The sequence below is a fragment of the Chlorocebus sabaeus genome, chromosome 21 (genome assembly GCF_047675955.1).
Source record: "Chlorocebus sabaeus isolate Y175 chromosome 21, mChlSab1.0.hap1, whole genome shotgun sequence".
NCBI lineage: Eukaryota > Metazoa > Chordata > Mammalia > Primates > Cercopithecidae > Chlorocebus > Chlorocebus sabaeus.
The window spans coordinates 113,164,197-113,303,134 of record NC_132924.1 but is presented as its reverse complement, the minus strand read 5'-3'; the positions used below and the strand labels follow the sequence as shown (position 1 = coordinate 113,303,134).

The following is a 138,938-nucleotide window of genomic DNA, read 5'->3' as shown; positions in this document are numbered from 1 at the left end:
GCCAGCCTGACCAACATGGAAAAACCCTGTCTCTACTAAAACTAAAAATTAACCAGGCATGGTGGCGCATGCCTGTAATCCCAGCTACTCGGGAGGCTGAGGCAGGAGAATTGCTTGAATCTGGAAGACAGAGGTTGCAATGAACCGAGATCATGCCATTGCACTCTAGCCGGGGCAACAAGAGTAAAACTCCATCTCAAAAAAAAAAAAAAAAAAACAACTGTGATTAATAGCTGTGATTGTTAAACTGTGTTCAGAGAAGTCCCGGGGTTTCTTGGAGGCACCTCAAGTTTAATGGGAATAACTGGAGCTAAGAGTCCAAGCAAGGGCTTCCCTGTCCCCTTCCCACCCCTTCAACCAGACCAGCTCTCTTCTCTCTGCTTTTTTATGATACTGCAGCTCTCAGCAGCTCTGAAGTTCCATAACAGGTGAGAAACTTCAGGAGCAACCGTAGAAAGTTTCTGGGTTTCGAGAGAAGCAAGTTGGACAGGTTATGTAGGTTCAGGTTTCTGTGGTTCCGGAGGTAGAAGACCATGTTTCTGTAATTGTGAAAATCTAGGGAGGTATCAGGAAAAAGCCTGGTCATCTTTCTCTAATTCCGGAGGTACTGGGACATAATTTTCTTGTCTCTGGGGGCATTAGAATATATTCCCTGAGGTCTGGAATGAAAGGAAAATGAATGCTGAAATACGATCCAGGTTTGGTTCCCTGTTCTGCCTTTTCCTGCTTGATATAGACTTTCTTTGAGCCTTAGTGTATTCATCTTTACAATGGGAATAGTAATACCTACTCAGGACTACTGGGAAAATGAAACATAATCAAGCATGTAAGCTTAGTAGGCTATGAGTCAACGTTCATTTGCTTTAATGTCACCTGTTTATCAGAGGGCCCCACACCCCCGGGTGGGGTGGGTATAGTAGAGAGGCCTGGGCTTAATGATTGAGGCAATTGGTTCGTGAGGCTCAAGGTACAATTGATGGCACTGGATTCCAGAACATCACCCTGAGCAGGTGTGCAGGCTAGTCCCCTGTCTCATGGCGGTGTGGTGGTGTGGTGTTCTTTTTAAGCTAGAGTGTTTAAGAACCAACCAAATCTGGCATCTGGGCTTTGGTTGGGAAGGCGTTGTCTCTCTTAAATCTTTACTCTTTAATTTTTTTTTTTTCTCATCATCAACTAAATACTTTGAAGTCTTTTCCATCTTGAAACAAAAGAAAACCCTTTCTCTCTAGGCAGATGACTCTTCCTGCCTATGTCTTTTTTTTTTTTTTTTTTTTTTTTTGAGACAAAGTCTCGCTCTGTCACCAGGCTGGAGTGCAGTGGCGCAATCTCGGCTCACTGCCACCTCTGCCTCTCAGGTTCAAGCAATTCTCCTGCCTCAGCCTCCCGAGTAGCTGGGACTACAGGCACACGCCACCACACCCAGCTAATTTGTGTACTTTTAGTAGAGATGGGGTTTCACCACGTTGGCCAGGATGGTCTTGATCTCTTGACCTGGTGATCTGCCAGCCTCAGCCTCCCAAAGTGCGGGATTACAGGCGTGAGCCACCATGCCTGGCCCTGATTTTTGTATTTTTAGTAGAGACGGGGTTTCACTATGTTTCCCAGGCTGGTCTCAAACTCCTGAGCTTAGGCAGTCTGCCCACCTCAGCCTCCCAAAGTGCTGGAATTATAGGCATGAGCCACCGTGCCTGGCCGGATGTATGTCTCCATTTTCTCTCTAAATACCTGGTCTTATCCCTATTTCTGAATCACCTGTGGGCTGCCCAAGCTCTCTAATTTACATCAGCCTCAGATGTAAACATACCCCCTTGTCTTCACACCCAGGGACACCACTCACCTACCCCATGCCACTGGGTGAGAGAGTCTGTTATTAAAGTCTCTGGAAAATTCCAAAGAATTATGGAAGAGAAAGCAAAGGAAACAAGACACCACCTGCATGCTTCTGAGGCCATGGCCAGCTAGCCCCAGGGAGTGTCATACCAGCAGCTCCCCTTCCTGGCCACCATCTCCTGCTCAAGCTCCTTTGTTTCCTACATGAAATTTCCTAAAATTATCTTAGCTTCTTTTAATCCCAAGGCCCATGCCAGAATCCTATCTCTGAGGTCACCAGGGGCCCATGAAGGTAACTCTTTCTCTCTATCTGGACCCTTTGACTCACCTTTACCTTTCATGGGAAGGCGAGGGTGGGTGTTGGAGAGCCTCGCCTGTACATGCCCAGTGGGCCCACAAAACACCTTCCCAACCAAAGCACAGCCCACCCTGTGGTATCTACCTCAACCACACATGGAGTTAATAGTTTCAAAGAATATTCTAGGCTTCCTTTTGGTATTAGTCCATTTTCATACTGTTATGAAGAAATACCAGAGACTGGGTAATTTATAAAGAAAAAGTTTAGTGGACTAACAGTTCTACATGGCTGGGAGACATCACAGTCATGGTGGAAAGTGAAGGAGGAGCAAAGGCATGTCTTACATGGCAGCAGGCAAGTGAGTATATGTATGGGAACTGCCCTTTATAAAACCATTAGAGCTCATGAGACTTATTCACTATCACAAGAATAGCACAGGAAAAACCTGCCCCCATGATTCAATGACCTCCCACCAGGTCCCTCCCACAACACGTGGGAATTATGGGAGCTGCAATTCAAGATGAGATTTGGGTGGGGACACAGCCAAGCCATATCACCTTCCTACCAGGAGCACCTGTGGAAAGTGGAAGGAGAAGATCTTTTCTAGAGCAAACTTGGGGGATTATGCTTTGTCCCTTTTGTCTCTTCCTGACATTTATGTGACGTGTCTGCTGCGATGACCCTTCGGGCCACAGGCCCCTATTGACATTCTCTCCTGCCTTGGCTATTGCCACATCACAGTCTTCTGTTTTTTTTTCTTCTACTTCTGTGACTCTTCTTTCTGTCTCCTCCTAGGGTTCCTCTTCTGCTGCCATTTTCTTTCCTTTTTAAAAAACCTTTTATTTAAATAACTGCAGACTTGCAAGAGATCTGTCACACAACAATGTAAATTAACTGAACACTACTGAACTGTATACTTAAAAATGGTAAATTTATGTCTTTTTATCACAATAATATTAGAAAAGGAGAGAATGTTGTTTGAAGGTATAGTGGCACTGCAAAGTGGAGGGGAAGGAAAGAGTAGGGATAGAAGTTGAAATTCTTAGAGGAACAATAATTCGGTTTTCAACTCTATGTAATAAATATTTAGTATTTAATACCTCAAAATAATTTCACACTTATAGAAAAGTAAGAAAGATGCCAGACATGGTGGCTCACACCTGCAATCCCCACACTTTGGCCAAGGCAGGTGGATCACTTGAAGTCAGGAGTTTGAAACCAGCCTGTCTAACATGATGAAACCCCATCTCCACTAAAAATGCAAAAAAAATTAGCCAGGTGTGGTGGCAGGGACCTGTAATCCCAGCTACTCAGGAGGCTGAGACAGGAGAATCGCTTGAACCCGGAAGGTAGAGGCTGCAGTAAGCAGAGATCACAGCATTGCACTCCAGCCTGGGCAACAGAGCAAGAGTCCATCTCAAAAAAAAAAAAAAAAAAAGAGAAAAGTAAGAAAGAATGCTATGACGAATGCCAGCCTACCTGTACTCAGATTCCCCAGATGTTAACAATTTATCACATTTGCTTTATTATTTTATTTTTTATTTTTAACATAGGTTCTTGCTCTGTTGCCCATGCTGAAGTACAGTGGTGTGATCACAGCTCACTGTAGCCTTGACCTCTTAGGCCCAAGTGATCCTCGAACCTCACCTTCCCAAATAGCTGGGACTACAGGCATGTGCCACCATGCCCAGCTAATTTTTTTTTAATTTTTTATTTTTTGTTGAGTTGGGGTTTCCCTGTGTTACCCAGGCTGGTCTCAAACTCCTAGGCTCAAGCGACCCTCTCTTGGCTTCCCAAAATGCTGGGGTTAGCAGGTGTGAGACACTGTGCTTGACCCGCCTTATTACTCTCTACCTGTCATCTATCTGTTCATATTACCTTTTTTTCTGAATCATAGAGAATAAGTTGCAGACATAATTCTCCTTTCCCCCTAAATAGTTCCATTAGTATTACCTTAAAAAGGCATTTTATTGGCCGGGCACAGTGGCTCTTGCCTCTAATCCCAGCACTTTGGGAGGCTGCAGTGGGTGGATCACCTGAGGTCAGGAGTTCAAGATCAGCCTGGCCAACATGGTGAAACCCCATGTCTACTTTAAAAAAAAAAAAAAAAATTTAGCTGGGTATGATGGTGCATTCCTGTAATCCCAGCTACTCAGGAGGCTGTGGCAAGATAGTCGCTTGAACTCTGGAGGCAGAGGTTGCAGTGAGCCAAGATCACACCACTACACTCCAACCTGGGCAACAAGATTGAAGTTATGTCTCAAAAAAAAAAAAGAAAAAAAGGAAAAAAAAGAAAGGCATTCTCTTACACAGTGCAGTGATCAAAATTAGAAACATAACAGAGATATAGTACTATTGTCTAATGTATAAACTTTATTTCAAATTTTGCTAATTGTCACAAAGGAATTGTAGCAAAAAACCTCTTTTTTTTTTTTTTTCTGGTCCAGAGATCAAATCTAGGATCCTACATTGAATTATTTAGCTGTCATGTTTGTTTTTTAGTCTCCTATGATCCAGAACAGTTCTTCAGTCTTTCTTTTTTATGACCTTGGTATTTTTGAAGAGCACAGGCCAGTTATTTTGTATATGTGTCCTTCAGTATGGTTTTGCCTGATGTTCCCTCATGATTAGACATATAATAATTTAGAGTATACATTTTTGGCAGGAATACTACAGAAGTGATGTTGTGTCCTTCTCAGTGCAGCCTATCAGGAGGCATACGATGTCTACCTGTCTCATTACTCCTGATAACTTTGATCACTCAGGGAAGGTAGTGTCTACCAGGCTTCTCCACTGTAAAGTTACTTCTTTCTATGTAACTAGGAAGTGTCATGTATGGGAGACACTTTGAGATTATGTCAATTTCTGTCTGTCTCTTAGCTGATGTTTCCAGACCGCCTTCTGCTCTTCTCTTTCTACAGAGTTCATGGGTTTGCTGATACCTCTCAGACTTTCTCACTGGCCAAGATCGCTTTGGAGACACACAGCCCCCTCACAGGATGTCCTGTAACCACCTCAAACTCAACACTGTCCTTCCTGTCTGAACCTTGTCTCCCATCCCCCATGCCACAAACCTGCCCCTCCTCCCCTATTCCCTGGTGACAGTTCACAGCACTGTCTCACTCCAGGTCATCTATCAGCCTAGACTCCTGGCATTGCTACAGTCTCCTCCCTTCCCCTTGCAGGGCATACACAATCAATGACCAAGTCCCATTGGTCTTAGGCTCCCAGTATTTTGTATTAATCCTGTGGTTCGGGCCATTGTCATCTCAGTCTTGGTATCTTGTCATAGTCTTCTCTGTTCTTCCTACTCAGGATCTTGCCTTCCCTCTCATTCATTCTCTATCATGATAGCAAAGTGAGTTTCCTGAAGCATAGATCCCATTGTGAAGAGAAGAATAGGTGGAGTGGGTGCTGCTGAGAACCCCAGTGGCCTCCCACTCTCCTCAGATGCCAACTAACTCCTTCTTTCAGGTGAAGCCCTGCTCACTTCTCCAACTGCCCCAATTATGTTGACGTTTGCAATTTCCTATTTTTAGTTGCCTTTTCTCCTTGAGTTTTCATGCATTAAATCTGGAGCACCCCCAACCATTTACCAGCTCTTGCTTCTGTTTTTGGATTCAGCTTAGATTTCACATCACTCTTCATGCAGACATTCCCCATCCCATGGGTGTGAGTTAGATGCCTTTCCCAGGTGTTCCCCTGGTACTTGTTCCAACCCTGCTGTGACCCTTTTCACATTTTGAAATGGATTATGTTTATTCTGATGCCTCCACTTTGGCTGTGAGCTCCTCTAGGCCAGGAACCATGTCTTGTCCATTCCTTGTTGGGAAACGTCAACTTTCACATCATCTGGCTCCAAAACACATACTTCACAAACATTTGTTGAATGAGTAAGTGGGCAGGTGGGTGGAGGGTGTGAGTGCAGGCAGGACTGTGGTATAGCTGTGGGTTTTTGTTGAACTAGGGAAAGTTACCAAGACTCTGCTGACTCAGAGTTGGGTTCTGGGGACAGGTTCACCAGTGTTTGGAGGCCAGCTGTCATAGGCCAAGGACATCCAGGAGGAACACCAGCAAAGAGATCAAAAGAATGAAGGCAGGCCCTCATCAGATATTCAAGGTGCTTGTGACCTACAAGGACTGGAACTCCAAAGGAACAGGTTTCCAAAGCCCAGGTGACTCAGATAGGGTTGGGCACCAAGGCTCAGGAAGGGGAACTACCAGATAAGGCAATCAGCAAGGCTTCTGCCCAGGTGGCCAACCACATGGCTGAAACCCTCCATTGACTTGGCAGCCAGTCCAGCCTACAGTTTCCTAGGGAACTGATGGCCAAGCAATCTGTAGCACAACTTGGCATGGAGCCTGGGACATTTTATGAGGGCCAGATGGTTGGACTCTGTGCATTGTCAGTGTTGCAGGGTGGGCAGCTGAGGGTCTTGGGGCAGGACTCAGCATTAGCGCAGGGAGTGTCTGAAGGCTGGAAACTCACACAGGTGAGAAGGACAGGAATGGAGAGTTGGAAGTCAGGAGACCATAGAACCACAGCTTGTGAGAGTTCCAGAGCCAGGTGTTGTTGGTTCTAAGAATCAAGATAAGAAAGTGAGTTAAAAAGAGACTAGGAGTGACCACATAGTTAGAATCTGGGTCAAGACTATTATTCACGCCTTGAGAGCAGAAATCTGGTCTCTCTTTCTCTGCAGTCTTCATGCTGCCTAAAGCACTGCCTGGAAGAAAAGAAGAGTCAGATCAAACTAAGTCAGGAATCTCAGGGGGTTACTTGAAGGTCAGGGCTTGATCATGGAAGAATGAGCTCTTTCCACCCGAGGAGGTAGACATAGTTCCAATAAGAAAACTGACCATACATTTTTAAAGTTTATTTATTTCTGAGACGGAGTCTTGCCGTGTTGCCCAGGCTGGAGTGCAGTGGCACAATCTCGGCTCACTGCAACCTCCGCCTCCCAGATTCAAACTATTCTCCTGCCTCAGCCTCCCGAGTAGCTGGGATTACAGGCACCCACCAACATGCCCAGCTAATTTTTGTATTTTTAGTAGAGATGGGGTTTCACCATGTTGGCTAGGCTGGTCTTGAACTCCTGACCTCGTGATCCGCCCGCCTTGGCCTCCCAAAGTGTTGGGATTACAGGCGCAAGCCACTGAACCCAGCCTATTTATTTTTAAGACGGTATCTCACTCTGTCACCCAGGCTGGAGTGCAGTGGTACAATCATGGCTTACTGCAGCCTTGATCTCCTGGACTCAGGTAATTCTCCTGCCTCAGCCTCCCAGTAGCTGAACCACAAGCACATGCCACCATGTCCAGCTAATTTTTTGCAGAGACAGGGTTTTGCCATGTTGCCCAGGCTGGTCTCAAACTCCTGGGCTCAAGAGATCCACCTGCCTTGGCCTTCCAAAGTGCTGGGATTACAGGTGTAAGCCTGAGATTACAGATTGTGCCCGACCTTTTTAGTTTACTTGCTAGGATTAATACCTGAGTGGAACATTGATGGTAGAACAAAACAAAACATAAGGAAAAAACATTGAAATAATCCTGGTACTAGGGAGAAGGTAATCTTTGCTAAGGGTTAGATTCCCCAGCACCTTGGACACCCTAGCTCAGGTGTGAGAAGGCGGGGCAGTGTGTTGGGTGTGTCCCATTGCTAAACTGACTTGGAGCAGGGCGGAGGCTTCAGGGTGGGAAGCCGAGGGACCGGAAATTAACCTCTAGACCTGACTTGTCCTGAGAAGGCAAGAAGTGACAGAAACAAAACCTAATCAACAGATATCTTCTGTCTTGATCTTACTCATCAGATACTTAGATTGAAGTAGTTCAGAGCAGGCACATGGCAGGCCGAGTTATATAACAGGGAGGGGAAACCGTTTGTCGTCCGTAGTTATAGATGGGGGCACAGTGCTCCATGGATTGGATTTTTTCCTGGTGGCAGCAAGAACTAGGATGTAGGCACACCTGGGCAGTGATTGGAGGGGCTGTCAGACAAGTAGAAAGTCCTGGTCTGCTCATAGTCGGGAACCTGGGCTAGAAGTCCAGGCAGTAAACTCCAGCTACCAGCAACAGGAGCTCTGGGCTCTGAGGCTCCTGGTGGCTTGAGGCAGGAAGCCTGTTACACAAGGGGCCTGGGGCCAGCCCTGTGTCTATGTTTAGGGAGCAGGGAGAGGACTAGGGTGGAGGCAGGCATGTGAAGGCAAGGGAATGGCCACGGAGGCTGCACAGGCGTGTCATTTTCTCTAGTCTCATCAATGACTCTACATGCTCCAAGGCTCCCATCATCATCATCATCATCATCATCATCGTCAAAGTACAATGTGTGAATCACTTCCCATTTGTTCAGTTACCTCACTCTCACAAAACTCTGTAAGTCAGGAATTGTTATTATTCCCAGAAGGGGAAACTGAGGCTCAGTGAGGGTAAGTGACTTGCCAAAGGTCATACACCTAAGAAGTGGCAGAGCCACACTCTGGATCGAGGACTGATGGATCCCAAACTCTAGTAGTCGCTTGGAGGGTTAGGAGCACAGACTGTGGAAACAGATGCGCTACTTGCATGACTGTGGACAACTCTGTGATTCAGTTTTCTCACCTGTGAAATGGGGATGATGGTGATAAAAGAGCTACCTCATAGGGAAGTACTGAGTATCAAGTGAGCAACTGTAAAATATAACTTCAGGAGGAGGGTTGCTCGATTTAGCAAATCAAATATAGGATGCCCAGGTAAATTTGAATGTCAGTTAAACAGTGGATAATATTTGAATTTATTTGTTTATTTATTTATTTTTGAGATGGAGTCTTGCTCTGTCGCCCAGGCTGGAGTGCAGTGGTGCGATCTTGGCTCACTGCAACCTCTGCCCGCTGGGTTCAAGCAATTCTCCTGCCTCAGCCTCCCTAGTAGCTGGGATCACAGACATGTGCTACCATGTCTAGCTAATTTTTATATTTTTAATAGAAACAGGGTTTTGCCGTGTTGGCCAGGCTGGTCTTGTACTCCTGGTCTCAGGTGATCTGCCCACCTCGGCCTCCCAAAGTGCTGGGATTACAGGTGTGAGCCACTGTGCCTAGCCTATTTTATTTCTTTTTTAGACAGAGTCTCACTCTATTGCCCGGGGTGGAGTGTGACGGTGCAATCACGGCTCACTGCAGCCTCGATCTCCTGGGCTCAAGCGATTCTCCCACCTCAGTGTCCTGAGTAGCTGGGACTACCAGCGTGTGCCAGCATGCCCACCTAATTTTTGTATTTTTTGTAGAATTAGGATCTCACCATGTTACCTAGGCTGGTCTCAAACCCCTGGACTCAACTGATCCCCCTGCCTCGGTGTTCCCAAAGTGTTGGAATTTCATGCATGAGCCACCGTGCTCAACCAGATATTTTAGAAAAAAGTCTTACATTGTGTGGGGCATGCCTATGGTAAATATTATTTACGGATTAGCTGAAATTCAAATTTAACTGAGCATCTTTTCTTTTATGTGGCAACCGTGCTGAGGGGACTTCTCGAGTCAGCCTCCACCCATGCGCCTGGCTCGGGTGCAGGGCTGTAGCAAGGCCCGTTTCTTCACTGAAGTCTCTGCCTCCAGGCTTGTGTTCGTGCAGTTTCATGCCCCCTACCCCATGCCCTCTCCTGGCCTCCGGAGCCCTTCCTCACTTCTGGCCTCCTCTTTGTGATCTCCGGTAGTCTTCATGGTGAGTTCTTCCCTGACGGACTGCGCCTTGAGACTGGCTCACATAATTTAGTTCCTGATTATGTAGGTCATGTCCATTTGCTGTTTTTTTCAGGTGAGATACTCTACTCTCCCTAACTAGGCTCTAGTGCCTTTCAGGCAGGGACTGTATCCTCTGGGACCTGAGTGTGGATTGGTTTCAGTAAATCCCTGCTGCTTGAGTGGTTGTAGAAATGGAACCATTCCTCTTCCAGGAACTGGCTAACGAGAGAGCCACTTTGGTTTTCTTTGTATGCTGTTGTGCTGCCAGAGCAAGCCAGCAAAGGCTTGACATCTGCAGGTCGCTCGCAGTCAGCCTCCTGTTGCCCAGCCCACAGCCTGTTTCACTTCTCTTTCTCACATAGGGGGGCGGCTTGGGCCGCAGCTTGTTTTTTCTCAGCCAACAAAGTAGCACCCAGAGTGAAAGGGAGCACACCTCCCTTCAACTACAATAAGGAACTGAACTGGCACAGAGACCCTTAGTATAGAACAGGAGGAGAGACACTGACAGGCACCTTTGTCACACCTCATCTCAGGTGGCATTGTGGCTGTGCTGAGCAGCAGGGTCTGCCTGGCTCCTCTGCCTTGTCCCCTGGCCAGGTCGAGCCCTTGGATGGATACACTGACCTCTGATACTCCTTCCTTCCTGCTCTTGTCCTGTCCCTTGCCTTGGCCAGGCGAGGGCCCGTGCAGAGCCGTGGCTCCAGGCTGCCTTCGCCTGCACTTGTGCCGCTTTGCTGAAGCCTAATGTCTCGAGCTAGGGAGACACTCTCTGAGAGCCACTGTTCTAAAGGTTCTGGGTCAACAGTTGGTGGTGATTCTGAGTGCTCCGTGGCCCTCAGATCCTGATTTTCAGCAATCTAGAAAGACGAGGAATCCCAAGCCAGGATGATGCTCCTCTGCAGCCCCGTTTATTATGCCGGCATCCCTGTGCCAGGTAGGACGTTAGATATGGGCATTACAGGTGCAACTGGTAATCCTGTCTGGGGAGGCCCTGATTTTATCATGAGCAAGTGCATTGTGGGGCATACATAGAGTTGGAAGAGCAAGTCTTTCCCTCAATGCCTTTACCATCTAATGTGAAACAAGTGCTTGCTTTGACAGCCCATATACTAAAAAATTGGAATGATACAGAGAGCATTAGCATGGCCACTGTGCAAGAATGACATGCAAATTCATGAAGCATTCCTTTAAAAAATTAAAATAATGTGAAACAAAATGCGAACAGGCAACCACTGATCCTTTGTTATGTAAATGACCCATCCTCAGTACTGGGTTCTGTGGGTGCTCATTCCCCCAGTTGCTGGAGACGTGGGTGGCTGATGGCTGCTCTTAGTTGAGTCCCTTTCCAGGAATTGCCCTCCTTGCTCAAGGTCACCCCTTTCCTGCAGGACAGCCCATGTTAAGGACTGGTCAATGCCCAGGTGTGGGACCCTAGCTCCAATTCAGGGCAGCTCTGAAGGGCCATCCCAGCTCCAGAGCTCCCTGTGGGATCCTGGGATCGACTGAGGCTCCTCCCTCTGCCCCACCTGTTCCCTTCACTCCCCATCAGTGACAGATCCTGGGGCCATGCTCTGTATCCAGTCTCATCTCAGAATCTGTTTCCTCTGGGAACTCAAGAAATCTATTTGTCCCTAAATCTGGGGACACTAGTGCAGAGGATCAATGCTTCTGGAAGTCCGTGGAGTGTTCACATGGAGAAAGAAGCGAATCTGGCAGTAAAGGAGTCTGACTTCTTTTCCCACCCTCTCTGCACTGGCTCCCTGCTCCTGGAACCCAGGGAGCCCACTCAGAGGGCCTGCAGCTTTGACCCCACCTATCTGCTCATCCCCCTTCCACCCATACTTGGCATTTCCACACCAACTCATGTCCCTTCACATCCTTCCTTTTCCTAACTAATCTCTAAGCTGTGACCTTTTGTCATTCCCATAAAAGTCACTGGGTAGATACCATCTTCAAGAAGAGATAAAAAGAGGCCAGGTGCCATGGCTCATACCTGTAATCCCAGCATTTTGGAAGGCCGAGGTGGCAGGACTACTTGAGCTCAGGAGTTCAAGACCATCCTGGGCAATATAGCGAGACACTGTCTCCACTAAAAGTTAAAAAAAATAGCTGAGTGTGGTGGCTCACACCTGTGGTCCCAGCTACTCAGGAGGCGGAGGCTGGAGGATGATCACTTGAGCCCAGGAGGTTGAGGCTGCAGTAAGCTGTGATTGTGCCACTGCACTCTAGCCTGGGTGACACAGTGAGACCCTGTCTCGAAAACAAAAACAAGGCCACGTATGGTGGCTCACGCCTGTAATCCCAGCACTCTGGCAGGCTGAGGCAGGCAGATCACCTAAGGTCAGGAGTTCGACATCAGCCTGGCCAACGTGAGAAAACCCCATCTCTACTAAAAATATAGAAAATTAGCCGGGTGTGGTAGTGCACACCTGTAATCCCAGCTACTTGGGGGGCTGAGGTATGAGAATCACTCGAACCTAGGAGGTGGAGGTTGCATTGAGCTGAGATTGTGCCACTGTACTCCAGCCTGGGTGACACAGTGAGACTCTGTCTCAAAAACAAAAACCAACAACAACAAAAAAAGAGATAAAAATAAAAGAATGTCTGGAAGAAAAATGACACTGAAACTCTGTATTGAATCTTGGTAGTGATCCCAATTAAGATGCTGTGGGAGTTGATTACAAGCAAAGAACCTCTTTAAGGTTAAACATGAAGTTCCCTAAGGAGTTCTGGATGTAAGAACCATTGTCCTTAATAAGAATGACTTGTAGGTCTAATATAGGGAACTCGCTGAAGGTAATCAGGGTAATTCTTAGTTATTCTAATGGCATAATTCCATTTGGTCGGGCAAGTAGTAGGCATGCAACATATACTGAGAGAGGAAATGGGTGGGCGAGGCTGAACATTTATGTCAGGTGTTTCTTAATGAATAACACAGATGGTATCAGCTAATTTTGAGATTGTAAAGTTATTCCTACCATGTTCAGGTGAGACTTTTGCAAGCAGTGACTCCTAACCACTTCCAAGTCCCCTAAGTCCTACAGAATATAAAAAATAAAGGCCTCTTTGGAAGATGTATGTTAGCTCAAATGTGCCCTGAAAGTTCCTGACCCTCCCAGTAATTAGTTTCTTCTCCCTTTGGAAGGACACCATCCCTGAGCACCCTCCTCTCTAAAGGTCGGGCATGGCTCAGTTCGCTCGCCTCTCTACAAGGCTCTCTCCACCCAGTGAACTCCACCAGGGCAGGGACCACGTGTCTTTATGTCCCTGACCACAGGGCCTGGCACCCTGGAGGTACCTCATAAATATTTATTGAGTGACCAAATAAATTACATGGCATGGGAATAATGGCAATTAATTTTAATTAGGATAAAACGACATTCTTCCAAAATTCTTGAAAGTGATCAAAATGAAACAGAAAGGCAGGCATCTATGCCAGTGGCAGCACACAAAACAAGACTGATTAGACAAGTGGAAAAAAAGATGTTTTCTGTGAATCTGGGTTCATTTTATTCTCATCTTCTTTTCTGGAAACTGGGGCTTTCTGTATCTTTTTGACAGAGTGGAGGGCACTGAGTACAAAGAGCATAATGACTTTCTTTGTTTTACTGTAAGACTGACTTCTTCCCCCAGCTTTTAGATTTTGCCTGATTCTGATAAATAGGCAAAAACTGACAACTTAGATTCCCTCAACATCTTAGCTGTAGCTCCATTTACAAGAATTCAAAATGTATAACCGTAAGTCAACAGTAAACTCAACTGATTGATTTAGAGTTAATGCTTAGGTAAGACAGGTTTTTACATTCATTATATAACATCTTCTAGGAGTAAGTTATATACCTTTTAGTGTTTCCAAATAGCAAAGTAATTTCAAAAGGGCATTCATGTGTATTTCACATTTAATATATTTTATTCTCCATGTTTCTCACTTCCCTTTTTTCCCCCCCAGAAATGTCTGCTTCATCATGGCTTCAACTTTTTGTAACAATTGAAAACACTGGCCCTCATAATTTCTTTAAATAAAATCAAATATGCAAAGAAAAAGTTCTGGAAAAGAAAATAATAATAGCTAACATTTACTAACATTATCGAGATTTACTGAGTACCAGAGATAGTCTAAATATTTCATTCCTTTCTTTTTTTTCTTTTTTTTTTTTTTTTTTTCAGATGGAGTCTTGCTCTGTCTCACAGTGTTGCAATCTCGGCTCACTCACTGCAACCTCCACCTCACAGGTTCAAGTGATCCTCCTGCCTCAGCCTCCCGAGTAACTGGGACTACAGGTTCACACCACCACACCCGGCTAAGTTTTTTTGTATTTTTAGTAGAGACGGGGTTTCACCATGTTGACCAGGCTGGTCTTGAACTCCTGACCTCAAGTGATCTGACAACCTTGGCCTCCCAAAGTGCTGGGATTACAGACGTGAGCCACTGCGTCCGGCCGTCACTCCTTACCTCATTGAATCTTCACAACAACTTCATGAGGTCGATGCTATTAAATTCAGCCCCACCTTGCAGGTGAGGCTCTTGCCCAAGGTCATGCTGGTATTAGGTGGTGGAGCTGGGATGAGAACTGTAGTCTGTAACACGGAGCCTGTGTACTTAAATACCCCAGGATCCTACCTGCCTCCCATGAGATAAGAGGGGGACACAGGAGTTCTTGCTTTAGCTCTGTCAGTGAGGACTCAGTGCCTGTAAGATTTTCTATTGTGTTTGGCTGAGGCTGTTTGATCTGAGGCTGCTTGGCTGTGTTCATCCTCTTGTGTTCAATGTAAAAGAAGAATCTGCTGCTTTCTCTTCTCTCTTTCTTTCTCTTTTCTGTATTTTGTTGCTTATATATTTTTGGGCTTTTTTAAATTGGATTCTCATCAAAAGAATATTTCTTCTACTTCTGCTTGGTAGACACTTGAACTTCTTTCCATCCCCTGCCCTCCCCCTACTCAGAGAGCGCCACCAAAAGCAATCAAGAGGTCAGAGGTCAATGGCAGGAATCAAAAGACACCAGCTTGGTCACCTAAACAATAGTTGTAGGTCAGATAATTGAAAACTGAAAGGGTAATAAAAACTTCTGCATCTGTGAACCAATTAATTAGGCCCCTGCATCCCTGTGGAATGCGTGCCAAACATCTCAGATTTGGTGTGGGCAGAGCTGACAAAATGCTTTGCTAAGGTAAAACCATCACAGAGAGACAGAGCTTTCCAGAAAAAGACTTGGCATCTCAGAGACCATCTATTATCCTGTTCATGTATCCCATTCACGATTCCAACCGATATTCGTGGTCTGCCTGCTGTGAGCAGGGCACAAGGAGGAGGGAGCAAAAGGCATTTTACCCATGAAGTCAGGGGACTTTAAAGACGGCCCTTTCTCCACTGGGGTAAATGGAGCATGACCTCAATGAGGCTGGGTGCCTATACCCTGTCACCTGTTCTCCCTCTTTCCATCAGCCATTCAAACTCGACTTGCTCAGCACGCAATCAGACACCCTCTTTACCTGCCTTTCCTGGACACAGAGTAAATTCTGTTCTGGAAAGAGAGGCTTTGTGCCCTGCCAACTCAGGGCAACCCACACGCCAAAAGTTAATCAGGTTTGGGCTCTGTATTTAGACTTTGGTTGTCCAAACTCCTTAAGTAACTTCCTGCCGAGGGGTTTCCTTATTAAGCAGCTGTCTCTACCTGCTAAACAGCCATTTGTTTCCTGCCTAAGAGTTAAGGGGACTCTCAGCGTTCCTGTGCATGATACCTGACTCTTTAGCACCAATTCAGTGGTATTCATTCAACGGTGTTTGCTGAGTAAATAATAATAATAAATATATTCATATGTGTATTCATAAGAAGAGCAATGTACTTATAAAGAGAGGAAGATCATACAGCAAAAGATGGAAGGTTATGTGTGAACTGTTTTTTTTCTTTGTATTTCTCTGTAGTTAAAAAGTTTTCTGTGCTAGATTAATTTTAAAATTAGAAATAAAAATGTTATTTTATTTTATTTTTTGAGACAGGGTCTTGTCACCCAGGCTGGAGTGCAGTAATGTGATCATGGCTCACTGAAGCCTCAAACTCCTGGGCTCAGGCGATCCTCCCGCCTCAAGCTCCCAAGTAGCTGGGACTGCAGGTGTGCACCACGACACCCAGTTAAAATGCTATTTTGTAGTGTTATTGATCACTTAGATGAACAAAGCATGCTTCATAGTATTATGTAGAGATATACTTCTGCTTCTAGCCATAATTGAGAAGCAGGGACCAGATTTTCCCTCCCACCTAAAACAATTTAAAAACCAGACAAAATATATGAAAGAACTGTTTTCAGACATTGTACAACAGGCAATGCAGGACCATGAAAACTGAAAGAATGGAAACATATGAGGGGAAGCATGCAATCCCCCGGGATTACTACCTGGAGAGAGTTTTCAGTTCTTATTGCTGGGAGGAGGAACCCAAATGGAGCCCATTGTCGTCCTTGAGTTGAGGGAGAAGACTTCAGGGTTTGGGAAAGCCAAGGTGGCTGGAATTTGCAGGGTGGAGTAATGGAGAGGAGACAATGTCATGCACACACACATACAGAGAGAGAGAAAGAAAACTGAAGATCTGAAGAGGGCTCCTCATGAGTTCTTCATCTGAGTATTAATCGGTGATTGTTTATGAGGAAACAGCCAGAGACTGGGAAAAGAATTACTCAAAAAGGACAGCAGGAACACCCACCAGAGCCCACACAGAGCTGGGAATAGTTTCTGCTCTTGCCAGCCAGAGTAGAAATACAGGCCACTGAGTAGAGTTCTCAAAAAGGTATTATCTCAGTGCAGGGATCAAATCAGGTCCAGCTGAGATAACAGCTGTCCTGAGCCCTTGAACAAAGCTTCAAATCCAGCCTTGAAAGGATCAAACTCTTTCTAAGTCATTTAACTGCATCCCATAGCAAAGTGCAAAAATATTTAAAGAAACACAAAAACTCCAGCACCTAAGAAGGTAGAACTGACAATGTCTAGCATCCAAGCAAAAATTACCAGGTAAGCAAAAAAGCAGGAAAAGATGACCCATCATGAGGAGAAAAACCAATCAATAGAAACAGACTCAGAAATGACACAGATGATGCAATTTGTAGACAAGAATATTAAAACAGCTATTATACTCCCAGTGTTCAAGACCATAGAGAAAAATATGAGCTTGATAAAGATAGACATGAAAGCTATAAAAATGACCCAAATTGAACTTTCAGAGATGAAAAACAAAATGTCTGGGATGAAATGATTATGCAAGAATAGAAAAATTAATTAAGATTTTCTGTCCTTAAGGGCCAAAAACAATCCAGTAGCACAGACACATTACCCATAAAAATGAGCATAAGAAGAGAAGCACCAGGAGAGAAGCGTCACTAACTCTTCCGGCTGAAGAGAAGTTAAATAGGGCTTCATGGAGAAGATAGCATTTGAGTTTGACCTTAAGGGCTTTCAATCAACAGAGACAAGGAGCACTGTGGGCATTTCCTATGGACAGATTCACATAGGCAAAGCACAGAAAGGGAGAAACCCCCAGCAGGTCAATTGGACTAGGAGGTGAAGAGATTCATGTCTAGAAGCAGTGGGAGAGCAGGTTGAAAAATAATGCTAGCCACCATTTATTGAGCAATTACAATATTCCAGGCATTGCTCTAACTGCTTTATCTGCATATGCTTACCTATCCTTGGCAATGTTATTGTTCAGCCTCATTTTGCAGCTAAGGAAATTGAGGCCCGGAGAAGTTAGATAATTTGCTCAAAAACACACTACTAGAAAGTGCAGTCTGGCTCTAGAGTTCAAGCCTGAGCTCTTAGGCACTATATTCTTCCTCCAGTGCTGCTGATCGAATAGGTTTGGGCCGGATTTATTTATAATTTTTTGTTGTTTTTGTTGTTGTCGCTGCTTCTGCTGGGGAAGCTTGAATACTAGGCTAAGGAAGTAAATTTTATTCTGGGAGGATGGGGTCCCACTGAAGTGTCATGGGTAGGGCACAGCAGATCTGTGAGGTGCTTTGGGAGAGTTCTTTGAGCTCAATTGGAGGAGGGAAAGGCTCAAACTCAGGGAAACAATGCTGTGGGGTGGGGACTGCAAGAATCCAGGTGAATGGCAGGGAAGGCCAGAGCTAGAGGAGTGTAAGGGATGGGAGAAAGGGGATGGATGGGAAAGCGATTTTAAAGAAAGAATTCATCTTCTGCAGGTGACTGGGATGAGGGTATTGCCCAGGTCAGCAAGGCCTACATATGAATCAAAAAAAATGGAAGGTTGATGCTCTGTGACTGGAAGAAGACAGATGCTTGCCACAGGATTCAGGAAGTGGAGCAGCCTCAGTTAGGGGCAAAGATGAAGACTCTGAGGCTGGCAGGAAGAGTTTGAAGGGCTGAGGGCAAAACTCTGGGGGCAGTGGGAATGGAGCTGGGAAGTGGGGGATTTGGGTGTCATCAGCAGCACTAAGTAGAGGCTTTGAGGGTAGAGGAGGAGGTCTGCAGTGTTGAGAAAGTGGAAATAAAAAGGAATCAGGAAAGATGTGACAAAGGGGAAGACAATGCAGTGAAAGGGCTGTGCAGACATTAGCTGGCAGAATTACAGGGGAAACCAGGGGTGCCTTGTCAGGTGAAGAATTCTCAAAGAGAATGAATGGTTGCTGTCACTGTCCAGTGCTGCAGAGAGGAGTCAAAGGAAGCCAGGCACAAGGCCCCACAAGACCATTGGTGCCATCTGGGGAACCTCTCAGTGATGTCCCTAGTGGTGAAGGATTGGAGAGTGATGGAGAATGAGAAAACTGAAAGCACCAAAATTCCTCCGGGAAGAAATGAGGAGGCTAGGTCTGTTCCTTTAGGAGTAACAGGCTCAGAGACAGCTTATTTCGAATTTATTTTGTTTTAATTGTCATTTTCTCCAGGGCATTCATCCAGCTATTACTGCCATTGGACACTCTACTGGGCAATGCACAGACAACCCTGAGCTTGTAGGAAGAGGCAGACAGGAGTCTGGCCAGAATTGTTGGTTCATGCCTGTCATCCCAGCATGTTGGGAGGCAGAGACGGGAGGATCACTTGAGATCAGGAGTTCAAGACCAGCCTGGGCAACATAGCGAGACCCCCATCTCTAAAAAAAAAAAAACTTTTTTTTTTGAGACAGAGTCTCACTCTGTCACCTGGGCTGGAGTGCAATGGCACCATCTTGGCTCACTGCAACTTCTGCCTCCCATGTTCAAGCAATTATCTTGCTTCAGTCTCCTGAGTAGCTGGGATTACAGGTGTCTGCCACCATGCCCGGCTAATTTTTGTATTTCTGGTAGAGATGGGGTTTCACCATATTGGCCAGGTTGGTCTCGAACTCCTGACCTCCAGTGAACTGCCCACCTCCGCCTCCCAAAGTGTTGGAATTACACGCGTGAGCCACTGCGCCTGGCCAAAATTGGTTTTTTAATTAGCAGGGCATGGTGGTGCATTCCTGTAGTCCTCAGCCTGGGCAAGAGAGCAAGACCCTGTCTCAAAAAAAAAAAAAAAAAAAAAAAGGAGTTCATGGGGAGCAGGAGATAAAAGGAACACAAGCAAGGGAAAGGGATATGAGATAGAGAGGGAGGGAGTTGTAAACCACAGGAGGGCTAGAGTGTTGCATCTGAGAATAGAAAAGTCTGCAGGACAGGGTGCTCGGAGTGGATGAGGAAGGGCCTCCATTGGTCCTGTGGGCTGTGAGGGTCTCTAGGAAGCCTTTCCCGCCCACTGGACTCGCCCTAGGACTGTTGATGGAGTCCTCAGCACTGCTCACTGGATGTATGGCTGTGCTCTGCGTGAATGAATGACGTCACCCATTCAGCCCAGCCTGCTCCACACGTGCTGTTTGTTGTTCTGGGGAGAGAGGGCGGTATCCAGCCCTAAGGTATTCCAGGGTGCAGGGAAAAGGCATGTCTGGGGCTGGAAAGAACTTGTCATTGCAAAATTTTCCTTGGGACGTGGAATTAAAAACTTTTGTCACTGACAAGGGTTTGCTCCTAATTTTCCAGAATGACTCAAATGTTTGCTTCAGACAATGACAGAGTGTATCTTGCTTGAATCATTGGATTTCTGTTATTTTTGTAAGATGTGGGTGGGCAATATGACTCAGTATTTTTCCAAGAGATGTGAAAATTATATTGCCTATTTTGGATCATTTCATACTGAGACCTGGAACATTTTTCTCAAATTTCAAATCTTGGAGCTTGGGGAATTTTTGTTTTTGCTTTGTCTTTCCGTCATATCAGATCTTTTCCAGATACAATTTTAAAGGAAAATTATTTAGCAATAACTCTAAGTTATGAAGTATATTTTGAATGATAATTTATTTTTACTCAGTTAAAATAAAAGATGTGTTAAAGCTGGTGGTGTGTTTGCCATCCTAACAGCGAAAATATTAGAGAACGTGGGATTAGCTGGAGACTTGAAAGTCATCTAATTCAAAACTTTATCTGCTGTGTGAATGAATATCCTCAGACTAGTTTTCCAGCTTCTGCTTGGACAAACTGAGTTCCTTTTGAATGCATCAGATGATGGAGAGCTTGTTCATGCCAAATTAAAATCTGCCTCCCTGCAGCTTCCAAACCTGGGTTCCAGTCCTGACCCCTGGTCTATGTGAACCCCTATAGAATCATTCTGTAGCCGAATGATGATTTTTGAAATACAGTTGTATTTTCTTCTTGATAAGTCAGCAAGGATTCTTTTCCAGCAGTTTTTTTTTGGGGGATTGTTTTTGTTTTTGTTTGCCATTAGTGCTAGGACAAGAGACTGGGGCTTCATGTCTCTGAGAAGGATAGGGCCCATAGGAAAAAGGAAGATGAGGCCAGGCATGGTGTCTCACACCTGTAATTCTAGCACTTTGGAAGGCTGAGGTGGGTGGATCACTTGAGGTTAGGAGTTGGACACCAGCCTAGGCAAAATGGCGAAACCTCATCTCTATTATTAATATAAATACAAAAAATTAGTCGGGCGTAGTGGCACAGGCCTGTAATCCCAGCTACTTAGGCGTCTGAGGCAGGAGAATGGCTTGAACCCAGGAGGTGGAGGCTGCAGTGAGCCAAGATCGCACCACTGCACTCCAGCCTGGGTGACAGAGTGAGACTCCACTTCAAAAAAAAAAAAAAAAAAAGAAAAAAAGAAAAAAAGATGAGTCTAAGGGTATAATTCTTTTCTGATAGGTTTTAGTTGATAATGGTATTGTGGTCATGTTCAGAAAAGAGTTCTTATCGGGCCAGACACAGTGACTCACGCCTGTCATCTCAGCACTTTGGGAGGCCGAAGCAGGTGGGTCACATGAGGTCAGGAATTCGAGACCAGCCTGGCCAACATGGTGAAACCCTATTCTCTACTAAAAATACAAGAGTAGCTGGGTGTGGTGGCACACACCTGTAATCCCAGCTACTCACGAGTCTGAGGCAAGAGAAATGCTTGAACTCAGGAGGCAGAGGCTGAAGTGAGCCGAGATCGCACCACTGCACGCCAGCCTGGGAGACAGAGCAAGACTATTTAAAAAAAGAAAAAAAGAGGCCGGGTGCGGTGGCTCAAGCCTGTAATCCTAGCACTTTGGGAGGCCGAGGCGGGCGGATCACGAGGTCAGGAGATCGAGACCATCCTGGCTAACCCGGTGAAACCCCGTCTCTACTAAAAAATACAAAAAACTAGCCGGGCGAGGTGGGCGCCTGTAGTCCCAGTTACTCAGGAGGCTGAGGCGGGAGAATAGTGTAAACCCGGGAGGCGGAGCTTGCAGTGAGCTGAGATCCGGCCACTGCACTCCAGCCTGGGCGACAGAGCCAGACTCCGTCTCAAAAAAAAAAAGAAAAAAAGAAAGAAAGATGAGCCCAAGGGTGTAATTCTTTTCCGATAAGAAACCTGAAAGGGAAAATGCAAGGTCCTTGCTCTGCACATTTATTGGTTTATGGAGCCTGCCAGAGTGAGCATAGAGAAGCCACCCACCCGACTTTTCCCCCAACCCTTGGGCTCGACCCCAGTAGGAGTCATTGAGGGGCAGTGGAAACAGCCAGAGAGTTCTAGAGCAGAGGCAGAGGTACCACCAAGCTAATGAAGCTTAGGTTTCAGGGCCTCTCACTTGCTGGGGCTTCTTCCAGTGTTCTAGGAGGGGTCCTAGCAATGAGGTTATATAATCTCATTTAAAAAAAAAATTCAAAAGGCAGCTAAAATGGCTCTCTCCTTCCAGTCTGACTTACTCTCTGTCACATTTATTCTCCTCTTAGCGTTGAACAAGTGACCATAGGCACTGTGGGCATCCAGCTAAGGAAATTCGAGTTGGGTTTCATTTTGTTTGGGTTTTGTGGAATGTATTTGTATAGATTGTCATCAAATCTGTGTATAGTTATGTTATGGCTAACTGTCCTGGAGCAGGAATGACTACAAGGCAATGGTACACTAGTAAATGTTTCACAACCAGATCTATAGCGTTTGCTAATTTCCATGGTGTAAATACTCCCACTGTGGCCTATTCCAAGCTGTCCATGGCCACTGAATATGAAGTTGGGAAGAGCAGCACACCGGGGTATATAGTATTTCACCACATGAATCCAGTAGAATGTAAATAACCCCAGGAGCACAGTGACAGTAAAATGTAGTGAAATAATTGGGAAGAGACGAGTTTTGAGTATTTGTTATCTTCATTTTTAGTATTATTTAATTTTAACTTTACAAAATTTAATTAATAATGGCTATGTTTAACAACTGCCTCCCCAAATTTCTGAAAAGCTAACAATGGGCCTTCATGAGCTAGAACGAGCCAGCTCTGGCACACCTCTGTAAGCCAGGACCCCTCCTCCGCTGTGGGATTCGATTCACCCGTGACATGAAAGTGGAGGGCAAGAGTTTGTAATTAGAGTTAGCAATGAGTCATTAGAAATAAAGTATGTGAACAATGAAGCAGAAGTAAGTTTTTAAATGTACAGAGCCAGAAGCTCACCTGTGCGAAATCCTTTCAAGCATCAGGTATGTACATTTGTGCACAGAGGGTTTGATTCTCATTGGTGTCTAATCAAATGGAAGTTCTTGCCCATCAAGATTTTGCTTGATAATTAATTCTAGTGTATAGCATTACAAATGCCCTATATATGAAGCCTTTTTTCTAATCCCAGCACAGATTATTTTTTAAATTTTGTCAGTGGTGTCTTAGTTATTACTATGGTTTGGATGACTGTTGCCTCCAAACGTCATGTTGAAATTTGACCACCAGTGTTGGAGATGGAGCCTGATTGGAGGCATTTGGGTTATGGGGCGGATCCCTCAGGAATAGATTAACACCCTCTCTGGATGGGGGAGTGAGTGAGTTCTTGCTCTATTAGTACCTACAAGAGCTGGTTGTTCAAAAAGAGCCTGGCACCTCCCCACCCACTCTTTCCGGCGTCCTTGCTCAGCATGTGATCTCTGCACACAACGGCTCTGCTTCACCTTCTGCCATGAGTGGAAGCAGCACGAGGCATGCTTCTTGTACAGCCTGTAGAACCGTGAGCCAAAGAAACCTCTTTTCTTTATAAATTACCCAGCTTCAGTTATTCCTCTGTAGCAACACGAATGAACTAAAACAGTTATCTATTGCTGCATTACAAATTGCTCCAAAATTTAGTGGTTTGAAACCACAAATATTTATTATCTCACAGTTTCCTTGGGTCAGGAGTCTGGGCATGGCTTAGCTGAGTCTTCCAGCTCGGGGGCTCTTGCAAAGCTGCCGTCACATGTTTGCCTGGGCTGTCGTTGGCTTGACGTGGGGAGTGGGGTTCTTATCCAAGCTCACTCGTGGTTGTTGGCAGGATTCAGTTCCTTACGGGTTGTTGGACTGAGGGCCTCAGTTCCTCACTGGCTGCTGGCAGGATCCTTCATTTCCTTGCCATGTGGGCCTCTCCACAGGACATCTCACAGTGTGGCTGCCAGCTTCTATCAAAGTGAGAAAGTAAAAGAGGAAGAGAGAGAAAGCAAGAGGGAAGCCACAGTCTTTTTGCAACTTAATCTCTTGCCAACTTATTCAGAATAAAACCACAGTCCTTCAAAAGGCCAAAAAGCCTGCATGACCTGCCCATCCCCTTCCCTGTCTGACATCATCCCTTGTAATACTTCCCTTCGCCTTCTCCATTCCAGCCACTCTGGCCTCTTTGCTGTTCCTGGAACTCACCAGGCACACTCCTGCCCCAGGACCCTTGCACTTGCTATTCTGTCTGCAATACTCCCTCCAGATATCCATGTGGCCCCTCCTTCATCACTTCCTTACCTTTAATCATTTAGTCACGTTCTTGGTGATGCTTTCCCTGGTCACCCAGTTTTTAACTACAACATGTCATTCCCCCACCCTGGGCACTCCTTTGACCCTTTCCCTAACTGAAACATCTTTAGGACTTAACCACCTAGGATGTCAGCTTTCTAAGCTAGGATGAGAGTTCTATGAGAACTGTTTTTTGTTTTGTTTACTTTGTTAAACTTTATGGCTACACCCCCAGCTCCTAGAAGAGGGCCTAGGATGTGGTAGTGATTAATTCCTTTGATCTGCCAATTTAGCAACCAGGAGATCATGAAAGAAAGTCCAGTTCATCCCGCCATACTGTATTCTACTGATCCCTCTCTCTCTTACTTTCTTTCTTGCTCAACTTAGTTTTAGTTTTAGAAAGAATATGTGCACACAGAAAAATTAAAATGATGCAGAGAGGTATAAAATGCAAAAGAAACTTCACACTCCCCTCCCCAGATTCTTCCCTTAGTCCTACTTCCCAGAAGCTTCTGTTTTTGAGATTTCCTGTTTTATTTTTTTTGGTGGTTATTATAGAAACCGAAATTTGCTTATACCTTTCTTTCTTGATTTATCAGTGCAGAATGTGTCTATTAATTCCCTGCTATGAAAATGAAGAATTTAGGCCAGTTGCGGTGGCTCACGCCTGTAATCCTAACACTTTAGGAGGCCACGGAGGGAGGATCACTTGAGCTCAGGAGTTGAAGATCAGCCTGGGTAACATGGGTCAAAAAAAAAAAAAAAAAAAAAAGCTTAGTCTGGCGTGTTGGTGCATGCCTGTGGTCCTAGTTACTTGGGAGGATGAGGTGGGAGGATTGCTTGAGTCAGGGAGGCAGAGGTTGCAGTGAACTGAGATCATGCTACTGTACTCCAGCCTGGACAACAGAATGAGACCCTGTCAAAAGAAAGAAAGAGGCCTGGCACAGTGGCTCACGCCTGTAATCCCAGCACTTTGGGAGGCTGAGGCGGGCGGATCACGAGGTCAGGAGATCGAGACCATCCTGGCTAACACGATGAAACCCTGTCTCTAATAAAAGTATTAAAAATTAGCCGGGCATAGTGGCAGGTGCCTGTAGTCCCAGCTACTCGGGAGGCTGAGGCAGGAGAATGGCGTGAATCCAGGAGGCGGAGCTTGCAGTGAGCCAAGATCGCGCCACTGCACTCAAGCCTGGGCAACAGAGCAAGACTCCGTCTCAAAAAAAAAAAAAAAAAAAAGGAAAGAAAGAGAGAGAGAGAGGAAGGAAGGAAGGAAAGAAGGAAGGAAATTTAATGCATCTGTAATCACCTATTTTCCCTAATCAGTTTTTATTTTGGTTCTTCTTTAGTTCTTCTATGGTGTATTTTACAACTTCAAATAAAATACTAAGTTCTTTATTTCTCAGTTTATCAAATTCTGGCAGTTCCTATTAACTCTCTCCTAAGGTAGACGAAGCAGTTTGCATACTTTTATTTCTTTTCCCTTTCACCTGCCATTTCTTTTTTAGACTTTTTTTTTTACACTATCAAGGTTTATAATATTTACATTCTGTTCTGTAACCATAATTATATTTTCCTGTGATTTGACTATAGATTGATTCTAAGAATAAAAATAATCTTAAAAGCTATTATAATATTATAATTATTTAAATATTAGTCACCATTGAACCAATAATGACTGATTCTACAGAGAAAAATGTAATCCAATGTCATTAAAACTTAGAAGTGTAAAGAAAAATCACTTAAACATTAATACCTAAATAGCTCCCATTTTCCTCTTATCTTTTTTTATTTCTAGGTCATTTTCAGGTACCACTGTTTCTGGTATTTCATGCCACATCCTTTCTTGGAGTCCTTATTCATCTTTCCAGAAACTGCCGAAATAATTTTTCAAGTAAATTTTCTAAATCCTTCAGGTCTAAAAATGTCTCTCTTTACCCCGTTGCCTTGATGGATGGTTTGTCTGAGTATAGAATTCTAGCCTCAAAGTCTGTGCTTCTCAGAACTTGGAAGCAGGGCTGCCTTCATTGGCATGAGAGCTGTGCGCTCCAAGAAAGAATGTGGCATGAAATACAACAGACACTGGTGGCTGAGAATGACCTAAAAATAAAGGGGCAAAAGAAAATAAGTGGCCCCATTCTTCGAAGGGCCCCATGCTTAGTTTAATGCCCTGTTGTTATCATTTTGAACTACTTAATAATTTTTGAAGAAGGGGTCCCACATTTTCATTTTCATGGAGCCCTACAACTTATAAAGTAGCCCTGTATTTATTTATTTATTTATTTAGAGACAGAGTCTCGCTGTGTTGCCCAGGCTGAAGTGCAGAGGCATGATCTCGGCTCACTGCAACCTCTGCCTCCCAGGTTCAAGTGATCCTCCCTGCCTCAGCCCCCCTAGTAGCTGGAATTACAGGCAGGCGCCACCATGCCTGGCTAATTTTTTTTTTTTTTTTTTTTTTTAGTAGAGATGGGGTTTCACCATGTTGGCCAGGCTGGTCTCGAACTCCTGACCTCAGGTGATCCACCTGTCTCAGCCTCCCAAAGTGTTGGAATTACAGGCGTGAGCCACCTGTTTCAAACACAGCCTAAAGTAGCCCTATTTGAAAGATATTCAAGCATCTAGCAAGGTCTGAAATAGATAACATGCTTTCTCCTGGAAACTTTTGATATGCATACCCATAGATATTTTTAATCATTAGGATTCTGAATTTTCACTAAGATGTCCCTAGCTATGGGACTTATTACACTGTTCTTGCCATTCAGTGGGCCCTTTTACTCTGAAACTATTCATTTCATTCTTAAGCTTAGGTATTTTTCCCCCTAATCCTTCTTTGATATTTTATTTCCCTTCTCTGTTTTCCTTCCTTGTAGAATTAAAAGATAAATGTTGGACTTCCTTCATCTTTTATTGTCTCAATTTTTCTCTCATATCTTCCATTTCCTTGCTTTTTTGAGTTATGTTCTGGAAGATGTCCTTGGTTTTATTTTCCAAATCACTAATTTGGTCTCTAGCTTTGTTTATTCATTATTCAGCTCATTTGCTTTTTAAAAAATAAATTTGGCAGTCATATTGTTTAGGTTCCTCAAACTTTATGGGGAATGATCAAGTCTTCTTTTTCATAACAGCTTGTTCTTGTTGCTTGAAATTTGCGCTTAAGTTTCTCTGAGGCTGTTCATTATAATTATGAAAACAAAACAAAACAAAACAATTACTTCTCTTACTTTCCTGGATCATGTATCTTCCAGGGTGAGCTATTTCTTATTGTGTCTGTTTTTCAGGTTGGTTCTTTTTTATACTGCTGATTTTCCTCACATGTCTTTTTTTGTACTTTCGTGTTTATGATGTAAGTTTCTGCTTATTAGTATGTAGCTGGGTTAGGCTTTTGCTGCAGTTTATCAACATGATTCTTCCCTGAATGGGAGCTCTGATTGTAGGATTTAGGTAAGTGGGTGAAGAGCATTTACAGGCATTTTGCCAGTATACTACCTGGGAAGCCAGCCAGCAGGTTAGGGAACTCCTCAGTTATCAAAGTAAGAAGGGATTTATTCTAGGAGAATAGAACCTTAGTCTATTTCTATCCTTGTCTTTTACTCCTCCTTCTTCTCTTCCTTTTTCATCTACTTGGTGTCTGTCATGGAGCCCTGGAGTTACCTTAAGCCCTGCTGTATTTCTCTTCCAGCTCTCAGCATCTTTAGGAGCTCCCCTCAGACACGTTACCCACTTTCCGTAGAGAGTAGTTCAAGCCTCCGCCTACACCAGTGTTTTCAGTGTGATCCCAGACCAGTGGCATCAGCACGACCTGGGAACTTAGCAATGTGAATTCTCTGCCTCTCTGGGCCCTCCTGGAACTCTTAGGGTGGGGCTTAACAATCTGGGTTTGAATAAGCCCAAGAACAAGACCAGTGGCTTGAGAACTAGCCCTGGACAGAGCCCACTGCAGCTATAGCAGCTCTGTTTCCGAGGTGTAGAGGGGAAGTACACTTGTTGTGGATGGTTCTAGAAGAGCTGTTTAGTGAGCTACCCTGGTGCTTGCCCTGTGGCTCACCCTTTGCCTTTAAGTCCATTGGCTGGAGCTTGATGTTTCTCTGAGGCTTTCTTTTCTTGTCTTATCTTTTTTTTTTTTTTGAGACAGGACCTCATTCTGTGGCCCAGGCTGGAGTGCAGTGGCATGAACACGGCTTGCGGCAGCCTCGACCTCCCGGGCTAAAGTGATCCTCCTGCCTCAGCCTCCCAGGGAGCTGGAACCATAGGCACGCTTCACCATGTCCAGCTAATTTTTAAATTTTTTGTAGAGACAGGCATCTCGCTATGTTCCCCTGGCTTGTCTTGAGCTCCTGGGCTCAAGTGATCCTCCCACTTCAACCTCCCAAAGTGCTGGGACTACAGGTGTGAGCCACTGTGCCCAGCCCTCTGAGGCTTTCTTAAGAAGACTCACAATTATTTTGGTGTGGTTTCTCTTTCTTTCTTTTTAATCATTCAAATTCCATCTGCTTTTTTAAAAACAGCAATTTAACCATAATAATATAAGGATATAATTGATAAATTCAATAGTACAAAATGGCTTATAATGAAAAAAGCAGTCTCTGCTTGCACACTGCACCCTTGCCCAGCCTCCCCACCCCCCTGCCACCCAGACTGACTCCCCAGTGGCACCTACTTTGAACTCCTTTAGCCATTTTCTTGTTATTTAACTCCATATTGCTCGATGAACTATTTATATGGCTCTTTCTCAATGTCTCAGTCTTGGACATTACCTACTGACTTCCAGTGATCGTTATTGAAGATTTCACTCTTTCATGCCCTCTTCTTTTTCCATCCTTCTCAATACAGTTATATGACATTTTTTTTTGCGTGTGGTTTAAATTAATAGCCAGATTTTAAATGGGATTCACTAACAGAACCCATAATGTGCTGTGATTGTTTCCTTTCTCTTATAACTTTAATTAGTCCTAAAGTTAAAATTGACTTTTTAAAATTTGCTTATTTTTCTAAGGGCTTCTTCATTAATATCCCCCAAATGCTCCTATATATCTGTCACGCTGTTGTTAGCTATTTTTTCTAATGTTAAAAAGACTGTTTCAAACAATTTATCGGTATCATCATCATCATCATCATTCTGAGATGGGATTTTGCTCTGTCGCTCAGGCTGGAGTACAGTGGCGTGATCATGGCTCACTGTAGCCTCAAACTCCTGGGCTCAAGCAGTCCTTCTGCCTCGGCTTTGCAAAGCACTGGGATTACAGACATGAGCCACCACACTCTGCCTGTTTCATTATTTTTTTAATCCCTGGAGACCCTCCTTTTGGAGCCTTCCGTCCTCTCCAATCTGAGATATTATTCTCTAGGTCTCTGCTCAGCTCTCGTCCTGGGGTTTCTTTTTACCATTCTCCCATGTTTCATGGATCTTTGCAGGAAGTATTTAAGCAGCTCAGCATAAAATCGCCCTTCCTAGAATTGTACTACTAATTCCTGACCTTCCGTCCTAATCTCTGTGAGTAGGTCATTGTTTTGATATGTACAAGACAATTTACACCTAGTACCTAACTTTGTTCTTTTCTTAAAAACAAAAAAAAAACAAAAAAACAGCTGTACTGAGGTATAATTGATACACAATAAACTGCATGTAATGAGTTGGACAAGGCAATGAGTTTGGACATATGCATATTCCCATGAAACCATCACCACAATGAGGGTGATAGACATATCCATCACCTCCAAAACTTTCCTTGTGTCCATTTGCCCTTGTGTCTTCTTGCCCAGGGAAGGTCATCCTACCCCTAACTTCTAGTTCCAGGATGGGGACTCTCATTCCTGCTCACAGACTTCCTTGAGCCCAGTGGGCACCTCAGATTCTTGAATTTATTGTCCCTTGGATTCCAAGTCACTGTGCCCTCTTCAGTATATAGAGGAAAAATATAGACTGTGAAGTCACCCAGACCTGGGGTCAAATCTCACCTGCTCCTCTTCCTAGCTGAATAACTAGGCAAATGAAGTCTTATTTTCCACATTAGAGAAACCAGGGATCATAATACCACTTGCATGAAGACTGTTGTAAGGATTAAATGGGACAATATATACTAAGCAGCTTGGAGAGTTCCTGGCACAGGAACTCTGTTTTCCATTCTCTATTATATTGTCTCTGATCCCATTGCCAACACAGCTTTTTCTGCGTTGTCATCTGGTTTTACCATTTCCTTTGGACAATGTTTATTTGTTTGTTTGTTTGTTTGTTTGTTTATTGACAGGCTTACTCTTCTCCATGCATCCGCCCCGGGTCTGATTCTCCAGCCCCAACTGCCTCCACCTCTCCCATACGTTGATACTTCCCTTTGGCCTCATTCAAGAACTTGGTCTAATTTTTTTTTTTTTTTTTTTAGACAGAGCCTCACTCTGTCCCCCAGGCTGGAGTGCAGTGGCGCAATCTCGGCTCACTGCAACCTCTACGTCCCAGGTTGAAGCGATTCTCCCACCTCAGTCTCCTGAGTAGCTGGGATTACAGGTGCTTACCACCACATCCGGCTGATTTTTGTATTTTTAGTAGAGACGGGGTTTCACCATGTTGGCCAAACTGGTCTTGAACTCCTCACCTCAAGTGATCCGCCCGCCTTGCCCTCCCAAAGTGCTGAGATACAGGTGTGAGCCACCGTACGCGGCCTGGTCTAATTTCAAACAGAGAACTTTTCTAGTCTGCCTAATCCTGCTACAAATAAGTGGGTCAAATCAATACTCAGTCACATGTCCATCTTTTTTGGTAGAGAGTATTTTCTAGCTCAAAGACGTCCACTGATAAGAGAGATGAAAACAAAATAGAAATGGAGCAATTTTGCTTTATCATCCACCAGTATCACACCATCTGCCCCAAGCATCATGCCTACACCTCTCTTGCTCTTTCTTCTCTTTCTAAATATAGATTAAAGAGTCCTTTTAGTTGTCCTTAACTTATTTTGGCAAGGCCCGGCTCATCCTAGGCTTTAATCTTCCTGACACCTTTTCTACAAGTCTGTGCTGCAATTCTGCATTTGTTCTTGATAGAATGTCCCTTTCTCTAAGTCCTCTGAAAATCTTGGCTCTTCAGAGCTCCCCGTGTACCTCATGCTTAACCCTTTGCTCGCTGTTTTACTAATCATTTTCTTTTTGTGTGTGTGTGACGGAGTCTGGCTCTGTCGCCCAGGCTGGAGAGCAGTGGCGCGATCTCGGCTCACTGCACGCTCCGCCTCCCGGGTTCACGTCATTCTCCTGCCTCAGCCTCCCGAGTAGCTGGGACTACAGGCGCCCGCCACCTCGCCCAGCTAGTGTGTGTGTGTGTTTTTTTTTTTTTTTTTTTTTTTGTATTTTTAGTAGAGACGGGGTTTTCCGTGTTAGCCAGGATGATCTCGATCTCCCTGACCTCGTGATCCGCCCGTCTCGGCCTCCCCAAAGTGCTGGGCACGGTGGCTCATGCCTGTAATCTCCGTCTCAAAAAAAAAAAAAAAAAAAAAAAAAAAAAAATTAAAAAAATTAAAAAGCAGGAATGATTTTTGCCTTTGTTTTCTTTTCCTTCCTCCCTCCCTCCCTCTCTTCCTTCCTTCCTTCTTTCCTTCCTTCCCCTCCCCTCTCTCCCCTCGCTTCCTCCTTTTTCTTTCTTTCCGTTTTGTTTCTTTTCTTTTCTTCCTTCCTTTCTTTCTTTTTCTCTTTCTTTCGCTTTCTTGCTTTCTTGCTCCTTCCTTCCTTCTTTCCTTCACTTTCCTTTCTTTCCTTCCTTTTCTTTCTTTCCTTTTTTCTGCGTGTGTGTGTGTGTGTGTGTGTGTGTGTGTGTGTGTGTGTGTTTTTTCTTTTTTGAGACGGAGTCTCACTCTGTCGCCCAGGCTGGAGTGCAGTGTTGGAAAGTTGGCTTACTGCAACCTCCACCTCCTCCACCATGCTCGGTTAATTTTTGTATTTTTAGTAGAGATGAGGTTTCACCATGTTGGCCAGGCTGGTCTTGGATTCTTGAACTTAAGTGATCTGCCATGCCTTTCATTTTCTTCATGACATCCAGCATCGTACCTTACCTGAAACAGACCTCCATAAAATCCTATGAATCCAGTTTATCTATGTTACTACATGATAAAGTTGTCCTTTTCAATGTAATTGTTAAAATATCTTTAAACTTATTCTTTCTCAAACATACGGAAATACAAACTTCTTTCTCATAACTACCCCTGAATAATAGGGCTGACTATATATTAATGATGATTTTTAAGTACTTAAGCAAAAGATAGTTGGGAATTCTGAATTCCATCTCCTATATTATGAAGAAATATATTAATATTTAGTGGTATTTTACAGCTTTTGTGCAAATTAGAAAAAAAGTGAAAACTTTGAATTCCTTTTGGTTTAATTTCTTAATTAGAACCTATAAAGGAATAAATCTGTGAGGCAATAAAATGAAGAGATAGGACTCACAATTTAATTAAATCTAAAGATTTATTAGGCCATTATTAGTTATCCATGGGTAAAAAGCTTTATAAGACATATATGAGGATTTTAAAGACAATGTGCAATATCTGAAGTTATTACATATATATTTAGTGCTGCAGTTTTCAAGTCACAAAAGAATTACTTGGCTGGGCACAGTGGCTTATATGTGTAATCCCAGCAATTTTTGAGGCTGAGACAGGAGGATTGCTTGAGGCCAGTAGTTCAAGACCAGCCTGGGCAACGTAGGGAGACCACCGTCTCTACAAAAAAAAAAAAAAAAAAAAAAAAAAAGCTGAGTGTGGTGGTGTGAGCCTGTAGTTCCAGCTACTACTACTGTGGAGGCTGAGGTGGGAAGATTGCACCACTGCACTCCAGCCTGAGCAACAGAGCAAGACCTTGTCTCTAAAATAACATAAAAAAAAAAAAAGAAAAGAAAAAAAGTATTATTCATCGTTTGGATTCAATATGAAAGAGATTCTTCGAATTTTAAAAATATTGGCCGGGAGCAGTGGCTGATGCCTGTAATCCCAGCACTTTCGGAGGCTGAGGCAGGTAGATCACCTGAGGTCAAGGGTTCGAGACCTGCCTGGCCAACATGGCAAAACCCCATCTCTACTAGAAATACAAAAATTAGCCAGGTGTGGTGGTGCATGCGTGTAATCCCAGCTACTTGGGAGGTTGAGGCGGGAGAATCACTTGAACCTGGAAGGTGGAGGTTGCAGTGAGCCGAGATTGTGCCACACTCTAGCGTGGGTGTTGCTGTGAGACTCTGTCTCAAAAAAAAAAGTTGTTTATTGGATCATAAGGAGTGACTGTTGATTACCATCAATCAGAAACACGGATGAATCACCCCCAAAGTAAGAATGGAAAAAAATTTATTAGAACATGCCCAGAATTTTCCATTATAGTATTTACCAACTTTTTCTTTATACTTATAATACTGCTAAACAGACTGCCTTCAGTGTTTAATAAATGTCTGTGGTTGTTGATATAGTAGGGTTTTTTCCACTGTCTCTCATTCAATCCCCTTTGAAGATACATATCTCAGCCTTATTTATTGATAAGTACTACCTTGATGATTTTGTTTGCCTCTTATAATGTGAAAAACCAAACATCTAACATTAAATAAATCAACAGAAGAATCTACGTGAATTGAGAGTAATATTTTCTTACATTTCTTGAAAGGTAAAATTTTTCCTATTTCATAAAGGGAGGTGATGAAGGACACAGAATTTCTTTCAATGTTTTGTCCTTTAGGACATCCTTTAGGACGAAACATTTTCTGATTAGCCCCAGTCTGGGTTAGGTGTCCCTCCTCCATGCAGCTGCAGCTCTTTGTGTTTTTCTCCACCACGGTACTGAGTATATTAGGTTGCAATTTCATATGTAATTGTCTATCTCTTTTGCAGAATGGGAGCCCTTGGAGAACAGAGAATGTGTCTTTGATCCCTGTGTGCTTAGCAACTATCATATGTTTATAGTGGACAATAATGACAAATGAATGGATGGATGAATGCATTTTACTTTTAAATTTAGCCAACCCCTCAGGCTAATAACAGATACACACACACACACACGCACACACACAGAGAGACATAATTTTCTGGATTTAATCATTATTAAACAATATGTTATTTACCCTACCAGGAGTTTTTGTTTTTGTTTTTGAGATGGAGTCTTGGTCTATCACCCAGGATGGAGTGTGGTGGCAGGATCTCGGCTCACTGCAACCTCCGCCTCCCAGGTTTGGCGATTCTCCTGCCTCAGCCTCCTGAGTAGTTGGGATTACAGGTGTGCACCACCACACCCAGCTAATTTTTGTATTTTTAGTAGAGATGGGGTTTCACCATGTTGGTCAGGCTGGTCTTGAACTCCTGACCTCATGATCTGCCCACCTCGGTCTCCCAAAGTGTTGGGATCACAGGCGTGAGTCACCACGCCCAGCCTCCCACCAGGAATATCTTCCCAAGCTACACTAAAGTGCCGCAGAATTCAAAATGGGAAACCACGACGAGGGCCCACATAACTATTTTTGAGTAACTGGGTTGGCATTTGAAACCCAGAGACTTTGTAGATAATGTATGGAATGGTGTTTTGATAGACCAAGGCAATATATAAATTCAAAGCATTTATGACCATGGGACAACTTTAAGCGCTAGATCCCTGATAGGTAAAACTTAAAAAAAAAATTGAATAGGCTTTATTTTTAGAACAGTTTTACATTGACAGAAAAGAACATAGCACAGATGCATGTACCCAGTTGCCCCTATTATTAGTGTCTTACATTAGTCTGATAATATTTATGATTAATAAACTGATATTGATACATGTTCATAACTAAAGCCCATAATTTATTCAGATTCTCTTAGTTGTAACCTAATGTCCATTCTTTTTCCAGGATCCCAACTAGGACACCACATCACACTTGTCATGTCTCCTTAGGTTCTTCTTGGCTGTGACAATTTCTCAGATTTGTCTTGTTTTTCATGACCTTGATAGTTTGAGGAATACTGATTGGATATTTTGAGAATGTCCCTCTGTGGAAATTTGTCCAGTTTTTTTCATGGATAGATTGGGGTAAATGTGGAACTTTTTATAGGAAGACAGTAGTTCTCAAATTTTTTCTGCTTCCACACTGATCACAGTGTAGCGTACTCCCGTGAGTAACATGTCTCATTAGATTAGGGATAGAGGGATGAGAGCACAGCCCTCGGAGGATTTAGGAGACTCTCTGGGTATGTATATATTCGTCTACAAAAGTACTCTTTCCATCTCCATTTAGAAGAACTAGCCAGGCGTGGTGGCTCACACCTGTAATCCCAGCACTTTGGATGGCTGAGGCAGGTGGATCACTTGAGGTTAGGAGTTCAAGACCAGCCTGGCCAACATGGTGAAACCCCATCTCTACTAAAAATACAAAAATTAGCTGGGCGTGGTGGTGAGCACCTGTAATCCCAGCTACTTGGGAGGCTGAGGCAGGAGAATTGCTTGAATCTGGGAGGCAGAGGTTGCAGTGAGCCGAGATTGCGCCACTGCACCACAGCCTGGGGGACAGAGAATCTGTTTAAAGAAAAAAAATTTACATCCTTATTTCATGATCCATTTAGGTTATAAAACTTAACAAAATAGTGGCCCCATAACATTTTGATCTCTGGAAGACATGCAACTTTAGAATATAACAAGAAAATAAACTATTGAGGTATTCAAAATAGGAAATAATTATGAAAATATGATTTATTAAACTTCTGGCCAGACTCAAGAAAAAGTCTATATTTTTAAAATTTTTATTATGAAAAATGTCAAATAGTACAATAAACATCCACAGACATATAATTAGATTTAACAATTGTGAATATTATTGTTTGCTTCATTCATCTTTCTCCTCATCCTCTTCTTTTTTTTGCTGAATCTTTTAAAGCAAGTGCTGACATCATTTAAAAGCTTCAGCACGAGTCTTCTAAAAATGTCATTCTTCTACAAACCATGATAATGTATCATGCCAAAGAAAATCAGTGTTTCCTTAATTTCACCTAACATCCAGATTATATTAAAATTTCAAAATTATCCCTCAAACTGTCTTTTATAGCTGATATTTTAGAATCAGGATCCATCAAGCTTCATGAATTGTATTATTTAGTTACGTTTCTTAAGACTTTGATCTAGAAAAATGTTCCTCCCCTCTCTTCCCCTCTCTCTTTCTTTCTTCCGTGTTTTTTTTTTTTCTTTTTCTTTTTTCTTTTTTTTTTTGAGACCAGGTCTTGCTCTGTTGCCCAGGCTGGAGTGCAGTGGCGTGATCTTGGCTCACTGCAACCTCCTCCTCCTGGGTTCAAGCGACTCTCCTGCCTCAGCCTCCCGAGTTGCTGGGACTACAGGCATGCACCACCACACCTGGCTAATTTTTGTATTTTTAGCAGAGAAGGGGTTTCAGCACATTAGCCAGGCTGGTCTCGATCTCCTGACCTCGTGATCCACCTGCCTCAGCCTCCCAAAATGCTGGGATTACAGGTGTGAGCCACCACGCTGGCCATCTCATTCCAGCTTTGACCTCCCAGGCTTGATCCGCCTGCCTCTGCCTCCTGAGTAGCTGGGATGACAGGTGCGTGCCATCATGCCTGGCTAATTTTTATTTTTTGTGGGGATGGGGTTTCACCATGTTGCCCAGGCTACACTCTTTGTTTTAAAAATGACAACTTTTATATAAACTAAGCTAGTGGTTTTGTGAAATGTTTCATATTTTGGATGAGTCTTATTTCCTTGCGGTATCATACAACTTGTTGCTGCTCTATCTCCTGAATTTCCTGTCAACTGGAAATTAAGTCTTAAGGTTTAATTGTATTCAGGTTAAACATTTTTGGCAAGGATTCTTTCTAAGTGATGTTATGTACTTTATACTATATCCTTTGTAATGCCTGGCTACATTGTGATTCACTGTCCTTACTAATGTCATTTATCTGCTTTGCTTTCCTTTATACTTTCTCGCCACTTTAATTAACATTTGCGCTTTGAATGTGTTCAACATGACAGTCCTCTTTAATAACACTTAACCTCGGTCTGTCAGTTTAGAATTTCCCCAGCTTCTGGGGTAGAAGCAAAGAAAATCAGGCTGTGAACAAAGCTGCTAAGCTCTGTGTGTTGGGTCCTGCTTCCCTGACTGGACTCCACTCTTCTTCGTCCCAGCACCATGATGCACTCTTTCCAGATCTACTCTCCATAGGCAATCTTTTCCACTCAGACATTATCCTTTTCCCTCCAGCGCAGTAAAATCAAAATTTCCCTGTCTTCCTACCACAACTTTAGCCAGGCTAGTTAGCTTGTGTAGTTAATCCCTGTGTTGTTAATCTGATGAACAGGTTACGGGGAGGATCAAGTACTATGTAAGAACAAATCACTCTCATTTAATGCATGTCAGTGGTTTAATGTAGCATTCCCAAAGTATATTCCCAAAATATGTTTTTTTTTCTTTTTGAGACGGAGTCTTGCTCTGTCGCCCAGGCTGGAGTGCAGTGGTACGACGTTGGCTCACTGCAACCTCTGCCTACCAGGTTCAGGCGATTCTTCCACCTCAGACTCCCGAGTAGCTCGGATTGCAGGCACCTGCCATCATGCCCAGCTAATTTTTGTATTTTTGTGGAGACGGGGTTTCACCATGTTGGCCATGGCTGGTCTTGAACTTTTGACCTCAGGTGATCCATTCGCCTCGGTTTCCCAAAGTGTTGGGATTACAGGCGTGAGCCATTGCGCTTGGCCAGTATGTTTGTTTTCTAAGGAAGAGAACAGTAGATGCGGTTGTGGAGATAGACCAGTATAATTAGTAGTAGGAAGAATTGTTAGTTTGGAGCAAACATTCCTTGTCAGAGAAATGAGGTTATATGAACAAGTGGAGTGTTAAAAACAAACAGAACAGCCCAGATTTGATGTGAAAATTAAGAGAGATCTGTGAGTACTGGAGAAACCACAAAGGGGAAAGGGAAAGGGAGTACCACAGTCATTGGCAACTGATGCTGGCATGGAGCTGGGTGTCTTTCTTTAAGATATTTTTCCTTTTGAAATTCTATCCCCCACTTGTTTTTGAGATAATATTCTCCTACTCTTCTCTCCTACTTCTTCAACTGCTCTTCATAATAGAGCTGTCCTTTCTATTATTATTAATGAACAAGTAGCAAAATAATTATTCATAATTAGTAGCTATACGGCTTATCATATACTAAGAATTGTGCAAAGTATGTTACTTTAATGCACCTAGCCCTGTGAAGCAGATATGCTTACCAGTCCCATTAAAATGAGAAAACTAAAATCCAAGTGTTAATAAGTTGTCACAGAGAGAGTAGGTTGTGAATCCAAAGCCATGAGCTTAATTACGATGTATGGGGCTTGCCACTAAAATGTTGGCATTATCCAGAGTTCTATCCTTAATCCCTTTCTTCCCAAGATCAAATCTTTGTGTTTACAATTTCTCGAACCTTTCCTTACAGATTTGTATGCCTTAGAGTGTTTTTATTCTTTACTGATCTCTTCATGTACTTTTAAAAACTAGCAGCATTTCCAAAACTGGAGATTAATTAAATAGACTGGGCAGAAATGCACAGAAGTGATGCTAGTATTCTCACCAAATCCTATCAGGTGGCACGTGATCTTGATTTGTCCCATTATTGATGGCACTTGATCATTTAAGATAGTATCTGCCAAGCTTCTTAACACTGAGAAGTTACTCTAGTTCCCTTTGTAATCAGGAAGAATTTTGTTGGGAGATACTTTGAAACTATGAAAATATCCCAATGCTTATCAAACTTTCAATTTATGTATTTCTTTATACAGGTATAGTTTCCTATATTATTCATTGGGTTATAGTACACAATTTATTTTAACGTTGAAGTACAATTTGTCCTCGATTTGGCTGGTGTCCTTTAGACATGCCTCATTATTCTTTGAGCATGTCCTTATATTCTGATACTACAAGAAGCTCCAGGCTCATCCTGTACTTTCTCTTCTCCAGTACTGGAATCAACTATTCTGCCAAGAAGAAAAATGAAGTGGAGATTGATATTTAGAAGCCAAGACCTGGGCTAGCTGTTCTCATTGTTTTCTGGTGTCACTACTCCCAGATCTTCTCAGTGGACAGGGTATGTATATATACACCTATATCTATTTCTGCAAATAGTGATAGATTGATACCTCCATTACTAGTCCACCACCAAAGTTTCCTCTTTTCTTATTTGTAATTCTCTTCCTGAACATTGAGAAACCTGGCTCCCATTTTCCTTAACATATTGCCAGTCATGTGTTGCATAATGACATTTCCGTCAATGATGGACTGCATATTATGATGGTGCCCCATAAGATTATGATGTGATATTTTTACTGTCCCTTTAATTTACTGGGAAATTTAGAAACACAATTTCTTACCACTGTGTTATAAATCCCTATGGAATTCAGCATAGTAGCATGCTATACAGCTCTGTAGCCTAGGAGTATGGGCTACATCATCTAGCCTAGGTGTGTAGTTAGCTATACCAAACAGGGTTGTAAGTACAGTCTATGGTGTTCACACGATGGAATTGCCTAACAATGCATTTCTCAGACTCACCTCTGCTCTTAAGCAACAGGACTGTATTTTTTTTTTTTTTTTGAGACGGAGTCTCGCTCTGTAGCCCAGGCTGGAGTGCAGTGGCGTGATCTTGGCTCACTGCAAGCTCCCTCTCCCGGTTTTGAGTGATTCTCCTGCCTCAGCCCCCTGAGTAGCTGGGAATACAGGCACATGCCACCACAACCAGCTAATTTTTTGTATTTTTAGTAGGGACAGGGTTTCACTGTGTTAGCCAGGATGGTCTCAATCTCCTGACCTCGTGATCCGCCTGCCTGGGCCTCCCAAAGTGCTGGGATTACAGGCATGAGCCACCACGCCCGGCCAACACGACTGTATTTGATCAGTCCTCTTGTACACAACTGTATCAGTTTGTTCTTTCGTTGCTATAAAGAAATATCTAGGCCAGGTGTAGTGGCTCACACCTGTAATCCCAACACTTTGGGAGGCTGAGGCGGGTGGATCACCTGAGGTCAGGAGATTGAGACCAGCCTGGCCAACATGGTGAAACCCTGTCCCTGTTAAAAATGCAAAAATTTGCCAGGTGTGGTGGTGCACCTCTGTAATCCCAGATACTTGGGAGGCTGAGGCAAAATAATTCCTTGAACCCGGAAGGCAGAGGTTGCAGTGAGCCAAGATCGCACCACTATACCCCAGCCTGGGCAACAGTGAGACTGTGTCTCCAAAAAAAAAAAAAAAAAAAAAAAAAAAGAAAAGAAAAAAAGAAATATCTGAGGCCGAGTGCGGTGGCACACGACTGTAATCCCAGCACTTTGGGAGGCTGAGGCAGGATCACCTGAGGCCAGGAGTTCAAGACCAGCCTGAGCAACATGGTGAAACCCCTCTGTACCACAATTACAAAAATTAGACGGGCATGGTGGTAGGTGCCTATAATCCCAGCTACTCAGGAGGCTGAGGTACAAGAATTGCTTGAACCCGGGAGGTAGAGGTTGCAGTGAGCTGAGATCGCACCACTGCACTCCAGCCTGAGTGAAAGAGCCAGACTCTGTTTCAAAAAAAAAGACAGAAAAAGAAATATGAGACTGTGTAATTTGTAAAGGAAATGAACTTAATTGGCTCGTGGAGGGCAGGCTGTATAGGAAGCATGATGCTGGCATCTGCTTGGCTTCTGGGGAGGCCTCAGGAAACTTATAATCATGGCTGAAGACAAACTGCATCACATGGCCGGGGCAGGAGCAAGAGAGGGAGGAGGTACCACATATTTTTCAATGACCAGATTTCTTGAGATGTCACTCATTACCAGAGGGACAATACCAAGTGGATGGTATTAAACATTTCATGAGAAATCCACCCCCATGATCCAGTCACCTCCCACCAGTCCCCACCTCCATCCAACATTGGGGATTACAATTCAACCTGAGATTTGGGTGGGGACACAGATCCAAATCTCTCATTGTTGCTGCTGCCGCCTCCTCTGCTTGGCTGCCTTCTTCACGCCCCTGCCTAGTCCCTCCATGTTAACATAGCAAGGCCAGGTGGCCCCCAGAGGACATCCCACACCAGGCTGCTTTGGTGCTCTTTAGCCAGACTCCAATAAGATAGCTTTGCCTGCCTTCTCTTCACTGCTGTATTGTCTCAACAACACACACCTTCTACAAAGTACATTTAAAAATACATCATCTTTTTGCTCTTTATAAAACCTCTGTGAGGTAATTAAGGCATTACTATCCATAATTTTTATTTCAACGGATCATCAGGGATCTAGTTCAGGAGAAATGAAGTGACTGGCCCGAGGTCACACAGCTTCTAGAAAGCAGGACCTGAGTGCATGGGTCTTTCCACTCCAGCAATAAGTGATGCCTATGCCAACATTACAGTAACTTTTTTTTCCTCCAGTAGAAATATGTTTCAAGCTTACTCAGTGTGTGGTCAACTATGATTTCCAGCCTTTCCTTTTCCTGCTATATATGTGCCAAACAGTGATGTGATAGAAAAACGAATGGTTGCAGAACTGAGAAACTTAAAAACTTCGGTTACAGCTGTAATATATGAGATTTCAGGCAAGTTACTAGCTTTCCTCAGCTATAAAAAGGAGATTAGGCAGGACGCGGTGGCTCACGCCTGTAGTCCCAACACTTTGGGAGGCCGAGGCGGGCAGATCACTTGAGGTCAGGAGTTCAAGAACAGCCTGGCCAACATGGTGAAACCCCGTCTCTATTAAAAATACAAAAATGACCTTGGCGCGGTGGCGCGTGCCTGTAATCCCAGCTACTTGGGACGCTGAGGCAGGAGGATCCCTTGAACCCGGGAGGTGGAAGTTGCAGTGAGCAGAGATCGCGGCACTGCACTCCAGCCTGGGCAACAAGAGCAAAACTCTGTCTCAAAAAAAAAAAAAAAAAAAAAAAAAAAAAAGAAATAAAAAAGAAATAAAAACAAAAAAGAAAAGGAGAATTAGATCAGCGACTCTTTGCCTGGGCATGGGTGACAGAACACTTCTTCCTCCCCTAACAAAAATTACCTAGGGAGCTGTGAGAGCTTTCCCCACTGACAGAAATGCCAGCAGAAATTCAGCCGCAGATACTCAATTCATTAATCCTTAACATCACTTCCAATCCACATAGCTGTGATTCCAACGCAATCTTTTCTATTCAGTATTTGTGAGCTGTTTTTTATTCTTCAGTTTATCACCTTACATTTGGCTCTCAATTTCATCCATTCAAAAATTACTGATGGCCTATTATGTGCCAAGTACCCTGCGCTCCGCTTTTTGTGGTATCCCTCTTCCGAGCGAGAAGTCGCTTAGAATTTTACCCCTATCTTCCCCACGAGGGAATCGGAAGGGTTCATAGCTAAGTCTTGTTATTTATAAGCACGCCGGTTCTTCTCCATCCCTCTCTCCACCAACCCCATTTCAAGGTTGGTCCCTCCCAACGGACGACAGTGATGAATTCCTCTTGGGGACAGCCCTCCCGCAACTAACAGTGGCTCCATCAACGCTCCGGTCTCCTTGCTGCTCGGTGGGAATCCGGGTGGGACGTTTTCCAAAGTTTGAGTGGATTCCACGGCACGTTCCTCCCCTCGGAAAGGCACAACCGGCTCGGCGTGTCAGCTCGGCGGGACCCACGCCGGTGCCGGGCCGCAGCTCCGGTTCTCGCTGGGCGGCTGCGGAGGGCTGAGCGATTCTCCCAGCGTCGCGAAGCGACCCGGGCAGGAGGAAACTTGCTCGCTTCCCCTCTTCGGGACGCGGCGCCTTGTCTGCCCTTGTGCACTCCGCAGGAACTTCCCCCGGCCTCTGCTCTCTCTCCGAAATAACCGAGCCGGCTCCTCGCACGCTCCCGCCGTCCTCCTCCGGCTGCGGCCGCGCGCCCGCCGCCGCCGCCACCGCCACCACCGCGCGTGTCCTCACGGGGCCTCGGCTCCCTCCGCCTCCGCAGCCGCCTGCGTGCCCTTCAACAGCTCCCTCCGCCCGGCCGTCGCGGAGAGGAGCGGGGAGCGCGCGCCGGCGCCAGAGACGTGCGCGAGACGCACGGCCCCGCGCCGAGCGCCGGAAGCAGCCGGGCCTGGGCCTCGCGCGTCGCGCGCGCCCCCTCCTCCCCCTCCGCCAGCCGCCGCGGCCTCGCGCGCGCGCACTAAGGCGCCGCCGCCGCCGCCGCCGCCGCGGCTGCTGCAGGAGGCGGCGCTGGCTGGCGGCTGCGCTCGCTCCAGTCGGCGAGCGGAGCAGCGAGCGAGCGTGTGTGTGTTTTTTAAAGATGGCCGGAGCGGCGGCGGCGGTGGCCGCGGGAGCAGCAGCTGGAGCCGCCGCGGCAGCCGTGTCGGTGGCGGCTCCGGGCCGGGCCTCGGCGCCTCCGCCGCCCCCGCCCGTGTACTGTGTATGCCGGCAGCCGTACGACGTGAACCGCTTCATGATCGAGTGCGATATCTGCAAGGACTGGTTCCACGGCAGGTAAATAAACCCCCTCCAGCCCCGCAGCCGCCACCACCGGCCACCGACCAACCGCCGCCGCCGCCAGCCGCCCGCTACTCCCTCGGGCCGGGCCGCCGCGCCGCGCCCAGCTTTCAGGGGGCCCCAGCGCCTAGCCCCCCGGCCGGGCAACGGGGCGCGCGGGGCCCCGGGCTCGCCGGGCGGGCTCCAGAGGGGAGCCGGTGGGCTCGCCCGGCCCGGGCGAAGAGTCGCCACAACAAACACGAACAAAGAGGGCCGGCGGAGAAGTTGGCAGGGGGAGCCTGGGGCGAGGGGACGCGGCCGGGCGGGCGCGGCGGGGGCGTCGGGCGGAGCGCCGGCCGGGCCCGCAGCCCCTCGCCAGCCCGGGCCGCCGCCGCCGCCCCGCCCCACCGCGCCCGGGGCTCCGGCCCGGAGTCGCCGGCCGCCCCGCCGCTCTGCCCGGCCGGCCGACGCGCCTGCCTTCCTTCCGGGCGGCGATGGGCTCGCCCCGGCCCCGCGTCTCCTCCGCGCTGCGGGTCCCTGTCGCGCCCCCTTTCCCATCTTTATCAAACTTCCTGGGCCGGTGGGACGGGGGCAGCGGCGGGCCCTAGAGGAGACCGCGCCAGCCAGCTCGGCGGGGCTCCGCGGAGTAAACAGAGCAACAGATGAGGTACTCGCTCTCGGGGACTTGAAAGGTACCGGGGAAGTTGGGGCCGGGCCCCCGGCGGGCGGCAGGTTGACCTGGGTCGTGGCCCTGGGCCCCCGCACACACCTGGGTCGCCGGGACTGGGGCAGATGGAGTGGGCGGCGGGGACTCGAAGGGAACGCTTCTCCGGACCCCCTGCGTCGCCCTCGCGCCGCGGCTTAAACTTTACAAAGAGTGCAGTTGTCGTCGCTGGAAGCCGGCTACACCGGGACCGCCTGCGGCTGTGCCCTGGGCGCCGGTGCCGGCGAACTTGAGTCGGCCGGGCGGACGCTGCCGGGCCGGCTGGCGGCGGCAGCGGCAGCGGCAGCGACGGACGCTGCCCTCTGATTCAGCCGCCGCCGCCGCCGCCGCCGCCGCGCTCCGGGTTTGACGTTTGAGAGCTCGGGCCGCCTCCGCAGCCAGGCCGCCGACTCGTGTGTTTTGTAATCAAAGTGTGAGGCTAATAAAGGGCGGCGCCACAGCCTCTTGACTCCGGCGTGGGAGGGATTCACAGGCATTTAAACAAAGAAACTAGTTGGGGTTGGGCTCCGAAAGTCCTTATTTGGGTGTTGTGGCAAAGCCTGCGGTCACCTTTAGTTGAAGCCGGTTTCCCGGACCGCGTTTGGTGTTGTCTCTTGGCGAGAGCACGCTCACGAGTAATAGCAGATATGGTGACTGTGATTGTAGGAAGTGTCTTTTGATTGACAGCAGGACATTTAAATACAGCCTCCGCTTCCCCCTCCCCAATTTTACAGAAACACTACACGACCAGGCCAGATGTCTTAGTCTCCCTCTACTGGTCCAGGAAGAGAAAACCATGTAAATCACAATGTTCTTTGCAGTGTTTAGTGCTAGGTGTAGCTAAGTTTTACTTAATTTTCAAGTACAGTTTTCTTTAATCAGTTTTCAGGCTAGCCGATTCTCACAACAGAAAACAAGACACAACAAATTATCACTTTAAAAGAAAGGCAGCGTCCTCGTTTTGTATAATCTTTAGCAGTCTTGTATATCCAATTCTATTTCCACATCCTGTTTCCATAACATATTTTACGCAACTAGAATAAAGATTATCCGAACATTTAGGTTCTATGTAGAACAAAATCAGAATCCCTGGTGATTATGTAAATGCTTATGTTTTTTCAAAGAACTATTTTTTGAAATTTGAGCGGTTTAAACTGCATAAAAATTTTGTCTCGCCAGGCGCGGTGGCTCACGCCTGTAATCGCAGCACTTTGGGAGGCCGAGGCGGGTGGATCACGAGGTCAAGAGATCGAGACCATCCTGGCCAGCATGGTGAAACCCGTGGCCAATATGGTGAAACCCGTCTCTACTAAAAATACAAAAATTAGCTGGGCGTGGTGGTGCGTGCCTGTTATCCCAGCTACTTGGGAGGCTGAGGCAGGAGAATCTCTTGAACCCGGGAGTCGGAGGTTGCAGTGAGCAGACTGCACCACTGCACTCCAGCCTGGCGACAGAGTGAGACTCCGTCTCAAAAGAAAAAAAAAAAGAAATTTGTCTCATTATGCAATGCAGATTTGATAGGCTACCGAATTTTAGACTAGAATTGTATTTATCTTAATTTAGGTGACTTGACACTATAACCATGAAAAGTCCCAGGTGTTTGATGGAGAATTTTGTAATACATTTAATTATACACTTGTAAATAGGGAAATTAAAGAGGAAATACAGAGGGCTTACCGGAAGGCCAAAACAAATATGCCCTCTCTGCTTTGACACATAAATTCGTGTAACTTCATATCTGTGGAAGTGAGTCTAAAATAGGTTTTTTTTGAGCCCAGGGTCTTTTTGACCATCAGTCCTTGAAACTTTTATGTGGTTCAGATGTCAAAAGTTAGAAAATTTAGCTATATTGTCCTACCCTACAAAAGCAGTATCTTTTTAATAAGTTTAATTCTTTTTTTTTTTTTTTTTTTGTTGAGACGGAGCATTGCTCTGTTGCCCAGGCTGGAGTGCAGTGGCGCAGTCTCTGCTCACTGCAAACTCCATCTCCCGGGTTCAAGTGTTTCTTCTGCCTCAGCCTCCCGAGTAGCTGTGATTACAGGTGCCTGCCACCACGCCTGGCTAATTTTTGTATTTTTAGTAGGGACAGGATTTCACCCTGTTGGCCAGGCTGGTTTTGAACTCTTGACCTCAGGTGATCCGCCCCCCTCGGCCTCCCAAAGTGCTAGGATATCAGGTGTGAGCCACCATGCCAGGCCTACTAAGTTTAATTCTTAAGTATTGGTAATTTGGACTCTGAATGTTTTTCCCGTGGTATTTACTCTGATGTTTACTGTACCATGAAATGAGTGATTATTTTTTGGAACACAGCAAAATGTTCCTTTATATTAATTATTAAACAAATATCATTTGCTTCCGTGAGAATTGACCCCTAAAGGACTAAGATGTATCTTTACCATGCTTAGATTTCATTGAACCAGAGGTGGTCCATCTGTAGAGGAGCAAGGAAGAGAGGGAGGTTGGATACAGAGAGTTGCCATTGCCTGGGTAATTTCTTGTTAACTTTATTTCTTCAAGTAGAAGGACTTTTTAAACTTGAGGAATCAGTGAATTTTGATATATATAAATTTTAGTTTACTCTGCCTGGCATTTCTGACATAAGGAAATCTGAAAAGTTGTTGCCCTAATTTCTTGTGACAGGGAAGGAAGGCCTGTCCTTGATGCTATTCTGTCAGGCTGCAGGGTGGATGGAACCAGCATCTTCCAGGTCTGATGCTGTCAAACTTTAGCTGCATACCAATTCCCATCTGTCCATCTGCCTAAGCCTTTTTGCAAGTGAGAAAAGAACACTTGCCAGGCAGGGTACAGTGTGTAATTGAACTCTAGGTGCAGTGAGTTGAGGAATTAACAGGATTTAGCTGGGAATGTTCTGTCTAACCTAGAGATACGGTTCTTTCTCCCTGAGTTCTTGGTGGAAGTACCACCGGGAACATCTTTCCTGATAAGGCCCCACTCCCTTATCTCCAGGCTGGATGTCTTTCTGTAATACTTTTATATCATCATATGCAAAACTGTCTCACTGCCCCAAATGAATTGTATTAGAGTTTCTGTTTTCTTCCTGTTAGAATGTAAACAGCGTTGTTTATTAGTCTTTAATCACATTTTTTGAGTTGATAAAAGCAATATATTATAGAAAAATTGGAAAGTACAGAAAACTATAAAGAATACGAAAGTACGCATGTCTTCCAGTGATTACCACTATTTTATTAATAACGTGGTATGTGTATATGTATATTCTTTTTAAAAAACGAAATTTGAATTCTTTCTGTGCATTCCATGTTACCTTTTTTCGTTAAAGTATACTTTTTCCTGTATCTTTAATGTTCTTTGAAAACTTTTTTAGTGGCTACATTGTGTTTGATTTCACAGAAGTACAATATATTTGAAAATAATTCCCCTGTTATTTACTTTGTTTACTACTTTTTCTTGTGTTTACTAATGATGATAAGGTTGACATCCTAAACAAATTATTGTGGTCATTTAATTATTTCCTTAGAATAAATAAAACAAGTTAATACATACAAAAACAGAAGAAGACCTGCCATGTACAATTTCTAAATAAGAAATTTCCTTGAACTAGTATTATTGGTCAAAGGGTATAGATGCTTGTAGGCTTCTTGTGCCTATTGCCAAGCTGTGCTCCAGAAAGGTTATGCCGATTTATACTCTCGCCTGCAGTGCCCACTTTCTAGTTCCCTGCATCCTCCCAACCTAAGGTATTATTAACCAGCCCTTACCAAAACAAGCAAAAACTGTTAAACTGTAGATGAGTCAGTATTACCACCAAAAGACATACCCCAAGCCTGTTCATGGCAGCATTTTTCATATTGTCTCCAGACTGTAACAACCTAAATGTCATCAACAGTAGATTGGATACATTATAGTATAGTCATAAAATGGAATACCAAGCTATTAAAAAGAGTGCACTATGGATGCACACAACATGAATGGGTCTCACACATAATAAAGTTGAACACAGAAGCCCAGTACAAAAGAACATACTGTTTGGCTCTGTTTATGCGAAGTTCAAGTACAGGCATAATTGGGGCTAGGAGTCAGAATAGGGTTTACCTTTTTGGGTGGGTATGGACTGAGAGGGAGTTTCTGAGGTGCAGGACATATATATATACACAAATATACACACACACACACACACACACGTATATAGATATATAGTTTTTTTTTTTTTTTTTTTTTAAGACCGAATCTTGCTCTATTTCCAGGCTAGAGTGCAGTGGTGCAATCTCGGCTTACTGCAGCCTCCACCTCCGTGTTCAAATGATTCTCCTGCCTCAGCCTCCCGAGTAGCTGGGATTACAGGCGCTTGCCACCACGCCCGGCTAATTTTTTTTTGGTATTTTTAGTAGATAGGGTTTCACCATGTTAGCCAGAATGGTCTCCATCTCCTGACCTCGTGATCCATCCACCTCGGCCTCCCAAAGTGCTGGGATTACAGGTGTGAGCCACCGCGCCCCGCCATATTCTTTATCTTGCTCTTGGGTGGCGGTTGTATGAATGTGTACAGATGTAAAGATTTTGTTGAACTGCTTGTGCACTGAAGTCTTTTGTTGTTGTTGTTGTGGGATGGGGGTCTCAGTATGTTGCCAACCCAGGCTGGTCTTGAACTCCTGAGTTCAAGCAATCCTCCTGCCTCAGCCTCTCGGGTAGCTGGGATTACAGATGTGCCATGCACCCTAAAAATTTGCCAATTTGTTAACTGACACAGTATTTTAAGATTTGTTTCTTGTTTGTGTCTTGAATGAGATTGCCTCTTGTGTTTAGTCATTGAGTATGATGTTGACTTGGCCAAGAGTTTGTAGTGTACCAGGTGCTAGGAATATAGTATATTTGTGCTAGAAATATAGCAATGAGCAAAACAAAGTCCTTACTCTCTTGTGACTTATGTTCTCAAAGGCAAAGAGAGATAAATACCGAATCTCACTTAACGAATGTTTTACAAAGTGCTTGGCACTGTTCTAATTAATTAGATGTTTGGTTAACTCATTGAAATCTCACAGTCACCTTGTTGAGTAAGTGCTATTATTATCATCCCCATTTTACAGATGAGGAATCTGAGAGTTTTAGGGAGTTCAGTAACTTTCCCAGGATGGAAAAGCTGGAAGGTGAGAGAGCTAGCATCTGAGCTCAGGCATGCTGACTCCAGAGCTCATGCTGTCAAGCGGGTAGGTGGTACTGAGTCTCCTCTTCCTCCTTGGCTGCAGCCAGCTTCAGGAGGAGAATTAGATGTGACTTGTCTGTCTCTATCTCAGGGGTGCATAGGTGGGACAGTTGTGACAGGGTTCTGAAGAGAGATGCCTGTGAACATCTTCCTTTTTTTAAGTCAAAATTATTTTCTTTAATGTAAATATGTAAAATATTATTATAACTGCCTTGGGGACACAGTATTTATAAAATATTTATTTGAAAAGTTTTATAATTTAACTCTGCTTTTATCCTTGTTATAAATGGATTTTTTGATTAGAGTGTATTTTGACTTCTTAAAATTGGTTAGGGATAGGAAATATTTTACAAATTCGTTTAACATACGTTTCCCTGTCATGATTAGTGCCATAAGCTTATTAGGTGAACATATATCTTCCCATAAGAAAACAAAAAGCTCATTTATTGACTTCTCAATTTCATTGTTTTGATATGATAGTTTATTATAGAATAATGAGTATTTGTGTGTTTCACTTATAAGAGTTTTATAATTTATACACAGTTTTGCTGTTTGAACCAAAAATGTTGTGATTATGGGAGGCTTATCTCAGGCTACTTGGAGGCACAGGACATAGTTCTCTCATAAACTTTTTAAAAACCGTTAGTTAGGCTGGGTGCAGTGGCTCACGCTAATCCCAGCACTTTGGGAGGCTGAGGCGGGTGGATCACAAGGTAGGAGTTTGAGACCAGCCTGACCAACATGGTGAAACCCTGTCTGTACTAAAAATTCAAAAATTAGCTGGGCATAGTGGCGTGCGCCTGTGATCCCAGCTACCCGGGAGGCTGAGGCAGGAGAGTCGCTTGAAACCGGGAGGCGGAGGTTGCAGTGAGCTGAGATCACGTCACTGCACTCCAGACTGGGCAACAGAGCGAGACTTCATCTCAGAAAACAAAACAAAACAAAACAAAATGAAAACCCATTAGTTTGGGGTATATTTCTGCTTGGAATGCTCTCGTGTTCTGTATTTTTAGGTATGAAATCTAGTTTTCTGATCATCCAAGGGGAGGAATGCTTTTATATTTGAAGATTTGAAGTGGAGGCTTATGAGTAGGAATAGAACGGGTATAGAAGAATTTGGTTATAAAGTGAGCATTGGTTGATTTGAGCAATTTAAATTTTGAGATAATTTGTGCAGCCTTTGAACAGCCAGTGCTAATCTTAACTACCACCAAGTTTCTGGTCTTTTTTGAAAATTATATTTTATTACTGTAGTGATTATTTTTTCCATTAATGAAAAGGTTATTTTTCCCATTAATTGTAGGTTGAATTAATGGTAACTTGTATGATTATTGTGTCTATATGTGTGAGCCCTGTTTCCTTTTTATTGGAGAATAGTGTTAGAAACCAAGGTCTGGCATTAGTGAGCTCATTGTTTCTAGGCCTTCTCAGAGGACAGAGCTAGGAAATACACTAATTGCACACATGCACACACATTGGTCTTTGTTTCTGTCTGTATATATTACAAACTGTAAGTTTCATAATGATATCTTTGAATCTAATATAACACCACAGGAGTCATTTTAGCTTTCCCCTTTCCTTACTTGTAACTTTTTTGTGCAACAGTGAGAAACTTAGCTGTCATTATCTACAACATATTTGTTCAGCCCTATAAAGTACTCTAAGAATTTGCTAACCTATATTTTTGTGAGAAACAAATTTGCTAGCTAGATTAGGTATTCGTGTATATAGTACTTCTTTTATGCCTTTGGCCTTACAGTATCTAGTCAAAACACTGTTCTTCAAAGTTACTTAGGTCAGTTCTTTTCACCGGACTTTAATGTATGTCATTTACTGACAGGTTCATTTGCTATTACTTGTATTATATTTTGATGCCTCCTACATCCGGTTTTTTTTTTTTTTTGAGATAGAGGCTTGCTCTGTTGCCCAGGCTGGAGTGCAGTGGTGTGATCGTGGCTCACTGCAGCCTCAGCCTCCCAGGCTCAGGTGAGGTGATCCTTCCGTCTCAGCCTCCTCAGTAGCTGGGATTATAGGCATGTGCCACTGTGCCCGGCTAATTTTTGTATTTTTTTTTGTAGAAACAGAGTTTCACCATGTTGGCCAGGCTGGTCTTGAACTCCTGACCTCAGGTGATCTGCCAACCTTGGCCTCCCAAAGTGCTGGGATTACAGGCATGAGCCACCACGCCCGGCCTCGTATTGTTGAGATACAACTTCAGGTTAGATTGCTAAAAGTAGGATTGCTTAGTCAAAAGATAAACGTATATGTTGTTTTATTAGGATTGCTAGATTTCTCTCTAGAATGGTTGGACCAGTTTGCATTCCCACCAACAGTGTGAGAGTGCCTTTTTCTCTAGATCCTTGTAATCAGGATGTGTTGTCATGTTTTTAATCTTTGTCAATCCAGTAAATGGAAAATGGTATCCATGTTTTAATCTGCATTTGTCTAATTATAAATGAGTTTGAACATTTTTTTTTCTTAGTTTTAGGACCATATTCTTTCAAGAATCATCTGGTTACATTTTTTTTTTTTCTGATTCTATCAAGCTTTTAGTCCTTTGTCCCTCAATATTTAAGCACTCTTTACATATTAGGGATACTAGCCGTTCGTGGCAAATGTTCTAAATATTCTCTTCCAGCTTTCAGTTGTCTTTTGGTTTTGTTTATGGTAATATTTTTGCCATGCAAAAATTTTTTTAAGAAGTATGTAGTCATATTTATTAGTCTTTTATTGGTTCTGGATTTCGAGTCATAATTAGCAATCCTTTTTCCACCTCAAGGTAAAGATAATTTTTTCCTGTGTGTTTTTCCTAATACTGGTATGATTTTATTTTTTAAGTTTCTAAATGGATCACTAATCCATTTGGATTTTATTTTTGTATATAATATGAAATAGAAATAGAATTTTTTTCTAAATAAAAACAAATTGTCCAGTTGTCCCAATACTGTTTATTGAAATGTCCATATTTGTCCCAGTGACTTAAGATGCCAAAACATATGTATATGTAATAGTCGTTATGTCAAAGATTCTATATATACTTAGGTCTGTTTCTGGACTTTGTTTTATTCCACTGGTTGATTTGTTCATTCATGTGCCAGCACCACAGTGTTTTAATTACAGAGGCTTTTATAGTATGGTGTAAGTCTGATAAGACCTGTCCCATCTTTGTAGTTTATTATATTTGTTTTCAGTGTTTTTCTGGTTATTCTTGCAGGTTTATTTTTTTATATGAACTTTAGTGTCAACCTAATTTCATTCAAAAGCATTGTTGGGATTTTTATTAGGGTTACATTAAACTTATGAGAGCTGATGTGTTTATAATATTGAGTCCTTCTCTCTGAGAATAGTATTACCTCTTTTATTTATATCTACTTTCGTGTCAGGTGTGTTTTGAATTTTTCTTTGTACAGGTTTTACACATTTTAAAGATTATTCCTAAGTAATTTTCTTTCTTAGTATTATAAATGAGATTTTCTTTACCATTTATTTGCTATTGGTTATTGTTTGTGTATATGAAGACTTTTTTTAAATGTTACTTTTATATCCTACTACTTTGCTGAAAAAATTATTTGAGTTGTATTATCATTTAGGGAACTGATATATAATATGCAAATAGAGAATTTCAGTACTACTTTGCCCACTCTTATGCCTCTATTTGATTTCACTTATATAATTGCACAGGCTTATACCTCTAGTATAGTGTTCAATAGTGGTAGATAGTGGGTATGCTTGCTTTATTCCTGATTTTAGTAGAAATGCCTCTAATATTTCCTCATTAAGGAAGATACTAGCTTTAGGACTAATTTGTCATATTAAGACAGTATTCCGCCAGGTGCAGTGGCTTATGCCTATAATCCCAGCACTTTTGGAGGCCCAAGGTGGGTGGATGGCATGAGTCCAGGAGTTTGAGACTAGCCTGGGCAACATGATGAGCCCCTGTCTCTACAAAAAATACAAAAATTAGCTGGGCATGGTGGGGTGTGCCTATAGTCCCAGCTACTTGGAAGGCTGAGGCGGGAGGATTGCTTGAGCTTGGGAGGTTGAGGCTGCAGTGAGCCATGATCCCACCAATGCACTCCAGCCTGGGTGACACAGTGAGACTCTGCCTCAAAAAAAAAAAAAGGAAAAAAGTATTCCTCAATTTTATTTAAGTAGTTTTATCATGAATGGATGTTGAGTTTTATCAAAGGCTCCTTCAGCATCTGTGGAGAGAATCGTATAGTTTTCTTCCGTAGATCTATTAATATGCATATACAGTAGTGTCCCCTCCTTATCTGAGGGAGACATGTGTTCCAAGACCCCCAATAGATGCCTGAAACTGTGGATAGTACTGAACTCTAAATATACCATGTTTTTGCCTTTACATGCATACCCATGACAAAGTTTAACTTATTAATGAGGCACATGGTAAGAGATTAACAACAATAACTGAATACAATAGAACATTACAACAATGTGCTGTAATGAAACTTATACAGTGTGGTGGTAGCTTTTGCAGTTTAAGGTGCAGCAGCAAAACTAGCATGAATTTCTTTTGCCTTCTTCACAATTTTATAGATAGAGTCATTCTTACCATAGATCTTAGGAACTCAACATACTGTTTTTTTTGTTTTTTTGTTTTTTTTTCCCTTTCCTTAAATCAAGAACTTTTACTTTTACTTTTCACTTAAAGGAAACACTTCATGGTTTCTCTTTGGCATATCTGCATTGCCAGCATCACACCAGCCTCACTGCTCTTGCGCTTCGGTGCCATTATTAAGTAAAATAACGGTTACCTGAACACAAGCATTGATACCCCGACAGTTGATCTCATAACTCAGAGACTTGTGGTCAGGTAGTAAAACAGTCTGGATACACAAGCAGAGGGATGATTCACATCTTAGATGGAATGGTGCAAGATTTCATCATGATGCTCAGGATGGCAGGCAGTTTGAAACCTAAGAATCGTCTATTTCTGGAATATTTCATTTAATATTTTTGGACCTTGGCTGACCAGTGGTACCTGAAACCTTGGAAAGTGAAACCACAGATAAGGAGGGGACTACTGTAACATGCTTTTAAGTGTAGCTTATCATTAGCAACTATGAAGAACAACCTGGTGGGAAAATAGCCCTAACTACTTGGTTTACTATTGGATAATTAAGTTGTATCTTAAGGATGCTTTGTAGCTATATTTTAAAATATTATTCTGTTTTTAAACTTTAAAAAACACCACTGGCTGGGGTAGTTTTTAGAATAAAAGAAAATCGGCAAATATAAGTGACATAGAGTAACAAACACTGAACAGGTAAATGTATATAATAGGAGTCTCTAGAGCATTAATGATCCAGGAATTTCCCCAAAGCAGCATTTTCTAACCTGTGTTTTGTGAACCCCAGGGATATAAAGTATCCTGAGGTTCACTTATTTTAATTTGTCTTTTAAAAAGATGGTGAGTATTTTCCTTTTAAAATCAATTAGTTTGAGAACTTCTGAGGGTATATGAGTAAGCATACATGGCATTGTTGGTGGAAATCAGTCACCTGATTGATCTATCATTCAGTCGAATGTTGCCAGCCACCATGGTCTTCTCGACTTTTAATTTTTCTTAAAAAGAAAATACCAAACATATGTAGAAGTAGATCGAATAGTATCCTGTGCTTCCAGGTTCCATAAGCCTGCTTCAGTGAGTATCAGTTCACTGCCAGTTTCATTACTACCCCGTTACCTGGCTACTTTGAAGCAAATTCCTGATGCTATATCATTATGTCTATGAGTATTTCAGCATGTAAATCTAAAAGATAAGGCCTCAATTTAAAAAACCTATAATACCTTTATTATAATTAAAAATAGTTGACAATTTCTTAATAACATCAATATCTACTATCCACATTTCTAGTTGTCTCAAAAATGTCGTAACTTTTTTCACTGTTTGTTTGAATCAAGATCTAAATAAGGTTCACACATGTGATTAGTTGCTCCATCTTGTAAGTTTCTTAATACATAGCAGTGATTCTCAACTAGATGAGATTTTGTCTCCCAGGGAACACTAGTCAATGTCTAGAGACATTTTTGATTTGGAAGTAGCAGAGTAGTTGCTACTGGCAGCTAGTAGGTAGAGGACAGGGATGCTACTAAACGTTCTGCACTGGTTAGCCCCACAGAAAGAATGATCTAGTCTAGAATCTCTATAGTGCTGTTGTTGAGAAACCCTGATCTATAGGTTTTTCTTTCAGGTCTTTAACCCTCTCCCCGGCCTTGCAAACTCTTTGTTGCACAAAGTGGTTGTTTATCCTAAAAATTTCCACTTTCTGGATTTTGCTGATTACGTCCCTGCAGAATCTTTTTGCTCCTCTCTTTCCTGTAAATTGGTAGTTGACTCTAGAGAAGCTTGATCAGATTCAGGTCCCCTTAAACCCCCAAAAATTTCATAGGAGAGTGGTGCAGACTTCTATCAGGAACCTAAGCAGAAGGCATAAAATGTCTGGTTGTTTCTCTTTTTGTTATATTGGCTGCCATTGATCAATGCCAGTATCCATTCATAGCAGTTGCAGAATGATACCTTTATCATTATAATTATAAAATTTTATAACTGATAATTACAAAATTTCTTTTTCATTTGTTACTTGTAGTACTTCTATAAAGAGAAAATTTTCTTTTATCTACTCTTTGGTTATCTAGTTGTACAGTGTAGGAGAGGCAAAATTAAATGTTTGATTCTTTTCCGTTATCACTGACTTTTTAAGTTAATTAATTAACATCCTCATTGTTAAAGGATGAGAACTATTATTTAAAGCAATATAATTTAATGTGTAATATTGAGCAATATAGAGAAGTTGAAAGACAAATATATAGAAAGATTCATGTCTCCTTTGACTATACAAACTGCCATTAAAAAAACAAAACAAAGACTATCTGGTAAGAGGGCCAGGCACTGCCGCTCACACCTGTAATCCCAGTGCTTTGGGAGACCGAGGCAGGAGGATCACCTGAGGACAGGAGTTTGAGACTAGCTTGGGAAACATAGCAAGACCCCCATCTCTACAAAAAATAAATTAGCTGAGTGTGGTGGCATGTATCTGTAGTCCTAGCTACCCGGGAAGCTGAGGCTTGAGTGCAGGAATTTGAGGCTTCAGTGTGCTAAGATTGTGTGATCTTGCCACTGTACTCCAGCCTGGGTGATAGAGCAAGACTGTCTCTTGAAAAAGACCTGGCGCCGGGTGTGGTGGCTCACACCTGTAATCCCAGCACTTTGGGAGGCTGAGGCAGGCGGATCATGAGGTCGGGAGATTGAGACCATCCTGGCTAACATGGTGAAACCCCATCTCTACTAAAAATACAAAAAATTAGTCAGGCGTGATGGTGAGCGCCTGTAGTCCCAGGTACTTGAGAGGCTGACGCAGGAGAATGGCATGAAGCCAGGAGGAGGAGCTTGCAGTGAGCCGAGATCACGCCACTGCACTCCAGTCTGGGTGACAGAGTGAGACTTTGTCTCAAAAAAAAAAAAAAAAAAAAAGACTTGGCAAGAAATTCAAGCAATATAGAAAGGTTTTTTTTAAAAAAAAAGCAAAAATCTTACTTTTTGTTTATTAAAATATCCTAGATATCTCAGAGAGCTTCTCGTATCAGCTTGTACAGATATCTCATTCTTTTTAATGGCTGCATAGAATTCCATTCTGTGGATTTACCATAATTTAACTGGTCCTCTCTTGATGGATTCTTGGGTTGGTTTCTCTTTTGTTCTTACTACTTAACAATGCTGCAGGATATATATTTTTGTGTGTATGTTTATCTTTATTCTTGGTGAGCATTTGGGTATCCTTATGGTAAGTTTCTAGCATTATCCATTTTGAAATTGTTTTTATCTGTAGTCATATTTTAAAATTCATGTTCTGTTGATCAAAGACAAGTGTAAAGAATACTGATAATGAAATAGAAGTTTGAGCTTAAATATATTATACAAATTTAAGATTCTTATTTATTGGGGCTGTAAGTTGCATTCATCTTAACACAAAAATCAGTGTCAGAGAAAGTAAAGTGATCTTATGTCCAATTTATATTTTTTTATGGGGAAGAGGGATAAAACACTCTCAGAATGTTTTGTTAACATCCTCTTCCTTTATAATTTAGAAATGCCATTTTTACTTGAGCACAAAACATAAGAATTTCAAACATCTAATATGGACTCCTGTTTATCAGTTAGTAATCTTTTTTTTTTTTTTTGAGACGGAGTTTCGCTCTTTTTGCCCAGGCGGGAGTGCAATGGCATGATCTTGGCTCACCACAACCTCCGCCTCCTGGGTTCAAGCGATTGTTCTGCCTCAGCCTCCTGAGTAGCTGGGATTACAGGCACACACCACCACACCTGGCTAATTTTGTATTTTTAGTAGAGACGGGATTTCTCCATGTTGGTCAGACTGGTCACAAACTCCCAATCTCAGGTAATCCACCCACCTCGGCCTCCCAAAGTGCCGGGATTACAGGCGTGAGCCACCGCGCCCAGCCTATCAGTTAGTAATTTTAAGTTTGACGTGTGCAGTAAAATCATGAAGTTGCGAAAGCTGGGGGATCTTACACCGTTTTAGATGATTTGGTATTTTTAATGTGCAAAAACTGTTGTCAGGTGAGTATTCAGTATTTCACAAAGAAACTGGAATGTCCAGTGTGGACCTTTTGATGAATACGGTATCCCTTGAATACTTTAATATTAATAAATATTAAATGGCTCACGCCTGTAATCCTAGCACTTTGGGAGGTTGAGATGGGTGGATCGTGAGGTCAGGAGATTGAGACTATCCTGGCCAACATGGTGAAACCCCATCTCTGCTAAAAATACAAAAAATTAGCTGGGCGTGGTGGCATGATCGTGGCATGCAGTGAGCCAAGATCGTGCCACTGCACTCCAGCCTGGGTGACAGAGCAAGACTCCCCCCCCCGCAAAAAAAACAGAAAAACGAAACTAAAAAAGAAAATAAAATGGTCCTGGAGATGTGACCTGGAGATATTTCCGTTGTCTGGAACCCTACAGAATAGTTTAAAAAAAAACCCTACAGAATAGTTTAAAAAAATAAATAAATAAAGGTCAGAACCTGAAACAGTTTTGATAGCATTTTAACTGACCTGGTCAGTGATGGTGTGGGACCACTGGTATCCTTGAAACAGGGGCTTTCTGGCCACCTTACCTCAATGGCTTTGGAAACTTTCTGTGGGGACCACATGGGAGCTTTCCCCTCCAAGGACTGGGTTTGTGGGTTCATGGGTTTTTCCTCTTCTATGTGAACTGCTAGAGTGCCTCATCTGTCACATACGCTACAATGTGGATGTGTGGTTAGTCTTTTTTACTTTACTACTTTTTGAAGGAATCATGGGGCGTAAACTATATGCAGATTATAGGAATTTTAGTCTTTTTACATAATCTAACTTGTCACAGGTCTGATTCATATTCCTCTCTTACATTCTTCCTATTTCGGTACTTTTTTAAAGGCTAACTTTGTGTGCCTGGTGTTTTGAGTCACTTTCTTTTTTGTGCTAGCCTGTCCTTATTTTCTTTATATCAAAGGATCAAAGTTTTCTTTAGAGCCCATGGTGACTGGGTGGACACAGTCCCTTCTGTTTGGTTCAGGGACATTTTTCCTCATACCTGCTTTTCCAGCCATCCAAATGCCAAGTAGTTAGCGCTGGACTCTACTCCCTTAATTTTTCTCTTCTTATCTTTGGCTTTGTGGGCATCCAGCCTGTAGTAGGAGAGGTCATACCCCAATCTGAACTTGATTTCTCAGTTTTCTCATTCTTTATCCCGTAAGCAATTGATTATTCTCCAAAGCTCCAAAGTCTCACACTGCTCTCGCTCAGGATCACCTGTTGGGGCCACCCATCTCTTCAGGAGTGTTACCACCTCAGCCTCAGGGGAACTGCTACTTGATTTACCATGGTATTACATCCTGATAAGCCCGTCATAAAGTTGAAAAATCCTAAATCCAACCATTGTAAATTGGAGACTGCCTGCCCTGTGCTTATCTCTTGCGGGTCTGCAGAGTGTTTTGTTTTGCAGCCCTACTCCTCACCCCAGGGCAGCTGCTGATGCAGTCACCACCTCAGACCTTCTGAGAAGACAGAACAAAGAAAAACCCTGATACAAGCTTCTTCGGACTTCAAGTAATGTTAGGATATGAGTCACTTTTCTTCTCTTTCCTTTCCTTCCTCTCCACTGCATCAATGATTTTTTAGTTTCGTTTGCCACCATCACGTGTCAGGCTTTCATTGGCCACTATCACAGTTTCTACCATATCAGTATAACACTTTTGATACTTAATATTTTCTTTAAAACTGCTTTAAATGGATTTTCGTTTTAAAAATTTACTTGCCTTAAACAGAGGTATCTGCTAAATCGTGTTAGTGATGTTCACGCTACATTTTAATAGGTATAAGAAAATATATATTTATTGAAATAAAAAATATTATCTAAAACGTGCACCTGTAAGATTGTCAGAAGGGTAATGATGATTGATAGGCTAGTAGACACAGAGAAAGGGTACAGGTTTTTTTTAATGGAAGTCAAGGATTGAAGAACTTAAATAAGCAAATGAGAATGGCTATACAAAGCAGGAGGCTCAGCAGAATTTGTCCCACTGCCAGGACAGACTTCCCTGGCCTTCAGTTTCCCATAAAGCTGCCCTGTTGGCAGTGATAGTGCTGATTGCATCTGGATCCCATCAGGTCCAGCCATTATTGTGGTTACACAGGTCCTGAGGTCCTCTTGATTCCTCCCTGTTTTCCTGGTGACATTGCCTATTCCAGGGATGTGAGAAACTGCCCACAGCCTCAGGACGTTCCTCAGTATGAATAGCAAGATTGGGTGAATTGATGATCAACTTCTCAGGAATCTCATCTTCCTAGCAGGCCTCAAGCCTGCTTGAAGTCTGTTCCTCCAGATTTGCATAACGCTACACTTTGGGCCAAAGTTTGCCTTAGTGTTGAAACATGTGTTCAAATTTAGGAAATTCCTGGAAACAATTTCAAGAAGAAAAGGCAACTGCTAAGTCATGTAGATTGTGGTCTTTGGTGTAGTTGGAAATTATCTTTAGGTGTATTAGATCCCATCTACTCATCCATTCAAGGACCTGGCTTCAACAGTTGTATCCCTACCTCATCATTTTTTTTGTTAGCATGCTAATTGTATGCATATATCCTTTATTTTAATTTTTAATTTTTTTTTTTTTTTCGAGATGGAGTCTTGCTCTGTTGCCCAGGCTGGAGTGCAGCGGCATGAACTCGGCTCACCGCAGTCTCCGCCTCCCGGGTTCAAGCGATTCTCCCGCCTCAACCTCTGGAGTAGTTGGGATTACAGGTGTGTGCCACCACGCCTGGCTAATTTTTTTTTGTATTTTTAGTAGAGACAGGGTTTCATCATGTTGGCCAGGCCAGTCTTAAACTCCCGACCTCAAGTGATACGCCCACCTTGGCCTCCCCACGTGTGAGATTACAGGCATGAGTCACCAAGCCCAGCCTGTATCTTTTATTAAAAAAACAAAAACAAAAACCCTTTTCTTGACATCCCTTTTCAGCTGCAGCCCTGTTTCTTTGCTACCTTTATAGCAAAATTAATCAAGTTGTTCCTACTTGCTGTTTCCAGTTTTTTGGTTTTTTTCCTCTCCTAGGAAATGAGAGCGGTCCCATTTTCTCTTTAACTCAATCCAATCAGGCTTTCATCATTATCACTCTATTGAAACAGTTCTTTTCAAAGTTATCAGTGAGCATCACCTAACTTGGCATCTGGGGAACCCCTGTGCTGATTTTCCTTCTGCTTTGCTACCCCTCCTTCTCAGTTCTTAGTGCAATTCCTTCTCGTCTCCCTGATCTTTTACTGCTGGGTACCCCACGGTAACTCAGTAGTTTTTCCAGCACTCATCTGTTTTCTTTCGTAGCTCTCTCCCCTGAACTCTAGTCTTGAATATAAGTTGTCAACTTCAGGTCTCCACTTGGATGAATAGTAGGTTGGCCAACCTTGAGTGTATGCAGAATCAAACCCCACAACTCCCTCCCTTCTTGATCATCACTGCTGCTCCTGTAGTCCTCTTCATTTCACTTAACGGCAGACCTTCATGTTGTTCAGGGCAGAATCTTTGGAGTCATCCTTGATTCTTCTCTCATAATCTGCACTAAATTCTTTGGCCAAATCCTGTTCGCTTACTTTCAGAATCTCACTGCTACTGGTTGCCTTCATCACTATCCTTTTGTAAGATGGGCTTATTGAAGTAGCCTCCTGCTGGTCCCCCTCCATCTGCCCTCCAGAAACCAGAGTGGTGCTTTTAACATGTAAGTTGTAAGTCAATACTTAAATGAACTTTAGTGGAACACTTGTCCTCTTAAGGAAAAAGTCTCTGAAAATTCCCTGCTCATTGCCACAATTTCTTCCTTCCTTTTTAAATAGTTCCTGAAGTACTTCTTTCTCTGGGGAACGTCTCTTAAGATAGCTAAGATATTTTAATCCCTTTTGCCGAAAAGACTTGCCCTTTTTCCACCTGCTTCAACATTTCAATTGTTATTATTATTTTTTGAGATAGAGTCTTGTGCTGTGGCCCAGGCTGGAGTACAGTGGTGTGACCTCGGTTCACTGCAACATCCGCCTCCTTGGTTCAAGGAGTTCTCCTGTCTTGGCCTCTCAAGTAGCTGGGATTACAGGTGCGCACCACCATACCTGACTAATTTTTTAAAATATATATATATATATATTTTTGGTAGAGACAGAGTTTCGTCCTGTTGGCCAGGCTGGTCTGGAACTCCTGACCTCAAGTGATCCACCCACCTCGGCCTCCCAAAGTGCTGGGATTACAGGCGTGAGCCACCACCCCCTGTCTCAATTATTTATTTCTTTGTTTGTTAATTAATTAACTAGAGTCTTACTCTGTTGACCAGGCTGGAGTGTTGTTGCATAATCACAGCTCACTGCAGCCTTGACCTCCCAGGCTTGAGCAGTCCTCACACTTCAGCCTCCCAAGTGGCTGGGACTACAGGCATGCACCAACAAGCCCAGCTAATTTTTAAATATTTTTGTAGAGTCAGAGTCTCAGTATGTTGCCCAGGCTGGTCTTGAACTCCTGGGCTCAGGTGACCCTCCCACCTCGGCCTCCCAAGGCCAGGTTTACAGGCATGGGCCACTGTGCCTGGCCTCAGTGTTTTACGTAATGGTCCAGTCTCTTAAGGGATTCATGGTAGCTGAGCCTACCCTAGTTCAGCCTAAAGCTGAGGCTACCCTCAGCGGTGGGACAAAAGAATTCACCGATTTTATTCATGTCTTTAGAACTGTCACATAGTGAGTTGCTAGAAATAATTATTTTTCCCTCCGGAGAATTCCTAAGATCCAAAGATGGTTCTTTTCCTCCTATACAGATCAATTGTGGATTTCCTCATCAAGTTGAACAATTTTGTTCTTGATCTTTGTTCAGTAATTAAGTATTAAATATTACCCAAGTATTATTTACTTAACCTGTACCTATTTACCTATAACTATTTATTATACCATTTTGCATATATTCTTGTTCAGTGTTTATCCCTGAGAGGATGCTGGGCTAAGAGAATAGAGAAGATGGTGAGTATGAAGATGAGCATATCTCTACAATAAATGTGAAAGTTAAGGGTGTGTGCATGAGAGGTTTGCGAGACTAGGCTTGTACATATGCAGCAGGCTCTGTAGGAGCCCCACCCGGATCCCCTGGCTTTCTCTATTTCCATCTCTGTCTCTGTCTGGGGAATATTTCTTGCTGAAAGCACCTGATACTTGGCCTGAGGGCGTTCTCTGGCTGCAGCAGCTCAGCAGCTTGTACTTGAAGCGGGTCTGAAATGTTGGGGCATTATGCCTCTGGGATATCCCTCATCGGTTATCTATTGGGAGATAGTAAATAAATACCTAACTTCCTCTCCCTTTGGGTGGGACCTTTCTGAAGCCCCTTATACTTAGTCTTCCAAATGTCCCCAAGGCTACCTCCCTTTCTGTGTCTCACTTTTCTATTCACTTACCAGTGCTTCCAGGGATTACTTCCCATGTGAATGCCTGCAGTCCTATCTCAGGTTCTGCTTAAGGGGGACTCCAACCTTAAACCAGTAGGTAAATTGTTAATGAAAAGAAAGATCGTAAGCAAGAGATACGGGATTTGAAAATAGAGTTTGGATTTCATTGATAACAGGTTTTTCACATGATGATAGTGTTTGTGTCTTAACACCTGTATAATTATATGATTTCATTTACCTATATCTGTGTGCAAAATGTATTATGAATATGGTTGTCAAAGTCATTGAATAGATATCTGGTCCTGCTACCTTCAAGGTTATTTGTGATATGATTTTAATTTCAAGCTGTTTGTTGTTGTTTTATTTCTCCCTTCCTTTAGAATCCCTTCTTTTTCAAAACACTAGAAACCTCCCATTATGGTAAGTAACCTTTTGCATGAGAACTGTTGCAATGAGGTGTTAACATTTTGCAGATTAATTGGCATATAAGAAAACTAGCAACCACTTTACCATCTTTGGGGAATGATATGGTCTACCTAAATAAGATTTTCCTATAACTGAAAGTTCTACTTGTGAAATGTAGCTGTCCTCAGAAAAGTTACTTAGGAGATTAAACTGCTTTAAATAGTGTAGTATTCTATTAAGAGCATGTCTGTCAAAATCCTTCTAAAAAGAGTTGACATATAATTTCGTTGACCAAGTATCATGGACCTCAGTTATCTTCTGTGCCGTGTGGGCTGCTGGACTGTTTGTGCGCTAAATTACCCCATACCAGTTGCCGTTTATCGATAGTGTTTTATCTCCTTCCTTGCGATTCTTTTTTCCTGTTGCCTGTTAGTTCTGCTTTGACCAACTCCCACTGTCTCCTTCTAATTTTGTTTTCTTAACTAGAGCAAAATAAGATTTCCACGTGGGATTAGGCAACAGGTCTTCTTAAATTGCCACTCCGTATTCTGATACACTGGTGACAAAAGGATGACCCTAGCCAGGAATGGAGTCAAGCTGTGCAAAAGGGATTTGGCAAATATCACTTAAATAAACCTGACAGGCAAGGTTGGAATTTTTGAAATCAGAGTGCATGTGGTGCTAGATTATAGCTTTGAATTCTTAGGATAGAAGCTATGCCTGGTAGGTAAGGGTAGCCCTGGCTTCTGGGTAATTTTATTTAGAAGAAAATCATATGGCTGGCTTAGAGATATGTTATATCTTGCTTCTTATGTAGGTCTTGTATTTTGATCTACGTAAGAAGATTTGATTCAGTCATTAGACTTCAGCCTAGAAAGTGCCCTACAAATACTTGTTAATTATGTTGTAATAAGGGTAATTGGAGACAATTTGTATCTTTTGAGGTTAAAAAGATAGTTTTAGAAAGTTTTAGTGTTTTATCAGTTATTGATTTCTTTGGTTCATATGCATTCATTAACATGCTTTGTTAGTATTCAGTAAATGCTTGGTAATGCTGTCACCATTTTAGTCCCCTGTGTTGATAAAGGGGTGGTTTTACTATACACTTGGTTTATTGGTACTTTGTACCAATTGTAAAATTGCAAAACATTAAAAATGTTTTAATTTTGTAAATTTAAATCATAAAATTGTAACAGTTATAATTATAAAAACAAATTTATAATAAACTCTTCACAGCTGGGAATTCTGAAAATTAGCTTCTAAGGCAATTTTTCAAGGTGGAAAATAACCCATGAAGTGTTTTGTGGGGGAAAAATAAGAGAGAGAGAGAAAGACCTGAGGTTGGGTACAGTATTTATCACTTATGCTTGATCCCCATCATGGAAATTCAAAGTGCTCATTAACTTGTTGAATTCACTGAGAAGTATTGCTGGTAAATAAAGGTGATTCTATCTCAGCCCAGTGTCTCCTTTATGTTTCTCTTATGAACTGTGGAATCTTTTTTGTGAATAACTTTGACTCCTGCAGGACACTGTTTTTTGTCTTTTTTTTTTATTTTAAGAGACAGAGTCTTACTTTGTCTCACAGGCTGGAGTGCAGCAGTGTAGTCATAGCTCACTGCAGCCTCAAACTCCCGGGCTCAAGCAATCTTCCCACCTTAGCATCCTGAGTAGCTGGGGCTACAGGTACATGCCACCTATACCTGGCTAATTTTTAAAAACTTTTTTTTTTTTGGTAGAGACGGGGGTCTCATTATGCCCAGGCTGGTCTTGAACTTCTGTCTTCAAGAAGTCCTCCCGCCTTAGCTTCCCAAAGTGCTGGGATTTTTAGACATGAGCTACTGTGCCTGTCCAGGGCACTTAAAAAAAATGCTTTTTAAGAGAATGCTATAGAGCCAGTCCTTGCTTTGCAGGGTTCTGGTGTGCACTGATTTCAGTTACCATTAGATAACACTAGTCACCCAGGATTCAAATTTCAGTCACCATGGTCTGTTACCTATGAATGCATAAAGTACAGACTCTTCTGCCAGCTCTTCAGTATGCAGATCAGAAATCACTGCAAAAATAACAGGCACGCGTCTGTTCTTCAGTTTACACACAGACAGGAGAGCGTGTTATGCTGCCTCCTTGTCTCTCAGTATAAACTTACATGACCTATTAGCAAAATAGATAATCGAAAGTGGGAAGTGGCCAGTAAAGATGAAACAGCAACAAAGAAACAAAAAGTGATAACCCTGGAAGTAAAATCCCATTGAGCATAAATGGAGTAATAAAATAAGTAACTGACAATGGGAACGCTGCCACTGCCACCATTTGTGGAACTCTAGACAGGCAGCCAGAGGCACTTAGTGAAGGCATGCTAAATGGCATAATGTTTTAAATTATAGTGTACTAAAGAAGTATTAGTTTTTACTATTTTTTCATTTCTCTATATATTATACCAACAGTAAGAGAGTTCTTAATGCTTTGACAAACATTTTTAAAGATCCCCAGAACAATTGTAATTTCTCCCATTGATTATTAAAATCACTTGGTGTGATTTCAGCTTGCATGGTTACTTTTATGGCCCTGCTCTACCGTGCAAAGCAAGGACCACCTATATTTTTCTTACATTTGCCAGTCATTGATCATGTGACCTTTCATGGAAATTAAGAATTACAAAATGGCCAGCACTTTGGGAGGCCGAGGCGGGCGGATCACGAGGACAGGAGATCAAGACCTTCCTGGCCAACATGGTGAAACCCCGTCTCTACTAAAAATATAAAAATTAGCTGAGTGTGGTGGCACGTGCCTATAATCCCAGCAATTCGGAAAGCTGAGGCATGAGAATCGCTTGAACCCAGGAGGCAGAGGTTGAAGTGAGCCGAGCCTGGTGACAGAGTAAGACCCTGTCTCAAAAAAAAAAAAAGGAATTACAAAATGGACTTTGGGGAACCTATAATGACAAATTATCTTTTGAATGGATCCAACATATGAATATGTTAAAAATCCTTCTTACACTTTATATACTTTACATATTGCCCTGACTTTTATGCTTTGAAATAGAATGGTCCAGAGCTTGCTGTTGACGTTTCCTGGCAACTCAGTGCCACCTATTTTGCTATTGATGGATACTTCTGATTTGTAATTGTATTGGAATTCTTTTTTTTTTTTTTGGAGACAAGAGTCTCACTCTGTTGCCCAGGCTGGAGTGCAGTGGGATGATCTCAGCTCATACTGTCACCTCCGCCTCCCAGGTTCAAGTGGTTCTCGTGCCTCAGCCTCCCAAGTAGCTGGGATTAAAAGTGTGCGCCACCACAGCCAGCTAACTTTTGTATTTTTAGTAGAGTTGGAGTTTTACCTTGTTGCCCAGGCTGGTTTTGAACTCTTGGCCTCAAGTAGTCTGTCCTCCTTGGCCTCCCAGAGTGCTAGGATTACAAGTGTGGGCCACTACTTCTGGCCATGTATTAAAATTCTTTGAGATCTCTGGGTCATATATAAATTTCCACATAGGATATTTGTTACCAGTTATGACAAGATTTTTGTGGTTCAGACCCCTACTCTAACTCATCGTTCATCAAGAATGAAAAAACTTGCTAAGGATATTAAGTTCTCCTTAGAATGCTACCTTAGTTTCTGTTCTAGCAGAGAAGCCTTTAATATGAATGCTTTCTCTTGGCTTGACTTGGCTTGGTTTGTAATGTGTTTATTCCCCTTAGATACAGGCCCTGAAGACTATTTACGAGATGAGAAAGGTTAGTAGGAAAACTAGATCTACTTGATTTGCCTTAGTTGACTCTTGTCCATTGTAGTTGATTCATCACTAAGTGTCCTAGATATATAAGTTTTTGCTGTTATCTTTTATTCCAGGGTGTGATCTCTTATTCCTGTATATATTCAATCTTCTATAGGTTTCATTAGGCCCTAGAAAATATAGTTTTCCCTTCTATACTTGCAATGGGAAATAAAACTGTCAGCTGGATTGGAGAGTTTTAGGTGATTATTCATTCATCTTTAAATATCATATTTATTTTGTTTATAATTCATTTGTCTTCTTTTACTAGAAGAATATCAGATTCCTAATGTCAGATTAAGATAGGGACATTTAGGAACTACATGAAAGGAAAAGTAAATGGACATAATATATACATTTGTGATGAATAATAATACATTTGAATAATATATACATTTGTTTCTGTACAAGAGGATTATACTTGCCTGACTCTGTCCTTTTTCATTGAAAAAATGTATGGACATTTCAGAATAAATTCTTGAAAGAAAAAATAATCAGTTCTATACTGTCCCCCTCACAATTCATTTTCTATCCCTTTGTATTTGCAAAATTTGTATTTAAATGGGCTCCAAGATGGTAGCTCAAATGAATGTCTCCCTGATGTTCTTGGCATTCCTGCTTTGTGTCAATCAGTAAATATTTTGTGAGAATCCACTGTGTAATCAGCTTTAGGTAGATCTGTGGGCAGTGGGAAATTCTGAATTAAATATTACCCTTGTCTTTAAGGAGCTTAAAATCCAACGAAGCTTTCATAAGAAGACACTGTAAATTTGGTGTCTCACTAGCCATTATGCTAGAGTTTTAGATCAGTACTTCCTCAGTGCCGTTTCTCTGCTGAGATTGCTGCAAAAGAATCACCTGGGGAACTTGTTAAGAACAGAGATTATTGTGGCCTGGCGCGGTGGCTTATGCCTGTAATCCCAGCAGTTTGGGAGGCCGAGGCGGGTGGATCACCTGAGGTCAGGAGTTCGAAACCAGCCTGGCCAACATGGTGAAACCCCATCTGTGCTAAAAATACAAAAAATTAGCTGGGCGTGGTGGCTCATGCCTGTAATCCTAGCTACTTGGGAGGCTGAGGCAGGAAAATTGCTTGAACCTGGGAGGTAGAGGTTGCAGTGAGCTGAGATTGTGCCATTGCACTCCAGCCTGGGCAACAGGAGTGAAACTCCATCTCAAAAAAAAAACACAGAGATTATTGGGCCACACTCATTAACTTTCCCTGTAGATCAAAGGTGGGGCTCAGGAATGTGTTTTCCTTTTTAAAAGTAAACAATATACACTGCTGATTTCAAAAGGTATAGAGAAGGTTCTATGGTGAAAAGCAATTCTCTTCTCCATTCTATATCCATTCAGTTTTCTTTCCCAGAGGCAACTGCTGTTACCAATTTCTTGCATGTCCTTCCAGACATATACCTTGCATTTACAAATATAGGGATGGGGGGACCACATACAAACTGTTATGCCCCTGGCTTTTGTTGCTTTACAGCAAGCGTATCTTGGAGATCTTTCCATATTCCTACTTACAGAGCTGCATCATTCGTTTGAAAGGCTGCCTTGTAGCAGCTTATAAAAGCTCTATAGGGGATTCTAACACACAGCCAGGTTTGGGAGCCACAGATAGACTGTTAAAGGGATTTAGAAAGTTTTCAGTGTGTTAATTCCTTATGTCTTGCACTTCATGAGGAACTGGACTCAGTAACATTTCATTGTACTTCTTGGTACTAACAAGCTTTTGTATAATGTTTCTTATAGAATTTATCAGTCAAAAATATGTGAAGGTAGTAGGGTGTATTTATTTCTTTATTGTTGAGACCCTGTGTGGTGGTCAAAGCAGCTAGAAACAGGAAGGTTTTCCCATTTTCCATCTCTGGGCTCAAGGTGCTTAGTGCTGTTTCACCTTTCCTTGGTGTTAAGGGAGGTGGGAACGGATAGAGAAGATAGAAAGCAGGTAGTAAATTATACCATAAAACTTGCTCTGCCAAAGGAATTATTTTTCTCTATGCGTCTTTCACTCTGATACCTGTATTTAAGAGATGCATGTAAATATTCACATCTGTTATGGAACTTCACATACATACTGTTATGTATTTACACACTTTAGATATATATTATGGATAGCATACTTGTTGCCTTTGTTAACTTGAAAACATTGCCAAGGAAACCTTTATGAAATTGATACTGTTTATCATCATGGCAAGTTTTTTCTTCCCTAAGATGAGTTACAAAGTTCTTATCAAATTCTCATATCATATTCATTTTGGGATGACATTTATTTGCTGTATCCAAGTTTATAAATAAAAGAATAGTCTTTATCTCCACAAAAATAGCAGATATACTGGGAACTGTTTATATCCTAATTTCCTTAGTCTGTGTAGACATTCCTCATACCCAGCTAGCTAGGCAGAAAGTAGGCTGAGGAGTAAGAGAGTTCTGTTCACCACACGACAGTGAAAAGTAAATATATTTAGCTCCTTGAATATTTCAGAAATGTAAAGCACCTCCTCCTTCTTTAGAACATTCTAATAAAAATTATTACCTTCATGAAATAATGAGTTGTGCTTATTTGTAAGGATGCATTCACCATTTGCATTTGTCAGTTACTCTGTGTCCAAGATGTCAGACAGTAAAGAGCAAAATAACAAGAATTTATGTACTGGAAGCAAATAATGTATCACCATACAAATCATATTGCTGTGTATATTTCACATATTCATTGTGGGACAAATTTAATTAGAAGCTTGTCAACAGGATTTTTAGCTTTTTGAGGGGTATGTTTTGTACCACTGAGTGCACATCTTGGCTCTTCAACCCCTTATTTCCTCTCATGTTCTTTGATCAATTCCTTTTTATACTCTCTTTCTCCCTTCACCCTTATTAACATAGATTCTTTTAGTCAGCTGGTTGGAAATAACTCTGGAAGCCCTGGGACAGTTGGAAGCATGAGCCCTGCTGTTGGAAGTAGGAAAAGTGAACCATAAGTGAACCTTAACAGATTATTGTGAACCAAAGGAATTTCGTTCAGAGTATGCATTTAGTTCAGACCCCTTAAGCATATAGTGTGCCACTAAACGGCTTAATGTGTCAATTATATAATCTTCACAAAAGTGGAAACATGCCATGAAGAAAACATGCTCAGTTTATAAAGAAAGCATTTAATTTTGTGGGAACAGTTTTATGTCAGCAAGAAAATAATAGAAGTTGGGTTTTTCTGAGCCACACATTTAATCATACATTACCAGTTTGATTTTTCACTGGAAATAATTCATACAAATTATAAATTTTTACCTTAGCTGATATCTGGTAATGAAGTGATATATCTCAGGGTTAAAACATTGTATGAAACTATTAACAATTTAAAAGTGAAAATGCCAATTGGCATCCTAGTATTTTTAGTAAGAATGTCAACTTATTAAGCTGATTAGTAAGCCTTATTTTTACTGGCTAGCAAAATAAGAATTTTGGACAACAAAATCATCGTTCTATAGTTTCATTCTAAGCCTTTTATGTATATTAATTTTTGTAAAAATCCTTTGAGGGAGTTGCTGTTACTATTTCCCGTCTTTACAGATGAGGAGACCAAAAAAAAAAAAAAACCCCCCCAGATAAAGTAAGTTACCCGAAGTCACACAGCTTGCTAAGTGGGTTAGCTAGGATTCTAACACAGGCAGACTGACTCTAGAGAGAGAGATTTTTCTCAAGTCCACCATCTGAAATTAATTAAAAATGGAAAACACATTCCCTTTTTTTTTTCTTGAAGCATAGCCATTTGAGTGCCTGGTATGTGCTCTAAAGAGACATTATTGAAGAAAAAAAATATAAAGCCCAATCCCAAAAGCCTAGTTCCTGTTTGGGTTCAAACCGCATAGCTAATAAGCTGTTGATTAGGGCATCGTTGGCTGACTGGAACCTGGTAGAGCCATGATAATAATAATAATAGCTGCTGTTTATGACTTAGTATGTTTACTGTGCCATTGCTTACTGTAGGCTTAGTCCCATGCTTTACATACTGACATACATTGTCTTGCTTAATCCCAGGGGAATGCCTGCTCCTCAGGCAGGTGAAGAAACTTGCTCCAAGTCAAAACAAGTAGAGCTGGAAATCAAATCAAGTCTTTCTAATTCTGTAATCTATGCATCCCATTGAAGCCAGTTGATACTTGTTTATCTGGTATCATGGAAGTAGTAGACTGAGGAGACCTTGCCTATCCTATAGCTGTTTCCCTAGACCTCAACAGACCCCAGAATCAAGATAGGAAAGGAAACATGAAGAGCAAGCTGTCAGCTATCCTCTGTATTCCCGAAGTTTATTCACCTCAAAGGCCACTCCCCATCCTCCTTTGTTAATAGGACTTTAGGGGTACACAATGACTTAGTCCTCTCATTATGTCACGTCACAATGAAGAAATTGAGTAGTTAGGTGCTTTGGATGAGAAGGTAAATTTCTGATACACAGGTGAAAACTTGAAGCAAAATTTCAGATGTATGAATTTCATTACCACAGCCTTCTACTGTCTAAGGAAAGATGAAAGTTGTACTTTACATGTTGAAAGATCTTTCCCTTTTTATCAACTGTTGCCTTTAGTTCCTGTAGAAAATTCTTTAAAAAATTCAAACAGAATAGAATTTTAAAAAACTTTGCCACAATGTATTGGTTTTCAAGTAAGGTTGCAGCACAGTTAATAGTCAACAAAAATTTACTGTGATCATCTGGTACTTGGTATTGCAAGAGAAATCTTAAGGAGCTCAGTTCAGGGAACAGCAGGGTATAAAAATTGCTCAATATTAAACAGTGTTAGGCCATAAATCAGTGGAAATGTGTTTGTTTATTTTTTCCCTACTCTCTTCTTTTGATAGGAAATGTGTATCAGTAAAATGTCAAAGGACTTTCTGTGGTGTGATTAAGTGAAGTATCATCAAGGAGGAGGAATTTGGGGCTTTGAAGACTAGGTAGTGTAAGATTGTTCAGTGAAGAATGGGGAGAGTATCTGAAGCAAGAGGAATATCTAATGAAGTCCACTGACAGTAAGATCTGAAAGAATTTGGCCACCTACTCTTCTAACACCAAGAGTAGAGAATATAAATGAGAGTATTATCCGAGAGGAAAAAAGAGAATGTTTGGCTGATCCTAGGGAATTTCGGTTAGTCATTAATTCAATTCAGTTCTCATCAAGTGTCAAAAAAAAAAAAAAAAAAAAAAATGCCAGCTTAGCAACAATTTCAGAAGATTAAGACAATGGAAAGTGCTAAAGTTGTCACTGCCCCACTCACCAAATGGCAGTGAGGCTGTTGTATAGATGGAAGCTATTCAGCAAAGGTCAGATTGTCACCCTGTAGGAAAACACCTCCCTTGTGCCCTCACACACAAAGTGGTCTAATAAACTGAACATTTTGCTGTTAGGAAAAAGTGTGACAGTCTGTATATGAAGGAAAGTTTTACAAGAGAAATAAATGGAGTGGAAAAGACTGAAGAAGGTTATGTGTCAGGTTTGAAAGTGATTCTTAGAAAATTTGCTTTCAGAGTTGTGCATTTTGTGTGTCCTACTGCATTTGCTTTTAACATATCTGTTATAGCTATCATGATTCTAGCAATTTTTTAGTAGGGAGGCAGTGAGTGAAGGATGGAGTGGGTGATCAAGAGAATGGGGAGAAGTTATGCCTCCCTCTGAGAGAGAAACGGAAGTGTAGGCAGTAGTTCCTTTTGGTTCCTTTCAAAGACCTGAGATAATTCTTGGTTTAGGAACGTTAACTTTTTGTGTTTAATTTTATTTTTTAAAATTATATTTTGTATGGTTAATTTAAATGGACTGTTTTTCGGATTTACTGGTTTACCAGATTTACTGTTTTTATTGATATACCAAATTTACTATTGTGTTGAAATTCAAAATAAATGTAGCTATAAATGTTTTACCAGTTGATTAGAACTGACCCAAACCTGAAGCCTTCACTGACATTTAATAAAACATTATATAGGGTGAGGTGGGATGATGAGTAGACACTAGAGAGGGGAACTCATACATCATTGAAGATTAATAGTCATGTTTAGCCTGAGGTGTTCTTAACCAATTGAAATGTCCCTTTCTCCCTTTTTTTCCCTAACCCTCGTGGGAGTCATTCTGATTTATGTATCTTAGATGTTCATGGGGAGTTTATGATATGCTGATTTAGGTTTTTCAGGACATATCTAACATTTTTTTCTCTAAGTCTTTTGGTGTCACAACACTTCTTAGGAGTGAGGAATGTGGCCATGGTCAAGGTGAGACGAGACAAACCAGGAGTTTCTATAGAAAAAGTACCAACTTGGCATCTTTTAACATTGAGTTTCTGTTTTGGTGGGAGTATGTAGCACCTATTTCTTTTGACACTTAATGAACCTTGCATTTAAAATCAGGGAAGTTTGGTTTTGAACTTGTTTTATTGAATGCAGAGATAGCTCTCATGCATCTTTTCACTTACCTGCAGTGATCTTTTTGTTGCCCCACTTTAGCCACACACTGTTTCCACATTTGAATCTTATCACTGTTATAGATGATGCTACCTCAGAAATGCCAGATTCTGAACATTCTACTCTTTGGGCATAATCTCTCCTCCTTATAGGTCAGTTGCTCAAGCATGCCATGGACTTAGTGCTGGGAGCCATTGAGACCCCTCAGATCATCTCACCATTTTCTCACTACCTTCTGTCTTCACATCTTTTTTGACCGCTTACATTTCACGGGTCATCCTTTAATTTCCTTGTAAATATCAGGAACTCCTTTTCTGGTCTTTACCTACAAAAACCCCGACTCTGGATGAATCCAGTTTCCTACTCTGGGTCTGCACCACATGGGTGAACATTGTTGAAAAAAAAAATTACATAAATACATAGAAATGGTTTTGTATTAGGCTGTTTTTGCATCATTATACCTGAGGCTGAGTCATTTATAAAAAAGAGGTTTAATTGATTCTTGGTTCTCTAGGCTGTACAGGAAGCATGGTGCCGGCATCTGCTCCTGGTGAGGCCTCAGGAAGCTTTCAATCATGGCAGAAGGCAAAGGGGGAGTAGGTGCACCCGTGGTGAGAACAGGTGCAAGAATGGGAGGGAGGTGCTATACATTTTTAAACCAGATCTCATGAGAACTCGCTGACTATCCCTAGGACAGCGCAAGACATTCCTGAGGGAATCTGCCCCCATGACCCAAACAGTTCCCACCAGGCTCCACCCCCAACATTGTGGATTACATTTCAGCATGCGGGGTGTGTGTGTTGGGAGTGGGGGTGGGGACAGACATCCAAACTGTATCAGGTTTGGAATTCATTGTCTGTCTGGAATCTCAGGTGGATTTGGACTCTCAACACTAGCTAGCAATGTTATTGTGTTAAAAATAGAAGCCGTTAGACTGTAGTATGAAGACTAGTTTATCTTCTTTTTCGTTTGTCCTGTGTGCTTTTGGTGTCAGATCTAAAAAACCATATTCTGATCCAAGCACTTGAAGACTTACTCTTTTTTTGTTTTTTTAATTTTTATGTATTTTTTGAGACGGAGTCTTGCTCTGTTGCCCAGGCTGGAGTGCAGTGGCTCGATCTTGGCTCACTGCAAGCTCCGCCTGCCGGGTTCACGCCATTCTCCTGCCTCAGCCTCCCCACTTGCCACCACGCCTGGCTAATTTTTTGTATTTTTAGTAGAGACGAGGTTTCACCATGTTAGCCAGGATGGTCTCGATCTCCAGACCTTGTGATCCGCCCGCCTCAGCCTCCCAAAGTGCTGGGATTACAGGTGTGAGCCACTGCGCCCAGCCGAAGACTTACTCTTATGCTTTATTTCAAGAGTTTTATAGTGTTAGCTCTTATCTTTATCATCCATCTGAGTTAATTTTTCTATATGGTGTGTGATAGAGGTCCAAATACATTCTTCTGCATGTATGTTGTCCCATACCATTTGTTGAACAGACTCTTCTTTCCCCCTTGAATGATCTTGGGACTCTTGCCAAAAATCGATTGGCCACAAATGTAAGAGTTTATTTCTGGACTCTCAGTTCTATTTGGTGTGTCTGTCCTTACACCAGTACCACACTGTCTAGATTACCATAGCTTTGTTAAGTAAGTTTGAAGTCGGGAAGTGTGAATCCTCCATCCAGTGATTCTTAACCTTTTCTTTGGGTTACAGGAAACTTTTTGAGTTTCTTATAAGAAACTATGGACCAAGGGAATTGTATGTAAAGATATATAAAATTTTGTATAGCATTTATGTATTGAATTGGAAATTTATAGTCTTTCAGTTAAAAAATGAATTTCTAAACAATTAGCATATTTACCTTTTGCTTTCTATGGGAAAAGTGATGTAAATTCAAATTGGACAAATAAAGTAAACTTGTGTTCTACTCAAAAGCAAAATGTAATAGCTTGATTTAGTTATGTGGATTCAGTATTCAAGCAGCAATGTCATGTTATTTGTTAACATCTTTTGGTTTTGACCTTTTGGGATTGCGGCAAGCTCTACGCAGACTCTCAAAGACTTGACAGTAGCAAGTGTCCTAGAGTTCTCTCAGGTGAGAGTGGGCTTGTTTTTGCATATCCGGAGGCCTCTGATATATTGCTCTTGATATTTTATTGTGGTTATTAGATTAATACATTTCAAGATTTTTGCCTAATTTTTTATATGGTTGTGGATAGAATTTTAATTGTGAAATTTAGTATTTTAATTGTGTATTAATTGTATATTGTGTGTTTTTATTTAGCATTTTAATTGTGGAATAAGAATAGAGGAAGTGTGTCTAAAACATACATCTAGAGTTTAATCAATAATTATAAAATGTATACCCATGTAATAATCATCTAGAACCTCAGGACACCACTTGCCATCCTTTCTAGATGACAGTCCTGAGAGGAAACCACATGTCCTTTCAAGATCCATCTCTTCCTTGTTTTTTAAGATAGCTTTATTATCCCTAAACAGTATACTTCAGCTTTCCCTAGTTCTGAGTTTTCTGCATACATAGAAATATGTACTCTTTTACGTCTTTTTAAAATTTAACTCAATGTTGATTAACTTGTAGAATTCATTCATTTATTGTGTGAGTTTTTTTATTTTTATTACCATATAGAGTTCCGTTATGAGAATATACTGTATCCATTTTATTATTTATAGACTTCACAAATAATGATTCTATAAGCGGCTCTGTATACGTAGGTATCCTGGTGCACATGTGCCTGAGTTACTTTCAGTTGTGTTTACCTAAAAAAGGATTTGCTTGGTCATGGAATAATCATAGAGCATATGATTCTTCAGCTGTAGTGCAAAATTGTTTTCCAACATGGCTGTATCAAACTCTCAGTTTAAAGTTCCTATTGCCCCACATCATCTTCAACACATGGTATCATCAGGCTTTTTAGTTTTAGTGGGTCTGTTGGGTATGTCGTGGTATTTATTGTGCTTTTAATTTATATTTCCCCCAGTTATAAGGTTGTACACCTTTTTATGTGTGATTCGGCCACTTAGAGTTCTTTTATGATGTGCCTATCCAAGTATTTTGTTCATTTTTCTATTTTTTTTTTTTTTTGTATTGATTTGTAGGAGTTCAGTATATTCTGGGTATAATTCCTTTGGTGGCCACCTGTCTTCTGCTACTCTGGCTTATCATTTCAGTCTTTATAGTTTAATGAATTGGAGTTTATTTTAATATGGCTGAAGTTACCAGTTTTCACCTTTATGGACAGTGCTTTTTGTGTTTTAAGACAATCCTTCCTGTCATAAAGTCATAAAGATATTTTCTATATTACGTTATACAACCTTTGTACTTTGTGTTTTATGTGTGTTTAGGTTTATCATCTACTTTGGAATAAATTTTTATGTTATGAGATAAGATGTCTAATTTTATTTTACTTCCTTTAAAGAGATATATAAATATTTCTTTTTATATATAAATATATATCATTTATGGATATATAAAATATCAAGCATATTTTATACAAATATCTTTTATATAAATATGTGTATGTTTCTTTTTATTTTAACAAAGATATATATATATATATATATATATTTTTTTTTTTTTTTTGACAGAGTCTCACTGTATCGCCCAGGCTAGATTGCAGTGGCGTGATCTCGGTTCACTGCAACCTCCGCCTCCTGGGTTCAAGCGATTCTCCTGCCTCAGCCTCCCAAGTAGCTGGACATGCGGCAACATGTCTGGCTAATTTTTGTGTTTTTAGAAGAGGTAGGGTTTCGCCATGTTGGCCAGGCTGGTCTCAAACGCCTGACCTCAAGTGATCTGCCCACCTTGGCCTCCAAGAGTGCTGGGATTACAGACATAAGCCACCCCGCCAGGCCAATATATCTTTTTTAAAATAAAAAGATACATGTATATAAGATGTTGATATAAAAGCTATATAAAAAATGTCCGGCCGGGTGCGGTGGCTCAAGCCTGTAATCCCAGCACTTTGGGAGGCCGAGACGGGCGGATCACGAGGTCAGGAGATCGAGACCATCCTGGCGAACACGGTGAAACCCTGTCTCTACTAAAAAGCACAAAAAAACTACCCGGGCGAGGTGGCGGGCGCCTGAGTCCCAGCTACTCGGGAGGCTGAGGCAGGAGAATGGTGTCAACCCGGGAGGCGGAGCTTGCAGTGAGCTGAGATCCGGCCACTGCACTCCAGCCTGGGCGACAGAGCGAGACTCCGTCTCAAAAAAAAAAAAAAAAAAATGTGTCCAGGACCTCATATTGAAAAGTTTGTTCTTGCTGTATGCTCTTCCGTGCCCTCCTGTTACACACGAGTGCACACATATACATGGATCTGGTTTTGGGCACTGGCATCTGTTTCATATTGCCTTGATTCCTAGAGCTTTAGAATAAGTCTTGATACTTCGTAGAGTTTTAGAGTGGTGGGTTTGTTTTGTTTTTGTTTTTGTTTTCTGTGAATGCTTTCCATATTCTTGGCCCTGTACATTTCCATATTAATTTTAGAACCAGTTTGTCAGGTTCTACTGATCTGGATTGGAATTAAATTGAATCTATAAATCACTTTGAGGAGAATTAATATCTTTACATGATTGAACCTCGAACCCATGGTTGTGATGTATTTAATATCTTTACATGATTGAACCTCAAACCCATGGTCATGATGTGTATATCTCCCTTTATTTAGGTTTTCTTTAAAGTCTCTCAGTAATATTTTATACTTTACCCTAAAGAAGCCTTGCATAGTTTTTGTTAAATTTATTCCAGTGTACTTGACCCTTTTTTTTTTTTTTTTTTTTTTTTTTTTTTTTTTTTTTTTTTTTTTTTTTTTTTTTTTGAGACGGAGTCTCGCTCTGTCTCCCAGGCTGGAGTGCAGTGGCGCCATCTCCGCTCACTGCAAGCTCCGCCTCCCGGGTTCACATCATTCTGCCTCAGCCTCCCGAGTAGCTGGGACTACAGGCGCCCGCCACCACGCCGGGCTAATTTTTGGTATTTTTAGTAGAGATGGGGTTTCACCGTGTTAGTCAGGATGGTCTCGTTCTCCTGACCTCATGATCTGCCCATCTTGGCCTCCCAATGTACTTGACATTTTTATGCAGTTGTACATGGTATGTTATTTCACTTTTTAGCTTTTTATCGTTGGTATATGGAACTAGGTTTTTCTATATACTAATCTTTAGCAATCTTTTTCTCGATTCTTATGATTTCTCTATAGATTCTTTTGCATTTTCTGCTTGCGTAACCATAGCATTTGCAGATGACAGCTTTTTTTCTAATCCCTATACCTTTTAATTCTTTTCCTTATTTTACTGTACCAGTTCAATCCTCTAGCACAGTGTTCACCGGAAGTAGTAATAGGAGGTGTTGTTGCCTTTTTTTTTTTTTTTTTTTTTTTTTTTTGAGATGAAGTCTCACTCTGTCGCCTACTGCAACCTCTGCCGCCCAGGTTCAAGCAATTCTCCTGCCTCAGCCTCCCAAGTAGCTGGGATTATAGGTGCCTGCCATCGTGCCCGGCTGATTTTTGTATTTTTAGTAGAGATGGGGTTTCACCATGTTGGCCAGGCTGGTCTTGATCTCCTGATCTCATGATGCACCCGCCTTAGCCTCCCAAAGTGCTTGGATTACAGGCGTGAGCCAACACACCCGGCCGCTGTGTTCTTAATCTCAGAATGACTGCTTCATGTTATTTGCATAGGATATTTTAGAAGTATCCTTTTCCAGATTATGGAAGTATCCTCTAAGCTAGCTAAGAGGTTTTGTTGTTTACTTTTTAATCATACGTAAATGTTGAATTTTATCAAATACTTGTCCTGAATCTTTTTAAGTGGTCATATGATTTTTTTTTCCTTTAATCTAATAATGTGGTAAGTTTCACTGATTAAGATTTTTAGTGTTAAAAACCATCTTGTATTCCTGTGATAGACCCAACTTGGTATTTGCATCTTTACTCATAAATGAGGGTGACCTATAATTCTTTCCAAGTTTTGGTACCAAGAACTTACGCTGTCAGGAAATGAGTTAGGGAGCAAATCCTTTTTTGCTGCTCTCTGGAGTAAATTTGATATAATATTAGATTTATTTGTTCCTTGAATATTTGATAGAACTTGCATTTTTTAAGGTTTTTTGTCTATTCTTTTTGTAACTTCTTGAGGTAGATACGTAGCTTATTAATTTCAGCCTCTTTTTTTTCTAACAGATGCATTTAGAGCTATATGTTTCTGTTTACAAGTTCTTCATCCCACAAGTTGTGTCATATTGTATTATCGTGGTTCACATTACACAGATACATTAAAATGATATTTTAATATATCTTTTGACTCATTGACATTTTATAACAGGTGACATTTACATAATGGTTGAAGATTTTATGACTTATTTTGTTGTTTCTGATGTCTCTACTGCTGCTAGGAGAGAATTACTTTGAGTATAATATATTCTCCCTCATGCTCACTTAGCAAGTTTGTAGAGAACAGAATAAAATTTATCTTTATATGTGTTTCTCTGCTCTACAAAAATGTGTTGGTGAGCCGGTTGTACATTTCTCAGCTAAATTCCATCCACTGTATTATAGTTAAGTGAATATTTTCAACTTACTTACGTATTGATTTTGTTTTTCTTTGTCTTAGCTGTGTTGGAGTAGAAGAACATCATGCTGTTGACATTGACCTGTATCACTGTCCCAACTGTGCAGTTTTACACGGTTCCTCCTTGAGTAAGTACTAGATGCTTAAATAAAAATTGACATTTCAGAAAAATCGAGATTTCAAATTTACATGTACATGTTAATACTTTAATGATACTCTGACGAGTTATATTATACCCATCAAGAACTGTAGGGACAGATTTTGCTCAGGGTATTTAGGTTGTTGTTTTTGTCTCATTAAGTCAAAAGATTAAGGGGGGGAATGTACTGTCAGTCTTAATTGCCAGTGCAGAGTCCCCAAACTCAACTACATAGTTTGATATCTTTCAATTTGAGAAGTGTGGTAAAGTAAAATTTTTCTGTTTCTGGAATCTGATTTCGCTTGTTTTGCTCTCTTCACAAATAGAAGATCTTCAGTAGTATTTTGGGAGAGTATGCAGAATAAGACTTTAATACACTCATATGCCTTATATTTTAAGGAGAAAATGAGAGCGTTGATAAGCTAAAATATTACTTATATTTTCTGAATTTGGTTGCTATATTGAGTATGGCCTGGAGTCCTGCCCAGCCATCCTCTCTGCCTGAAACCCCTTTCTGAGATCTGAGGAAGTAGAGATACAAGGACACACCAGACCATGTTTCTGACCACACTCTTGTTTCTAAGAAGGGAGAGCAAAGCCAGGGAACCCTCGGGCATCTTTTGGAGTGGACCAACATCACACCTAAAATGATATGTATTTTCAGCTTTTTACAGATGCTTCAGAATCTTTTACAGATGCTTCAGAAGAATACATTGAAATATTGCTATTGTGCAAATATGAGAGAAAAAGGCTTGGATTATGTTATAAAATTTTTTTTTTTTTTTTTTAAATTTGAGACAGGGTCTTGATCTGTCACCTATGCTGGAGTGCGGTGGCGCTATCATAGCTCACTGCAGCCTTGACCGCCTGGGCTTAAGTGATCTTCCTGCCTCAACCTCTGGAGTAGCTGGGACCACAGGCATGCTTCACCACGCGCAGTTAATTTTTTGATATTTTGTAAAGACAAGGTCTCACTTTGTTGCCCAGGCTGGTCTCGAACTCTGCCTTAGACTCTTGAAAGTGCTGTGATTACAGGCATGAACCACCACACCTGGCCTTTAATAACTATTTATTTTGACATTTTAGGCTGCAGACTAGCACTTTTATATTCACAGAATTAAAGGGAAAACTATAGGCTTTGTCATTTTAAAACCTTTGCCTGAACATACCTTGATATACACAGTTGGTGGGTTGGTTTTAGGTAACTTACATGACCTCTTTATTTTACATGCAGCTTTTTCCCTAGTACTTTTTTCCAATAGAGTAGACATTTATATAGAGTTATATTTTTTCAAAAGAGACTTACTGGCAACTGACTGCTCATTTGTTTTGTTAGAAATATTAGTAATGTTTCTAATGTCTTTGTAAGATACTTGAAAAATTTAAGCTAATTGAATACATTAAAGTATTTCCTTTTAAAATAGAGGCTATTCCTTTTGTTAAGTATACAGCATAAAACTTGAGGTTAGCAAATTGGTAGAACTGTTACATGTGTAATTGACTAGTTTATTGTCATAAATGTTTTTAAATGATCTTTCCCTGGCTAGCACTGAGTATGTGATATATAATTTGAAATAATTGTTGACTGGGAGTAACTCTTGGAGAAAGTAAATAAATAATATGGTGTTGTTATCTCAAGGGAGACTTAACTAAAATTTATAGCAGTTTTAGTTTAGAATTTAAGTATATATTCCCAAAATGAAATAATTTGAATTTAACTTGTGTGAAATATTAAGTTACTATGAGGCAGAATAATGTGATACACTGCATTATTTATTTTTCCTATATGATTTAATTTTGTAAAAAATGTGTTATACTCACTAAATTGATTATACAATCCATAATGGATCGCGACTTCACTTTGAATAATTATGCTTCAGAGAGAAGTTTGCCTATGCTTCTCATCCCTGAAGAACGTAAGACCAGGCATTGGCTATCTTCTGGGCAGACGTCCAACTCTGAGTACTTGCAGGGAAAACGCCCAAAATCCAGTCATCTGTTTTATCTTGATTTAAGGCTCACCTTCCCTCCTCCTCCACTTCTACCGCAACTTGGTTAATCCCTTTTGATCCCTTTCCTTCTGCTATTAAGCCTCTCTTTTTTTTTTTAAATTCATTTTTTTATTTTTTTGAGACGGAGTCTTGCTCTGTTGCCCAGGCTGGAGTGCAGTAGCGCAGTCTTGGCTCACTGCAACCTCTGCCTCACAGGTTCAAGCAATTCTTCTGCCTCAGCCTCCCGAGTAGCTGGGATTACAGGTGTGTGCCACCATGCCCGGCTAATTTTTGTGTTTTTAGTAGAGATGGTGTTTCACCGTGTTGGCCAGGCTGGTCTCGCCTCGGGCTCTCAAAGTGCTGAGATTACAGGCGTGAGCCACTGCACCAGGCCTATTAAGCCTGTCTTACTTGCTACCTGGGTTTCCTGTTGGTTTCAGAGATCCCCAGGGGTCCTTATTATTGATACCATTTAGCCAGTATAATAACTACTTAATATGGTGAATTTAGACTTGACCCTCTTAATGGGAATTAAGAACTCTATTTGAGGGCAGGTATCAAAAAACAGCCAAATAATTATATATTCTCTATCTTCTTTAGGCACATGCAATCCAAACACAAAATTTTCTCCTTTCCCTTTAACCATTACTAAAATATTCCTTCACTAGCCCCCTTCCTTTAAGAAATTCAGTCAGCTGTTATACAGTGGCTGATTTTATGATTAGCATGTTGGCCCAATAGGACAATTGTATCCTTCTGTTAACCTCCTCCAAGTCAGCACATTTAAAAGGAAATGATAGTGATTGGCAGCTTATTATATGGTAGGCACTATAGTGGGTAAGTAAGTATTTGACCTATGTTGTCTTCTTCGATATTTATAACAACTCCGTGTGAGAAATGAGAAAAATGATGTAGCTAGCCCTTTTATGTAGCTATTTGGCAGAGTTGGAGTTTGAACCCCTAGCCATCTAATTCCAAAGCTGATGCACTTCACTGATTAATCTCTTCTGCAGAAATGAAAATTAACTACTGGGGTTGCTGAGGTAAGAGGATTGCTTGAGCCCAGGAGCTCGAGGCTGCAGTGAACTGTGATTGCGCCACTGTACTCCAACCTGGGTGACAGAGGGAGACCCTGTCTTAAAAAAGAAAGAAAATTTAAAAATGCAATATCATACTTTACCTATCAAATGGACTGCTTTAAAAAAAAAAAAAAAAGTACTGATGCCCATTGTTTACCCAGGGGTATGAAATACGGTTCTTGTATAATACTGGTAAGGAAAGTAAGTTACTAGTACCACTTTTTTGGAGGCAGTTTTGTAATATGTAGCAATTATCTTTAAAATGTTGATCTTTCTTCTAGCATTTCTTAGAATTTATTCTGAGGAATTAATCAGGGAAACATATACAAACATGAATCTCAACTTTGAAGAAAGATTCAGAATGAACTAAGTGCTTAAGGATCAAAAAAATGATTATAATATGGTATATCTACATCTTAAAATTGTAGTCTGTTTTAAATATTTAATAAGGAGAAAATGCTTGTGATATAATAAGAAAGATAAGCAGGATAAACATTGTGAATCCCAGTTGAAGATAAAATGGAGTTATGGGCTGGGCTTGGTGGCTCACACCTGTAGTCCCAGCACTTTGGGAGGCCAAGGTGGGTGGGTCACAAGGTCAGGAGATTGAGACCATCCTGGCCAACATGGTGAAACCCCATCTCTACTAAAATACAAAAAAACCACTAAAAGCCGAGTGTGGTGGTGCACGCCTGTAGTCCCAGCTACTCGGGAGGCTGAGGCAGGGGAATTGCTTGAACCTGGGAGGCAGAGGTTTCTTTTTTTTTTTTTTTTTTGAGAAGGAGTCTCGCTCTGCCGCCCAGGCTGGAGTGCAGTGGCCAGATCTCAGCTCACTGCAAGCTCCGCCTCCCAGGTTCACGCCATTCTCCTGCCTCAGCCTCCCGAGTAGCTGGGACTACAGGCGCCCACCACCGCGCCCGGCTAATTTTTTTTGTATTTTTAGTAGAGACGGGGTTTCACCGTGATAGCCAGGATGGTCTCGATCTCCTGACCTTGTGATCCGCCCGTCTCGGCCTCCCAAAGTGCTGGGATTACAGGCTTGAGCCACTGCGCCCGGCCGGGAGGCAGAGGTTTCTATGAGCCTAGATGGTGCCACTGTCCTCCAGCCTGGCAACAGGGTAAGACTCCGTCTCAAAAAAAAAAAAAAAAAAAAAAAAAAGAAATGGAGTTGTGTATCTATATATAGCTGAAAAAAATCTGGAATTAAATACACTCAAATTTTAGGAGTGATTTTAAATGAGAAAAAATAACATGCAAAGGATGCCTTAATGGAATTTCCTAGGAAGTTTGCTTTGTGATTCTAAATTTTTCTTGTGAGTTTTTTGGGTTTTTTTTGGGTTTTTTTAGTGGAACTTACCCTCTTCCATATTGAAGATTTGGCTGGCATAAGTTACTTGGGAATCTTGTTTTAGACTCTTAGATAGGAATAAACCTGATTTCCACCTTTATTAATTATTGTGACTTCTTATCCACGTGAGGACCCAATGTTGTTGTATTACTATGATCTTTGTAAGGCAGGAAAGGTTTAAAATAACTTGGAATCATAAAGTTGTTTTCCCCAAAACATTATTGTTACGAAAATGTTCAAACATATAGGAAAAATTGGATGAATTTTACAGCAAGCACCTATAAGCCTTATCATCTAGATTCTACTGTTAACATTTTCATTATATGCTTTACCACATGTCTATCCATGTAACTGTTCTGTCTACTCATCTTATTTTTTTGGATGCATTTCTAAATAAATTGCAGATGTCAGTACATTTTCCAGAATCATAGAGGTTTTAGGCTTAAGAGTAATTTTCAAGCTTAAAAAAAAAAAATTAAAACTGAAATTGTACATTGATAGAATGCACAAGAGCTGTAGGTAGTGCCAGTCTGCTGGAAAGAGGAATGAGGTCCAGAGATTAACCCTTGGCTTTTTCTCCATCGCCCCTTTGTGAAGGGTTCTTCCACACAGTTTGAAAATTAGCAGTTTAATCCATCGCTTAATTCCTACATTGAGGAATCTGGATCCAGCGGTGTTAAGTGACCTGCCCAAGGTTGCAGAGAAAGCTATTGGCTGAACTAGGAATCAAATCCAAGTCTTCTGATTTCGATTGCTGTGACTACTCAAGGTCATAGCCTTCCAGAGCTGTAGAATTACAGGGTCTTAGCATTGGAATGAATGAAGTTATTTATTTTGTCATCCTACCCGTCTTTCTTTAATTATGACTCAGTCACCTGCTCTTCTTTATGTCAGTATAACTGTGCTTATTTGGCGATAAGTCTTCACATGAAAGAGGGAGGAATGATGCTATTAGAATAGATTTCTGATGTGAGATAAAGGCCCTGTCCTGAGAAGACGATTTGGATTATCTGGATAATCATTAGGACCTAATGTTCTGATGAAAATCATAATTGTATATAATTTGGAAATTGTATAGTATCTGTAAGTGTGGACATTATAAAAGGCTCCATCTGCTGATTTGAATTCCTTGCTTTAATTTTAAATATTTTGAAATTTAAAAAGTAGGTTTTAAAAATCCACAGTTAATTGTCTGTAATTGCAGCATTACATTAAGCAAAATTCTCAGGCCTGGAAATGCATTAAAAACTTGAGTGTTTTCAACCCCTCCATCCTCAGGATAAAACACTAAGGCTCGGGGCTGGCTGCAGAGCAGCCTTAGGACCCTGGGACCAAGGGGCAGACCCTGCCCAAGGATGCAGGCCTAAGCCGGGCCTCACACTCACAGTGTAAATGTCTCTCTGGCCACCACGCGTTACATGTACCTGTGTATATATGTGGGGAGGCTGTGCACACGAGCGAGGGGTGAGTGGCCGTGGCTGTGGGCAGCATCCACACGGTTAGCCGTGCATGCACTTTGTGGCCCCTTTGCAAGGGGCGGAGGGTACTGGAAGTGGGAGGGGACAAGGTCTGCTGCTATCAGGAGTTACTGTAAAAACAAGAACTGGAAGCTAGTGTTTCTGGTACTGGGTAAAATGATTCTACCTCTGGGGATAAGGATCCACATTCGTTCTAGTACGATGGGCTCTTTCACCCCACTCCTAGTCCCCTGGGCGTGGGAGCAAAATTGTGATATTTCCTAGGAGTTTGAATGCCCCATATTTGTGTCCTCGCCAGCTCTTTGGCCACCTTTCAAGCCCCAGTGTTCAAGCTCAGAGAGGATAAAGGGGCATCTGGAGGGTCCACGAGATGGGGCCCTCACCAAACGCCTTGGCCACCGGCCGGCAGCCCTCTGTGATGTGTGTGCAGAGTGAACAGAGGACTCAGGTTTCAGAGGAGCTAGTGCAGAGCACCCTCATCCTGTAGAGTTCATGCACTCCCCATCCGTGCTGTTTCAGTTTTAAGACAAGCAGCATTCACTGGGTGTAACATGAAGGGATAAAAATGAAGGAGAAAGAGAGTTGGGGATGGGATGTCTAAGGCAGGAGTTGAGATCAGGCAACCAAAGAAATGAATTTTGGGGAGGAACACAACTCCCATCCCAGTTTCCTTCCCATGGCTGCATGTTAAGATGGATGCATGGAGAGACCATCTGCCTGGCTCCGTGTCTTCATTCTCCATGCAGCCTGGTGATGGCAGGCCTGGGTTTGGATTTCAGAATCCGAGCTCCGGGCTCCACTCATGTGGCAGCAAGACCGCTTTGTTCCAGCGTTTAGAAACACACCTGTATTTGATTCTCAACCATGGGAGCACTCGCTGCACTGGTGGGAGGTGGTTGGGAAAGTTGCAGGAAAACCTTTGTCCTCCATCCTTCCAACCCATGGTGGAAATTCACGCCATGGATTTTTAATGGATCTTTTGTTCTAGGCAGCTGGGAATAGACATGGTACTTACCTTAGAGTTTTCCAATTTATCTCAATTTTATATGGCTTGTGATTCATTTTCTCAATCCAAATATATATAAACGTGTGTGGTCTTAAAAACAACAAAAAAAAACTTGAGTGTTTTTAATGTATTTACAATTGTTATTTCTGATTATGTTGGATATAATGATTAGAAAGCATATAGTATCACCAGTTACCAAAATCATTTTTTTAAAATCTTTTAAAAATCCAGTGAAAAAGAGGAGGAACTGGCACAGGCATGACTACACAGAAATTGATGATGGTTCCAAACCAGTGCAAGCTGGAACTAGAACTTTCATTAAGGAATTACGCTCTCGAGTCTTCCCAAGGTATGGAAACTTACTCTGATAAAAGAAAACGTAAGAATGTAAGAATGTCGTCTCATAGAGTGGTATTACGTAAAGGCAATGTTTTCAAACTTAGGCTGCAACCCATTATTGTCCTCAGCCACCTTTTCACCTTTTTACTTCCTTAATGAAATAGAAAAGTATCAGTACATTCCAAGTAATAGGTGGAAGTAAGTAAGCATATTTTCTTGGAACTTTTGTTACATGTATATGCACACTGGGTCACCCTATAAAAACATTTAGGTGTGGGCCACAGTCCAAAAAGTTTGAAATACGCTAACCTGAGGGAGTTGTTCCCAGTACTTGGTTCCTTATGATACGCAGCTGCTGCCTGTTTTTTTTTTCTTTTGCCTCACCTTCTCCTATTTTCCCAACTCTGCTTTTTCTCCATTGCTTTTATATGCATCTTTGCCCTAGGTCCACCAGAAGCACACACAACCACTGCAGGAGTGGGCTTTTGATTTTTAAAAAAATAATAGAATATATTTGAGTTGTGTGGCTCAGAGTTGAAAGCATTATAAAGCATTTAATCATGCTAATTTGGATCATTTCCTACTCACTGCCTGACATCTATTTAAAGTGATAATGCTTAATAGACTTTTACACAAGATCATAGCCAGGCTTGTTAAAGAGGGGAAGCACAATTTAAATTTAAATCACAGTATCACATGCAGCTTATTATGGAATTATTTCAGATCCTGAAATGATAAAACCCCTGCTATTTCTCCTTAGTCTTTAGAATTCCTCTCTAGCCCCCTGCCCCTTAATCCTTACACAGAAACATATAGTGATAAGCATCATTGGCTTATCATTCAGGTCTGTTGAGAGACAGAAAGAACACATATTTAAAATGTAGTGTTTCCACATGATTTTTGTGGTGTTAAATACCTTATTCTCAAATATTCTTTTTTATCAGTTTCCAAGTTGTGGGAGAAATGTTCGCATGTTTTCTTTTTTATTGGCTCATGCTTGATTGGTTTGGCACCTAGGCCCAAAGTTTTCAGTCTGGTTCTGTTGGTGGGCCTACGAGAGGTTTGTGAGCTCCCTAAAATGAATGGTATGTAGAATTTAGTGTCAGTTGGGAGTGTCCATTTCTCAGGGAGAGGAGCTATAGCTTTCTTTTTTTTCCAAATAGGTTTCTGACACAAAAATGTAGTGTTAAAAACACTGGCCTAATAATTTATGTGACTTTACTGCCAGTGACCACAAATGAGATCAGGTTATAGAGATCACAAATGTCCAAAATGTAATTACCATTAGTTCAGGATCTTTGGGTTTTAATGCCATAAAGCTTTATATCATTTCAAACCATAGTAGAATAGCAATAATTGTTAAATTACACATACTCAATATGATTAACACAGAAGCGTATAAAATAAAGTGAATGAGTTATCTTTCCCCTCCCCTATTTTAAGACTTAGTGTAAGTTTTTTGAGACCCTTTTCTACATAAAAACATTAAAACATTTATGTATATGGATGTATGGATATATATAATGTTCTTAAAATGGGATTATGTTATGCATAGTGTTGTACAATTTGCCTTTTTTACTCTTATATTTCATAGATATCCTTCCATACATATGCATAGATTTACCTCACTTCCTAAATGCTGTGTAGTATGCAGTAATCTATAGGTACCATAATTTGCTTAACCATCCCCATATGATATATGTTTAGTTTGTCTCCAGATTTTCCTCTTGCAAAAAATGTACCTATATTTTAAACACTTGTCATTATATATGTTTGATCAAAAGAGGGAGTAAAACACCAAACATTTGAGATCAGGGAATACAAGTGATTTAAAATTCTTCTTTAGATTGAAGTTGAAGGAATTATTTAATCCTCAGAGGTTGGGGGAAGGAGGGACAGTTGTGGATGCTTATTGGGGAAACTGAGAGGTAATACAGAGCTCCAGTTCAGTAGATGAGTCAAGTGAAGAAGAACAAGAATATCTAGGAGAGGACTCTCAGTTTTCTTAGGCCTCAGACTTGCCCTTGCCTTATGGAGAGGATCGGAAGATCGGAGCCCAGTAATTCGGAGAACCAGCATCTCCTTTTTCTCCTGTCTTCTTGCCACCTAGGCAGCAGGTGACATCAGATAGTTAAGATCTAATTGTAGAAGTGGAGACTATTGTGTTTTAACCTTTAAGGCAAGTGTCACACTTAATTTTGAATGTATAGCAGCCATATCCTGCGAGCAATTGGGAGATAAAAACTGGAATGCCCCATTGGAAGAGATCTGGTGGGCAAAGGGACAAACTACACTTATGTTAATGTAATGCCTGTAATCTGTTGGTCATTAGAGAGGGCAACTAGAGATCCAACCATTCTTGGCTTAAAGTTACTACCTGGTATTAAGACTTACTAGGCCCAGTGCGGTGGCTCACACCTGTATTCCCAGTACTTTGGGAGGCCAAGGTGGGCGGATCACAAGATCAGAAGATCAAGACCATCCTGGCTAACACAGTGAAACCCATCTCTACTAAAAATACAAATAATTAGCCGGTCGTGGTGGCAGGCACCTGTAGTCCCAGCTACTCGGGAGGCTGAGGCAGGAGAATGTCCTGAACCCAGGAGGCGGAGCTTGCAATGAGCTGAGATCGTGCCACCGCACTCCAGCCTGGGCGACAGAGCGAGACTCCATCTCAAAAAAAAGACTTACTAAATACTGGTTGTAACGGATCATTTAAATCAGTAGTTTTCAATGGGAGCATTTTGGACACTTGTCTCAGTGGGCAGGGACCAGGGATGCTAGTCATCTTCCAGTATGCAGAATAAGAATTAATTGTTCTGTGTTCCATTAGACTTTAGATAGTTGTGTAGAATTTTATAGTCAGATAAAATCTGACTAGTTTTTGTTTTTATTTATTTATGTATTTATTTATTTTTGAGATGGAGTTTTGCTCTTGTCACACAGGCTGGAGTGCAGTGGCGCAATCTCCGTCTCCCAGGTTCAAGCAATTCTTCTGCCTCAGCCTCCCAAGTAGCTGGGATTATAGATGCCCACCACCACACCCAGCTAATTTTTGTATTTTTAGTAGAGACGAGGTTTCACCATGTTGGTCAGGCTGGTCTCGAACTCCTGATCTCAGGTGATCCACTCACCTCAGCCTCCCAAAGTGCTGGAAATTACAGATGTGAGCCACCGTGCCTGGCCTGACTAGTTTTTATTCTAATGTACACTCTACCTTTTGTTCTCCCAAATTTCTACGTAGCCTGTATCAAGTGGCTTCTGGTGTTTCTACTTAACTTAAATCTAACCATTCATTACAACTAGTTGTAAGCATCCTATTATTTTATTATGTCTTCTAGTGTAGTTTACATACTGAAATACAGGTTGAGTGTTCCTTATCCAAAATGCTAAGGAACAGAAGTGTTTCAGAAACGATTTCAGACTCTTTTTTTTTTTTTTTTTTTTTTTTGGATTTTGGAACATTTGCGTTATACTTAGCAACTGAGCATCCCTAATCTGAAAATCTGAAATACTCCAATAAGCACTTCCTTTGAGCATCATATCAACACTCAAAACATTTTGGATTTTGGAGCATTTTAGAGTTTGTATTTTTGGATTAGGGTTACTCAACTTGTACATATTTTACTATAAACTAGGTTGGGTTTTTCTTTTTGCATTTAGAGCACTTTATATATATTTCTAATTATATGTATTGAATTATGTATATTACATTATAAATTTTAGTTTAGGATAGCAAAGGGAGATTTATAAAACATTTGTCATTAAAAGAAGAATGAGATATGATAAGTTAAGATCCAGTGATATAGATAATCCAGTATATGAATTAACCCATCACCACAGTATTTTTTTTAAACTGAACTTACCAATAAAAATGACATTTTTATTCTTATGTTTTTTCTTAGTGCCGATGAAATAATTGTAAAGATGCATGGCAGCCAGCTGACACAAAGATATCTGGAGAAACATGGATTTGAGGTCCCTATTATGGTCCCTAAATTAGATGATCTAGGACTCAGGCTCCCTCCACCTACATTTTCTGTGATGGATGTGGAACGTTATGTAGGTACGAACTTTATTTCTTTAAGTACCTGGGAAAACGTGGTAAAAGTAAAAATGATAGTCCTGGTAATATTAAAGGTTAAATGAAGAAATGTCAACTTAGTTTAGTTTTCTGCTCAGAAAAATGAGACTCAGTATCATCTATATTGAAAACTAATTTTTCTCAGCAGACCTACAGCTGCCAGAAAAACAGAATGACATATTTTGCTTGTTCCTATTTACTCAGCTTCATCCTGCTGCTTTCTTTTGTGCCATTAAGTTTTCTGATACTTGCTTAGGGAAAATCATTACTGAGGAATAGATATAGGTACCAGGAAGAAGATATTGGAAAATTTGATTGATTGTAGGCATCTGTAGAATACAGGTGCAAAATTCCCAGATCCCAGTATACCAGCTGCACAGTTAGTCCTCTGTAGTCTGCTTTGTGACCTGCTGCTGCTTCGAGGAAAGGTGGTAAAAAGAGCAGATCATTTTCAATCCTGTTTTTATAGTAATGACTTGGTGAATATTGCCATTTAATGATGTCTGGACTTAATTTGTGATTTTGAAAATTTCCCAAAGAAACAGAAAGTCGTGAGAAATAAAGGGGGAAACCCTTTACTCCTTGCCACGTTGTTGACATTTTCAGTCATTTCATTCATTCTCATCATATTTATAGATAAAGCTGACTATATGTAGATGTTACTCCTTGTCAGCAGTAGATTAGATCCCAAATCTATTTTGACTCAAAATTGTATATTTACTACATTATCTCCTCAGCATGGAATATCTGAGAACTTGTCCCTTTATTGAGCCATTAGTTAACAGTTCTCATAGATTATTGTTTCACTAAGGAAATCTATCTAAATATTATAACTTCACATTCAGCTAAATTTGAGTATTTGGCAAGTAAGAGGACGGGGCTAAGGATTAACCTGAACCTATTTGCATAGATAGCAACTGTAAAACAAATAGCTAGTGTAATACATGTGCAGGAAAAAAATGCTCAAGCTGCTTGATAGCTAACTTTTTGGTACTGCAGAGCACTTCAGTTAAATACTATGAACAGAACTGTGTTACTTCCTGAAGATAAAGAAGTCTATAAGGCAAGACTTTCTAAACCTATATGAAGTTGCATTAAAGTAAGAAAATGGCATTTATTTGCTTTTTTATTTCAAATTGGTTAAGTATTACCATATTTTGAATTCTACCTTATCCCATAGTCCATTGTCAAACTATTTGTGCTTCCTAGTGTAGCAGTGCAGTGGTCTGTAAACATTACCTCATGGATTTATATGAAAACTATAAATTAATCACAATTTGAAACTCAGGCCTTCGGACACTGGTACTAATGTGAACTGATTTTTGCTTCCCAATCACTAATTTTTTCTTGAAGGAGAATATTAGAAGACAATACCAGGAGGGCAGAAAATATCCTGGTCAACTTGCATGCTAATTCCCCAATGAGTCATGTGTTTTTTTGAAATGATAGCCTTAGAATATTTTAAGTGTTACAAAAGTGAAAGGGAAAAGTCAGTCTCCCCACTTTATGCCTGAGAAAACTGAAATCCAGAAAATGTTGCACAATTTCTACATGCCAATGTAATGTATTTTTTGTCATTATGAGCTGTACACCAAGATATCATTGCTATACAGAAAGCTTTATAAGCCGTATACATTTTTATGTTTGGTGTAAATTATGCAACTCTGTCTCACTGCTTTCCTTTTCCTCTGAAAAATTGTCCCTTTTTTCCTGAAAGGTCCAATTGAACTTGGGAAATTAAGAGTGTAGGGAGAATCTTTGTCTAGATTACATAGTTTTATACTTGGTTTAAATATCATACTAAGTTAAGATATTTTTTGATTAGGGCATCTGCTGATGTAACTCTTAAAAGTCCAATAAGAAGACTGTAATTTTTCTCTGCAGGTGGTGACAAAGTGATAGATGTCATTGATGTGGCGAGACAGGCAGACAGCAAGATGACACTTCACAATTATGTTAAATACTTCATGAATCCTAACAGACCAAAAGTGTTAAATGTGATCAGCCTTGAATTTTCAGATACAAAGTGAGTAGTTCTTGGCATTTTGGTTTAGCATTCTGAGTGTTAGCTAAATGTAGTTTAATGATGTATTTATTTTAGGAAGAAACATAGTTGTGACTTCTAAAGTTGTCCAGTGGTAGCAGTGTTATAAATTTTGCATTGGGACGCTCAGAGATGTTTAGAAATAAGATGTATTTTAAATTTGTGACTGGGCACGGTGGCTTATGCCTGTAATCCCAGCGTTTTGGGAGGCCAAGGTGGGTAGATTGCTTGATGCCAGGAGTTCAAAACCAGCCTGGCCAACATGGTGTAACCCCCTCTCTACTAAAAATACAAAAATCAACTGGGTGTGATGGCACATGCCTGTAATCCCAGCTACTCAGAGAGGCTGAGGCACGAGAATCTCTTGAACCTGGCAGGACAGAGTTTGCAGTGAGCCGAGATCACGCCACCGCACTCCAGCCTAGGCAACAGAGCAAATCTGAGTCTCAGAAACAAAAAACATGTATCTTAAACTTTTAAGTGTTGTTGTTAACCTTAAGTTCCATTTAATTATTTGGTTTGGGAATAGATGGAAGAAGCAGTTTTTAAGAATTTTTAATTTGCATGATGTGGGTATGTGTGTGTGTTTCTTTTTTAAAAGGATGTCTGAATTGGTGGAGGTCCCTGATATAGCCAAAAAACTTTCCTGGGTAGAAAATTATTGGCCAGATGATTCAGTCTTTCCCAAGCCATTTGTTCAGAAATATTGCTTAATGGGAGTTCAAGACAGCTATACAGATTTCCACATTGACTTCGGTGGAACTTCAGTCTGGTACCATGTCCTCTGGGTAAGATTGGGGTATTTTTTGTTCTCTCACTGACAAACAGATAGCCCTAGTTTTTCAGTGGTATAGTCATTTCTTATAAATGTTACTTGTAAAAGGGGAAGTTGTTTTTTTTTTTTTTTTTTTTTTTTTACTTTTTAACCAGGAACTCTCACTTTGCCTTTAAACTTAACGATATTTTTAAAAAATCTTAAATAATGGAAGAGCTTTGACTTCTAAATTTATATTAGATTTGCTTTCTGCCCTCATCTTTTAAGTTGGTTTCTTTTAGCCTTTTGTCTCTTTTTGATTCTTTTCCCCCTAGTTAATTATCCTTTAATCCCTGAATTAAACATCTATGAAGGAGCAAAATTACAGTAATAATTGCTTCTGGCCTTAATGTTGGGCTAGGATAGCTTGTTGGATAAGTCAGGAATGCCATAAAAATACCAGTTCTTGGCTGGGTGTGGTGGCTTACACCCGTAATCCCAGCACTTTGAGAGCAGGCCAACCCGGGAAAATTATTTGAGCCCAAGAGTTCAAGACCAGCCTGAGCAGCATAGTGAGACCCTGTCTCTAAAAATAAAAATAAAAAAAGTAGCCAGGCATGATGGCTCATCCCTGTAGTCACAGCTACTCAAGAGGCTAAGGCAGGAGGATCACTTGAGCCCAGGAAGTTGAGGCCACAGTGCGCTGTGATTGCACCACTGCACTCCAGCCTGGGCAACAGAATGAGACTCTATCTCAAAAAACTGAACAAACAAAAAACCAATTCTTTTCAATTTATATTCACCTTGCTTTATCTGGAGCTGCATTGTTCAAAACAGTTACCACTAGCCATGTGTGACTAAATTTAAATGATTAAAATGGAATGTAATTAAAAATTCAGTTCCTTGTTTATACTAGGCACATTTCAAGTGCTCAGTAGCCACATGTGGCTGATGACTACTGTATTGGTTAGCACAGATACAAAACATTTCCATCATCACAGAAAGTTCTATTGCAGCGTACTGATGTAGAAACTCAGTCTTCATCTATATCAGATGCTTGTGCCTCAGCAATGTTCTGGGCTATATTTGATGCTGGGTCCTTGGGTTCCTGGTTTTTTTTTGTTTTTTTTTGTTTGTTTGTTTTTGTTTTTTTTTCATGAAGAAGCAAAGAATTAGTTTGTTAAAGGAAGTTTATTTATAGATTTTTAAAAATAATCATTATGCTATGGATCTTAGTAGAAAGGGCAAAGCTTGCAGAGATGACTGTGGGCCTGTCAACACATATTTACTTCTCTACTTGACAATGAGAGGAGGTCAGTGGGATGTTTGTGCTTCTGTGCCCTCCTGTCTTGCAGCTATTTCAACACTACTTTATTGACTCCTTGTCAGTCGAGGAGGGGGAGCTTTAAACATGAAAATGTTTACTAAGGGCAATAGCTACTGATCAGGTGTGTGAAATACGTCTTTTGAACCTAAAAAAATCTGATAATTTTCTAATTTAATTTGTATTGGGAAATTGCATCAATGTAGGCTAGCCTGAGTGTGGCTTTTCCTTTTTCAAAAATAGTATGATACTTCCTTTTAGGGTGAGAAGATTTTTTATTTAATAAAGCCAGCAGATGAAAATTTGGCACGTTATGAATCTTGGAGTTCATCTGTGACCCAGAGTGAGGTGTTCTTTGGAGATAAGGTGGATAAATGCTACAAATGTGTCGTAAAGCAGGGACATACGTTATTTGTTCCTACAGGTAAGGTTTTAATCCCATCCTCTACTCACCATGATTGATACTCAGTCACATAGAGTTGGCTTTTAATTAGAACCTCTGGCTTTAACATGTTTGGAAAGTAATTTTTATGACATTTGTTAAGAAATAATTCTGATCTTGGACTTTTTAGGTTTTGTTCCTTAGAGGTTTTCTCTTCTAGTTAGGACTTCTTTTGGCATAGTATTTATATCATTTGCCTTCATTTTTATTTTTATTGAGAAAAAATTCACATACCATAATATTCAGCCTTTTAAAGTTTACAACTCAGCGATTTTTAGTAGATTAATAAAGTTGGGCAAACAAATGTCATAAAAACTACTTTCCAAACATGTTAAACCCAGAGGTTCTAATTAAAAGCCAACTACTAATTCCAGAACACTTTCCTTGTCTCAAAAAGAAACCCCGTACTCTTTAGTAGTTACTCTCCATTCCCACCTCTCCTGAGCCCCTGGCAACCACGAATGTACTTTCTGTCACTGTGGATTTACCTCTTTGGATACTTTATGTAGATGGAATCATACAACATGTGGGCTTTTGCATCTAGCTTCTTTCACTTAGCCTGTTATCTTCTAGGCTCATCCATGTTGTAGCATGTATCATTACTTCATCTTTTCATGGCCCACTAATGTTCCATTGTGGGATATACAGGTTGAGCATCCCAAATCCAAAAGTCTAAAACCTGAACTGCTCCAAAATTGAAAGCTTTTGAGCATCTGCATGACCCTCAAGAGGAAATGCTTACTGAGGCATTTTGGATTTTGGATTTTCAGATTAGGGATGCTCAGCTGGTAAGTATATAATGCAAATATTCCAAGATCCAAAAAAAAAAATCAGTACTTCTGGTTCCAAGCGTTTTGGATAAGGGGTACTCAGCTTTACCCTCTTTTGTTTATCCATTTACCAGTTGGTGGACTTTGGGTTGTTTCCACATTTTGGCTGTTTGAATAGTGCTGCTTTGAACGTTTGTATACAATTTTTTATGTGGAGGTATGTTTTCATTTCTCTTGGGTAAATATAGCTTGTAGTAGAATTGCTGCATTACGTGGTTTAACTACAGTTAACTTCTTGAGGAATTGGTGACCTGTTCTCCAAATAGCTGCACCATTTTACGTTCCCACCAGCAGTGTATTTGGAGTCCAGTTTCTCCACACCCTCACCAGTGCTGTAATTGCCTTCTATTCTAGTGGTGTGATGTGTCATGATTTGAATTTGCATTTCCATAATGAGTAATGATGCTCAGCATTTTTCTTGTTGGGCATTTGCATATTCTCTTTGGAGAAATGTCTATTCAAACCCTTTGCTCATTTTAAAATAGGGTTATTTGTCCTTTTTAATTGTTGAGTTTGTAAGCATTCTTTATTCTATGTACTAGACCCATATCAGTATGTATGATTTGCAAATATTTGCTCCCATTTTGTGGGTTATCTGCTCACTTTGTTGATAATGTCCTTTGATGCACGAAAGTTTTTAATTTTGATAGTCTTAACTATGGTCAGCTCTCCATTGCTGTTAAAGACCAAGCCAGTAAGAATCTGGGCTGCTGTCCTAGGGAAGTTAGGAGGCAAAGGGTGTGTCTTGAGAGACCCTCAAAGAAAGGATTGAGTATCAGTCTTAGCTGTCGTCTCAGGTGTAGGTATCAGGTCTGTCATTTTGAGATGTAAATGAATGTAGAGTATAGACTGTCCAGACCAGTGGTTTTGAGAATTGTGTGCTGGTTTTGGTGACTCTAATGACTGTATAGTTCACAGGGATCTGTCCCCACAGGCCCTGCTGAAAGCCTTGCCTCTGGTGTATATAATAATAATAGTGTGTTGAACAAATGAAGACATGCCTTAGAACTACCAGAATATTTGCCTAGATAAGTATCAGTATTTTCATTGTGAATGGGCTGATTCACATTGTGAATGCCCCTCCCTTAAATCTTCCTACTTCTTGCTTTTATATCAAGTATTTTGTTGTACCCTCTTGAAAATCATAAATTGACATTCATAGAATAATGTTTTTTATTGATTTAATATCCTAACTAGAATATAAAGAAATTAAAAGGTGATTTATAATGAAATGCTATTTCAGTATGTGCCTGTTTAGGCACAGCAGCATTAGAGAAGAGAATGAAATGGTAATTGCATAAGGAAGGAAATCGATCTAGGTGTGTGTTAGTGGCAACACAAATTCTATCAGTAGCACTGGTGTAGGTACTGATACTTCCTGGACTATCAGAATCACCTGGAGGACTGGTTACAACACAGATTGCTGGACCTCATGGCCAAGGTTCGGATTCTGTGGAGCTGGAGTGGGCCTGAGAATGTGTATTTCTAACAAGTTCTTGGCTGATTCAGGTGCTGCTGGTATGGGGACCATATTTGGAGAACCACTGCTGTAGGCAAAGTGATTTTTTTTTCCCAAGGTAGTCAGCAACTGACAAGCTTTCAAACAAACTACAGTACAGTTTTTGTATTTCAGGAAATTGTGCCAAAACCGTGAAAATATACTGTGTGTGCATGTCTGTATGTACAGATATATATAATATATAATAATGGAGTTGTAATTTCTAGGCTGAGATAGTTAATAGGACAGGCTTTGTACCTATATGAATGCGCAGGAAAATTTGACAGTCCCGAGTGATGCAGGACAATTTCATTTTGTGTGGAACTGTCTCACATGTTGCACTCCTGGCTCCCACTCACAAAATGCCAGTAGTGCTCCCAGATCATTGAGACAATCAGAAAAGCCCCTAAACGTTCCAAAACATCCTGAACAGGCAGTACTGCCGCTATTGAGAACCACTGATGTGTAGGATTTGGAGTTGGCACAGACTTCTAATTTGTGGTTTCAAGGTCAAGCTCAAGGCTTTGTGCCTTTGAGCACAGAAATGGGCACACTTGAAAGTGAGTCCTTTGAGGGTTTTTGTTTTGTGTTACAGTTCAGTGAGGGGTCAAAAGATGAAAAATATAAAGAAAATGGGATTTGTGTATTTTAAAAGCTAATTTGCATACAAATATGTTTGTATATATTTATTTCTGGTGAAGTCTTTAAGTCTGCCAACACTTTTTTCAAAAGTTAGATGTCATGTCTTAGAAATGGTTCTCACTTTGTAAGCATTTGTATGGGAATACAAAATATCATTTTTTGGCAACTCCTATATTTGTAGGACCATAACCCTTCATAATTAAATGTGGGTGATATACCTTTTCCTTCTTACAGAGTCAGGTCTCAGGTTGACTCCTGATCCTCCTCTGCTTAGTCCTTTCAGGGCACTGATTTCAGGATGACACCAGGACGATGGAGTGTCCCACCAATCCTCGTGTGTTCTCTAATGGAAAATGTGCTTTTCTAAATCAAACCAGATTTGACTGGTCTGAGAGTAAAATCTCTAATATAAAGTTGGGTTGTGTTTTTAAACTAAAAAACAAAAACAGGCTGGGCACAGTGGCTCACGCCTTAATTTCAGCACTTTGGGAGGCCAAGGTGAGAGGATCACTTGAGGCCAGGAATTTGAGACTAGCCTGGGCAACAAACTGAGACCCCATCTCTATTTTTAAAAGGAAAAAAGCAAATACACTAAGAACTACAAAAGCCTTCACCTTATTTCTCAAACTCAGCATAGAGCCTACCATATAATAGGCATTTAATAAATATTTAATTAAATCTATGTATTATAATAAGCTAACTTCTCTAGCACTGAAATATGAAATAAACTGATACTGATATTTTGAGTTACTTCACAGGTAGATATCCTATTTGGTTTACACTTTGAAAAATGACTGCTTTATATATTTTTAACCATTTCAGGGTGGATCCATGCTGTGCTCACTTCTCAGGACTGTATGGCTTTTGGGGGGAACTTCCTGCACAACCTTAACATTGGCATGCAGCTCAGGTTTGTGTCAGCATTTAAATGACCTTTTATCCTTTTTAAAAATAGGATACTCTTTTTTTTTAACTTAAAAAAAATCAATAGCATGTTTTATTTGAGATTCCATGGAAATAGTCCCTGAGATATTATTAATAATAAGAGCTTTTAACAAAAGTAGTATTTTAAAATTTTGCCAGGGGGATACTTTGCATTTCAAATCTAAAACAACAACAACAAAAAGGAACTTACTCAGATAATACTCCAAGTTTCAAAATTTTGTGAAAATGTATGTGTTCTCCTTTGGCTATTTTTGCAGTGAGGGAGATGAACAAAATCTAGTCAGACTGAGATGTGACATACGGTACTAGAAAAAAGCAACCCTGAGTTAGGACTGCTGTCGAAACACCTGCTTTAATTTTGCTGTAGGTAAAGGATTAATAGCTGTTTCTCCTCTGTATGAGAATTTGACCTTTGCATAACTCTCTTCCCCTGATAGTCTAATGAGTGTTGACTTTTACTAGGTAATACTGCTTATGGTAAAAATGATTCCTGATTGATAAACTGCATCAGGACTGGGAGAACTAGAAATACCTAGTAAGGAGCCATGTCTTTGGACTTGCCTGAATGTGGTAACTCTTGTAACTTGACACACTCGTAGAGATTCCTAGAAGCTATGCATTTGTGTGTGGCGTTATTACAAGAGATGGTGGCTCTTACAGGGCATAAGGCTTTAAGCAGCTTTAAACAGCTCCCACACCGACCAAGTGTGGATCTTGTCTTTTTGTACCTGAGCTGTCCCTGAGGGAGGGATGGCTCCTGTGTAATGCGTGCCAACTGTGGTCTTGACCTGGAATACCTAGTTGAGCCTAAATAAAACTTTTGGGTGAGTATTGCACTGTTGTGGATACATGGAGCTGTTTTCAGAAACACACAGTTTTATTTTTTGTAGTAGAACCCTTGTAAAAATCTCTTTTGTTAAAACTAGGATACACATCCAAATGTGTGATCTTGATCATCTGTGAAGTCCATTACAATTCTTAAATATACCGTCAAATTCCTTAAAGTCAGAACCTGGATAAGATCACAATTCAGTCTCGTCCAAATGTGATGTTGCTAAGAAATGTAAAATACTTCATTGGTCTTATATATCATGACCTGCTTTTTTTCAAGTTGGTTACTTTTATCTAACTTTGAAATGCTAATATTAATATTAAATATTTCTTCAAATTCATTTAGGTGTTATGAGATGGAGAAAAGGCTAAAAACACCAGATCTTTTCAAATTCCCTTTCTTTGAAGCCATATGTTGGTTCGTAGCCAAAAACTTGCTGGAAACCCTGAAAGGTAATTAATAATTTGCATATTTGTATATGATATGATGCATATTGTTTGTCAGTTTGCTCATAGCCACCTTACAGAAGGAGTCCCTTTTCTAGTAGAGTATGGATGTCACTCCTATTTTGTTTTTTAAATATATGGTTTTCCCCCGTCCAGGAACCTTTTTAGCAAGTTAGAGTCTCTAGTCCATAACCTGACAATCCATGTTCTTGAAAATTTGTTATAAAAGACCTGGATCAGAACAATGTAGGTAATATTAGAAATGTTCATTCCATCTAGTACTCTAGAAGCCTGCACACATTATCAAGCACGTAACAGTGCCTAACTCTCAAAAATACAGTTTATTTCAAGAGACTGTTACCTAACATATGTTCCCAAAATTTCCTTTTAAGAAAGCAAACTAGGCTGGGTGCAATGGTTCACTTCAGTAATCCCAGCACTTTGGGAGGCCAAGGCAAGCGGATCACCTGAGGTCAGGAGTTCAAGACCAACCTGGCCAACATGGTGAAACCCCATCTCTACTAAAAAAAATACAAAAATTAGCCGGGCATGGTGGTGCATGCCTGTAATGCCAGCTACTTGGGAGGCTGAGGCAGGGAGAATTACTTGAACCCAGGAGGCAGAGGTTGCATTGAGCCGAGATCATGCAATGGTGACAGAGCAAAACTTTGTCTCTTCCACCCCCCACCAAAAAAAAAGTTCATGATTCTGTAGTTGAAGGAAAAAAACCTTTTTTGAACTTGTCTTTATATTTGAACTCACTTTTTAAAAGGTGGAATTTCAGACTTTGATGTTTTAATATTTTGGTTTAATAATCTTTGAGCACTCAAGTTGGAGACTGATGTCACTTGCTTCTATTTCCTGCTTTTCATCCTCTTGTGCTAGTGAGAATAGTTTGTCTGCTTTTTGTATTGTCTAACTTTTGTAGTCAGTTTGTAAATAGTGCTACTATTATAATTGACAACTCTCAGAATAGACATAAACAGATTAAACAGTAAAGTTTATTCTGAACATTTGCTTCTTTTTCCATTTTAAAGTTAAACAAGAAGAAAAGGTAAAATGAAAAGAAATAACCAAAAATTTACTTCCCAAGATAGGATGTACAGAACTAAAATGATAAAACACATATAACAATAGTACCCTAAACCCTTCACCTCACAGCTTAGCGCAGAGATGTCCTGGCAGCGCTTCTGGTCTATGGGATGGGGGTAGAATCCCATGCATGAGAAGGGGACAGGTCCTTTCTTCACAAGACCAGTTTTTGCTCCAGAAATGAATCCTTATCATGAATCGCTGATGCATTCAGTGTTTTCAGTTATTTTTCTTGGCTGTAGGAATGTCACAGTGGACTGTACAGTTGTCATACGTAGTTTTCAGTAAAATACTGGACAATAGAGTTTATAGTCTCCTATTTAAGTGCAAGCCTAGACAGACAGGAACACTTTTATATACTCATAAAAATACAAATTTCCTCGTTTTGTGGAAATAAATCCCAATTATTGAACCTTCTGGTTAAGAGGTTGGCAATTCTATACTTGGTTCAGGGTACTTTCTCCCCTCTTTTCTCTCTTCCTGTCCCAAGACTCCAAGTTCCTGTCTTATGGTTAGCTAGGAGAAACTATCCACGAACACACACACACACACACACACACACACACACCCCCCCACACACACCCTGTACTCCTGGAGTGATGCACAGTGGTCTTTTTTTCCACTAATGTCTAAGAGAAGCTCATTCTTTAACTTCTTAAAACAAATTAAGAGCTTTATCTGAAAGACAAAATCTTGCCGTTGCTCGTGAAGCCACAGGAGCAATTTGCTTAGTCTTAGAACTGTTTAAGTCTTTGTGTTAGGCCATCAAAAGTTCAGAAACATTGAGGTCTGATTGAAAGCATGACTCTGTACATTAAAGACTTTTTTAAAAAGGATTATTAGGAAAGGGTATTTGTAGGTTGTTTTAAGATGTTTCATTTTATTAGCCGGATCAGTATAGAATACCTGGCAATCACAATGATTTAATCCAGTCTCATCAAGGCAAAAGCCAAATGATCATTATAGCAATTGCCATCGTTTTAAGCATTCATCCTGGAAACAGGAATAGTGGTCTTGTGACCCAAATTATGTTGTTCTTTTATCCGTAACCTTTTTACTTTACATTGTGGCCTATTGTTTGCCAGCTCTCAGACTGTTCTAAGGCTTATATGGTGGGTTAAATGAGGTTGAATCATCTGAAACTCTTTACTGTGTTTCATGTCAGTGATAGTAAAACAATGAACCAGTTTGGATTTGTGTAAGGAAATTAGCCACTGTGCAGAAGCAAAATCCTTTGTTTCAACTTAGCTGAATTTTGGACCACATCTAATATATTTTGTTTGTTTTAGATTATCACAATTTGATTAAACTCAAAACATTTTTGTTTATGTGTATTTATGTTTACTTTACTCTGTTATTAAACTAGTCGATTATATAGATCACACACAAGTTCATACTGTGTAAAGAATAAGGCTGTTATTACTCAGGTAACCACTACCCAAATTAAGCAAAAACAGCCTTGCCAATACCTTAGAAATGCTCTGTTACCTTTTTCATTACACCTTTTTGCTTCCCTTCTAGAGATAACCATTATCCTGACTTTTGTGATGATCCTTTTCTTCAGTTTTACCAAACCTATGTTATAAACTAAAATAATTTAATTTTCAGCATTTGTAAACTTCCTATGAATAAATTCATACTGGTATTCTCTTGTAACCTTTTACTCAGCATTGTTTGTGAGATTCATCCATGTTTTTGTGTGTGCCTGTAGTTCTTTTTCATTGCTAGAGTATTCTGTGGTATGAATATACTGTGAGAGAGATATATATATACACATACACTGATTCTGCAAGTTTGACGTTTTGGAGTTATTTTTGGTTTTTGGCAATTATGGAAGATGCTGCTAAGAAGTTCTTGTCTTTGTCACCTAGTGCGAGAATTACTCCAGAAAACAGGCCTAATTGCTAGGTCATAGATAGAATTTAGTAGTTGCCGCCAAATTGTTTCCAATTCCCATTTCCATGGCAGGGCAAACAAGTTCCCAAAGCTCTATGCTCTGGCCAACACTTGGTATTGTTAGGTTATAATTTTTGCAAATCTCATGGATATAAAGTAGTATTCTTTATGCATTTCCCTGATTATTAATGGAATCGGGTAGTTTTTTTCATATGTGTATAGGCCTTTTGGATTTTCTCTTTAACTGAAGGACAAAATTTCTTAAATTTGAAATAGTATTTTTTCAACTTTTATGGTTAGTGCTTTCTGTGCTTTGTTTAAGTAGTTCTTTCTTATCCCTAGGTCTTGCAGAGATCCTTGTTTTCTAAAAGCTTTTACTTGTGTTTTGCATTTAGGCCTTTAACTCACTTGGAGTTGATTTTTTTCTTTTTCTTTCTTTTTTTTTTTATGGATGGTGGGAGTATATTTTCACTTGCTTTCGTGTAAATATCCACTTGTCCCAGCACCATATTTTGAGTAATCCATTCTTTTTCTGTTCTTCATAAACACCGCTCGTCTCCTGCATCATGTGTTGATACCTGTGTAGGTCCTGGGACATACACACACATACTCACCTACCCATCTGTTCCAGTGGGCTAGCAGTCTGTCTCTCCACCAAGCACACTATCTTATTAACCTTTGATAAGACTTGATATCTGGCAGGTCCTCCTTCAAGTATGTCTTTGCTTTTCTTTCCCCTTTCATTTTTATATAAATTTTTGAGTTACCCTATTACAAGCCAACACCACCCTACCAAACGCAACCAAACAAGTAAATAATAACGTGGAGGTTTTTTTTTCTTTTGAAGGTGTTAACTCTAGAGATCAATTTGGGCAAAATTTGATGTCAGTAAATACTGAGTTTTCTAAAAATGACATGGAACATCTCTGTTTATTTAGATCTTTAATGTCTTTTGGCATTTCTTATTTTTTCTTCGTAAAAATTTTGCATAGATATCTCTTGCTAGATTTATTCCAAAGTAGTTCTTTTTTTAGTGCCATTATAAAAACACACATCATTGCATTAGTCTGTTCTTGCATTGCTATAAAGAAATACCCGAGACTGGGTAATTTATAAAGAAAAGAGGTTTGATTGGCTCAGGGTTCCTCAGGCTCTACAGGAAGCACGATGCTGGCATCTGCTTAGCTTCTGGGGAGGCCTCAGGAGACATAACCATGGTGGAAGGCAAAGGGGGAACAGGAGCAAGATAGGGTGAAGTGGGAGGTGCTGCACACTTTAAAACAACCAGATCTCACAAGAACTCAATTGTCACAAGAACACCACTAAGAGGATGGTGCAGAACCATTCATGAAGGATCCAGCCCCATGATCAAATCACCTCCCACCAGGCCCCACCTGTAACATTTGGGGATTACAATTGAACATGAGATTTGGGTGGGGATGCAGATCCAAACCATATCAGTCATTACTATGTATATACATATGGTTGAACTCACATGACATTTCTGTTTTTTACTTCAAATATAGTCAAATATTAGCAATTTCATATGGTTCAACTTACTAACCATGTGATACTGGAATATAGAAGCAGTTACTTTTTATACTGGTTTTAGCAACCTTGTTAAAATCTATTCTTTAATCATTTATCTGAGGCTTTTGTTTGATTCTCTAATACACAGTCATATACATCCACGTTGAATAATGACAGTCTTGTTCCTTCTTTTCTAATATTTATATCTTTTTTTTTTTTCATTGCTTTACCGGGTTGTCTAGGACCTCCAGGGAAATAGTGAATAGAAATGGCAAAGGTGGGCAGCTCTATCTTTGTTCTCAGTCTCAGAAGGAAAGCTTTCAATCTTTTGCCATTATTACCTTTGTTGTAGGCTTTTTGTTGATAACCTTTATCAAATGCTTGTCTATTCTAAGCTAGCTAAGAGGTTGTTTTTTTCCTTTCTTTTAAAAAATGATCAGTAGTATAATTTTTATCAAAAGCTTTGCCTGTGTATATGAAAAGCTCCATGATTTTTCTTCTTTAACCTTTTAATTTAGTGGTTATAGTAATTTATTTTCTAATATTAACTCAACCTATAATTTTTATATACCATTAGGTTAGTATATTGTTTGTATTCTATCTATATGCTTATATTTTATATATTCTATATATAACTATGTATTACATATGGGTGTGTGCATGTGTGTGCATTTGTTTGATTTTGGCATATGAGTGAAATTGGCTTGTGCTTTGTTTTCTCAGACTGTCCTTGTTAGATTTTGGTATAAAAGTTATGCTTGCCGGCCGGGCATGGTGGCTCAAGCCTGTAATCCCAGCACTTTGGGAGGCCGAGACGGGCGGATCACGAGGTCAGGAGATCGAGACCGTCCTGGCGAACATGGTGAAACCCCATCTCTACTAAAAATACAAAAAATTAGCCGGGCCAGGTGGCGGGCGCCTGTAGTCCCAGCTACTTGGGAGGCTGAGGCAGGAGAATGGCGTAAACCCGGGAGGTGGAGCTTGCAGTGAGCCGAGATCCCACCACTGCACTCCAGCCTGGGCGACAGAGCGAGACTCCATCTCAAAAAAAAAAAAAAAAAAAAGTTATGCTAGCCTTAGACAAAATGTTGGGATTGTTCCTTCTGTTTCTGATCTCTGGAGAAGTTTGTGTACAATTGGAAAGATTTCTTTTTTGAATGACTAATAGAACTCACTGATGATCTGGGTCTATAGTTTTCTTTGTGGGAAGATTTTTGACGCTGAGTCAATATCTTTAGTGATTAAATGACCATAAAGGTTTACCAAATAATTATTGAGTTCATTTGTATAAATTATTTTCTTAAAATGTATCTAGAAATTACATCTAAAATTTGACATTTGTTGGCATAAAGTTCTTCATATTATCCTCTTACCTACTGAATATCTGTGGCATTTGTAATGACATTGTTTCTATTCTCCATACTGGATATTCGTGCCTGTTTTCTCTTTATATTAATTTTGTTGGTTTTTTTAAAGAACTTGTTTGAAAAATACAAAAAACTAGCCGGGCGAGGTGGCGGGCGCCTGTAGTCCCAGCTACTCGGGAGGCTGAGGCCGGAGAATGGCGTGAACCCGGGAGGCGGAGCTTGCAGTGAGCTGAGATCCGGCCACTGCACTCCAGCCTGGGCGACAGAGCTACACTCCGCCTAAAAAAAAAAAAAAAAAAAAAAAAGAACTTGTTTGAGCCTCTGTTTGCTGTTTTGTTAATTTTTGCTTATGATTTTTATCCTTTTTTTTTGGTATTAAAACTTTTTTATGGGTCTTCAGTTCATTAATTTTCAGCCTTCTAACATAAATATTTAAAGCTGTACATTTCCCTGTATGTATAGTATGCAACACATTTTGATATGTTTTCGTTATTTAACCAACATATTGTCTGATTTCCAATGTTTTTCTTTGATCCAAATGTTGGTCTATTTTTTACTATCTGCATTTCTTAATTTCTAAACATAGAGGCTTTCTTTAGCTTACCTGCATTATGAACATATATATGGTTTAGATCTTGGACTTTGATGATACTTATTTATGGTCCTGGAATATGGTTGAATTTTGTAAGTGTTCTGTGTGTGATTGAAAAGAATGTGTATTCTGCAGTTGCTGGGTACGATATTCTATTTATGGCCATTGAATCAACTTTATATTGTTCAAATTGAATATATGCCTACTGATTTTTTTGTTTTTGGTTCACTTTATCTCTTACCAAGAGAAATATTTGAAAATCTTCCGCTGTGATTGTGGAGTTATTTCTCCATGTAGTTCTGTCTAGTTATTGTTTTCTATATTTTCATATTGTGTTATTTAGTACAAATTCTAAGTGGTTACATATGTCTTTCTGGTGAATTGAATCCTTGGTCATTATGAAATAACCCTTTATTAATGACATTTATACCCCCTTTCTTTTGGACTCTTGGTATCTTTTCCCCATCCTTTTATTTGAAACCTTTCTATATTTTAAAATATGATATGTATGCATATTTAGCTTGTTTAAAAATCTGGCCAGATACAGCGGCTCACACCTATAATCGCAGCACTTTGGAAGGCCAGGGCTCGAGGACTGCTTGAAGCCAGGAGTTTGAGACCAGCCTGAGCAAAATACTGAGACCCTATCTCTACACAAAACAATTAAATCCAGTGAAATGGTCTTTCTTTTAACTGGAGTATTTAGTAAATTACACTTAATGTAATTCTTTTTCTTTTTCTTTCTTGTCTTTTTGGATTGATCGTTTCATATTTCACTTTTTTATCTTTTTATTAATTTGGAAGTTGGATGGTTTTATATTTGGTGGTTACTCAAAATCTGAAGTTAATCCTTTTAACTTGAGAACATTTTAACTTTTTTTTTCTCACCCCATTTCCGTTCCTACAGAACTGAGAGAAGATGGTTTCCAGCCTCAAGCTTACCTAGTACAGGGAGTGAAAGCACTGCATACTGCTTTAAAATTATGGATGAAAAAAGAAGTAAGTTGTTTCGACAGTGAAATCACTGTGTTTTATGTTGCAATGTTAGGAAAACAGAGTCCTTGTGCTATTTTGGCAGCACATGTGAATGCCAGTAGTAGAGGGAATAGAAATCGTGCTTTATATACAACCTCCATTTTATTATTCAGTATATACAAATGTACTGGTTTCTGTTATGGGAATAAAGTATTTAGATATTTCTTTAATCTTTGATCTGGAAAAGAAAGTAATTAAAGTATATTTAGGAAATTGACTAAGAAATGAACATATAGATATGGAATAATAATAAATAACATTGAGCTCTTATAGTTGTGCTGTAGTGTGCTGAGAGCACTGCTTTGTCTTTATAAACATCATCTCATTTAATCCTCAAAGCCAACTGTGTGAGGTCTGGGTGCTATTGGTACCACAGTTCTACATATGGGGAAGCCAGGGTTCAAAGAGTTAAGTAACTTGCCCAAGAGAACTGGTGAAGTTAGGGCTTAAAACTTAGATCTCTGGGACTGCAAAGCCTATGCTCTTTACCACTCTGCTAGATTTATGTAGAAGTGAAAGAAAGGAGAGTCCAATTTCAAGCATGAGCTTTCCATTTTCATGAAAATATGAGCTAGTTGTTTGCATTTGAATCCCACCACCTCCAGATCTTCATTTAGAATTAGTGTTTCCTTCCCTTATGCATCCATGCTGTATTTCTTGTGCCTATGGGCTTAAAACAAATGTTTATAAAGTAATATATTCGTGTTTCTTTCAACTGGGTCTGTGAGCTCTTGAACAGGGACTGTCTTTCTCATCTTTATTATAACTCCATGGAACTTTGCACATAGTACTTCAACAGGTGATACATGCATATGTGAGCTGATGAAAATACATATCTATATTTTCTTTTTTTTTTTTAATAGAGTCTCAATCTGTTGCCCAGGCTGCAGTGCAGTGGTGCAATCTTGGCTCACTGCAACCTCCGCCTCCTGGGTTCGAGTGATTCTCCTGCCTCAGCCTCCTAAGTAGTTGGGACTACAGGTGCGCACCACCACGCCCAGCTAATTTTTGTATTTTTTAGTAGAAATGAGGTTTCGCCATGTTGGCCAGGCTGGTCTTGAGCTCCTGACCTCAGGTGATCCACCCACCTTGGCCTCCCAAAGTGCTGGGATTACAGTCATGAGCCACTGCGCCTGACTGTGTCCGTATTTATTTCTTGATTGTCCCCTTGAAATAAAAATCTTGCTCTTAAGAAATACTGGGAGACAGTAATTAATAGGTTACTGTCTCAATAATTTTATACTCCCTTTTCACTGTATTATCATTGCTTCATATCTACCAGAGCACAACACTGTGGAAGTATTCAGGAAAATAAAAATCATGTCCTCCACTGTGAAAGACCTTATTGTCTAGGTGACAAGGAAAGCCATAAGCAAATTTAAAACTGTTTAACAAGATAAAAACAAAATAAAGCATATGTTGCCAAAACGGTATAATTTGTATCCTACTGAAGGCTTTAGATGTGTGATTCTCAAATTTGTGACTTTATCACTTTATCAGAATTGCCTTTAGAGCTTTTTTATTTTTTTTTTGAGACGGAGTCTCACTCTTGTGCAGGCTAGAGTGCAGTGGCACAATCTTTGCTCACTGCAGCCGTTTCTTCCTGGGTTCAAGTGATTCTCCTTTCTCAGCCTCCCGAGTAGCCGGGATTCCACACCCGGCTAATTTTTGTATTTTTAGTAGAGACGGGATTTCGCCATGTTGGCCAGGCTGGTCTGGAACTCCTGACTTCAGGTGATCCGCGAGCCTCAACCTCCCAAAGTGCTGGGTTTATAGGCGTGAGTCACCGTGCCCAGCCTTCCCCTTTCCTATTGATGGGATCTCTTCTATTTTGCTTTTGCCTATTAAAAGAAAAAAAAGTACAAAAATGTATTCAAATTAGACTTCCCAAGAGAAACTAGGATTACTTTAGTGTCTGTGTTCGCCTTAAAAATCCTTATGCATTATGAATTAAATGTTAAGCTTAATTTGTTACTTTACTAATTAGTAGTAGTAGTTAGAATTACAGTAGGCTTTGAGGAGTAGAGTACAAGGTTACTACTCAATATAAAGCAATATTAACTGTGAGACAAGTCTGTTTTTAACACAGTCTAAGAGGATTTTGTATGTTAATGAGAATCTCCTTAGAAGGCATTATACCAGCTACACAAACTCTGAAACCTGGCTTACTAGTATTTGGTGATGTCTGTAACAGTCTAGAGAATCCAAAAATTGGTTTAGTAAATTTGTTTTTACATATTAAAGTGTAAATAACTTTGGTTTTCTTATTTTTGTTAATCCAAATACAGCTTGTATCTGAACATGCCTTTGAAATTCCAGACAATGTTAGACCTGGACACCTTATTAAAGAACTTTCTAAAGTAATTCGAGCAATAGAGGTAAGAGTAGAAACTGTCATGTAAATGCTTGGTTATTATCTGCTTTGAGAAGCGAATGGATCTATCCCCACTCTACAAGTATTTCAAAACTCTTACACACTTAGAAGAAATATAATGAGCTGAGTATTTGGAGGTTTCTCAGGTTTTCAGGCTTCTGAAGTCCTTGAGAGAAATTTGTAATATTGTATTCTCATGAAGTAATAAGGAAACAGTTACCAGGTTACTTTAGGATACTTAAAAAAATAAAAAATACGGAGTATAAACAGTAGAACTTTTAGATCCAATTAATTTCAGCTACCCAGAGAGGAATACATGTTTGTATCGTTAGAACAAAAGAAGAAATGTAAGGTGAGTGAGTCAAGCTAGGGAAGCTGGGATGGAGAGAGGGATGATAAGCAGTAGAGTGGGGCAAGGAGATGCTTAGGTAAATGCCCTTTAATAAAAGCTCAGAAAATCTGATTAGATATTTTAATTTATTAAGAGCTATTCTTGGTGTTTAAGAAAGGGTGTTTTAAAGTAATTCTTCAAGAAGGTTGTTCTGTTAGTGTCTAGCTTAAATTGAGAGGAAATTAGGTGGAGGAATGGAGGCCAGCTGATGATTTAACAGCTTACATTATGGCTGTGTTTGGAGAATGAAAAGAGGTATACATTTACAAAATATTAAAATGCTTGGTTTAATATCAATGGATAGAATATGTAATTCTCAGTGTGTTCAGATACAGGAGAAAAATATGTTCTGTTTTTAAAGTGTTATAGTAATCACGTTTAAATTGGTTTAGTATCAAAAGTCATATATCTGATCTTAAATATATATGTAAATTTATACATATATAAATATCATGCATGATAACCAAAATGAAGAATAAACTTACTATGAAAGGTGTGATTCTATATAAAAAAACTATAAATCTTTACTTATAGAAGTAAAACAATAGTTAAATAAATGGGAGTGTCATCTCTGAAAATGTCAATCAACTCTAAATTAGTATTACAAATTTAAAGTGGTAAAATACACTTGGAAGAATAATTAGACTGTCCCAGAGAGCAGCCAGTCCAGGATGGATCAGGGGAATGAAAGGATCCATATTTGTTATGACCTGAAATTCAAGTTTAACTGGGTGTCTTACACTTTATCTGGCAATCCTATCCAGGAAGGATGTCTCCAGAGAAAAATATAAAATTATTAGATCACCAAATGTGTTTGAATGTTTGTATTCTTCTAGTGGATAATTTGGGAATCAATTAGTGATTGAATAAGGGAATGTAATGACAATATGTTATGTGTCACTGAGTTATCAATAATTTTTACTGAGTCCAATTTACTGAAGGAAAGGGAGGTATGTGCATGTTTAAGAGAGATGTGTAAGGATTAAGACTTCATCTTGCATGATAGGAATTCAGTAATATCTGAAACTGAAAACAGTATAAACATATCATTTTATAATTTGGAGGCAAATAACTGGAGGGAAAACCATTTAGAAGAGTTGGAAGTCCTGGCTATATACCTAAAAGAATTGATAGCAGGGACTCAAACAGGTATTTGTGCATCAATGTTGATAGCAGCATTATCCGCAGTAGCCAGAAGGTAGACCAAGCAACCCAGGTGTCCATCAGCAGGTGAATAGATAAAGTGTGGTACATACTCACAGTGGAATACTACTCAGCCTTATAAAAGAAGGAAATGCTGACCGGGAGGGTTCCAAGATGGCCAAATGGGAACAGCTCCAGTGTACAGTTCCCAGCGTGAGTGACGCAGAAGATAGGTGATTTCTGCATTTCCAACTGAGGTACTGGGTTCATCTTACTGGGGCTTGTTGGACAGTGGGTGCAGCCCACGGAGCGTGAGCCGAAGCAGGGCAGGGCATCGCCTCACCTGGGAAGTGCAACAGGTTGGGGAATTCCCTTTCCTAGCTAAAGGAAGCCATGACAGACGGTACCTGGAAAATCAGGACACTCCCACCCTAATACTGCGCTTTTCCAATGGTCTCAGCAAACAGCACATGAGGACATTATATCCTGCGCCTGGCTCGGAGGGTCCCACGCCCACGCAGTCTTGCTCACTGCTAGCACAGCAGTCTGAGATTGAACTGCAGGGTGGCAATGAGTCTGGGGGAGGGGCGTCTGCCATTGCTGAGACTCAGTAGGTAAACAGAGCTGCCAGGAAGCTCAAACTGGGTGGAGCCCACCACAGCTCATGAAGGCCTGCCTGCCTTTGTAGACTCCACCTCTGGGGGCAGGGGATAGCTGAACAAAAGGAGCAGAAACTTCTGCAGACTTAAACGTCCCTGTCTGATAGCTTTGAAGAGAGTAGTCGTTCTCCCAGCATGGAGTTTGAGATCTGAGAATGGACAGACTGCCTCCTCAAGTGGGTCCCTGACCCCGGAGTAGCCTAACTGGGAGACACCTCCCAGTAGGGGGCGACTGACACCTCATACAGCTGGGTGCCTCTCTGAGATGAAGCTTCCAGAGGAAGGATCAGGCAGCAACATTTGCTGTTCTGCAATATTTGCTGTTCTGCAGCCTCCGTTTGTGATACCCAGGCAAACAGGGTCTGGAGTGGACATCCAGCAAACTCCAACAGACCTGCAGCTGAGGGTCCTGACTGTTAGAAGGAAAACTAACAAACATGAAGGACATCCACACCTAAACCCCATCTCTAGGTCACCATCATGAAAGACCAAAGGTAGATAAAACCACAAAGATGGGGAGAAAACAGAGCAGAAAAGCCGAAAATTCCAAAAATCAGAGCGTCTCTTCGCCTCCAAAGGAATGCGGCTCCTTGCCAGCAATGGAACAAAGCTGGACGAAGAAGAATGACTTTTGACGAGTTGACAGAAGTAGGCCTCAGAAGATCAGTAATAACAAACTTCTCCAAGCTAAAGGAGGATGTTCGAACCCATCACAAAGATGCTAAAAATCCTGAAAAAAGATTAGATGAATGGCTAACTAGAATAACCAGCATAGAGGAGACGTTAAATGACCTGATGGAGCTGAAAACCATGGCCCGACAACTGTGTGACGCATGCACAAGTTTCAGGAGCCGAATCGATCAACTGGAAGAAAGGGTATCAGTGATTGAAGATCAGATGAATGAAATGAAGTGAGAAGAGAAGTTTAGAGAAAAAAGAGTAAAAAGGAACGAACAAAGCCTCCAAGAAATGTGGGACTATGTGAAAAGAGCAAATCTACGTCTGATTGGTGTACCTGAAAGTGAAGGGGAGAATGAAACCAAGTTGGAAAACGCTCTTCAGGATATTATCCAGGAGAAGTTCCCCAACCTAGCAAGGCAGGCCAACTTTCAAATTCAGGAAATACAGAGAACACCACAAAGATACTCCTTGAGAAGAGCAATTCCAAGACCCATAATTGTCAGATTCTCCAAAGTTGAAATGAAGGAAAAAATGTTAAGGGCAGCCAGAGAGAAAGGTCGGGTTACCCACAAAGGGAAGCCCATCAGACTAACAGCGGTTCTCTTGGCAGAAACTCTCCAAGCCAGAAGAGAGTGGGGGCCAATATTCAACATTCTTAAAGAAAAGGATTTTCAACCCAGAATTTCATATCCAGCCAAACTAGACTTCATAAGTGAAGGAAAAATAAAATCATTTACAGACAGACAAATGCTGAGAGATTTTGTCATCACCAGGCTTGCCTTACAAGAGCTCCTGAGGGAAGCACTAAACATGGAAAGGAACAACCGGTACCAGCCGCTGCAAAAACATGCCAAATTGTAAAGACCATCGATGCTGGGAAGAAACTGCACCAACTAACAAGCAAAATAACCAGCTGACATCATAGTGACCGGACCAAATTCACACATAACAATACTAACCTTAAATGTAAATGGGCTAAATGTTCCAATTAAAAGACACAGACTGGCAAATTGGATAAAGAGTCAAGACCCATCAGTGTGCTGTATTCAGGAGACCCATCTCACGTGCAGAGACACACATAGGCTCAAAATAAAGGGATGGAGGAAGATCTGTCAAGCAAATGGAAAACAAAAGCAGGGGTTGCAATCCTAGTCTCTGATAAAACAGATTTTGAACCAACAAAGATCAAAAGAGACAAAGAAGGCCATTACATAATGGTAAAGGGATAAATTCAACAAGAAGAGCTAAGTATCCTAAATATATGTGCACCCAATACAGGAGCACCCAGATTCATAAAGCAAGTCCTTAGAGACCTACAAAAAGACTTCAACTCTAGGCCGGGCGCGGTGGCTCGAGCCTGTAATCCCAGCACTTTGGGAGGCCGAGACGGGCGGATCATGAGGTCAGGAGATCGAGACCATCCTGGCTAACACGGTGAAACCCCGTCTCTACTAAAAATACAAAAAACTAGCCGGGCGAGGCGGCGGGCGCCTGTAGTCCCAGCTACTCGGGAGGCTGAGACAGGAGAATGGCGGGAACCCGGGAGGCGGAGCTTGCAGTGAGCTGAGATCCGGCCACTGTACTCCAGCCTGGGCGGCAGACCGAGACTCCGTCTCAAAAAAAAAAAAAAAAAAAAAAAAAAACTTCAACTCCCACACAATAATAATGGGAGACTTAAACATGCCACTGTCAACATTAGACAGATCAACGAGACAGAAAGTTAAAAAAGATACCCAGGACTTGAACTCAGCTCTGCACCAAGCAGACCTAATAGACATCTACAGAACTCTCCACCCCAAATCAACAGAATATACGTTCTTCTCAGCACCACATCACACTTACTCCAAAATTGACCACATAGTTGGAAGTAAAGCACTCCTCGGCAAATGTAAAAGAACAGAAGCTATAACAAACTGTCTCTCAGACCACAATGCAATGAGATTAGAACTCAGGATTAAGAAACTCACTCAAAACTGCACAACTACATGGAAACTGAACAACCTGCTCCTGAATGACTACTAGGTACATCATGAAATGAAGGCAGAAATAAAGATGTTCTTTGAAACCAATGAGAACAAAGACACAACATACCAGAATCTCTGGGACACATTTAAAGCAGTGTGTAGAGGGAAATTTGTAGCACTAAATGGTCACAAGAGAAAGCAGGAAAGATCTAAAATTGATACCCTAACATCACAATTAAAAGAACTAGAGAAGCAAGAGCAAACAAATTCAAAAGCTAGCAGAAGGCAAGAAATAACTTAAGATCAGAGCAGAACTGAAGGAGATAGAGACACAAAAAAACCCTTCAAAGAATCACTGAATCCAGGAACTGGTTGTTTGAAAAGATCAACAAAATTGATAGACTGCTAGCAAGACTAATAAGGAAGAAAAGCAGAGAGGCAATAAAAAATGATAAAGGGGATATCACCACCAATCCCACAGAAATACAAACTACTATCATAGAATACTATAAACACCTCTACACAAATAAACTAGAAAATCTAGAAGAAATGGATACATTCCTGGACACATACACCCTCCCAAGACTAAACCAGGAAGAAATTGAATCCCTGAATAGACCAATAACAGGCTCTGAAATTGAGGCAATAATTAATAGCCTACCAACCAAAAAAAGTCCAGGACCAGATGGATTCACAGCCAAATTCTACCAGAGGTACAAAGAGGAGCTGGTACCATTCCTTCTGAAAATATTCCAATCAATAGAAAAAGAGGGAATCCTCCCTAATTTTATGAGGCCAGTATTATCCTGATACCAAAGCCTGGCAGAGACACAACAAAAAAAGAAAATTTTAGACCAATATCCCTGATGAACGTGGATGCAAAAATCCTCAATAAAATACTGGCAAACCAAATCCAGCAGCACATCAAAAAGCTTATCCAACATGATCAAGTTGGCTTCCTCCCTGGGATGCAAGGCTGTTCAACATAAGCAAATCAGTAAATGTAATCCATCATATAAACAGAACCAAAGACAAAAACCACATGATTATCTCAATAGATGCAGAAAAGGCCTTTGACAAAATTCAACAGCCCTTCATGCTAAAAACTCTCAATAAATTCGGTATTGGTGGAATGTATCTCAAAATAATAAGCCATTTATGACTGACCCACAGCCAATATCGTACTGAATGTGCAAAAACTGGAAGCATTCCCTTTGAAAACTGGCACAAGACAGGGATGCCCTCTCTGACCACTCCTATTCAACATAGTATTGGAAGTTCTGGTCAGGGCAGTCAGGCAGGAGAAAGAAAGAAAGGGTATTCAGTTGGGAAAAGAGGAAGTCAAATTGTCCCTGTTTGCAGATGACATGATTTAGAAAACCCCATTGTCTCAGCCCAAAATCTCCTTAAGCTGATAAGCAACTTCAGCAAAGTCTCAGGATACAAAATCAATGTGCAAAAATCACAAGCATTCCTATACACCAATAACAGACAAACAGAGAGCCAAATCATGCGTGAACTCCCATTCACAGTTGCTTCAAATAGAATAAAGTACCGAGGAATCCAACTTACAAGGGATGTGAAGGACCTCTTCAAGGAGAACTACAAACCACTGCTCAACAAAATACAACACAAACAAATGGAAGAACATTCCATGCTCATGGATAGAAAGAATCAATATCATGAAAATGTCCATACTGCCCAAGGTAATTTATAGATTCAGTGCCATCCCCATCAAGCTACCATGACTTTCTTCACAGAATTGGAAAAAAGTACTTTAAAGTTCATATGGAACCAAAAAAGAACCCACATTGCCAAGACATTCCTAGGACAAAAGAACAAAGCTGGAGGCATCATGCTACTTGACTTCAAACTATACTACAAGGCTACAGTATCCAAAACAGCATGGTAATTTTTTTTTTTTTTTTTTTACCAAAACAGAGATGTAGACTAATGGAACAGAACAGAGCCCTCAGAATTAATACCACACATCTACAACCATCTGATCTTTGACAAACCTGACAGAAACAAGAAATGGGGAAAGGATTCCCTATTTAATAAATGGTGCTGGGGAAAATTGGCTCATATGTAGAAAGCTGAAACTGGATCTCTTCCTTACACCTTATGTGAAATTTAATTCAAAATGGATTAAAGACTTAAATGTTAGACCTAAAACCATAAAAACCCTAGAAGAAAACCTAGGCAGTTACATTCAGGCATAGGCATAGGCTAGGACTTCATGACTAAAACACCATAAGCAATGGCAACAAAAGCCAGAATTGACAAATGGAATCTAATTAAACTAAAGAGCTTCTGCAGAGCAAAAGAAACTACCATCAGAGGGAACAGGCAACCTACAAAATGGGAGAAAAGTTTTGTAATCTACCCATCTGACAAAGGGCTAATATCCAGAATCTACAAAGAACTTAAACAAATTGACAAGAAAAAATCAACCCCATCAAAAAGTGGGCAAAGGATATGAACAGACACTTCTCAAAAGAAGACATTTATGCAGCAAACAGACACATGAAAAAATGCTCATCATCACTGGCCATCAGAGAAGTGCAAATCAAAACCACAATGAGATACCATCTCACACCAGTTGGACTGGCGATCATTAAAAAGTCAGGAAACAGCAGGTGCTGGAGAGGATGTGGAGAAATAGGAACACTTTTACACTGTTGGTGGAACTGTAAACTAGTTCAACCATTGTGGAAGACAGTGTGGCGATTCCTCAAGGATCTAGAACTAGAAATACCATTTGACCCAGCCATCCCATTACTGGGTATATACCTAAAGGATTATAAATCATGCTGCTATAAAGACACATGCACAAGTATGTTTATTGTGGCACTATTCACAATAGCAAAGACTTGGAACCAACCCAAATGTCCATCAATGATAGACTGGATTAAGAAAACGTGGCACGTATACACTGTGAAATACTATGCAGCCATAAAAAAGGATGAGTTCATGTCCTTTGTAGGGACATGGATGAAGCTGGAAACCATCATTCTGAGCAAACTGTCGCAAGGACAGAAAACCAAATACCGCATGTTCTCACTCATAGGTGGGAATTGAACAATGGGAACACTTGGACACAGGGTAGAGAACATCACACACTGGGACCTGTCGTGGGGTGGGGGTAAAGGGGAGGGATAGCTTTAGGAGATATACCTAATGTAAATGACGAGTTAATGGGTGCAGCACACCAACATGGCACGTGCATACATGTAACAAACCTGCATGTCGTGCACATGTACCCTAGAACTTAAAGTATAATAAAAATTAAAACGAAGGAAATGCTGACACATGCTACAGCGTGGATGAACCTTGAAGATATTTTGCTAAGTGAAGTAAGCCAGTCACCAAAGGACAAATTTTATAAAATTCCACTTATATGAGGTTCCTAGAGGTGTCAAATTCATAGAGAACGTAAGTAGAATCATAGTTGCTAGGGGTTGGCGGGAAGGGAGAATGAGAGAGTATTGTGTACTGGGTACAGTTTCGGTTTGTGCAGATGAGAAGGTTCTGGAGATGGATGGCAGTGATGGTTGTACAACACTGTGACTCTACTTAATGCCACTAAACTGTACACTTAAAAATTGTTAAAATGGGCCGGGCGCGGTGGCTCAAGCCTGTAATCCCAGCACTTTGGGAGGCCGAGACGGGCGGATCACGAGGTCAGAAGATCGAGACCATCCTGGCTAACACGGTGAAACCCCGTCTGTACTAAAACTACAAAAAAACTAGCCGGGCGAGGTGGCGGGCGCCTGTAGTCCCAGTTACTTGGGAGGCTGAGGCAGGAGAATGGCATGAACCCGGGAGGCGGAGCTTGCAGTGAGCTGAGATCCGGCCACTGCACTCCAGCCTGGGCGACAGAGCGAGACTCCGTCTCAAAAAAAAAAAAAAAAAAAAAAAAAATTGTTAAAATGGCAGATTTTATGTTTATGTTACCACAGTAAAAAATTTTGCAAGTGGTTGCCTCTGGAGAATGAGAGTCAGGGATGGGGAAGAGGAGACTGCTATTTTTCATGATATGCTTATAGAATAATTTTTAAAACTACATAGATGTATCATTTTGTTTTAAAAAGTAATTAATTTATTCAAATATGTACGTGAAAAGAATGTTCGTTGTCGGAAAGAACAGCAGCCTAAATGGCTACCAGTAAGTATTAGGTCAGAAAATTAAGCTATATCCATACAGTAGAATGCAACACAGCCTTTAATAAGATATTGAAAATCAAGGCCCACTGCAGTGGCTAATTTAACACCTGTAATCCCAGCACTTTGGGAGGCTGAGGCAGGTGGATCCCCTGAGCTCAGGAGTTCAAGACCAGCCTGGGCAACATGGCAAATCCCTGTCTCTAAAACATTAGCCTGGTGCAGTGGCGTGTGCCTGTAGTCCCAGCTACTTGGAAGGCTAAGGTAGGAGGATTGCTTGAGCCCAGGAGGCAGAGATTGCAGTGAGACAAGATTGCACCACTGCACTTCACACACTGCAGCCTGGGTGACAAGAGCGAGACCCTGACTCAAAAAAAAAAAAAAAAAAAAAAATATGTTCACGTATATTATGTTGGGGAGAGAAGGGATATAAAGGTCTCAGCAAAGCTTTTTGAATCTCAGGGTTTAGTCTTTTTTGTGTTTATATGGTTAAACTGAATGGTTTTTGTTTTCTAAAATATTTTTTTGGATGACTAGTTAGTCATGTATGTATGTAGTAGCCTTCTCATAAAAATACTCTGATTTTAATTCTTAAAGGAGGAAAACGGCAAACCAGTTAAATCTCAGGGAATTCCTACTCTGTGTCCAGTTTCACGATCCTCAAATGAAGCAACTTCCCCATACCATTCCCGAAGAAAGATGAGGAAACTTCGAGATCATAATGTCCGAACTCCTTCTAACCTAGACATCCTAGAGCTCCACACAAGGGAGGTCCTCAAAAGATTAGAGATGTGTCCATGGGAAGAGGCAAGTATTATGTTTCATGACAACAAAAATAAACTTGGCTGTTCCTTCAAGTCTTTAAAGGCTTAATAAGAGAATAGTCTGACTGTTGTTGATATCTAATCTTGGCTGCAGCATTGTAGGGATCAACCAGTAGTTATGCCTGTGACAGGGAGCGGTGCTAAATCTTTCTAGATTTTAGTGTAGAATTTGAATGAATAGACCTCATTCGATTGCTGATACGTTTATTGAGTCTTTAGCAAGTACCACTTCCTCTTCTAGGCTCTGGAGAACATTGTGAGCAAAACTTAAGTCCCTGCCCCTCATGAAGCTTCCATCCTAGTTCAAGCTGGAAGGATGGGGAGACAGAGACATATACTAAAATAATATAATTTCAGATGATAAGTGTTACTTTAAAAACCCTTCTGTTTTTAAAAACCCTTCTGTTACTTTAAAAACAGAATAAAGAGGGATGAGGTAAAGCTGGCTGCTTTAGCTAAGGTGGTCAGAGAGTCTCTCAGGTTTGAACCGACAGCTGAATAACAAATAGGAAGAAGTCAAATGGTTACTCGATGGTTGGAGGAATCACATTACAGGCAGAGGAAGAGCAAATGCTGAAAGCCTCTGCTTGAGCCAGCAGTCAGCCTGGAGGACTGTTAGACTGGGAGACTGTCAGACGAAACTCTTAAACTTTGTGAAGTGCTGGCCTACTGGACAAAGGGGAAAGTGGAAGGCAGTAATGAGATCAGTGTAGTGCCTTTGCAGAACATGGTAGTGACTTTCTAGTGAGCTCTGCATCATCCATACTTTTACATCCCAAGTAGGGGATAAGCAACCATTTTAAATGAGTAAGATCAAAGAACCAGGTGCTGTGGTGTGGGCCTGTAGTCCCAGCTACTTAGGAGACTAAGTCAGGAGGATCATTTAAGCCCAGGAGTTTAAGGCCAACGTAGCTAGATCCTGGCTTTAAAAAAAAAAAAACAAAAAACCCATATATATAAAACTTTCTTAAATATTTTAAATTGTATGTAATTATATTGTGTTAAGATTATGTTGTTCTAAACTGTAATCATCAGAGAAGATTAAGCTTATTATGAAAGGTTCTGTTTATTATTAAGGGAAAAATCACTATGAAAAGGAAGTCTTTTTTCTACATTAAAAACCAGCTACTACCTTTATGTCGCATGGTGACCCTTGTTCGTAGTGGTAGCAGCGTGGTGACCTGTAAGTTGCTGACTCGGTATTAGATGAAGGATGGGTGAATGGAAAGGCCCAGTAGCTAGCGCTTTAGCAGGAAGAAGCAAGGGGAAGAGAGCTAAAATACCCTGAGGCAGCACTTCTCCAGTTTTTCAGCTTTCTGTAAGAATGACATTTCTTTGAATTCACTTTATGCATATTTTATGTTTTACTTTCTAGAATGCATTTCATGGTTAATGGCCCTCCAGAAAGATGAGCCATACTCTTGCTTTGGCTTTAGGAACTCTGGAATGCCATACTGCTGTAGATCCCCAAGCCCAGGTGGCTGCCTGTATCTTTGAGATGCAGAACCATGGGGGAGGTGGTGGTATACTGTATTCCTTCAGTCAAGCAGGGCTACCTGAGGGTGGATGGTAAGTAAGTTCTGCTTTTATACCTTCAGGACATCTTGAGCTCTAAACTGAATGGAAAATTCAACAAACATCTCCAACCATCTTCCACGGTACCTGAATGGAGAGCGAAAGATAATGATCTACGATTACTGCTGACAAATGGAAGAATAATTAAGTATGTAAAGTAAATCAGAGTATCAAATAGATTAATTTTCATTGGGTTTCCTTTGTTCATTTAACCCAGTGATCCTCAACCCTTTTGGCACCAGGGACCGGTTTTGTGGAAGACAATTTTTTCTCAGCCAGGGAATGGTTTTGGGATTAAACTGTTCTACCTCAGATCATCGGGCATTAGATTCTCATAAGGCGTGTGTAACCCTTGGACATATGTAGTTCACAATATGGTTCACGCTCCTGTGACAAATCTAATGCTGCCACTGATCTGACAGGAGACAGAGCTCAGGTGGTAATCCCCACTATCTAACCTCCTGCTGTGCGGCCCAGTTCCTCACAGGCCACGGACTGGTACCAGTCTATGGCCCAGGGGTTGGGGATCCCTGTTTAATCTGTAGTGAGCTCAGTGGCTCACACCCGTAATCCCAAGTTGATTTGGGAGTCTGAGGTGGGAAGATCTCTGCGACTAGGAGTTTGAAACTAGCCTGGGCAACTTAGCGAGACTCCATCTCTACAAAAAACTAAAACTAATTTAGCTGGGTGTGGTGGCCATGCCTGTAGTCCTGGCTACTTGAGAAACTGAGGTGAGAGGATCGCTCGAGCCCAGGAGTTCAAAGTTACAGTGAGCTATGATTGCGCCACTACACTGCAGCCAGGGCAACAGAGCAAGACCCTGTCTCAAAAAACAAAAACAAACAAAAAACAAACCTCAGATCCCTAGTACATACTATTGCACAGTTGATTGAAATATGGGGACAGTGTCTCCATTCTCTACTCTTTGTAAATTAAGGGAGAGGGGAATAAATACTGTTTGGCTACAGAGTCTTGCACTATATTCTAACTTGATTATTTTTCCTTCTTGATACAGAGATGAAAGACAGCCCTTTGCAGATCAGAGTCTTTATACAGCAGATAGTGAAAATGAAGAGGATAAAAGAAGGACAAAAAAGGCAAAAATGAAGATAGAAGAGCGTTCAAGAATCGAGGGAGTAGAAAATGAAGAATCTCAAAAACCACTGAACAGTATGTTTTAATGGTTATTTTAAAGATCTTTTCATTACTAATATAATATGTAAAGTAACTTGCTAATTTTGAAGTTCTTAAGTTTATAATAGCAGAAAAGTTTTGTGTCCCTAAAACTGTCTTGAAAAATCTGAAGTATGTCTGAGTAGTTCACCCATCAGAGAAGTGCTGAACGTGAATGCCCAGTGAGGTGTAGTGGCCAGGCATGGTGTTCTCAGTGAGGGGGATGTATGTGGATTAGAGATGTACTCCTCTAGTCAGTTTTTAAAGAGTCGCTTGAAAGCTCATGCATGTTATAGGCCTCTACTCCCCAAAATAAAAGTTTCAAGTTTAATTTAATTTTACATATAACTTCAGGTACCATGTATATGGTTTTCAGAATTAGGAAGTATATATGATTAGCTAATCTGAAGCTGTTAGTAATCCATGTATTGTGGTTTTAATTGATTACTTGTTGACAAGAAGGTCTTTACTGGGTTATTAATTGATTATCATCAGTATGGCAAAACAGTGACACTCCTTCTCCTTAAGGTCTTTCTTCTTTGAATTAAGCCTTAATTTCTCAACATATTTCAGGATCTCTGTATTCCTTTCTATTTTAAAAAGTTGTTCAAATGAATATTTTGGTACTTGACAAATAAATGTTTCAGATAACTAACATTTAATCCATGTTGAACACCCCAGTTCCTGCTAATTTGAGTAAAATTGGCACGGCTGTAGTTGGTGATTCTGCCTTTGCACACATGCCAGGTGCTAATCAACAGGAATCCATCGAACCATTGCTCGATGTCAGTGCCTCATGAAAGAGAAAGCCCAGTTTATAAGCATGTTGAATTCACTGTCTATGTGAATGCTTTTTATGTTTGGGAAAGTTATCTTTTTGTTTTCTAATGATACAACTAATGCAAAAGGAGAAGTGTGAAATGCATCTAGTAGCTAATTTTAGTGTCAACATTTTTCTTCTGGAAAGAAATATAAAACAGTCAATGTATCCAAATAAGGAATATATAATTATGGAAATACCACACTTAATATTTGAGAATATACTTCAGTCTGTATCTTGGCCAATTATGGAGAAAGACCTTAAGGGGAGAAAGAAATGAAGAAAATAAAAGTGAAAAAGGAAGGTAGAGCAAGAGATTGAGAGACATCACAAGCTGGGTGGACTTTAGATATCACTTTGTCACCTTGTTCATCATAGTCAAATGACTTTCTCTTTTTCTCTCATCTTTTCATTCTTTTTCAGGGTTTTTTACACGTGTGAAATCAGAACTCAGGAGTAGATCATCAGGATATTCTGATATTTCTGAGTCAGAAGACTCTGGACCCGAGTGCACTGCACTGGTACGCCTGAGACCCCGTGGCTTGTACGTTATTTGATGGAAAGATGAGCGTCACGTAACTTCTCCTGGAAGGAAGGCAAATGACAGCTTTTCTCAAAGCTTGTCTCTCTGACTTATGTAGCCCAGGGTCTTCTGTGGTGGTCAGTGTACACACACGCCATCATGTGGCCATTCACATTTGAGACATAGAGCTTTTGTCTGATTTTGGAAAGGGCAGAGGGAGAGACTCCTTTGCTTATACTATTCTTGTTTCATATTTCTCATGGATTATGTTTTATTTTACCTTAAAGGAAGCCTATACTGTGTATTTTTTTAAGGTAGTATGTTCAGCTAGTTAATAGAGATTATCATTTTTTTCCATGTGAAATACAGAAATAATTCCATGATAATTAAGATTCTGACTTTCCCTAGATGTATAAAATCTTTTTGGACTAATTTATACAGACTTGGTCAATTTCTTATGTAGCTTTGTTTCGTGTAATTATTATCTCAGAAAAATAACTTTACCACTGAAGAGTCTGAAAGTTCAGGTGATGAAAAGAAACAAGAAATAACATCCAACTTTAAGGAGGAATCTAATGTGATGAGGAACTTCCTTCAAAAGAGCCAGAAGCCATCTAGAAGTGAAATTCCAATTAAAAGGTAGGCTTGCTGATAGTAGTAAGTCTTATTATATTGTAAGATAAATACTATGAAAATGTTTTTTAGTTTTACATTTTACCAAAAATGTCATCAGAAAAAATAGACTCCGTTTTTGTGTCATCTCCTCTTTAGGGAATGTCCTACCTCGACGAGCACAGAGGAAGAAGCTATTCAGGGCATGCTGTCTATGGCAGGGTTGCACTATTCCACTTGTTTACAAAGGCAGATACAAAGCACAGACTGCAGTGGTGAAAGAAACTCTCTCCAGGATCCCAGCAGCTGCCATAGCAGTAACCCTGAGGTTAGGCAGTTGTATCGCTATCATAAACCGGTGGAATGTGGTAAGAAACATAAAATATCCGTCTCTAAAAAGTAACATATGGTGCCCAACTTAATGGCTCAATAATCCTCATTTAGGTTAGAGATTATGAGTAAGCATCTTTAGTTGGAATGTGTTAAGAAGGTTGACCAAAAAAAAAGCACAATGCTGACATATCATGTAAGATGGAAGCAGAAGATCTCAAAATGTAAATTACTTGGGATTGACAATTGTGTTCACTAGCATCATTCTTCCATTGTTACTGCAAGCTAGTTAGTATTATTTCCCTTTTACAGACAGGTTGATCATAGTGGAAGGAGTGTTTTGGTGCCTTAAATGGTCAACTAAGCTTAAACAATCAGCCCTTTTTCCTCTTATGAGAGGAAAAAAGTTTTGAACTGTTTCTTTCTGATGGAGGCTATTCTTTCTCCTACTTGAAAAGAAAATATTAGGAAAAGAGAATGGACTCAGTGGCAGTGTTAGGCATGCCACATAGTGTTTTCTTCTTTGTGCCTTTAAAGAAAATGTTTGTATCCCAAAAAGCCTGAGGACAACTGGGGAGAAAATAGTACTATATTAAAATTGAATGCTTACATAATAATTGTGTTTGATCCTACATAATTATCAGTTATGTACCCGAGGAGCCTGACATCCATTTCACTGAAATAATTTTTATTTATTTATTTACTTATTTATTTATTTATTTTGAGACTGTCTCACTCTGTTGCCCAGGCTGGAATGCAGTGGCACAAATATGGCTCACTGTAACCTCAACCTCCAGGGCTCAAGCAATCTTCCTGTTTCAGCCTCCCAAGTAGCTGGAACTACAGATACATGTCACCACACCTGGCTAATTTTTTGATATTTTGTAGAGACAAGGTCTCAACTATGTTACCCAGACTGGTCTCCAACTCCTGAGCTCAGGTGGTCCTCCTGCCTCTGCTTTCCAAAGTGCTGAGATTACAGGTGTGAGCCAACATGCCTGGTTATTTCACTTAATTCTTAAAACAATACTTGTACGTAAAATTACTCCCATTTTACTGGTGAAGGAAATAAGACTTAGTAAAACTAATTTAACTTAACTTGTCCGTACTTCGCATAGTTATTATTCAGTGGTATTGGAATTTGAAGCCAGGACCATCTGATCTCAAAGTCTTTGCTTATTGTATAAGAGGAAATTGAAGTTTGGAGAGGATAAATAAGTTGCCTAAAGTTGCGTTGGTAATGGAATAACTCAATATCAAATCTGGGTTTGTCTGTTTTTCTACTGCACCATTTTGTCTTCCTTTAGTCCTTTGAACACTTTCATGGAAATACTGCAAAATTCAGGCAAATACCTGCCTTTATTCTACGTGGAAAAATGTACCATTTTTAGAGAGAATTATTGCATTGGTTTTACATATACAATAGGTGGCCATAGAATTTGATTCTATATCGCTGGGCGCAGTGGTTCACGCCTGTAATCCCAGCACTTTGGGAGGCTGAGACGGGCGGATCACCTGAGGTTGGAAGTTCAAGACCAGGCTGACCAACAAGGAGAAACCCCATCTCTACTAAACATACAAGAATTAGCTGGGCATGGTGGCACATGCCTGTAATCCTAGCTACTTGGGAGGCTGAGGCAGGAGAATTGCTTGAACCTGGGAGGTGGAGGTTGCAGTGAGCCGAAATCGCGCCATTGCACTCCAGCCTGGGTAACAAGAGCGAAACTCTGTCTCAAAAAAAAAAAAAAAAATTTTGATTGTAGATCTTCCAGCATGTAGCCCAAAACCCATCATATAAAGACAGTCTTTGAGGCTGGTCTGAGTGTGGTGGTGTTTATAACTAATTGATCACAAACAATTACAGATTTATTTGTTCCTTCTCCATCTCACTGCTTCACTTGTCTAGCGAATGAATGAATAAATGAAGACAGTCTTTGAGAGAATCAAAAGAATTAGCATAATAGGTTATGAGCTGGTGACTTTTTGTTTTTGAGAGGGAAAGACATATAGTGAAGGTAAAGGTATGCAAATAAGTATCTAAAGAGTTAATGTGTTTTTAAATAAAATGTCAACATAAATTTGCTTTTTTTTTTCACCCCCAAGATGGAATCTCACTCTGTTGCCTAGGCTGGAATGCAGTGACATGATTTCAGCTCACTGCAACCTCTGCCTCCCGAGTTCAAGTGATTCTTGTGCCTCAGCCTCCCAAGTAGCTGAGATTACAGTCGTCTGCCACCACACCCAACTAAATTTTGTATTTTTAATAGAGATGGGGTTTCACCATGTTGGCCAGGCTGGTCTTGAACTCCTGACCTCAAGTGATTCACCTGCCTCGGCCTCCCAAAGTGTTGGGATTACAGGCATGAGCCACCGCACCCAGCCTGCTTTCATTTTTAAGCATTAGGCTAATTTTGTCATTTCATATCAAGTTTGTGCAAAGTTAATTAAACTAAAACTTCTCTTTAGGATACCATGTCAAGACTGAAGATCCAGACTTGAGGACTTCCTCCTGGATTAAACAGTTTGATACTTCCAGATTTAATCCTCAGGTATATTCAAAGTTTGAAACGTTAAAAGGAGATTTTAAATGGTCATTAACGTAGTTTTTGCTTTCTTTTTTAAAACTGTAACAACCAGTTATCAACTGCTAGATCTAGGTAGCCAAAAAATTACAGTTAAATGCACATTTGAACAATTGTCCATTTTGAGAGATGCCGAAATGATGACTAACATAAGGCTCATGAATAGAATGCCATCTGGAAAAAGATAATTTATTCAAGGAAGCAGTTAAACCACTGGCTGCCAACTTTGCCCTGTAGGTTATATCCGGTTAGATTGAAATACTCAAGGAAAAGAAGAATATCATATCTTTTTAATCTCTGATCTGTTTCTTGAACAGTTTTGGATACCAAATTTCTTTGAGCATTTGATGAAAGTTACAGATTATCTTTCTGGCAAAAACATCCATGATAAACACAACTTTTGCTTACATTACTCACCATTTGTGCTACTACCACCCCCTCTTGCCCCAGACCATTCATTGATTCCAGATGAAGAACCGTTGCTATAAGAGAAAAACCTGGATGTTTTAGGATCCCAGAATATTAATGCTTATGCCAAACAAAATGAGCCCAAAGTAGCAGTTTTGAAAAAACTAAAACTTTACCAGCAGCACCAAACAAGGAAAGTGATACAACCTTTTGCTGCAAACGCTGGAAAACGGCAACCAAAGAAAGAATCAAAGTTCTCATGTGGCATTGTGGGGCCCCAAACCTCTCTACCCTAAGCACACGTAAGAAAGAAAGTAAATCAGCAAAGGCAGAAATATTGCCTCTAGTTCTCCTTTAAGTGAAGAAACATTTGTGGGTGAGAAGGGAAGGAGGGAAGAGGAGACAGGGGAACTTGAGTCTACTGTTTAAGAAGTGAAGGGGAAATCTCTTGTGAATAAAGCTTTCACATAGCACTGAAAGACCTCAGCAGAAGTGAAAAGGGCCTCCTGGGTTTTGCCATCTTCCAGAGCCCTGGGTTGACTGGAGGAATGGACTACCTGTGTAGTACCTGTGTAGTACAGGAGGAGATACCTGTGTATATAGACAGAAAAGACTCTACCCCTAAATATGGAACATCATGAATCTCTGAGTAGTGGAATTATGGGTGGTTTTTATTAATTTTTTTTTAATTTGGCTTATCTATATTTTTTAAATATTTAAGCAATTACTTTTATAAGAAGAAGAGGCAAGTTTTGTTTTTTTTTTTAAAGGAAGGCTTTGTGAGTATACGTTCTTTGACTAGAAGTATACATTCCAGAGTCAAAGGTCATAAGAAATCTCATTATACTTTTCAGTATATAATTTTATAGTGCCTCACTGTAGCTGGTCATAAAGTTTATCACTTATTAACACTATAGGATTCATTACATAATGTAAGCTATTATTTAAATCTGGCTGTTCTTTTTATAATTGTTTTTGAAAATAAATGAAAACATAGAGGACAGATGATTAGCATAATGAAAACTGGTTTCATGAAACATTCACACTGTAGTGTACTCTGTTCACATCTAGTCTGCTCCTTTCTCTTTTTAATGCTGATTATGACCCTCTCAGTTAATTTCAAGACTTACCAATCAGTAGCGTTTTTTTGCCCCCTGAAAGTTTACTCAATAGTCTTAAGAGACTGAAAGAGTGGTTGTAGTAAAAGGAAAACACCAAGCTTGGGACTCTGGATCTAAGGATTTCCTAGCAAAAAAATACAGTGGAGATGAACCTGACAAAAGATAGATTCTAGAAAAGAACATGGCACATGAGAGGTCCAAGGGAGCTGTGACGTGTCAAGGAAGTGGGAGATCCGTTCCCCCAGCTCAGGGTCCCTGTGTGGCATGTGCTCACTGAGTGGAGTAGCAAGTAGGGCGTGTTGCCTGTTTACATTGTTTTCTCTCACTCTCTCTTTCGCCTTCTTAATTTACGATGCAACTTCAAGACCCCAGTCCTTCAGAGCTACTGAGATGACATGATGCGGGAGTGGTCATCTGTGGCTAATAGATATTAAGAAAATCAGAATTCAGTAGTTTGTTTCTTCTCTTACTTGACTTTGCCAATGCATAGAGAGCTTAAATACCTCATTTAAACCCTAAAAAATCAGCCTCATTTCCTTCCTCCTCCTTCAGGATCTAAGTAGAAGCCAGAAATGCATCAAAAAGGAAGGTTCATCAGAAATTAGTCAGAGGGTACAAAGTAGGAATTATGTGGACAGCAGCGGCTCAAGCCTTCAGAATGGAAAGTATATGCAGAATTCAAACCTGACTTCGGGAACATGCCAGCTAAGTAATGGCAGTCTAAGCCCAGAAAGGCCAGTTAGTGAAACTTCCTTCTCCGTGCCCCTTCACCCCACCAAGAGACCGGCATCAAATCCACCACCTATCAGCAACCAAGCAACAAAAGGTAACTTTCACAAATGTATAGAGGAAGTATATTTCTGACTGTATGTGATGGTCATCGTGGCAGTTGAGGTGTAGTCTCTACACTCAAGTTGTTCAACATCTCGTGCATCGTGATGGCAGTATACACAGGCTACTACAGGAACAAAGAAAAAGGATCCCCAAATCAGCTCTGAGGAGCAAAAGACATCCTAAAATCAGATGCTCAGGGATTAGCCAGGCTGAATTGGGGAAAGTGACAAAATAGACAGCTTTGAAGGCAGAGGATTGAGCCTGAGGCAGGGCACAAAGGGGAGAAACAGGATATGGGGTATTTGTGAAGTGGTAGTCTGTTTTGTTGCCTAAGCATAGTGTAATGCAGGATAGGGAAGAACCCAGGCTGAAGAGCAGGTAGACCAGACTGTGGGAAGTCCTTGGGAGTCTTGTGAGGGCCTAGTGTGATGAGGTGGAAGGGTTTTAAACAGCGGAAGTCTAGAAGTACGACTTTGTCCATGCAGAACACCTAAGGGCTTACTTCCCATAAAGAAAGCTCCCCCCGTAGTCTTCCAGGTGCTCTCTTAAGTGTGCTTTTCATTGTTATTTACACTTCTTTTGGTGTTTTATAGGTAAACGTCCAAAAAAAGGAATGGCAACAGCCAAACAACGTCTTGGGAAGATCCTTAAGTTGAACAGAAATGGCCATGCACGTTTCTTTGTGTGACAGAGCTGCTGTTGCAGCCATTCTTCCCTTTGGAGACCAGTCTAGGGGTGCAGGAGCCTGGAGCTTCCGCTGTCCCCTTGCCTGGAGCAGTTTGTGTGTATAGTAAGAACACTGCCCGAAGAACAGAATGAACCTGATGCTGCATTTTCACTGTGCCACACCCACTCAGCAATAACCATTTTGGACCTGGTGGGGGAGAGGAGGAAGGAGGGTAGAACCTTAAAAAGAGACCTCGAACTGGAAAGGGTCTCTTGTCAGGGCTTGAATTTTATTTTGTTGTTGGTAGTGTCTTGATGTATTTTCAGTGGTAGGGTAAAGAATTATCAATAATTTATTTAACAGATTTTTTTTAAAAGTTAACAGCTTTTAAATTCTTTTTTTAAAGCTATTTATTTGGAAGATTTCTGGAGAAATATCTCACTAATTTAGATGTAAGAATGTGAAGGTTTTTAAATTATTTTTGATAGTGTGTGTGTTACATGTGGGGAAGAGCCACGGTAACAGTAACTAGTCTGGACTCTTAAATTTGATATTCAGGTTAAAGTCTTAAACAGGGATTTGATGCATTAATTATTTTAAATTAAGATGTATATGGAAATCATTTTATTTTATATATTTCATGTGTTTTTTATAAGCTATTAGCTTCGCTTTTGCTAACATCCAAGGTGCATACTGTTATCCAGGTTGATTACCTTATATCCCACCTTCCCTCTGCACTCCCTATCATTTTGTGATGACCCAGTGAGACTCTTCTCTTTGCAGGGAAATACTTTCTTAGCCAATGTGTAAGAACTCCATAAAAGATCCCTCATTTCTCATTTCGTTTGACATTGTGATTTTCTTCTCAATATTAAAAAAATAGGCTTTTGCATTTTCATTTCTGCTGATGATATCTGGGTCCCAAAGAGAACAGCTTTAATATCTTTTTCCTACTTGTGGGAAAAGTATTATAAGTTTGGTTAAATTGTCATGTTTATAGTTTTTCCAAATACGTTTGTAACTACAACAGGCCTTCTTCGTACTGCTGGTGTTGGACAACAGGACTGACACCTGCTGCGGAGGTTATATCTTATGATGCTTTTATTCTCCATACCTGATTTGTTGGAAAATGTTATTTGACTTAGGATATTCAAATCTGCATAATAAGCCGTAATATAATAGGATTAATACTACATTAAGTTGTATAGAAGCAAGCATGTTGGAATAGCTCTTTTGTGTGTATTTACTTTTTTTATTTCTTAATTTTCAAAGAATTACTTAAGATATGGATTTGGAGTAAAATAGGTGCTTTTGGCAGTTTCTTCTATCTATCCTAACCTGACCAGTGCATATTGAGGTTAAGTATCTGGTTAAACTTTAAGGTAATCATTTATTTCCTTTATGTATGATTTTTACTAAATGCCAGTTTTCAGTTGCTTTTAGTAGCTTCTATTTTCCCTTTTTTCCCTCCAATTTCTGGGGGTGAGGCAAAAATGTTCCCAAGTCTGACAATAGAGCATTTTACAAATTCCTACAAAGAAAATATAGACAAATAGATAAAATTTATTTTTATGGAGAAGAAGTACGGCCGTATTGTGGATTTGTCTTTTTTTACTCAGCAAGATAGCAGGACTTACCCTTCTCTATTAAGTATCACTTGAATTGCTAAATAGAAAAAAGTCTGTACCATCATCTTTCATGGTTGCATTCAAATGTGTATTTTCAAAGAGAAATACTTCTTAGTGTCCCCATTCCAAAATGTCATGGGATAAATATGAAATAGTTTATGAAGTAGCCTTTCTGGTTCAGAATGACTGGACCAAAGTCTGAATCTTATCTGGGTATCAGGAAAAATAATTTTTATGGAAATCCTCAGTGTCTATTAACAACCCGTGTAAACCCTGTCCACACTATGCCAAAACCAGTGGAAAGATGAGTAGAGTCATCTTATCTCAGGATGTCAAAAATCTGGGTTTGACTGATTCTCCTACCTTCCCACACAGTGTATTCTTGTGATGTGTTGGTTTTCTGTAGATCCTGAGTTAGTGTTACAATAGTCATGTTTTTATTTGGGGTTAAGAAATAAGAGGTGTAAGAGCTATAATAATTTCCTTTTCCTGTTATATCACGATCTGGGTTTTCTTTTTTCCTTTATGTTTTTCACAACTCTGAGTATTTTCAGTTTCTTTAGCCACAAAAATTAAAATGAAAATTTATTTTTATGAATTAAAATGAAATTTAATTTATTTTTATGAATTAAAATTGTGGCCAGTATCCACTGTGTCCTTAGGCTGAGAAGTACTAATTTTGAGTAGCCCGTATGTGGAATTCTAAAGTGAAGGTACTGTGGATTCATTTTTAGTAGTTTTAGCCCCTTAAGTGTGGCTAGGTTAGAAAACTTTCAGCAAGGTAATAGAAGCACTTGAATAGAATCCATGTATCTTTTTCTGAATTGGTGAAAATTCAGCCATTGATCTGGTGACTCCTAGTCAAACCTCTTATAACATTACTGGCCGTGATGCATCCCTTTATCTCATGGAAATGACTGAACTTTGTGGTAACTGCTGCCAGTACCTGGGCTTAATTAACAGTAATAGAGAACCTCATTTATACCATACACACACAGCAACTTAGGAAGACAGCATTGATAGCATTTAGCTAGTCGTAAGCAAATACAAATATGTAAAATTGAAAATTATGATTTAACATATGCAACTTTAATAATAGTAATAGATGATAATTTTCCTGTATTGTTTCAAATAAGTGACTGTTCAGCTGGGATCCACTGGATTATAATTCACAATGTCACATAATATTATGCTTTTCAATATTGATGAATGATGTAAACAATATAAAGTTGGCAGTTTGTAGTAGTTCAGTATCCTAGAAATACGTTGAACTTCGTAAGTATCAGTTCATTTTTAAGCATACAGAATTAAAGATTCTGACTGAACTCATAAACTCAGAGGAAACAAGCCCATCTTTATCACTAATTACTTAGCTTGAATACTTTTCTATTTTTAAATAATCCTAATTATTGCCTTTTCAATATAGTCTACTGTATTTATTCATATGGGATCAACAGGTATTTATCAAACATCTACTGTGTGCCCAGCACTACCTAGTACTGTGGGGGAAGATAAAGTTGCAGTTGTGGTCTCTGCCCTTGAAGGTATCTTCTCCAGGAAATTAGCAGTATTATTTTTACTTCTAAGTAAATGTGAGCAAAAGAGGACCCCTGTTCATTAAAAAACATCCTGAGGGCTGGGCGCCGTGGCTCATGTCTGTAATCCCAACACTTTGGGAGGCCGAGGCAGGCGGATCACAAGGTCAGGAGTTCAAGACCAGCCTGGCCAATATAGTGAAACCCCATGTCTACTAAAAATACAAAAATTAGCTGAGCGTGGTGGCAGGTGCCTGTAATCCCAGCTACTCGGGAGGCTGAGGCAGGAGAATCACTTGAACCTGGGAGGCAGAGGTTGCAGTGAGCCGAGATCGTGCCATTGCACTCCAGCCTGGGCGACGGAGCGAGACTCTGTCTCAAAAAAAAAAAAAAAAAATCCTAACTTTTTTAGTTTCAACTGAGATATGCCACTGTAGAAGTGAAAGTAATTTCACAATTTAAGAAATGCTTCAACTTGGTAATTAATATGGTCATACAGGGACTTGGTATAGCATGCAAGGAAGCAGAAGACCTGGGCTTTTGTCCAAGTTCTGCCACTTAGTTATCAGCTGTGTTGTAACCTTGAATAAGTCACTTACTCTTTCTCTTAGTTTCCTCATTTGTAAATTTGAATTAAAGTGTTTATTATGATAATCAACTAAGAAAAACAATCTATTAACACTTCATACATACAGAGAACTTATCATTAAGTTAAAACTGGTAATTAATGAATGCACCTTTATATATATTTTTAAATGAAAACTAATACTATTCATGGTGTTTATTTTATATCAAATATATGCCTAGAGGCATGCTACTTTAAAAATCCAAGGAATCTCCAACAAGGTGCTGGATTAAAATCAGATTTCGTGCTTGAAGTGGAAGAAAAATGAGGTTGTTTATGGATAAGAGAGAGAGAATGTGTATCCTCAAGTACGTTAAGATGATTTAACTGAGAGATGGCTTTAGGTTTTTCTTGAAGAATTAGGAAAGTACCATCCCCACAGATTCTGCATACTCTTCAGGTACTATATAAAGGTGAAGGAAGTCATGGAATTAAAATGACTTAGAAACTCCCCAGGGAACTTGTCAGGCGAATGAGGTGGTTAGAAGGGTGAGAATGCACAAAGACAGCTGCTCTGGGTTGGGTAACAACAGCTTGCTTGGTAGAGAGAAGCTACTGTAGGAAAGGAGGCTCCACCAGACGTCTTCAACAGACAGACAAGATTCTTTCTGCCTTTTTCAAAAGATGCTCTCTGCAGCAGTAAGACTATAGATAGAGTTGATTGGAATAATCATGTGACCCAGTATGCTACTGCTAGGCGTAATTATCAAAAATTCGTTTTTCTCATTAAATATTAATATAGAGAGAAGCTAGAGCTCACCAGTCTTTTCCTGGTGTCCTAGACCTTCCTCTAAAGCAGTCTTGGGGAGCTTGAGCCTCAGGTCTTTAGCCTAGACAGAGTGTCGCTGGTAAAGAAAGGAGACACAGTTGAAACCCAGAGTGGGCAGTGATTTGCGTGGGGAGACACAGTGGATCTCGGGCCTCTGACACCTTGCTTCCTAAAACAGTCCCCGGTTTTCGGCTTGCCCTATGGGATGATGTTGCTGTGCTTCCTTGAAACCAGGTGGAAAGAAAGGGGAAGAATTAATTTTCTCATTCTGTTGCTGTTGAACGTAATGTAATCTTAATACTGTAGCCTTCCTAGAAGCCCTTCCCTCTTTTCCATGCTATAAAGTCAAATATTTGATACCCTTAACATAAATTTTAAAAATTAAGGTCATTAGGAAGCAAATGTCTATTTCCAAAGCAATTAGCTTGTTGTGACTGACTGTGATTTTATTCTTCTATAGTGTTTTTTCCCTCATTTTAATTGAGAGAAAATAATACTCTTTTGCAATATCCTTAGATTCTCCCCCTCACCCTGGTGCCCCTTCTAGTGTCTTAAGACTTTGTCTTAACAAGTATAACATTACATTTTGTTGTTAAAACCTTTTCAGAACTATATTCAGTGATTCTTCCAAGTTGATCTGCTCTGCACTAGTTCACTAATAAACCCTGGCTACCACGTAGCCCTTGACCTCCAAGTAGTTTACCTATGCAAGACCTGTGACACTCTGAATTCACTTCTCTTTCTTTCAGAAACTAGTCATAAAGGGAGCTTAATTATAAAGATAAAACTTGTCTCCAGCCAGTTTTATTTTGACCAGTTCCTTTTCAAAATGTCAGCTGTTTTCCTTCAAGATTTTTCACCAAAACAGTGATCATAAGTGCTCGAAAATATAATACTTTGCAGGCATAAAATAACCCAGACATACTCTCATATTTCTTTGATGTATTTTGGTTGGTAAAACTTACCAGCATTAAATGTAAAATATAATGAGGAGTTAATTCCTTACCTAGTATCATTTCTTCCTTCTAAGATTCATAAATAACCATTTATTTTTACAAAACTATGTATAACTTCCACATTATAGTCAGGGACCTGAGGTGTAACTTGCTAAGTGAACCCCAAGGTTATTTTATCTTGCAAAAGAAACCTAAACCAAACTAAGGGCCTTACAGTTTACGGTTAGACTGAATCAAAAGCTATAACCTCAATTTTTCCAAAAACAGCTTCTGACTGCACAAGCAAGTCATACAGTTGTTAGGTATGAAATAGCACTGATCAGGAAATGCATCTTCACAGATGGGATTTCCTTCAGAAAAGACTTTTCTACTTTTAATATAAATTAAGCCATAACAGTTTCATGCTGTGGAAAGAGGGTGAAAAGGTTCATTTTAAGAGATTATATAATATGAACTTTCACATTTACTGTGAAATGTCTAACTTTGCCAGTGCTTCAGCAAGGTTTTTTGGGGGGTGATGGGGACGGGTAGTATTGGTTTTAGGGGTTTCAAATCTGTGAAATTTGGAGAGGGAACATTTGTTGGCTCTGGTATTTACTAGTTTTGTAGGAACGTTTTGCTAGCCTGACTGACTTTTCTTACTGGTTTTTATGCCCACGGTCTGAGGGGACTGTTCTCCTTGTTTGGGGTGTCTGCGGAATAGTGTCTCGTCTGTTTGTATAGGCAGTCAGTGTGTGTGACGTGTGTCCTTTCAGTCCGGAAGCCCACTGTGTGACAATGGCGTGGGGTGTGGCTGGGAGGTGGGGTGCTGAAGCTTGAAGAGCATTTCTTTGCTGATTCATAACAGTATTTCCCATCTTTTGCCTGCAGGCAGGGAAAGTGTACAGTATTTATTTTGTTTCTGTTTTACTTTAAATTTGTAAGTCTTTAAGTAGCTTACATTGATTATTATAGGGGAGGACAAGTGACTTGTTTAAAGTTGTATTTAGTATTCTTTCCAATTTCTGTATTTTAAAATATTGAAATTAAAATTGTATTACTTCTGTTTTGATTTTTTTAGCACTCAGTGTATTTTTTGCTCATTTTGTTTGAAAGTATAAATGTTGAAACTTGTATAAAATGCGTCCTTGAAAGAAAAAGAATCGGAATTCTATATCTAATTCTGACTTTCTGTTCCCTTTTTCTGCTTCTTGAATCGTGGGAAATTATTTAAGAATGTGAAAAACTGGGTTCAGCGTCTGCTCCTTACTCTTTCTGAAGACTTCAGTGTGAAAAGTAATTGTCTTATTTTATTAGCAGTATTGCTGGGGATGAGTGATTGCT

The 138,938-nt window shown here is 40.6% G+C and overlaps 1 protein-coding gene and 1 non-coding gene across 2 annotated transcripts; both read left to right on the top strand.

Moving 5' to 3' along the window:
- Positions 1 to 10,922: 10,922 nt before the first annotated feature.
- On the top strand, positions 10,923 to 11,027 carry LOC119621632 (U6 spliceosomal RNA). Its single transcript, XR_005238179.2, has one exon. It is a non-coding gene; the product is annotated as a U6 spliceosomal RNA (small nuclear RNA).
- Positions 11,028 to 43,184: 32,157 nt separating this feature from the next.
- KDM7A (lysine demethylase 7A) lies at positions 43,185 to 138,678 on the top strand. Its single transcript, XM_007983138.3, has 20 exons — positions 43,185 to 43,480; positions 80,567 to 80,652; positions 87,797 to 87,914; positions 91,810 to 91,970; positions 93,873 to 94,014; positions 94,634 to 94,820; positions 96,372 to 96,534; positions 100,345 to 100,432; positions 101,645 to 101,751; positions 109,130 to 109,221; positions 111,546 to 111,635; positions 121,231 to 121,440; positions 123,056 to 123,180; positions 124,048 to 124,202; positions 125,449 to 125,546; positions 126,039 to 126,187; positions 126,320 to 126,528; positions 128,957 to 129,039; positions 131,154 to 131,427; positions 132,029 to 138,678. The coding sequence occupies exons 1-20, from the start codon at positions 43,287 to 43,289 to the stop codon at positions 132,121 to 132,123; spliced, it is 2,826 nt and encodes a 941-aa protein (XP_007981329.2). The 5' UTR covers positions 43,185 to 43,286; the 3' UTR covers positions 132,124 to 138,678.
- The last annotated feature ends 260 nt before the right edge of the window (positions 138,679 to 138,938 follow it).

Excerpts from the sequence above, each read along its gene's own strand:
- KDM7A (XM_007983138.3), top strand. The coding sequence starts at position 43,287 with ATGGCCGGAGCGGCGGCGGCGGTGGCCGCGGGAGCAGCAGCTGGAGCC. Across the intron at positions 91,971-93,872 it reads GGATGTGGAACGTTATGTAG|GTGGTGACAAAGTGATAGAT; the intron begins GTACGAACTTTA and ends TTTTCTCTGCAG. Across the intron at positions 123,181-124,047 it reads ACAAATGGAAGAATAATTAA|AGATGAAAGACAGCCCTTTG; the intron begins GTATGTAAAGTA and ends TTCTTGATACAG.